Source organism: Myotis myotis, unplaced genomic scaffold, assembly GCF_014108235.1.
Source record: "Myotis myotis isolate mMyoMyo1 unplaced genomic scaffold, mMyoMyo1.p scaffold_m19_p_7, whole genome shotgun sequence".
In the NCBI taxonomy this organism is placed as follows: domain Eukaryota; kingdom Metazoa; phylum Chordata; class Mammalia; order Chiroptera; family Vespertilionidae; genus Myotis; species Myotis myotis.
The window spans coordinates 26,335,355-26,447,540 of NW_023416379.1; the positions used below are offsets into that span (position 1 = coordinate 26,335,355).

At 41.4% G+C, this 112,186-nt stretch overlaps 1 protein-coding gene across 14 annotated transcripts; it reads left to right on the forward strand.

Moving 5' to 3' along the window:
* Positions 1-42,083: 42,083 nt before the first annotated feature.
* HECA (hdc homolog, cell cycle regulator) lies at positions 42,084-87,528 on the forward strand. Of its 14 annotated transcripts, none has more exons than XM_036317743.1 (6): positions 42,506-42,633; positions 44,898-45,083; positions 47,415-47,506; positions 73,805-74,845; positions 80,961-81,196; positions 83,966-87,528. In XM_036317743.1, the coding sequence occupies exons 3-6, from the start codon at positions 47,449-47,451 to the stop codon at positions 84,128-84,130; spliced, it is 1,500 nt and encodes a 499-aa protein (XP_036173636.1). In that variant the 5' UTR covers positions 42,506-42,633; positions 44,898-45,083; positions 47,415-47,448; the 3' UTR covers positions 84,131-87,528. The 14 variants fall into 14 exon arrangements, with proteins under 14 accessions (XP_036173643.1, XP_036173630.1, XP_036173629.1 ...); XM_036317739.1 differs by lacking the exons at positions 42,506-42,633; positions 44,898-45,083 and adding exons at positions 49,920-50,025; positions 58,412-58,695 and having other exon boundaries at positions 47,416-47,506; XM_036317741.1 differs by lacking the exons at positions 42,506-42,633; positions 44,898-45,083 and adding exons at positions 49,920-50,025; positions 58,412-58,695 and having other exon boundaries at positions 47,427-47,510.
* Positions 87,529-112,186: the final 24,658 nt, after the last annotated feature.

Consider the following 112,186-nt stretch of genomic DNA (forward strand, 5'->3'; position numbering starts at 1 on the left):
CTCCTTAATTCCAAATGCATTAAAAACAACCCCTACAAAACTGTCATTGCTCAGAACATTTGAGATCTTGCTTCCCAGCCATTGCCATTAGTTTGGATCAAATAAACTCTTATAAAAATTCTTCACAGATTTGGACTTTTCTTACATCAATATAATTTGTAGAGCATTACTCACGTGTTTGTGGTGATGCTGGTATAAACAAACCTACTGTGCTGCCAGTCATATAAAAGTATAGCGTATACTATTATGTACAGTACATAATACTTGATAATGATAATAAATGACTATGTTATTGATTTATGTATTTACTATACTACCCTTTTAATAATTATTTTAGAGTATATTCTCTCTATTTATAAAAAAAAGGTTTGTGGTAAAACATGCCATGTTACACCAGCAGCAGCCTCATGCATCTTGTGTTTACCACTTCTTTTAATTGTATTATTTTTCTCTTGCAATTAATTTAATCTCATGTTGTTTTGTGCAGTAACAAGCCATACAGTTTTGTAACTTAGGAGCAAAAGGCTATACTATATAGCCTACCATCTAGGTTTCTGTAAATGCACTCTATGATGTTCAACCAACTATGAAATCACATTAAGGATGCATTTTTCACATTAAGGAACACATTGCCATTGTTAAGCAGCATATTACTATATTGAGAGATTTATTGGAACAAACTGGCTTTTGTGATTATAGGGGCTTGTGGGAAGAGCTCAGTGCAGTGGCAGATGCAATGGCGTGAGCACACTCCGCCTGTACAAGCTTCCTCGGCACACCGGGAAGTGGCAGCACCCGCCTGAGTAAGCCTCCTACAGCCCCTACATAGTACCCTGATCTTTCCTACTATTGGTTGCCCTAAGGATTGTATAAACTTCTTTTTTTTTTAATTAAATCTTTATTGTTCAGATTATTACATTTGTTCCTCTTTTTTTCCCCCCCATAACTCCCCTCCTCCCAGTTCCCGCCCCACCCTCCGCCCTCACTCCCCACCCACTGTCCTCATCCATAGGTGCACGGTTTTTGTCCAGTCTCTTCCCGCATCTCCCACACCCCTTTCCCCCCCAGGAATAGTCAGTCCATTCCCTTTCTATGTCCCTGATTCTATTATAATCAACAGTTCATTCTGTTCATCAGATTATTTATTCACTTGATTCTTAGATTCACTTGTTGATAGATGCATATTTGTTGTTCATAATTTGTATCTTTACCTTTTTCTTCCTCTTCCTCTTCTTAAAGGATACCTTTCAGCATTTCATATAATCCTGGTTTGGTGGTGATGAACTCCTTTAGCTTTTCCTTATCTGTGAAGCTCTTTATCTGACCTTCAATTCTGAATGATAGCTTTGCTGGATAAAGTAATCTTGGTTGTAGGTTCTTGGTATTCATCACTTTGAATATTTCTTGCCACTCCCTTCTGGCCTGCAAAGTTTCTGTTGAGAAATCAGCTGACAGTCGTATGGGTATTCCCTTGTAGGTAACTGAGTTTCTTTCTCTTGCTGTTTTTAAGATTCTCTCTTTGTCTTTTGCTCTTGGCATTTTAATTATGATGTGTCTTGGTGTGGTCCTCTTTGGATTCTTTTTGTTTGGGGTTCTCCGCGCTTCTTGGACCTGTAAGTCCATTTCTTTCACCAGGTGGGGGAAGTTTTCTGTCATTATTTCTTCAAATAGGTTTTCAATATCTTGCTCTCTCTCATCTTCTGGCACGCCTATAATTCTGATGTTGGTACGCTTGAAGCTGTCCCAGAGGCTCCTTACACTATCCTCGCATTTTTGGATTCTTTTTTCATTTTGCTTTTCCGGTTGGGTGTTTTTTGCTTCCTCGCATTTCAAATCATTGACTTGATTCTTGCGCTCCTCTGGTCTGCTGTCGGGAGTCTGTATAATATTCGTTATTTCAGTCCGTGTATGCTTAATTTCTAGTTGGTTCCCCAATATAAGATCGAGGGTCTCATTAGTTTTCTTGTAGACCTCATTAAGTTTATCGGCGGCTTCTAAACAGTTCTTGAGAGACCTTAAAAGTGTGGTTCTGAAGTCTATATCTTCCATTGACAATTTTGTCCTGTTTCTTTGTCTCCGCATTTTGTTATGCTTCCTTGGTGCACCCCCTAGTGGTCTTTGTTCGCAGTCTTATAGTTAAATCTTGATTGTTGTAGCTAATTCCAGGGAGGGTTTGACCTCCAGGCCAAGTGGCTATGAGAATCAGCTGTGTCAGCAATGAGAGAACTTCTGTCCTCTAGGGAGGTGCTAATCTAGCCTTTGCCTGAGGCTATCCGGCAAATGCCTCTGTGCAGGGCTTGGGCGGGGCGGGTCGCACAGGATCAACAGGGTGGGCCGGAGAGAGCAGTTATGGCGGCTCTCAGTCCTGTCCCCAGGGGCTCTGCCTCTCTGAGTCCCAGCACCCGCTGCAAAGCTCGGAGAGAAAGCTGCACTCGCTCTGACCGAAGCCAGACAGTCCCGCTGCTCCCGTTTGAGTCAGGGTCCCTAAAGACTCGCCTGTATCTGGAGCTCAGAGTCTGCGACTCCCTCCCGATTGAAAACGCCAACAGCGCCCTCCGCCGCCAGCCCGCTCCGCGCACTCCGCACCTCAGAATTTGACTTCAGCACTGCGCCTCCTCTGAGTGTCCGTATGCGTTTCTCTTTCCTCCTAGTTGTAGGACTTCCACTCAGCCAGCGTTCCTGTGGTTCTGGGTGATGTCCCTTCCGTCTTATAGTTTCACTTTTGAAGTAGTTGTTCAAGGCAGCAAACTCCAGCGTTAACCTATGCCGCCATCTTGGTTCTCCTCCAGGCCGACTTTCATCCCTCCCCTGTTCCTTACTCTGTCAGGATTGTATAAACTTCTGATTGGTCCAAAATGTTATATATACTGCTGCACTTACACAATAAACTTAGATCTGTGTCACTGAACCTGGTCTCCGGAGTCGGGCATGCTTCGTTAGGATTCTGTCAGCCTCACCCCCCGCAGGACCCCCTGCTTCAGGGGCTGGTTAAATCTGACATCTGTAGGGCAAGTGGACAGCCTGCCTGGTTGGAAACACAGGCAGGATTTCCATGTTATAGTCTCAAGACAGAATTTCTTCTTCTCAGGGTAATATCAGTCTTCACTCTTCAGGCCTTCAACTGATTAGATGAGGCCCACCCACATTCCGAAGAATAATTTCCTTTGCTTAAAGCCAACCAATTATAAATGTTTACCACATCTAAAAAATGCCTTCAGAGTAATATCTAAGCCAATGTTTGGGCTCCACCGGCTGGCCAAGATGACACATAAAATTAACCATCACAGCATCTATAAATCCTGTTTAAAGTTAAGACAGACAGTTATGTACCCTGCTTAAATGGCCCTGCCTATACATTTAGTCAGAGCACATTAATCTTCTGGTAGATATTTACATTTTGTTCCAAGTGCTATTATGATCTTATGGTTTAATGTTGCATGGGCCACAGGCAATGATACTATTCTTGCCTAAGGTATCTTTGCTGTAAAGGAAATTAGATGTCCATATTATCTCAAAAACATCAGCTAGCTTGTGAAATCTTCAGGAATTCTCCAAAATATTGCCAGATCATATTTCATAGAAAACTCTCCCATTTGCTAAACACCAGGGCATCCTTCAATGAATGAAAGGGTTGAGTTCCAAAAGTTTATTTATTTTTGTTGTTGTTGGAACTGGAAACATGATTTCCCCCAAAATCAGGTTATAAAACATTCTGTGACACCTTGTTGGGGCCTCTGTCACACATCCAGGCTCCCAGCAAAACCTAGATAGATAGTATCTCCATTTGTGTTGTCACTGTAAAAAGTGTCCAAACCTGCAGAGAATTTTTATGAGGTTATTTGAGCCAAAACTGATGACATGGCTGGGAAGCAAGATCGTACATGCTCTGAAGATGACAGTTTCGTAGTTTCTTTTATACATTTGGAATTAAGGAGGGAACATAAGGAAGATTACATGAAGGTGAAAGAAAGCAAGGCGTGGATTGGATTATTAGATAGTTAGCAAGATGATGTGGTCTCTTGAGGGTGGTGGCATTTTCTAGGGGTCTGGAAAAGAGGATTACTTCTGACATTTCAAAGGTGCGTTACCCTAAACGCACAAAAACACTGAACTGGGCTTGCTTAAATCTTTTACTAAAGAAGTTATAAGCCTTGGGTGTGACTACCCACCAGGACCTGCCCAGTTGGGAATTTATGATCAGATCATTGTGTGAGGGTATTTTCAGTTAGATTTACTGCAGGGCTCCTTTTTTGGTCCAGTGTAATTTTAACAATTTCTTTAGATAATTAGTTGCACAATTAATTTCCAGATTGCCTATTTCCCTTTTTCTGACTTTCTGAAAATATCAGAAATGACTGATCAGGTGTTTCTATCACAAAGTTATATGGAGAAGTTCACTGAACAGAAAAATGTTTAATTGACAAATGGTCCTATGGATTATTTCTCGTTCACAGAAGTTCTTCATTTTGATCCATATGTTAAAAAACAATTAAAATTCATTATTGACATTTAAAAGTCAGGAGATCTTTCAAACCAAATCGAACTAGATTCCCTGGATTCTCTTGGGACACACACACACACACACACACCCAAAAACCGGGAGATCTGTTTATACGAGGCCAGGACCAGCTCACAGTAAATACTGGCGTGAGCAAAGTAATGGAAGTCCTTGGTTTGTGAGCCTTAGATCACCAACCTCTGGCTGGCTTCACTGCTATGTTACTAGCGGTCCCTGTAGGCATTTGAGTTGTGACCTCTGTCATGCGGACACTCTGTGACACCTTGTTAGGGGCTCTGTCACACATCCACCATCTGCCAGTGCACTCAATACAGATGAAAAGCAGGGAGTGGTGCTTGGTGGGGAGAATGAGAAGTGGCAAAGGGGACACAATGAGCTCTGGCGATGTTTGGAAGGAAGAAGAGTAAAGAGACATTGTGTGTAACCCTGAAAGGGAGAGCCCTTTCTGAAGCAAGCTCACACTGTGTGTGCTGAGGGGTAAATGAAGGTGCCTTTACTTTGTATATTTTGCACCACATCCCGGGAGCACTGTGCCCTGTCACTTTTTGCAGGTGTGTTTCAAGTGAGTATATTATATGATAATTAAAAATAAATCCCCAAACAAAGCTAAGGAAATACGATTTTAAGTCCAATCTTCTTTCTCTATGTGCATTTCATGCCAGATTTCCAGCATTGCAGGAAGGACCTTTAAAATAGCAACTAATCATTGCATATTCTAAGGAACAAAGACTGGCCAGATGTTTGAAACTCAATGTTTATTTTAATACAGTCAAACTGAAATCTCAGTATCATTGTCTCTTCTCAACTCTGAGTATACACTCAACACATAAGGCATGATGGTGTCTGTATTATGATGATTAAATGTACAATTCATGTTGTTAGTATTCAATTATCCCCAAATGTTTATTAAATGGTCACATATTGATGGAACTGCGAGTAGACTCTATATAAGCCAGATAGGCAACCACCCAGGTATCATTAATTATTCCAAATAAACAACAATGCCAATAAGATACAAAATAATAACACCAGTCTGATAGACATGGGCTGATTCCATTTTACCTTTAGCTTCTGTGAAAATATTAACTTCATAAAAGTTATGAAATCCATAAACAATTACATCAGCTAAAACAGAGTTAATTAGGGTATAGTTTGAGTTATAATTCATACAAATGAATTTTTACATGTATAATATTCATATTTAATTAAAAGCAATTTTTATACACATAGAGATTGTAGTGTTTTAAATTTCCATTTCTCGGAACATAATAAACTTATTATTAAATCAATTCGTATTAATCCCTTAATTATCTTTCTCTATGTGTTTCAGCAAAGGAGGGTTGGGATCAGGAAAGCCTTCAAGAGAAATATAAGTTGAGTGTTAAAAGAAGAGTAGATGTCTATCATGATGATGTGAAGGATGAAGGTTATTTTAATGGACACAGAGAAAGAAAAGGTCTGAAAACAAGAGACAACTTCAGTGTAGCTCAGTTTGTCTGGAATGAGGAGTGGGAGAAGCATGGTCAGAAGTTAATTTAGCAAGGCAAACAGGATTAAGTTCATATTCTGGGACCTAGTTTTCATTTGAAGAAGTTGCCACTTCATTCTACAGCCAGCAGAGGCCATTTAAAGCTTTGGTGGCAAGCTGAGGCTCTAAGGAAACAACCATCAGAGAAATGGACAAACAGGCTCAAACTAAGGCCGTGGTTGTAGGACAGACAAAATGTGCATGATGGTGGTGAGGTTAGGGAGATAAAATAATCAGGGCACGCATACCAACCAGGTGGATGGGGAGAGTGAGGCAAAGGAGTCTTGGAGAATGATATATATTCATATATTTACTTGAACTGAAGTCACAGTTTTTCTGAAGAAAGTAATTAGAATGTGACTGGCCTTGCCAGTTAGATTAGATGGTGAACATTTTCACAAACTCAGTGAGCTAAATCTCTTGTTCATCAGGGTTTTGAAAAAAAATATTTAAAATATGTGGTAAAATAAAATAATTTTTTGACAAATAAAATTTTATTAAAATTATGACAATGCAAAAAATATAAAAATAATGTTTTCAACCCCTTTTGAATATATCTTATTTCAGAAAATACCTTAAAGTCAAAACTAAAATCTATAATTAACAGTAATTTCATAAGTCTTGACAAAAGCTTTTTTGGCAAAAGACCTAATAACTAGATAAAAATTTGATTGCAAGCCAGGTAGTTTTTCCAAATCTTTTCTTCCAGCAAAACTCAAGGCAAGCCTAATCAAGTTGTCATCTCATAGAACATGAAAATAGTTTCAAGGCAAATCAGATGATTTTTGACACAAGAACTGAGTGACTTCGTTTCAGCAAAACCTTTTCTATCCCCATATAGAGGGGCAGGCAAAAGTAGGTTTACAGTTGTTCATATAGAAAAACACATGCAGCTTATGATTATTACAATAGCTTCATTAACTCTGTTCTGCATATTCATAACTGTAAGCCTCCTTTGCCTATCTCTGTACTTATTTATCTTAGCAAGATTTCTTGGACTTTACATTTATAAAAATAAAAAATAAGGGGGCAGGGGGGAAGATACCAAATCATTCTCATATTAGTAAATAATATTCATGGTTCAATATCTGAACTAATTTTTTAAATGCAGCCTCACTCATCTCATTAAGAGATGCATTTCCAACAAAAATTTCTTTTATGCTTAATAATTATCTATCAAAAGTGTCAGCATATTGATGTTATTTTGATCAACTGTGTACTAGTAATTTTAATGATAGAAAATTTTAACATTTAAAGCATAATGGGTGCATAAAGTAAAATTGTTTCAATTTACATATTGAAAATATATATTACATGTTGAAAATATATACATGTTTTGTTGCAGATAGTTTAAAATGGTTCTCTATAAAAGGCTTTCAAGCATAGAATGATATTACATTTGGATACATTTATGTGGAGAACATCGAATGGATTTAGTGTTGGGGAAATTTCCCGGGGGCTGAGCGACCATAGGAAGAGGCTGATAACTTTATTACATTAAAATTTTATTAAGGGAATTTACATACCAGACACCATGGATAGCCACCCCTATTTCGCTCTCTCTCAATCCCAATACATGTTTTCCCCACACAATAATACTCACCTATACCATGTACAATGCACACTGATATTTTATTTTTTGGTATACTCTGTTATATTTTGTTTATTTATTTTTGGCTAATATTGGGCTATGAATATATTGATTTCATTAGGATATCATGCTCCCTTTAATAAATCTGCAGTATGGAAAGCACTGAACTAGATATTCCTAACGGAAAGAGAACACATAATACATTAGCAAAATACCTAGAGTGCTTAATAATCAACACAAGAAAAAAAAAAGCCACCAGAGTCACATGCATTATATTGGCATCCTTATTACATTAATTAAAATTGCCCAAAGGAGTTAAAAGTGTTAATATGCTTCCAGTCATGGGTTAATATTTCTGTTCCATGACTCAATGGCTCTACACAGAACACAAACAGGAATTCTATTCAACGTAGAGACACCTGGAATTATACTAATAGAAACATGTATAACTGTAAATCTTCAAGTTTTAGTGAGAGGGATTGATTTTCACACACTTATTAGAAAAGTGACTTTACGAGAAGGTAATAAATATCTCTGAACTGTACTTTTCTCCTCTGAGAATGCATGATGATAATACTGTCTACCTCACATCATATATAGTGTCAAGCATGGGGAAAGCGATCAGTATACATGAGTTGTCCTTTACTTACCATTTATTCTAATGGGGTCAGAGAAGGGGTCAATGGAAAGATAATGAGGACACCAGAATCTGAAAAAAGAGGAGGAGATGGAAATGAAGATGCACTGGGGGCCACCACAGATACCACAGAAATGGAAGATCCCAGGGGTTGCAATGGTAATGACTGGTAGTTATCATATGGCGTTTTAATTTTAATTTCTAGGTTGGCCAGATTTTGCCACCAGTTCAGCTAAGCCATTACCTTTTGTATTTGTTTCTAGATTCGTACAGTAAACCACAAATGTTAGAGTACAAGATGAGCTTTTGGAACAAAGTAACCCCAATATATAGTGGCTTGAATAGGACAATGGTATATAATTCTGTCATGTAACAGTCCAGAATTAATTGTGTCAAGGCCAGGGGGAGGCTCTACCATCCCTAATAAGTGTCTCCTCTTTGCTAAAGTTCCTCATTTTCCACCCAGCAGAGAGGGGGAAAGGGCAGGAGAACACAATGCTCTCCTTTTGAGGGGTACCACTTTGAGGAGACACAAATCACTTCTATCCATGTCCCATGGGCCAACATTTAGTCATAAGATGACACCACATTGTAAGTGTTGCTGAGAGATATCTTTTATACCTTGGCAGTCCTATGCCCCCTAGAACTTGGGAGTTCTATCATTAAAGGGAAAAAGGGATTTGGTAGACACTGAGTCCCTGCTGCAGTTCTCCTCTTGCCTTTCAAATATGCATGCTCTTCTTCCCACACACTGAACACATTCACTCTTTCACCAAAGCAGACAATTCAAACGTCCTTCCAGTCACTACAATCAGTTCAAAGCAAAGAGCTCTGGGTGATGAGCAGTCCTTTCCAGCTGGGTTGGAAGTGCATCATTTGGTTTGTTGGCCCATAAATGAATAGGAAGGTGTAGTTCCCTCCACCCAGTGCCCAAAATGCAATGGAAAAGTAGAAACAGGGTAACTGTCATTTGGAAAGGAGGAGAGAAAGCACATGGTCATTGGTCAATGAGAATTATGAGTATCTGGTAGGTCGGAGATGTGACAACTTGGGCCCTGGGAATGAAGTGAGGTCCTTGGTTAGACTCACCTCTCTCCCTTGCTCTCCACAGTCCCTGGCTTTGTTCTCCTTGTCCGTTAGCTTCACTGGCTGCATCTGGAGAGTGTGCTCTTCCCAGGGCCGACACCTTTCACAGCGGATCTGTTGGTTCAGGATTGAAGACCTGCATTGCTTTCAGGGTCCAAGAATCATGTGGCTCTGACACTCAAAGGATGCACTTCCCCTGAGACTGTCACTGGAACCATGAGTTCAAGCATCCAGCTTTGCTGCTGTGTTCCAGTGGCCAGGAAGCTGGAATCAAGGCATCATCATTGCTGCTCCAACTGCTCTCGCACTCAGAAAGCTGAGAATAGCACCTGGAACACTGCTGCAGAACAAGACAACCAAAACATGGCAGGAAAATGGGCTTCATTTCTACCTTCTACCTCTCACATGATTGCACGCACCAGACAGAACACAACTCATGTCCAGAACCCTATCTGTAAGGGAGTTTTGGAAAGATCATTTTCAGATTCCCAGTCTTTCCAACCAGAAGGAGCAGGGTTGAACGTTGAGCTAGCTAACCCACAGCATCCATCACAAGGGTTATAAAAGAATGTATTTATTTTCATTAGGAAGTTCACTGTGAGTCTCAATGGTGTTAATTTAGGAGATCTTGGTGCACGGTTAGAAGGCCTTAAGTCCTATAGCTTGGGAGGTGTGTGTTTGGAAATTTCCAGAGCCCCATTGTTTACTCAAAAGGAATTTTTGTGAATGTTAGTGTGCAGCAGTTGGTGCTCCCAACACCTCTGCCAGGGCAGGCAATACAGACTGTGCAAACAGTTATCCAGGGCTAGCACCTGCTCAGCAAGATGGGAGAGGGCCTAAAGTGGTCCTAAAACTTTACTATCAGTCTAAGGATAAATCAGGGCTTCCTGGACCTATTCTGGAACTGAACATCAGTCATTTGCTTCTTTCCAGATAAATGGCAGAATGACGAGATGGATGTGTCATGTTCTGGCTTTGTAGCCTTAATAAACACCATCTCCATGAAATAAAGATAGTATCAAGATTGCTGTTGCTGTTGCTGCCACTACAATGACTCACTGCCAACACTGTTATTAACATTACAACCCTCTTTACAATGAAATATGTGTAAAGTGTTTGCCTCTTTGTCACTCTGAAATGGCACTACACCAAATGGTAATTTTTTAGGTGGAAAGAAAAACAAAAAAAGAATTCAACTTGCTGGGCACCTTACCATGAACACATGATTTGGACTTAAAGGATTATCCTGTTTGTTTGCTATTTGTTTCTCATGAACCACATTGAAAAATCAAAACAAATATGTTAATACCATGTCTTAATAAATTTTCCTGTAACCTTGTAAAACTATATAAATGATAGGCTATTTAGAACAAAAATAGCATATTTTAAGCTGGCAATGTCACAAAAAGCCAAAGCAACACAGTAGAAAACCATGCATACTTTTCATATGTTGAAGAGTGTCCATAGATTTGAATCTGAGTACATCTGTGGTCTGAAAAATACAGATCATGAATTAAGGAAGATTTGAGGAGGTTACTTTATGAGAGAACAAAAGACAAGTCCTCTTTAGTGATCTGAAAAAAAAGTGTCCCTTCTATTATCATACTAGAGGCCCAGTGCATAAATTTGTGCATGGGTGGGGTCCGACCAGCCCACCTGATGGGGGTCGATCAGGGCCAGGGCTGGCCAGAGGGAGGGAGGGGCCATGGGCGGTTGGCTGGCCTGCCCCGCCCCTAATTGGGGTGGGAGGGACTGATTGAGGGCGTGGCCATCGGGGGGAGGAGCCATGGGCGGTTGGCCATGAGCCCCACACCTGATGTGGGGGGCAATAGGGAGTGGGGCAGGCTGGAGGGAGGGGCTGCTGGAGGTTGAGGGGGGTGATGGGGCCCTGATTGGGCTGGTTGGCTGCCCCAGTGAGCGTCATAGCAACTAGTTGTTCCAGTTCTGGTCATTCTGTCATTCCCTTCTCTTGACTTTTATATATATAGATGAATGGAATGTTCTGAGTCTTAGCAATAGTGGCATTGTTTACAGTGGAGTTCCACACAAGGGAATCTGATTGGGGTAGGAGGGTACTGAGATGCAGAGGACTTCTTACTCCACATTTCTCTCTCCCTCTCTCTCTCTCTCTCTCTCTCTCTCTCTCTCTCTCTCTCACACACACACACACACACACACACACACACACACACACACACTTTTTATCTCTACCTAGTTTGGGGAGGTAATGTCACTTAATAGTTAAGATTTGGACTTTGGAATCAAGCTCCACTGTGGCCCAGTTCTGGGATTCTGCTAAAGTTATGTAACCCCCCTGAGCTTCATCTTGCTCATTGGAAATTATTATTATCATTCCAGCCTCTTAGAGTTGTTGAGGAAGTAAATGAAATAATGTCTATCCATAAGGTGTTCAGTGCAGAGCATGGCATGTAGTAAATTCTTACTAAGTATATGCTATTTCTTTCATCCTTAGAGAATGATTACAAACAACCTTGTGAAATTTTAATGGACTAGAATTGTGTTTAAAATTTAAAGGGTACATTTTTGGAGGAAATAGCATTAAGAACAATAATATACCAATGTTATCAGAGCACTTGTAAAAGTCTCATGCTAAAATAACAACAAAAAGATGTTTACTCTTAGCTCCAAAGTTCAAGTCTATATTTTGTAAGTTAACTTAGATGCTTAAAGAGCAGCATCAGTTCTTTGAATACACTGCAATTATAGAAAATATATTAAAAGATCATTAAATTGTTTATAAAGTTGTTGCAATAAAAATGTGTAAGCCATATGCAAGGGGGCAGAGCATGAAGAAGTACAAGAAATATTTACGTATTAAAAAGGGCTTTCTGCAGCAATAGCAGTTGGAAGGCTGGTTGCAAGGTCTGCATATTAAGTAAAGTTCTCTTTGTCCCTTGTCCTGAAGCTGTGGAAGAAGAGAGAACTTTTCAAAGGGGATCCAGGAAGCAACTACAGAGAAAGGAGTCACCTATTTCTAAGGAACTTAAGCCTCGTCACCCAAAACCACAGGAAAGGTAGAAACAGCTCTTCCCAGGAAGGTGTGAGCAGGGATCCAAGATTCTAGAAGATAAGAGGAACGTTGAGAGTTGGTAAGTCCAGAGAGCCATAGCCAAATGCAGAGAAAGATCAGCCCTGAGATTGATGATAAAAGTGAACCAGCAGGTTAAAGAAGTCCATAAAGAGGTTCTGACCTTGTGATCCGGGAGCCAAGATGCATTCCCTTGGGAGAGTGTCTTTGAGGCCTGGTGAGCGGAAAGAAATCACAGTTTTGAGAAGGAAGGAAAACCAATCACAGATAAAACCAGAAGTCCTACCTTTGGGATCACAGAGAGGGCAGGGCACTAAGAGCTGGGTTTGTATTGTGTACCAATGGAGAGGACTACCAACAGTGAGGGATAGGGGTACAAGATAAAAGCACTGAAGTAACTGTGGTTGCCCGAGGAAAGGCAAAAAGCCTAAGAAAACTGGGGAGAATCTTGCAAATCCGTGACTACTACAAAAGACAGAGCAATCCAGCCAGGTCAGGACCGGAACCCAGGAGAGTACAAGGCTGAGGACCATGACAAGGTGTGAGGCCGTGCCCCACTCATCTGTGGCTGAGAAGGCTCACCAGTCCTTTAACGGGAAAGCATGTGGTGACTGCAGGAAAGCCAGTCCCGTGTTTTCCTCCTTATTGACAGCAGGACACAAATATATGGCCAAGTTAAAAGCTTGGCAAATCTATAGGGTAGCTTGGATTCCTCTCAACTCATCTCTTTAAATTTTCAATGCCCATCATTCAGAACCCTATCTGGATGTTTCAATAACATCTGATCTTTTAATAACTTTAGTTTGGTTTTTCCAGAGGAAACTGAATGAAAGTAAACAACTAAACCTCAATGGGTCCAGGTAACCATCTGCTTGAAAAAGTAGTAAGGTGCAATTGCAATCATAATGAGGGCATATTTTGGAGTCAGCCGATCCAGGTCTGAGACCTGTCTCTAGCACTAGTTAGAGCTGTGGGCACATTTTAAACCTGTATGTGCAACATGGGGACAATGATGGCAACCTTGTTGGGTTGCTTGTTTGTTTTTTAAAAGTAAATGACCTTACACATGAAAAGTATTTGGAATGGAGTAGGAGCCCAGTAAATATTAATCCCATTTGACATTGCCAAGAAATAGACCCAGGCAGGCATTCCGACAGGTATGACCCCTGGGTCAAGTATTGCAGAGTTGTGCAGGCTTCTAAAGGAGCTGCTAAGGTGTCTGGTCAGATTGCCTGAGCCCAGAGCCACTCAGTAGTGTTATGACCTAGGAGGAGTTACTTATCCTCTCTGTGACTTGCATTTCTTATCTATCAATGAAGACAGGAGCACCCACCTTACAGGGCTGTTTTGAGTGCTCAATGAAATCATTCGAATCAGGTACCTGTAATGATCTGAGAAGTGAAGAACTGAGGTGAAGTCCATGGTGACAGAGGTCCCAGGATGTCAAGATCTGGGTAGCAGTCTCTGGAATTGCCTAGTTTGGCCTTGGTCAAAGGCAGCCCAGGAGGCTAGCGTGGCCCTTACTAGTCCCTGTGGATGATTTTTCCCCCCATCTGCTTTATTTATTTATTTATTTATTTATTTATTTATTTATTTTAAGTTCACAAAGCAGTTTGTTTGCTTATTTATTTATTGTTTAAAGTATTACAAATAGTGGGCTGTGAATGTTTTTTTAATAGGCCCTAGTTAACATCATTGTCCCTAGGTTGCACAATGCCCTCCAGAGAGACATTGTGGCATAGGTACAGAACCTGGGGATGGCCTTTACTACTCAAATATAATGCCATCCCATCTGGGAGAGCCACCCTCTGTGGAACTCTAATTCCCCAGGGCCAACTTTGGGTGGGTATCTTTGACTTAAAATTCTACTCTGTTTATTTTCTTACTTGCTTATTTTCTTTTCTCCCCACTAAAATGTAAGTTTCTGAGAACAGGGACATTGAATTATGTACTTCTGTGTATCCAGTGCCTAGAACAGAACCTGGCACAGAGTAGATGGGTAGATAGATGCTCCATAATACCTGCTAAATGAATGTACAAAATTTCCTCTGCGATTCTGATACTTGTAACTGAGCTGCTACCATTAGTCACATCTCTTTTGGTGAAAGTGACAGGAAGCTAAAACTAAATAGCTTAAGTAACAAAAGGAAATTTATTTGTTTATAGAACCAAGAGATCCATGGCCTCAAATAAGGTAATCTGGATCCTAAAATATCGCTTCCCTCTGTTTTGGTTTCATAGGTTTGAGATAAAGATTGGTTTGCATGAAGTGTGTTGGGAGTGTTCTTGATATCAACATATGTGAAGAGAGTGAAGAAAGTAGGACTGGGCAGAGGGACACAGCTGATTCTGGGAGTAGTTCTGGAGTTGGCAATCCCTTTAAGGTTGTATTGCTTGGAGAAAAGGGGTCTGGGCATTTGTAAGACCTCACCTCCACATTATTCAGTCACTGAGCCAGGTGGCTGGCTTTGGCTGAGAGTCATCAGCAACCAATATTCCAAGTAACTGGGAATATAAGTGCTCCAGTTCTGAAGGAATGTGCCACACATACAGTTGGTTGACTTTATTCCCAGGCACTGCCTTTTCACATGCCACTAAAGACAGGCTTACGTGATCCTTAGCATCTGTAATCTTTCTTTGTAGTTACAGTAAAAGTCCCAGTGAGGACTTTGGTTGGCTTGATTTGAGTCATGTGCTCATCCCTAAACCATCATAATGTCAGGGAGGTGTATTTTTTGGATTGTTGAAGTCTGGATAATATGCCTATCCCTGGAAGTAGTGGTGATTCATAAAAAAGATTACTGATAAGAGAATTTGAGTTCAAGAAGAAAGTGCAATGGATGCTGACCAGGCACAACTAGCAGTTGTTTACACAACCTTGTTATGGCCTGAATTGTGTCCCTCCAAATTCAGATGTTGTAGTTCTAACCTTCAGTCCCTCAGAATGTGACCTTATTTTGAGATAAGGTTTTTACAGAGATAACCAAGTTCAAATGAGGTCACTGGAACGAGACCTTATTTAACATGGCCAGTGTCCTTACAAAGAGGTGAAATTTTTGGACACTGACAGCCATACAAACATGCCATGTAAACATGAAGATGGCCATCTACAAGTCAAGGCTTAGGACAGCTCTCTCCCTCACAGCCCTGAGGAGAAACGACCCTGATTTCCAGACTTCTAAGCCTCCACAACTGTGAGACAACACATTTCTGTTGTTTATGCCTCTCAGTTTGTGGCACTTTGTTATGGAAACTCTACCAAACTGATACAAACCTGGGCCACTAAGATTTTTTTAGGTTACAAGATTTCCTGAGGTCATAACCCAGATGATAAAAATATATTGTCTTGTAAGTTTTGCTGTCCAATACTTTGTATATTAAAACATCAAATTGCTCAAAGAAAGTGGCCCATTTTGCTTGGTATAAATTTAGCTATTCTCCTCAGGCCCTTCTCAACTAAAATTTCACAAGAGAATTAGCTTTAAAGCGTTCAATGTATGTAATGACTTAACTTTGCTCCTCTGTGTTTGTAATGGCACTTGTAATGTATCATCGAGAGATAATCGAGAAAATAGTCATTCCAATCATTTTCTGCAGGGTTTCATTTTGTCAAAGGACTCCAATTGAGAAAGACCACTGGACCATAATAGTCTAGGTGTTCTATTTTGTGCTATAGAACTCATCTAAGTCATACATCTGCTCTGTGATTGACACCCGTTCTCATATATGCAACATGGAAGTTTTCTTGACTTCATAAGCCAACATCATTAAGAAGCGGCACTGAGAAGGGTTGCTACTCCCTCTGTCTTCTTATGGCCACTATGACACTCATCTCATGTTGGGAACCTCCATTCTGATAGTATAGAGCTGCATCCAGCCAGAAAAAGCCAGGATCCATCCCAGACAAAAGTAAACAAAACATTCAAAGCCTTGATATCCTTCTATTCCTTGAATAGGTCATTTTGGTAAAGTTAAACCAAGTGTAGAAAATGCACAAGTTAAAATTATGACAATCTTGGATGGAGGTATTATCAGATTCAGTATTGGCTTAGGAACTTGAATTTTATTTTTTTTAATTTTTTTTATTTTATTTATTTATTTTATTTTATTGCTTAAAGTATTACAAAGGGTATTACATATGTGTCCATTTTATCCCCCCGCCCTAGATTGAATTTTAATATCTACATACCCGTAAGGCCAATAATATTCTTGGCTATCTGTTTTGTACCTGGATCTGTCACTTTGTAAGAGATAATTTCTCACCCATTTCTTCCTCTAGATAATAAAATAAAATAAAATAAAACCCCCAATAATTGCTGATATGCTTTATTATCCTGAGGGTCTCTTCACCTAGAATTTTGATGCACTTTCTGGCATCATGAAATATTTTTTTTACATCTTTAGTTTATATAATTTCATATCTAGTTTTTCTTAGCCTAAGAATATTTTCTTTCATTATTAACAACTCTGTGTAAACATCATTTTTAATGGCTTAATAGCATAGTTTCTATGAATATGTCAAGTTCTTTAAAATAATTTCTCTATAATTGGATATCTAAGTTATTTTCAATTTTTTATGCTTATAAATAAATGATGCTTTATTAACGTTTTGTGCATAAGTCTGTTCACATTTTAGATTATTTCTTAGGATAGATTCCTACCAGTAAAATAACTGGATCATAGAATATGGACATTTTAATCCTCATTATTTATAACAAATGCAAATGTAATAATTGCTTATTATAAAGTATTTATGAAACACATGATATTTAGCTTATACTTTTCTCTTAAGAAGTAATTAATATACATAACTCCCACCCAAACAAATTCTTACTGCAATCATCTGGACTTTTATTTCCCAAGGATCATTATTTTGTTTTTTTTATCTTAGAAATTTTTTCGTTGTAATTACATCATCATCACTCATTCCAACTTAACCCTAAGTTTTACAGATTTCTTTGCACTCAGCTTTACTTCTTTTTGTTTTTCTGGAGATGTCTATTCTCTTCTTGCCCAATCTTCAAAGTCACAGAGGGAGCAGCCATGTTCTATACATGACTTTGCCATTCAAGTTACAGTTGATTATATCAGGGGTGAACTTCTGACCCAAATTAGGGTACGAGCTCCTTTCCATGAGAACGTTATCATTGAACTCAGAGATTTTGCCTCAGTTTGGCTTCTCTCTTGAGCTAATGGCTTAAGAATTCATTTCTCATCTGAATAGATGCAGATAAAATTTTTAATGCTTTCTTGTGTTCATAAGGAAGAATTTGAAATTCCTGAATCCCAGAGACTGAGAGTAGTAAAAGCACAAGCCCCAGATTGAGGTATTATCAGATTCACTATCAGCTTAATAACTTAAATTTTAATGTCTGCATAATGACCAGGGACATCTTAACTATCTCTTTTGTACATTGATCTCTCATGATCTGTTTATTCTTTTGCCAAGCCAAGTATAATTAGATATATTTTAATAGCTAGAAATTATAGTTTCTTCATATTGCCATTTATTTTCATTTTTAAAAGTTAATGTCATTCATTTCTTTTCCCAGCTAATTTTAAGATCCTACTCTAAATTCCATTACAATAGAGACTAGGAGTGTAATAAATCTATAAATTAATTTGAAATCACTGACTCCTATATATTTATATGATATGTTCCTTCTAGTTATTTATTTGTTTCTTTTTTTTTAACTTAGGTTCAGAGAGTTGAGTGAAACATACTCCTCCTCATGTTTGGTTTGTTCAAGGCTATTCTCTGGTGTATTTTTAATTTCCCTTCAGTTCTGAAAAAGTCCATCTGAAGTCTTAGAGAATAAAGCTGACTTACAGAGAAAAGCAAAAAGAGAAATGAAAATAAGGGCAGCTGTGCTCTTCCTGGGTCCCAATCACTGTTTTTAGTTTATTCCAGAGATCCAACCACACCCCTTTTCCTGGACTCCACCAGAAAATCTCTAGAAGTGCATCTCAGAACTTTTCAACTCCACTTATCTCGAGTCTCTGGCCAATTGTTGTTCTGATCAGAGAAATAAATCTCTGTTCTGTAGCTTTAGGTGGGTTTCAACTTCACATAGGTAGAGCTGGTTGGGATTGCTGCAGGCCTACATTGCTTACCCTCACCTCCCTCTTCTCACCCCACTTCTTGGAGCTTCCCTTTTGATACTCAAGTGTAAGAAATTTCAGAATCTGTGTGCTCAATTTTGATGGTGCAACCTAGAAGTTAGCAAGTATTTCTTGAGGCAAACCATTGTCCTCCAATGGAGTCAGGAGCTGTTGGACAGACTGACCTGACATTAAACCATTCATACAGCTTCCTGGAAAATATACTCCCGTTAGATCTCTCTTGGGATGCCAAGTACGACCAGATTGCTAACATACCCTTCTTGTATTGGTTCCCTTCCTTCCCTTTGGCTTCCTTTCCCTCACTCTTCCTTAGGCTTGCACGCTCCAGTTTAATAAGCTATTGCTTCCGGCTTCGTTTTCTAGGGGACTGAATCTAAGATGGATTTTGTAAAATAGCTTTGCATCTCTATAATTTGCCCTTTTGCCCAAGCTAGTTCACATAGATTCCTGTTACTTGCAAATAAAATAAATTTAAGTAATTAAAAATTTTTTCTATTATTTATTTTAAATTTTCTCTGGAGGAAAATCTTTAAGACTATTTTTTCAAAAAGTGTATTTGGCAGGCAAGCTTTTCAGAAAAAATGTATGTGTATCATTTTTTTCCTTTGCACTATGTAGTTTGAATATAGAACTATGGTTTCTGTTATCCTTAAGCCTTTGTGAAAATTTGCTCATAATTTCAACACTCTGTTTAGCAGCTAAGTCTGAAACCAATATGATTCTCATTATTTTGTTTTATATGTTTTTAGAATTAAAAAATAAAAAAATAAAAAATTCCATGGTTATATGTATAGCTGCGCCAATTATGACCTCTGGGAGAAATAGACCTGAGAAGGTGTTTGAATATGAGATTTATTTGGGGGTAATGCTTGTGAAAAGTAAAATGAAAAGAAAGAAGGATTTGTCAGGGAGAATATTTGGATCATGATACAGAGCTGATACGTATGAAACTAAAGGGCTGAGGTTGTTATCTGACAGATCTAACCAAATCTTGGCCAACCCAACAAGGAGCTCTGAAACAAAGTTGCCTTTTAGAGGAATCCCTCCTTGGACAGAAATGGCCAGTACTAGTACCTGCCATCGGCTGGACACTCTAAAAAGAGCAAGGCCTCTACTTAAAGGTGAGGTAGATCCCGAAGGCACCACTAGCTGGAGGCTGTCAGCTAACTGCATTCTACACAGTTGAACAGAAAACCCCTTCTATAAGTAAGACTGGAGCAGCTGGCATCTCCTGAGTCTTTTTTCATTCATCCTGCTTGAACTTAGCCAGCCCTTTTGACATGATGACTGAATATTTTAGTTCTGGGAAATCACTCTATATTATTTATTTTATTGCACATGTCTTCCTAAACTTGATGTTTATTACTTCTAAAATACCTCTTCTCTACTGAACATATTATCTATGTTGCTTAACTTTTCTATCATTTTCATTAATCTTTTAAATCTATATTTTTAAAAAAATGTCCCCAATCTTATTTTCTTTTCCCTATGTTATCTCTGGTTATTCTGGAATAAGCGTTTGTTTGTTCATTTTGACCTATCCTTTGCATGCCTCAAATGTCTGGTGATCTTTGAAAAACTGTTTATAAATAAGGGACATGGCTCATCGCTTGGAGTATCTGCTTGGGTTTGCTCAGCAATTGTAAATGCCTGTTTCTATAACAGACTGTCCCCTGAATAGATGGATCGATTGCAGGGCTCTATGCACGTTATACCGGCACTTGCCTTCTCTTCACGAATCATAAAGAGCCTTTGGTGGGGCAGGAGGGAGCAGACAGTTGGACTTAGCACAACATCAACTGTCAAATGAAGCAGATTTAATTTAGAGGCCAAGATAGGGTGGGAAGTGTTCAGTGAATTTCTTTCCTGAGTGTGAAAATCTTCCATGTGAGTTGTATGGATTAAAAGCAGGCTTGTTCTATGTTTCTCTTTGGTTAGCAAGACAAAATCACACGTAACTTAGAGAGTTGTAATTCAAGGGGAAAATATGCTAGGGAAGAAGATTATGAAAGGAAGAGAGATACATGTAGAGGAGCCTGGCCTAGATATTTCAGGGTGTTAATTACCATGATGGCTGTCTCATGATTTATTTGGGCTCACTATCTTTTCTTACTCCAAGATTAGAGACAATTAGTTTCTTAAGTAGCATACATGATTGCACTCTTTGTGGATCCAGAGCTACTTAAAAAAATAATTCTTTTCCTCACATCGAATTGGTAAGACTTTCCTTATCCTATGTTAAAATCTTATGTCTACTATAATCTGTGTCTTTGCTCACTCTCTGTATGATACATACACCTCCTAATGTAGACATTAACATAAAAATCTGTCTGAAGTCAGAGCAGAGACAAACACAAAACTTCCTTGGAGGAATGGGATGATCCACACAGGATAAAACCCATTAAAACAAGTTCAAGATATATACAAAGTCACAAAATAAACAGGGAAAAATCTACCATGGGCAAGAGTCAGCAGATACAACAAACAAGAAGATTCATGGCCCCAGGAATTAGAAATGCAAGATGAAAAGTGGATAAAATGATAAAATAAGTCTGAAAAACAAATAATAATGTCTATTTTTTCTGGAGTTAAAAACAAGGTAAAACTAAATACTAGAACATGGTTACATGTGAGATGAAAGAATTTTTTTTAGAGTACTAGTATTCCAAGTCCTCGTACTGTCAAATATGAGGTCCAAGTTATTAATTTAGATTTTGTTAAGTATCCAGGCAAAGTAGTACTATAGAAGGTTGATTCTAGGTCTTGGTGAAAATGAGCACTTTGACAAATAGATTGTGTACCAGTTACACTTTTCTGTGAGGAGCTCTAAGCCTAACAGAGAACATCAGGCAGATATTCAATGAGCGTGGCTACCTGCATCTCCCAAAGGCCTCATGGACATGCCTGAATTGGGCAATCATGTTCTGTCTGTTTAAGGTAAAGCAGTGCTTACCAAGCGTCTTGTACTCCAGTTCTCAAATTTCAAAACAATGTCGCTTTCATGTTTTCAAAAGCTGCCTTTATATAGATAGGTCCTTGAACATCTGGTTCGGGGTATAGAAGTTGTGTAATAATATCTAAGCAATCAATTGTTGCCTGGGTTTCAAAGTTGAAGAGCATTTAGATATAGCAAGCTTGACCAGAACCTACCATAACATGTTAAATTTTAAGAAAAAGTAAAGTAAATACAAATATAGAGTAAGACTTCCAAATTAGTTGAAGAATAAAGGAAATGTAAAAAGCTAAATTCATTCTAAAGAAGGCAGGAAATGAGTGAGACAGACAAACAGACAGACAGACAGACACACACACACACACACACAGAGAGAGAGAGAGAGAGAGAGAGAGAGAGAGAGAGAGAGAGAATATCAGTAGTTTTAAATAAAACTGCCTATAAACAAAACTAAACATATTAAGGCCAAAGTGGATTTATAAGCAATTTCTACTGAATCTTCAAGCAACAAAACAGGTAATTTCCATCTCATACATAATAATCCAGATAACAGTTAAGTAAGGAGAGCTCCCAATTCATGTTATGAGAATAATGTAACCTTGATTCTAAGGACTGAACCAGATGGGAAAAATAATCGGCTAATTTTACATAGAGACACAGGTGTAAATGCAGCTAGAGTGGTTTAAATACATCATTGACTCTTCCAGCAGGGGGAGCCCACTGACAGTGTCCATCCTATGGAAGCTTCCTTACAATGGTTGAGTAGTCGGGCCTGCTGGATCAGGCCCTCCTCTTAGAACCTCACTGAGGTTCTTTAGTCTCTCATAGTATGGAAAGTCATGTTGGTATCAGCTGTGCATAGAATTGTGTTCCCCTCCCCCACGAATATGTTGAAGTCCTAACTCCCCATATTTGTAAATATGACCTTATTTGGAGATGCGGTCTTTGTAGATGATCAAGTTAAGATGAAGTTATTAGTGAGGGCCCTAACCCAAGATGACTGGTATTTTAATTACATGGGTGCAATTTGGACACAGTCACAGTCACAGGGAGAACGCCATGTGAAGAGAGAGGATGGGAGTGATGCATCTCCTCTGAGGCAGGGAGGAGTTCTGGCTGGCACCCAAGCCTTCCCTCCTTACTCCTATGTACCTCAGAGCAGCCAGAGCAGCGATTCTCAACCGCGAGTGTGAAGACGGGATACTCTCTTATCCTCTTATTTCTTGCTTTTAGTAATGATTTTCCACTTTTTAGCTTTTTAGTTTTAAATAATTACAGACCCAAAGGAAGTTGCTTTTCCATTTATTTTGAACATGTCAGTAGACTTGGAGGAGTGTGCATTAGTTTGCTAGGGCTCCCAATACAAAGTACCACAAACTGGGTGGCTTAAAACAGTAGACACTCATTGTCTTGCATTTCTAGAGGTTAGAAGTCTAAGATCAAGGTATCAGCAGGGTTGGTTCCTTTGGAGGGAGAACCTGTTCCATACCTCTCGCCTAGCTCCTAATGGTTTGCTGGCGATCTTTGGCATTTCTGGACTTGCAGATGCATCACTTTTTATAAGAACACAGTCTTACTAGATTACGGCCTGTCCTAATGACTTCATTTTAACTTGATCATCTGCAAAGGCCCTATCCTATATAATAAAAGGGTAATATGCAAATTGACTGGTCACTATGAAGGAGCTCAATGCAGGAGCTGCCCCCTGGTGGTCAATGTGCTCCCACAGGGGGAGCGCTGCTCAGCCACAAGCTGGGCTGATAACTGGCAAGCACAGCAGTGGTGGCAGGAGCCTCTTCCGCCTCCGTGGCAGCACTAAGGAAGTCTGACTGCAGCTACCCCCCACTTCTCCACCCCTCCCCCCCTCCCCACCAGTGGGCCTAAGCTGCAGTTGGACATCCCTCAAGAGCTTCCTGACTGCTAAAGGGTGCAGGCCAGGCTGAGGGGACCTCCTTCCCCAGTGCATGAATGTCGTGCACCAGACCTCTAGTTTCCAAATAAAGTCAAATTCATAAATACTGGGGATTAGGATATATATTTTGGGAGGACACAATTTAACTCATAAAAGAGTATGTGAGCTTAGGTTTATCAACAGTAGATATGGGTTTAAAAGGTAAAAAACGTCAAAGCTAAAGGGTGGAGCTACCACCGTTGACTTTTAATAATAGGATCCCCTGAGCTGCTTCCTAACTCGCTGACATGCATCATAGGCTTTCAGCCCTCACAATGGAACTTTTATTCCCCACTCACCCCCAAAAGTCAGCAAATCAGAGGATTCATATGTCTTACTGGGGAAGCCTCTACACTGTTGGTGTGTTTGGGCTCCCTACACAAGCAGTACTCAAGAGTAATTGCCCACATAGTTTTCTTGAAAAACTAAGCTTATAGCTACAGTGTTAAAAAAATATTAGGTTTATTAAAAAACCTGAATTATCTAGCCTCCCTCCCTCCCCAACCCACATCCAACACAGGCACACACACAGGAGCAAGTGTGCATATACACAGAGCAAGGCTGAGTCTGCTGTGGATGACTTTCCCCAAAGGAGACAGTAAGGCACAGGCTGGCCTGGGTCCCGCAGAGGTGTTCTTGGCTAGCCTGAATGCCTGGAGCGGGGCAGCAGAGAGGATCCAGGCCAAATAGAAAAGAAGCTTCATACACCCTAACATGACCTGCTTCCTCTCCACCCTCATCTACAGAATTCTTCTCTCTTGAATTCCTTCTCTTGACTGTGTGCAGGGTTGGTTTGCTCTTGGTAGTCCCTCATGTAACCTGCTGTTTATTACCTTTACAGCAGTTACTTTTCAATTTTTAATTATAATATTTAACTTGTTTACCTGTTTAGTGGTAAAATTTCCCCAGCTAAACTGAGATAGTGGCTAGCCTGCCTGTTCAGCATCTGGCACATAGTGCAGCCTCAGTGTTTGCTGATGAATGAATGGGCGAATGAATAAATTTGATTGAGGTATAGTGGCATCAAAGACACATTGTGACTGTTTCAATATTTTAAGGTCAAATATTACACTATTCCTACAGACCCTATTAATGAATTCAGCATATCTGATGCCGTATTACCACCTAAAGATGATAAGGATTGTTTAATTCTGTCCTGCCTTGCTACTGTGGATGATGGCTACTGGTAAAGTTGTATTTGATGCTAGGGCTACAGTTGCTAATCTTTTAAAAAAATATTTTTATTGATTTCAGAGAGGAAGAAAGAGGGAGAAAAGAAACATCAGTGATGAGAGAGAATCACTGATTGGCTGCCTCCTGCATGCCCCATACTGGGGATTAAGCCCACGACCTGGGCATGTGCCCTGACTAGGAATTGAACCAGTGACCTCTTGATTCCTGGGTCGATGCTCAACCACTGAACCATACCGCTGGACCAGTTACTAATCTTTAATTGATGATTGCACAGTCCCTAAGAAAGATATTACAGGGAGGCCATGTTTGATTTTCAAGCAAGTCTCATTAAAATTCCACTCTCAATTAATTAGCCAGCGAATAGTTTCTTTTTATGTCTCACAAACTATGCATATTTGACTCAACTCCCTCTAGGAAACAAAAGTGATATTTAAAAAAGGATGAGAAGTATTTTACAAATTTTAAAAAGGAACTAGGTATAAAGTATTACTAGATTGTAAAATTCAGTGGAAATGTTTTATTAACATATAACTTTTTTCCATGGTAATGGGACCGTCATAATCATAGGACCATTAAGAGCTATCCACTGTATTTCTGGATATTGGAAAATTTTATAAGATCTCAAAATTGTCTTTTATTGATGGGGTCAGGGTAACATTTGGTCTGTGAAAATAAGGAGTGGAAGTTGCTAATAAAAGTATTTGTGCTTCCATTCATTGTGCTGCAAGAAAGATTATATGTGCTGGGAAGGGAGAATGAAGAGAATGATTCTTGGGTCGTAATATTTCTAAATCTTGGAGAGCAGAGTCAGGATTAAATGGACACAATGGTAAATACAAAAGTTAATCTGAGTATTTAACGGCTTTCCATTAAGATTATTTTAATTCAATTACAATGAAATGTAATTACTATTTATTGTGTACCTAGAGGAAACAAAGTTTTGTTCATGGGTTTTTGGTATTCTTTAATTGTACTCAGTTAAAAGCTTTGTTCCAGCTCTGAACATAATTTACTCTTACTCTTCCAAGTCCCTGACCTAATCTTGGCTCCTCTATTCTTATAATAAAGTTAGACTCTGTTCTCTTTCAAAAAAGCTTCATCTCCTTTAAAAGCCTTCCCAGACTCAAACCAGTGGGTGACAGTTATGGTATTTATCCCCACAATCTCCTTAACACAAACAGAAATATAGATTCTCAAGAACAGAAAGATATTGAACTGTCTTCTGACCACTTTCCATTCTCCCAACTCCCCACAAACACCCCCGATACACCTCAAATCAGTGGCTCTCAGTCCTGACTGCACCTTAGAATCACCTGGGGAACTTTCAAAAAGTCAAGTTTAAGAAAAACTTTTCATTTAGGAGCTCTCTGCCTGGCTAGTTAAATCATACTCTCTGAGGGTGAGGCACTCGCAGTTTTGTTTTGTTTTTTAAATTTCCAGGTCATTTTAATATTTGTTAAAGGGTGCAGTTCTCTGCCTTGCACATGTCTATATTTAAGTGTATGTTTTTTCCCCCTGGATTTTATGTGTAATTTCACAAAATCATGAGTTTTAAAAATGTCTTAGAGGTCATCTTGTCCAACTTATTTTTGGAAACTCCTGCCCATACAGGGAGAACCATTTGAAAAATTTCAAGATTTATTAGGTTGAAGATGCTTGGAAGATAACTACCTAGGAAGCTAATGCAAGGGTCTTTTTTATTTGGAATAGTAAGAAACTTCTTTCACTGACCTCAGTAAATAAAGAGAAATAACTATTTTGCATTTGAATTGATGTTTCTTAATTTGAATTAAGTTCTAATGATTTTAAAATATCTCAAAGATTCCCAGCATATTCTGGCTTAATTTCACCATTTGGATTTAAAATAAAATGTATCTGGCATGCTCCCTGGGGTTCATTCTCTTCTATTCTTTGAATCATGTGAAGGAAATATAAGCACCATTGTTGTTCAAAAGGAATTTGGCATACTAGGAACCTATGAGAGAACTAACCTATAATGTTTAAAATATATTCTTTTCCAAATTTGTTTAGAGTAAGAAAAAAAAAAGAATTACTTGAAGTGAACAAATCTCTTTTATGAACTTACTAGAGGCCTGGTGCATGAAATTCGTGCACGGGTAGGGTCCTTAGGACTGGCCGGTGATCAGGGCCAATCAGGGCCTTCCAGCTGCTGGCCAGGGCCTTCCTTCATTTCGCGCCACCCTCTGGTGGTCAGCGCACGTCATAAAGAGTGATAGAACTCCCAGTCTCCTGGTTGAACTCCCACGGGGACGCTTTGCATATATAGATGGCTACAAAAACCCGAAGCAGATAGAGGACAGACATGGTGATGTATTCATTACAGATGAGGAAGGAGAGTTAAAAATGCTGTAGCAATGTGAGCCTCAGGCCCTGGGAAGACTAATGGAGTAATGCAGTGACCATGTGTGAGTGTGTGTGTGTGTGTGTTCCTACATGTTCCTAATAGCCTTCTTTCAGTTTAAGCCTGGAGCAAAGCAAATATCAAAGCACTCTTCTATTCTGCCCAGAAGGAGAAGTACCAGATCAGCCTATCAGAGAAAGAAAAACAAGGGAAGATAAGATCTTAACTAGAGTAAGGAGGGCAAACACTTGCTTTTAACCTCAGAATCAGGGGAAGTGGCAGAGTTTCAGAATGTTGTTTGCAAAGTCTGAAGTTCTGTGGGAGGCTGGAGCAATGCAAAATGTTTCCCAAGGCCTCTGATTATAAATGACAATTTCAACATCAAGTTTATTGGGTTAAAAATAAAACAAAGAAATACCATCCTTTAATATTTTCAGGGAAAATTTCTTGGAAATATTATTTCCCCATGTGTCCTACTCCCAAAGCCTTTAACATGTTCTATTTTAGGCTGTGGAGATTACCGAAATTATAACATGAGAAAGTGAATGGTGACAGTTGAGTCTAGTTAGAAAAAGCATCACATTGTACTTAGGGTTACATACCTTTGAGTCTTGACTGTATATGATAACTTTTTAATTGTATCTTGAATATAAGTTAGAATAATGAGTTATATTATTTACTGGATCCAAAAAGCATTGTTGGATATAAAAGTATCTTGTATACTTTTAGTGCTATATCTTGTTTCACTTTCTCTTAATTCCTTACCTTTTTGACCTAGGATGTGTTATTTTAAATATTTTTTTGTTTGTTTCATTAAAGTACAGTTTACATATTACATAAATTTCAAGTGTACAACATAGTGACTACATTTATATACTTTACAGTGTGATCACCACGACGAGTCTAGTAACCACCTCTTCGCATATAAACTTACTATGATATTATTGACTATATTCCATATGTGGTTTATTATATTTCTGTCTTATTTATTTTATAATTGGAAGTTTGTATATCTTAATCCCCTTCATCTTTTTTGCCCATCCTCCCAGCTCCCCTCTCCTCTGGCAACCATTAGTTTGTTCTTTGTGTCTGTATCTGTTTTGTTGTTTGTTTTAGATTCCACCACATAAGTGAAATAATACAGTATTTGTCTTTCTCTGACTTACTTCACTTAGCATAATACCCTCTAGGTCTATCTATGCTGCTGAAAGTGGCAAGATTTTATTCTTTTTTATGGCTGACTAATCATCTTATCTAATAAAAGAGAAACATGGTAATTAGCGTACGACTGCTACCCTTCCCATTGGCTAATCAGGGCAATATGCAAATTAACTGCCAGCCAAGATGGCGTCCGGCAGCTAGGCAGCTTAAAGCGAACATGAGGCTTGCTTGCTTCAGTGACGGAGGACTCCAACGTTCCCTGCCTGCTGCTGCCGGCCTCTGAGCTGCAACTCTAAGCAATCATGTTACAAATATAGAAGCTAAACAAAACCCCAGAAACCTGCTTTAGTCCGCAGGGCTTCAGCTAGCAGGATCGCAACATTGTTTCAAATACAGAAGGTAAACAAAGGCCAGAAACCTGCTTTCAGCAGCGGAGGCCTAAGAGCTGGAGCCAAGCCTCAAAGCTAAAGCTGGCCCAGAATTAAAAAAAAAAAGAAAAAAAGGAGCGGTTGTGAGCTTCAGTCACCCGCCAGCCTGAAAACAGCCCTCAGCCCCTCACCCAGACTGGCCAGGCACCCCAGTGGGGACCCCCACCCTGAAGGGTGTGTGACCAGCTGCAAACAGCCATCATCCCCTCACCCAGACTGGCCAGGCACCCCAGTGGGGACCCCCACCCTGATCCAGGACACCCTTCAGGGCAAACCAGCCGGCCCCACCCATGCACCAGGCCTCTATCCTGTATAGTAAAAGGGTAATATGCCTCCCAGCACCGGGATCAGCGGAGCCGAGAGGCCTCCCGGCACTGGGATAAGTGTGACAGGGGGCAGTGCCCAAACCCCCTGATCGCCCTGCGGCTCTGTGTGTGACAGGGGGCGGGGCCACAACCTCCCTATCCGCCCTGCTCTGTTCGTGACAGAAGAAGGCACCCCAAACCCCTGATCAGCCCTGCTCTGTGCCTGATAGGGGGAGCTCCCCAACCCCCTGATCGCCCTGCGGCTCTGTGTGTGACAGGGTGCGGCGCCCCAACCCCCTGATCGGCCCTGCTCTGTGTGTGACAGGGTAGAGCCATAACCTCCCCATCGGCCCTGCCCTGAATGTGAGAGTGGTGGCGCCCCAACCCCCTGATTGGCCCTGCTCTGTGGGTGATAGAGGGCAGTGCCCCAACCCGCACCCCACGGGCCCTGCTCTGTGTGTGATGGGGTAGAGCCATAACCTCCCCATTGGCCCTGCCCTGAGTGTGACAGTGGCGGCACCCCAACTCCCTGATTGGCCCTGCTCTGTGGGTGATAGAGGGCAGCGCCCAAACCCCCTGATCCGCCCTGCTCTGTGCGTGACAGGGGGCAGCGCCCCAACCCCCTGATTGGCCCTGCTCTGTGCGTGACATGGTACGGAGCCCCAACCCCCCTGATGGGCCCTGCTCTGTGCGTGACAGGGGGCAGCACCCCAACCTCCTGATTGGCCCTGCTCTGTGCATGACAGAGGGTGGTGCCGCAACCTCCCCATCGACCCTGCCTTGAGTGTGACAGGGGGCGGTGCCCCAACCCCCAATTGGCCCTACCCTGAGCGTGACTGAGGGTGGCATCGCAATCTTCCGATCTGCCCTGCTCTGTGCATGACAGGGGGCGGTGCCCCAACTCCCCAATCGGCCCTGCTCTGAGCCCGACCAGGGGCTGCACCTAGGGATTGGGCCTTCCCTCTGCCACCCGGGAGCAGGCCTAAGCCAGCAGGTCGTTATCTCCCGAGGGTCCCAGACTGCGAGAGGGCACAGGCCGGGCTGAGGCACCCCCCTCTCCCCCGAGTACACAAATTTTTGTGCACTGGGCCTCTAGTCCTATATAATAAAAGTCTAATATGCAAATTGACCAAACGGTGGAATGACTGGTCGCTATGACGTGCACTGACCACCAGGGGGTAGACACTCAACGCAGGAGCTGCCCCCTGGTGGTCAGTGCACTCCCACAGGGGGAGTCCTGCTCAGCCAAAAGCCTCTCCCATCTCCACAGCAGCGCTAAGGACATCCCCCAAGGGCTCCTGGACTGCAAGAGGGTGCAGGCTGGGCTGCGGGATACACACCCCCCCCCACCCCAGTGCATGAATTTTGTGCACCGGGCTTCTAGTCCATTATATAGATCTACCACATCTTCCTTATCCATTCATCTATCAATGGATACCTAGCTGTTTTTGTATCTTGGCTATTGTAGATAATGCTGCAATGAACATAGGGGTGTATATATCTTTTCAAATTAGAGTTTTTGTTTTCTTTGAATAAATGCCCAGAAGTGGAATTGCTGGGTCATAAGTTAGTTCTATTTTTCATTTTCTGAGAGACCTCCATACGGTTTCCATAGTGGCCACACCAATTTACAATCCCACCAATAGTGCATGAGGGTGCCCTTTTCTCTACTAGTATATCCTTGCCAACATGTTTTATTTGTTGTCTTTTTTGTAACAGCTATTCTGACAGGTGGGAGTTGATATCCTTTTGTGGTTTTGAGTTGCATTTCCCTGGTGATTAGTGATGTTGAGCATCTTTTAGTTGGCCACCTATATGACTGCCTTAGAAAAATGTCTATTCAGGGCCTCTGCCCATTTTTTTTTACAGGACATTTTATTTTATTATTTTTTTAAAATTTCTTTATTGATTAAGGTATTACATATGTATCCTTATCCCACCATTACTCCCCCTCACCTCCCCCACCCATGCACTCACCCCCCTGTTGTTCGTGTCCATTGGTTAGGCTTATATGCATGCATAGAAGTCCTTTGGTTGATCTCTCCCCCTTACCCCCACCCTCCCCTACCTTCCCTCTGAGGTTTGATGGTCTGATCAATGCTTCTCTGTCTCTGGATCTGTTTTTGTTCATCATTTTATGTTGTTCATTATATTCCATAAATGAGTGAGATCATGTGATATTTATCTTTCTCTGACTGGCTTATTTCACTTAGCATGATGCTCTCCAGTTCCATCCATGCTGTTGCAAATGGTAAGAATTCCTTCTTTGTTACTGCAGTGTAGTATTCCATTGTATAGATGTATCACAGTTTTTTAATCCACTCCTCTGCTGATGGGCACTTAGGCTGTTTCCAAATCTTAGCTATGGTGAATTGTGCTGCTATGAACATAGGGGTGCATATATCCTTTCTGATTGGGGTTTCTAGTTTCTTGGGATATATTCCTAGAAGTGGGATCACTGGGTCAAATTGTTTGCTTTTTTGATGTTAAGTTTATGAGCTCTTTATATATAATTTGCATATTAACTCTTTATTAAATATATCATTTCAACACATGATCCTATCAATTACTATATGCCCATTCAGTAGGTTGCCTTTTTGTTTTGTTGATGGTTTCCTTTGCTGTGCAAGAGCTTTTTAATTTGATGTAGTCCATTTATTATTTTTTCTTTTGCTGCCCTTGCTTAAGGATATATATTAAAGTAATATTGCTAAGACTGATGTCAAAGAGTTTATTGCCTAATTTTCTTCTAGGAATTTCATGGTTTCAGGTCTTACATTTAAGTCTAATCCATTTTGAGAGTTTATTTATTTATATTTTGGTGTATGGTGTAATCAACTGGTCTATCTTCATTTTGTCTGCAACTGGTCTATCATCATTCTGTCCAGTTTTCCCAACATCATTTATTGAATAGACTGTCATTTTCTCATTGTATATTCCTGCCTCCTTTGTTATAAATTAATTGATAACATAAGTGTAGTTTATTTCTGGGCTCTTTATTCTGTTCCATTCATCTGTGTGTATGTTTTTGTGCCCGTACCATACTGTTTTGATTATTACAGCCTTGTAGTATAGTTTGAATTCAGGGAGCATGATACCCCCAATTTTGTTCTTCTTTTTCAAGATTGCTTTGATTATTTGTGGTCTTTTGTGGTTCCATATAAATACTTGGTTTATTTGTTCTAATTCTGTGAAAAATGCCAATCATATTTTGATAGAAATTGCATTGGATATGTTGATCACTTTGGTTAGTATAGACATTTTAACAAAATTAATTTTTCCAATCCATGAGCATGGTATATCCTTCCATTTATTTGTGTCATCTTCAATTTCTTTCTTGAATGTCTTATAGTTTTCAGAGTACAAGTCTTTCACCTCAGTTAAATTTATTCCTAGGTATTTATTCTTTCTGATGCAACTAGAAATGGAATTGTTTTTTTTAATTTCTCTTTCTGATAGTTTGTTATTAGTGTATAGAAACACAACAGATAAACTGCATATTAATTTGGTATCTTGCAACTTTACTGAATTCATTGATCAGTTGTTTCCCCTTGTTCTCCCATAACACTTTTTAAAAAAAAATATATTTTATTGATTTTTTACAGAGAGGAAGGGAGAGAGATAGAGAGTTAGAAACATCGATGAGAGAGAAACATCGATCAGCTGCCTCCTGCACATCTCCTACTGGGGATATGCCCGCAACCAAGGTACATGCCCTTGACCGGAATCGAACCTGGGACCCTTCAGTCCGCAGGCCGACGCTCTATCCACTGAGCCAAACCGGTTTTGGCTCTCCCATAACACTTGATGCATATTTCTATCACTGTATTTACCACAGTACAATGAAATTTTCTGCTTAAGTGAACCTCTGTAAAATTGCTTCCACTGAACTTGACTTTGATGATAAGCCATCAGCCCATACTGAGATGTGTTGTAAGAAATAGCCCCACTCCATTTGCTGTAAGGATATTACTGAGAATGTTTATCAGTATATCACATGGTATTGCATTTTCAGGATCCTTGTGGGTTTGTTTGTTTGGCCTTATATCCGGACTAGTTATATCCTGAGCAACTGGTCTGCTTTTGTCTGCTTTCATCTGATGGAACCTGTGGATTGTATAATTGATCACGTTTTTCCTTGTTCAGAGATTGATTAAAGACTTAGAGTCAAATTCCTGGTGGGTCCTTAGGAAATACATGTAGGCCTCCATTGTATTTATTTTGTGCATTAGCCTACCTCTATTGTATTACCCACTCATTGCTTTCCCTTTGCCTTATCTTTCTCACATGCTTCTAATAAACTTTATTTTATGATTATTATTATTTTTAAATATATTTTTATTGATTTCAGAGAGGAAGGGAGAGGGAGAGAGAGAGAGAGAGAGAGAAACATCAGTGATGAGAGAGAACCATTGATTGGCTGCCTCCTGCATGCTCCCTGCTGGGGATTGAGCCCTGTAAACCAGGAATGTGCCCTCAACCAGAATCAAACCCGGAACCCTTCAGTCCACAGGCCTACGCTCTATCCACTGAGCAAAACCAGCTAGGGCTATCATATCATTTTTTAAAAGTCTAGTAACTTGCAATAATTTCTTATATCCACACAAATCAACTTAGTACTCTTGGGCAAAGCACTGCTTCTCATTATCTCCCCATCCTGGCTCCCACCATGGACACCAGAGTGCGCTCTGTTGCAATCTTAGCATCCCCTGTGGGCGCCTGGTTGTGACTGTCTCTTTAAGGTACCTGTATTTGCATGCAACAGGAAGTAGGGTGTGGTTTGTTCCTGGAGGAGAAGAAAGTTGAGTGCAGAAAACAGTTTACCCTTGACCTAGAACTAGCGTTACTTTTAGAAAAACAAATATTGTTTACAGTTAAAAGGAGGAAAGTTAAATAGCAATAGTGACTATAGACTTTAAATACTTCTAATAACGATAATAGCTACTATTTATTGAGAGCTAGCTATGTAGTAAGCACGACACACACATCACCTATCTTAATTCTGAGTCACCATTCCTATCCTTATTTCACAAATATGTTGCACAAAAAAAAGGTCACACAGCTAGCAAGCCAAGACGGAAACCCAGGAAGTTTGGCTGCATGCAGACTCCTAACCACAAAACTATAATAACCAAACCTAAATCCAGTGTCCACCCTGAAACTTAAGAAACAGCTGATCTAGGAAATAAGAATGTTTTTGGCTTATGTGCTAGAAGAAATTCCCTCTATCTTCAAGAAAAACATTTTTTTCTGAAGCACGCTCTTTCATGAGCCAAAACCTGGCACAGGTAGACTGTCCCCTCATCACCCCTGCTTTCACTTTTGCTTAGCTCCTTCAGTTATTGTTCAGATGTTTCATTTCACAAATAAAACCCACAGTTTAGTGAGGGCAATGTTCTATCCCCAGTCAGAAAGTTTGCCTCAGTACTAAAATGTGAGAGGGTTGTGGGTGTTATGGGATTACTTAAGCGTGGAGTCCATGCTGTGATCCACTGTGGGAGCCTTTTAACTAAACCCAATTTGACAATTTTAATGGTGCAAAAAATAACACAAGACCTAAGGACAGTAGAATTAACATCTTGCCAATTTAAAAGAGAAGCTTGCAATAGCAATGTGACCACAATACACAAGTAGAGAACCTTACTAGGTGGTCAACTGAACATAGGGAACACCCATGCCCCGAATTCAGATATTAAAAAAAATTGTGTACAAGGGATATGGCCTCAGTGGGCTATTGCAGTGTAACCAAGTCCTATAGGCTCATGGAGCCAAACTGTGCATGCCCCTTTTCAGCCTTGAGTCCAGTGGCTTATGTGGGGGCCTAAAATTGACTATGGTAAGGGTAGTTATACCATGGGCAAGTGTAAACACTACAAATCAGGGCTCCCTCCCTTGCCCCGTGGTTTAACAATAGCATGCCATTGAAACTACCCCAACAGATGCTTAAAACAGCAGCTATGTATTATTTCTCACAATTCTGTGCACTGACTGGGCTCATTTGGACAATCTGCTCCATATGGTGAAACTGTGGTAACTCATCTGGCTGCATTCAGCTAGGATAGGATTTTTCAACCTTGACACTACATTTGCTTCTGGATAATATAAAGGATATCCCCTAAAATGTATACCCACACTTTGAGTCATTAGAAAGGCAGTGTTTATTAAAATACATTTCATTTTCAAAATTGAGCTATTATCTGTTAAAGTGTGTATACATTTTTGGGGACACCCTGTATTGTTGGGGAAGCTGTCCTGTGCATTGTATGATTTTAGCAACATCCCTGACCTCAACTTGCTAGTAGTGGCAACCAAAAATGTCCCCAAGGGGCAAAACTGCCCAGGCTGAGAAACACGGAGCTAAGAGGTTGGCTGAGACTAGAACATCAGAGATGGCTTCTCATCTTCCAGATGTTTGTAGTCCTTTGTTAAAAATATTTTATTCTGTAAAAAAAACTGTACATACTTATGATGTACAAATGCAAATGTCTTGATACATGTATACATTGTGAAATGACACTTCTTAAAGACAGTAAGACAGATTTTATTTAGGAAACTACTATAAAGAGGTTCGTAATAGGGGAGAAAGATCAGGCTCAACTCTAAATACAACAAGGAAAAGTGGGAATTTATAGCCAGGGAGCAGGGTAGGGGTCATTGGATGGAAATTTACTAAGAGGAATCATCAGGAGTAGAGAGATTTTGGTTAAACTGACTTGACAGGATTCTTGCTGAAAGCAGAGCAGGGTGGGAAGGTATCAAGAACGATCTGATGCCAAGAGTGTGTATTTTCGATAAACTGACTTAGAATTCTTGCTAAAATTGGATTAAGCAGGCCAAGGACCGAGCCCAAGGTGAGGACCACATCAAAAAGAGGACTCAGCCTGGCCAGCATGGCTCAGTGGTTGAGTGTTGACCTGTGAACCAGGAGGTCACCGTTTGATTCCCTGTCAGGGCACAGGCCTGGGTTGCAGGCTCAATCCCCAGTGTGGGCATGCAGGAGGCAGCCGATCAATGATTCTCTCTCATCACTGATGTTTCTATCTCTCTCTCCCTCTCCTTTTCTTCCTGAAATCAATAAAATATATTTTTAAAAAAGAGGACTCAGAAGAGCCTCACTCACGTTTGATCAAGAAGAGAGTCTCTGTCACCTTCTCCATATGGCCTCTAATCGTTCCATAGTCTAATTCATAGTCCTTCAAGCATGGTGGCTGGCTTTAAGAGAGTAAGAGCAAAAGCTAGGATGGCAACTGGAGCAATGTCCCTTTTGCTGCACTTCTGATTGATCAAAGCAAATCACAAAGCCAGGTCAGATTCAAGGGGAGGGGAAAACCACATGTCTTAAAGACAGCAGTAGCAAGTTTGTGGCCATCTTTAATCTATGCAGTACCATATTTGCATACAAGGACTCAAGATCAATATTTTGCAGAAGAAAAGAAAATCTTGAGAGAGAATTCTATTCACAATCAATCAAAATTATCTCCAGAAACTGACATAACAGTCCTTATTACCGGACTTAAAGGTGAAACTGATATTTATGTGATGTAAAGAAAAGAACCACATCATGTTGAAAGGGTACAAGGCAATATATTTCTAGATTCTATAGTATTTATTATAACAAAGGTTCTAAAGGAGAGATGGAAATTGCTTCTAGTTATAATATTGGTAAAGTGTCTTCACATTTAAAAAAAGTAGTCTTCAATAGGTTGTTGACACTAATTTTTGTTCTTCAACGGAACAATGATAGCATAATTGATGTTTCCACAACTGGAAGCAGTGTTGTGACTGTTCAACTGTTTTACATTATTTAGAATTAGAATTTAATGTATTTATATCATTATAACAATTGGAGTTTATAGAGTTTTAAAGATATTTCCCAATGCATTTGCTTTCTTCCTTTTTAATATATATATTTTATCAATTTCAAAGAGGAAGGGAGAGAAACATCAGTGATGAGAGAGAATCATTGATCAGTTGCCTCCTGCGTGCCCCGCCCCTGGGGATTGAGCCCACAACCAGGGTGTGTGCCCTGACAGGGAATCTAACTGCGATCTCCAGGTTCATAGGTTGATAGTCAACCACTGAATCACACTGGGCAGGCCCCAAAGCATTTTCTAAAGAACTGGTTGTTTGCAAGAGGGGTCCACTGTCTGCCTTTCACTTGAGTTTTCACCATTGCATCAACTCACTTGAATGTTAATGTTAAAAGGAGGTATTTTTTTTTTTTTTTTTGCATTAAGGCACTATCTCCACCCCCTCCCCAATATTTAGCAGAACTCTAGTTTCAAAGATGTTAATTGATTTACATGTAAAGGAATTCACAGGTTGTATATACTTGGGAAATTCTAAGTTGGGAGTAAGCAGGTTTCTTTATTGCTGAACTTCTTAGGATCTTTACTATATTAATGTAAATTATGACTCATAAAAAATATAGTGTTTTCTAGACTAATTTAACCACAGAAATAGAGGCATGTCTTATATAACAAGTGTTCCTCAGGATACTCTTGGTAGAAATTGTTCTAAGTGGAAATAAAGGCGGAGGAGGAATCTTGAGAGAGAATTCTATTCAAGATCAATCAAAATTAACTCCAGAAATGTGGAGAGTGGCTACAGCGTTTGGACAGGTTCAAGCCTCGGATTGATGAGAGGGCACAGTTCTCTTGTGGCAAAGCCATATACAAGTCCCAGCTTGGAGAGCAAAGCCCATCCAGAACAATTATAGCCAAAGGCTATGGTTGTAAGCTTGACTTTATGGTCCGACCCTGCAATCCTAGGTAGCGGAGGGATGTGGGCTCCAGTCCTAGGTAGCGGAGGGATGTGGGCTCCAGGAGGTGCAGCAAGAACTGCCAAAACAAAGCTTGATAGAGTTCTCAGGTGCACATAATTAAGTAGATTTAAAACTCTCAAAAACATTGTAAACATCTTAACCACTCCCTTGTTTTGCTGTGTGTGATCTGACTATAAAATAAAGACTTGGCTTACAGGCTGTGTTACTGTTTCCTCATCCAGGCGCAGTGATCCACCTGGTCCCAACTATATTCTCCTGTCTGTTTTCTTTAAACCTTCACCACTCCGCCTCAAGTTCACCACTGGCCGTGCTGGACACGGTTCACAGAAACAGGCATAGCAGTACTCTTAGCACTTAAAAAAAGGTGTCCTTGAAGCAGGTCCTTGGATCCAATTATATTTTATACTGTTGTGTTGGTTCTAAATGCCAATAGTTGTGTTTTTTTTTTTGTTTGTTTGTTTTAATATTGAGGACTGAAACAATTTAAATACAAATAATTTTGCTAAAGTTATTTTAAATTCATGTAATTTAATCACCCAACATCACCAAAAATTTAGTTAAAACAATGTAGAAAACATTGCTGTAGGCAGGTGGTGAGCATGTGCAACGTGAAGTAAAATCGAGAGTACTGAGTGGAATGAATGCAGGGAAGGAAGTCTTTCTTGAAAAAGATTATACTTGATCTGATTCTTAAAAGAAACATCCTGTTAGATTATTGGGTCCAGACAGTGTTGTTGGGGAATGAGACAACAGTGTGAGCAAAGAAGACACCGAGGTTGGAGAAAGCAGCAAGTTCAGGGGTCACTGAAGACAGAATTCAGATGTTTTAAATGACTTCTTTTGTAGATTATGGAAATAATGTAAAAGTCAAACTAAAGCCCTGAAAAAAAAGTTCCTAAGGGAAGATATTTGAGAAAAATATTAATATTGATTATTGGGAATAGTCAAATGGCAGAGCAGATCTGTGGCATTTAATAAACCATATTATTTTTGCATAAGTATTCCACTTTTGTCAAAGTTATTTATAATCACAATTATCACTATTTTTCAAAGTAAACTTGTGGGCACAGGAGAGGCTATTTCCAGAAAAAAAAAAACCTGTACATAGAGATAACATACATTCCTCAAGCTATATTTACCTGAAGTGACTTTGGCAGATCAGGCTAACTGTGGCTCAAATGACTAGTTGACCCCCCAAGAGTTTAGAGACAGGCACACATGTCAAGCAAAAAAAATGAACAGAACAAGAATACTGGAACAATGGCCACTTATTCTGACCCATCCCTGAGGATTAGCTTGTCTCCTTTCTCAAGGGTATAAATTATTTAACTTTGATGACCTATTTGTAGCTGTGTTTTATTTAATTTTGCAAAGACCCGTCTTATGGAGTGGGTGACGAAGTCTGGGGGAAGGAAACCTTGGGTAGAGGTACAATTATTTTGAAGTTCATTTCAGAGCACACCAGTTGACCAGGGATATCACAGAAAGAGAAGCCAAGTGTGGATACATAGACTATAGTGATGCCCTTGGATTCCTACAGCTCATCACATTTTCCTCTGGAAGCATCTGAGGGGAGGGCTTTCTGTCATCATTTTCCATCTTTCTCTTTAGGTAGGTTCTCTCTGTCTCTCTGTCTCTCTGTCTCTCTGTCTCTCTGTCTCTCTCTCTCTCTTTCTCTCTCCTTTAGAAATGGGGGAGGGGCAGAAAGGAGGAAGGTAAAAGGGTTAAACAGCAGGCTTCCTATGAAATTCCACATGGTGTATGAAAATAGGAAGTGGAATCCTTTAACACCACCTAAATCTTGTTTTTAACATCTTGATTTTAGTACTTTTTTTTTTTTGTAACAATAAATCGGAACTTTTGACTAAGGCTAAAAATAGAATACACGGTTGAGTATGGAAGATGTGACCCAGCTTCTCCTTCTCCTTTTCATTTTGTTTCAGTTTGAATGAGAAGGGGATGGCTCACACAAGGAACAAGAACAGCAACTGGCTGTCTGTCTGTGAGCTTTGAGCCAATTATGATATTTTTGTGGGAAAGTTTCCAATTCGTAAGTCTCAGTTATGTAGAGGTGGGAGGCAGCTGGTGTGAATGTCTGTTTACAGGGTACATGCACAATTACTCTGATCCAATATGGCATGAACAGCAATGTGCTTATTCAAGAAAATGATTACCTCAATTTTCTTTTTTTAAAAAATCTTTTATTGATTTTTTACAGAGAGGAAGGGAGAGGTATAGAGAGCTAGAAACATCCATCAGCTGCCTCCTGCACACCCCCCACTGGGGATGTGCCCTCAACCAAGGTATATGCCCTTGACCGGAATTGAACCTGGGACCCTTCAGTCTGCAGGCTGACGCTCTATTCACTGAGCCAAACCGGTTAAGGCTATCTCAATTTTCTTAACCTAAGCTTCTTCATCCTCATCACTTAAAAAAAGACACGTAAAACAAAAGAAGAAAGGCTAAAGCCAAAGTCATCAAAAGATTTTAAGATCTCTCAGCTACCTCTAGTGAGGGATAGAAGTAATGAAAGTAAGCTAAGTCTGAACTCATTATCTTTTTCCACAGTTCCTACTCATACTGCCCCCCCCCAAGTCTCCATTTAATGAACAACCATCATCATTTCCTCCAGTTTTTAGAATTTCTTGACTTCACTCTCTCCTTCATCTTTCATATTCAGTGGCTACCAAATTCTGCCGCATCTACCTTCAAAGCATTGTCCATTTATTTATTGATGTATTTGTTGTCATTTATTAAATACCTACTGTGTACCATGTGTGCTGTGCTAGGTACTAAGGATACAAGGGCAACTGAGACAGACAGTTTCTGCCATCACCAAACTTAGAGTCTAGTGCAGCAGTTCTCAACCTGTGGGTCGCGACCCCTTTGGCGGTCGAATGACCCTTTCACAGGGGTCGCCTAAGACCATCCTGCATATCAGATATTTACATTACGATTCATAACAGTAGCAACATTACAGTTATGAAGTAGCAACAAAAATAATGTTATGGTTGGGTCACATCATGAGGAACTGTATTTAAAGGGCCAGAAGGTTGAGAACCACTGGCTTAGAGGATGTCAGGTGGGGAAAAATAGACTTGAAAATATAGGCACAGAATATCCAACCAGCAATTGCTCCTGAGCATCCATCCAGCACTCCTCCCTGCAGCTCCAGGCTCTGCTATGGACTCTGCAATGAATGCCTAGAGTTCCCTATTAGAATCCCTGCTTAGGTGAGCATGGGTACTCTTCCCTGTACTTCCCTGCCTGGCTCTATATGCTTTGGAACACAGTCACAGAGCCTTTACTGAAGAGCTGGGTTAATTACAGATCGCACTATAGGAGGGGAAAACTGTAAACTGTCAGCTAACATAGCTTTTCCTCCACGGTTCATGGGGAAAAAACCTAATGTATACATTCAATAAATATATGCTAGCTGTTCCATGAGGTGCTCAAGACAGAAAAAATCGTCTACACTATGGAGCTTTCATTTGAGTGAGAAGGAGATAGAAAATAAGTAAACATATAAAATGACAGAATAATTAGAGATGGATGAAGGAAATAAAGAAGGTGATACTTCTGCTAGCTCTTCTCAGAAGGCTCCTCAGTTATGTCACTCTGAAGGAAGTGACATGTTGGAGTTGGGACGCAGGGGGATGGGGAGGAGCTGATATGCAAAAAGCTAGAAAAGAGTTGCATAAAAAGACCATGTGCAAGTCTTCCCAAGGGTCTCCTGCCCTTAGGTCAGTGCCTCTCATCACAGGTGTCACCGTCTAATCTCTGCCTGCTCACAACGTGGCCATCTATCTTTCAGGACAACTCAGTCCTATCCGCAGGCTTAGTTGGGTATCCTACCCCAAGCAGGGCCTGCTTCTAGGTATCAGGCAACATGTAACTACATGTCCTTGGGTGGTGAGTCCTGTTTGAATGACTATCACCACTAGTCTGTGATGGCGTCAGGGACCCTGCAGTTCACTCCCGTTGTCTAGAAATTCAACCCTATTTCTGCAAATATTGAATCTGAGGCTGTCCCTGAATGGCAACGCTTTTTAATGGATTATTAATCCAAAATCTGAAATCCTTTGTTTTCCGTTCCTGTTCTTCCCACCCGCCTATTTTTCCGAACCATCGTGTGCTAAGCTTCCATCACATGAAAGTCAGGAGGCCACCGAATACCTTCAGATGCCATCAGCCTGGCGATCCGGGCCATTTCTGGAAGGGCGGCTCCCGGGAGCTGCTGAGGCCGGGACTGAGAGCGCCAGGGTGACGTCACTCGAGGGTGGCCGACTCTGAGCGGGGCGTGATGTCACGCGGGCGGGCCGGTCCGCCGTGAGGTCACCTGCTGGGCGCGGCCAGGCCGAGTCCCCAGTGACGTCACGGGCGGGGCGGGGCCAGAGCGTGTCAGCGAAGCCGAATCAAAACAAGCCGGAGACCCGCCTTTTCCCTCCTGCCCCCGAGCGTCTCGCTCGCGCCCCGAACCCGCGGCGCCCGCGCGGCTGCGAGTCTTGGTGCCGCGCGCCGGCGGGATGGCGCGGCGCGGGCCGCACGGTTAGACGGGTGCGGGAGGAGCCGCCGGCCCGCGCCCTCCATTCTCTCCGTCCCGGAGCCGGCAGCGCTCAGGGTCCCGAGCGGCCGCGCCGCGCCTCGGGGAGTCGCCTTCGCTGGCACCGGGCACCTGGACGCTCCCGAGATGCCCAACCCCAAAAACAGTAAAGGCGGACGCAAAAACAAACGCGCCAACAGCAGCGGGGACGAGCAGGAAAATGGAGCCGGAGCCCTGGCAGCGGCGGGCGCGGCGGGCGCGGCGGCCGGGGGGGCCCTGGCGGCGGCGGGCTGCGGAGCGGCGGCGGCGGGCGCGGCGGGCACCGGAGGCGCGGCGGGCACCGGAGGCGCGGGGACGGGCGCCGCCAACGCCGCCGCCGCCGCCGCGGGAGCTGCAGCCGCGGGCGACTGTAAGAACGGTAAGACGGGGCGACGGGGCGGGCGCCAACTTCCTCCCCGACGGGGACGGCGCGGTGGCGGGGCCGCGGGTGGCGCGGGCGATGCGGGGACAATGCGAGAGTCAGGAAGTGCGCACCCCGCCCCTCCGCCCCGCCGCGGCTGCCCCGGCCCGGACCCCACGCCTGTCGGCGGCGACGGATCTGCGGCCCCGGCTCGCCGGCCGCCTGCGCCCCGGACGACGTGGGGCGCCCGGGTGCCCGTCTGCGGCCACGCTACCCTCCGGCCCTGCTCGTGGTGCCCGCGCTGGTAAAGCCTCGTGTGTGCGCCCGGGCCGGGGGGGGGGGGGGGGGCGGGGGGTAGAGCTGCCCAAGTTGAGAAGAATGATCCGATTGAAAACTTAGGCACCAGTTCATTCTTCCCAGCGCACCCCTCACCCCCCGCCCGAGGGAAGAGCCTGAAAGCCCAGCAAATCCGGGCTGGCTGAGTCCATGGCCACAGGTGAAGCGGCCACAGAGACATTTTTACTGTAGGGCGTGTGTGTGTGTGTGTGTGTGTGTCGCTCTTTAATCCTGTTCTCGCTTGAGGAAGGAAGAGAATCTGAACTTGACTTCCGTTCTCAGCCCGGAGTTAAAAAAAAAAATCCACTATTCAATTCTGCTTCACGTTTTTAGAAGGAAGCCTGATACTCCTAGGTAGTGCCCGAGTGCACCCTTGGAGGGGCACACACAGAACAGCGAAGATGTGACAGGGTTGCTGATGTCATGACAGGGACTAGGCTTTGCTGGAGGGTGCGAGCACTTCACTTACTTGGACAGTTCCTTTGCATGCCTGTTGTGGTCAGCCAGATTTTCCGGGAAGGGAATACAGGTAGCTTGTAATGGAAGAAGATTAAGATCTTTATTTCTGGCTTTTACCTTAGAGCTTTCAGCTCTTGAATCCATTCTTTATGTACACCAGTCGCTTTTTAAAACGGGGCACCTGCACTTAGAAGAAACCCACAGTGAAGTGTTGCGGGTTAGAAACAGAACAGTAGGCCTCACTGGCTGTGCTTCTGCAATATGGGCATAGGGAGTTTCCCAAATGTACCGCATATGTGAATGTTTAGGTACTACAGCGTTTGGCCAGACTGTCTTCTCCGTGTCCTGTTGTTTTCCTGGCTCTAAACTTCATTTTGGTTTTGATGTAACAGGGGGAGGAAGACAGACTCCTGGCTCAGCCATTTAGAACTTTGTCATCTTGGGAAGGTCAGTCTTTCTGAACCTCAATTTCCTTGCCTGTAAAATTTAAAAAGAGAGAGAGAGAGAGAAATATACTGATTATATTGTCCCCCTCAGAGGCTTATTGTGAGGCTCAAAGTGTCCTTTCTCCACCCCACCCCTAGTTCTGGTCATTTTAAAGGCTTGTTATTTTGATTAGAGCTTTAGTAAAGTTCCTCAAGAAAAGTGATAAACAATGATCGCAGTCATTCATTCATTCATTCATTCATTCAAAAAATAGTAAGCCCTTGCAGTTACAAGTACCATGTTAAGTATTAAAGGGGGTAGTGGTAATCAAGGGAGAGGGCATGGTCCTCATGGAGCTTGTATTCCTATTCTGGGGGTGGTTGTGGCTTGCCCTACTGTTTTTGTCTTTTTGGAAGCTTCAAATTAGCTATTTCCTTTTCTTTTTTGTCCAAAAGATTAGACCACTTTGTGGTGGTGTGGGGAAATTTTGTTTTTAGGCTGGTGGTATCTCCTCATTTGTAAACAATGTCCCTATTAACTCTCCTCTGAAATGGCAGAAGCAGGTATATTTAGCAGTTCTGTATATATCTATGTGAAGTTACGTATTTCTGATTTGGAACTTGTTTTATTAATTGAGTAGGGAGAAAAGGGAAGAAATGGGCTAAACATTGCCACAGTCAGGGTTAGAGAAGCTACAAACTTAACTTGTATTAGAGCTGTAAGCTGAAATTTATGATCCCAAAGTCTTGGTGCTGACATGGTGTGAGATCTCAGTGAATGATCCACCTTCATTCGAAGAACTCTTACTGCAGTTGATAATAACTGAACTTGGATGCTGAGACCTCCTTCCTAAATAAGGAAATTGCAGATGCTTTTCATTTTACCATTTAAAGCTGTGCATTATACGTAGGGGTGGGAGAAGTAGCATTGTGGATTTTTAAAGGAAGGGGCAAAAGGTATGTGCCAACTCTCAAAATCAACTGATAAGGCCCAATTATTTTGATTTTTAAAATTATATTAATGGGACTATTTTTTAAAAGATATATTTTTATTGATTTCAGAGAGGAAGGAAGAGAGCAAGAATCATTGATCGGCTGCCTCCTGCATGCTCCCCTACTGGGGATCAAGCTGGCAACCTGGGCCTGTGCACTGACCAGGAATTGGACCATGACCTCCTGGTTCATAGGTTGATGCTCAACCACTGAACAATACCAGCCGGGCTAATGGGACTATTATGGAATTTCTAAGTATATTTCAAAATTTTTTACTTAACTGTGATTGATATTAGATTTTGTGGTTATGAATATTACAAATCAAACAATTCTTCCAAGGATGTAGTAAATCTACATTCTATTAAACTTTAGAAGGTTTGTTCTCACTGTTTGAGTCAGTTGTGATCTGCATTGCAAGCATACAAACTTATTGATTTCACTAGAAGTTAATATTTATTTGTAGTTGCTTAGAGTTTATAGAATGGTTTCATGTCTTCTTGGGCGGTATGGCCGCCAGGGCAGGGTAATATTAGTTATTAGATACTCACTGTTTGTCAGTAGGTATAAATAACTACTTATCCTAGAAAAGCAGATTATTAGCTAGGGAAAGCTTAGGGAAGTTTGGTCTGGTTGTAGTTGAAGAAGTTGAACCAATTTTCCATCTTGGATAAGTTGAATATTAATAGTAAGGATTTTATATCCCAATAAGAAATTTATTAATACATTTGTATATTTATTTATTTTAATCCTCACGGGAGGATATGTTTTCATTGATTTCAGAGGGAGAAAAAGAGAGAGAGAGAGAGAACATCAATATGAGAGAGAAACATCAGTTGCCTTCCATATGCACCCCAACTGGGGATAGAGCCCACAACCTGGGTATGTGCCCAAACAGGAAATTGAACCCACAACCCTTTGGTGTACTGGGCAACACTTCAACCAACTGAGCCACATAGGCCAGGGCTGTGAGTACATTTTTAGGTACCGTTTGTTTATGTTTATGAAGCTTTGGCAGGGATTACAGTAAAAGCACTCTCCTCCTCCCACATAGTAAACTTCTGTCTGCACATACTCTGATTGCAGGTGGACAGGATTTGCCAGTCATCATTTTTAGGATGTAGTAATCACACAGTTGATTATGACTATGCAGTTTCATTCTGGAATTCTGGTTCCATTAGACCTCCATTTTTTTGCTTCAGGCCTAAAAATATATGAACCCTTGATCATAGTATCCCATTTTCAGTGGGCCTGGATCCCAAATCCTTTTGGAAGTTTCTGTTTTCTGAATGGCCATGGTTTATCACTCACTCCAGCCTACCACCATAACCCCTGGCCTGCTGAGTCTACCTCAACTCATTTAACAACTCTTTCTAGGAAATGGAATTAGTTTATAATATAGTGATTGGCTTTGCATTGGGTAGACCTAGATTCACATCCTGGCTCCTCAAATTACTTCCCACGTGGTCTAGAATAAGTCATTTGACTTCTGTGAGCCTCAGTTTCTGCATATTTAAGCTGGGGTTATAGTGCCTACCCATACTTATCCAGTAAGATATCTCTATTTACCTATTATGTATGTAATACATATTACATACTTATATGTAAGTATGTATGTCTATAAACAGTGTCTGAGTTATAAAATGAGCTTACTAAATGTTAGCTGTTTGTCTTAGGTCCTGGAAATAGTCTCTGAGATGGAGATTGACATGTAGTTTACGGTGGCTGCTCTTGGCATCATTACTAGTGGCGGCGTGAGGGGAGCAGGACAGGGGGAGGAGTTGAACTGTGATGCAGTGATAATGGAGCTCTGGAGCTGGGATGGCCCTGCAGAGTTATCTAACCTGGAGGCTTGGGGGCAGGGCCTTTAAACCTTCCCTCCCCTACTGACTGCTTATTCGGACCTGGGCCGCCCCAGGGAAGAGGGTCTGACCGGAAGGTCTCTTAGCTGGAGAGCCTCTGTGGAGAGGGACTGAATTGAGAGCCTTTGGTTCCAAGTGAAGGAGAGCCTCTCTTACTCCCCTAGCATTATGGGTTCCTCACTTAGCGCCATTCACCTGAAACACAGGTGTAGGCTTCATGGGCCAGGTTGGGAGTTACCAATCATCATAACATTGTTTTGATGGGAATATGTGTTCTGAATTCCATATGTCTGTTTACAAATAGCTTTTTAGAGCACCACCTGTTCCTTATAGACTATATATATATATATATATATATATATATATATATATATATATAGGCCGACTTAGGCTTATATCTATTGAAAGGAAAATGAAGAGTGCTTGCTGATTATTTTCTAATCAAGGAATATTTATTGAGGGTGTAAAGTATATAGACCAACATTGCGGTCTTGGAAGACATTTTCTTGTCTTATCTAGAAATTACTTTTGTTGGATCTTGAAAATATCTGCTACTTTTGAGCTTGTCTTTGAAATCCATCTTTGTAATGGGCATTGGTAGAAAATATTGCCTAATTCATCAAAGATTCATCTTGTGCACTTTGTTTATTATAGTAAGAACTATTCTGTGCTCTGCTAATGGTGTTTTATTCACAGCCCTTACTCTTTTTCTCTTTACTTGTTGCAGGACTTGAGCTTAAATTCTAGAAACTAAACCTTTGATGTTAGCTTTCCTTCAAGTCCAAGAATATATATCATCTGTAAAGAAAACTGAAAACAGTAGGTAAAACTGGGAACTCTCTGCAGCTTAATCCTCCTCTGAGCAATTTAAAGAACTTGAAGGCACCAAAAGGAAAATTTTAGGGGAAAAAAAACTGTCCTGATTGATTTTGATCACCAGCTCTTTAATATTTTTAAGGGATTGATTCAATTAAAGATATTTTGTCATTTCATTATTGTACCAGTCATAATATGGGCATTATGGAAGGAAATTTAAAAAAAATAAAGGGGATAGGCAAAGTTCTTTTTTACTTTCTAGTCAAACACATAATCCCACCAGTTGGATCACCATTGTTAACGTTTTGATATATATTCTTGTAGTCTTAAAATTTTTGTTCTGATTAACAGATTCAACAAAATATTTAATAATGCTGAGTGATATTTTAGCAGGTGGCCTTAGTTAGTGAAGATAGAAACATATGCTTTGAAATCAATCCTGTTTGTACCATTATTCTAATCTTCAGAAGGAAGGTTGAGCATTTTTAAAGTTTTAGTCAAAAAGCATGTGTCTTGAGCTGACCTGGGTGTAAACCTTATTTATAAGGGCTACAACTTAACTAGCAGTGTTAGTTTGGGGCAAGTTACTTAATAGTTTTTTGGTTTCCATTTTCTAAATGCAGCCCTTTGCAGTGTTTTCGAAGATTAAGAAAAATATATGTGAAAAATCTTGGCACAGGGCCTGGAAGATATGGTTACTGTCAACAATAGCTTTATAAATTTTATGATTTTTTCCAACCTTATTCAATAACAAAAGCTCTTAAGCTGTTATGCTCTTGAGAACCGACACTGAGACAATAAGGTGGTGGTGAAGGATCTGTGACTATTATAAGAGAAAAAGACTGGTATTTACAGGTTTTTATTCAAGTACTGATTTAACTATAAATGATCTGTTCTTTCCTCACTATCTTTCTCTGATCATAGTGTACCTGGAAAAATCATATTATTTATTTAAAAAAGAAAAGAAAAAGTAAAAAGCGAAGTGTGAAAATGGTTACATCTTCATTTCTTCATTCAGTCACTTATCCATCTTGTATATGTTGAGTGCCTACTATTTGTCAGGCACGTGTTAGGCTGTGGGATTACAAGGACAAAAGAACTGGGCCCGAGGTTTTTGGCATCGATGGGAGCCTTTACAGAAACAAGTGCAAGTAGGTAATTACATGTATGACACAAGGGCAGCTATGAAATAAAGTGCAGGATCTTCTGAGGTGGTAAAATACTGGATTAAATGTGGGGGTTGAATTCAGTGTGAAGATGTGGAGAAGTGAAATGAGCATGTGGAGTTGAAAAGTCGCTGAAAGGCGTTCAGGAGCTCAGTGTGTTCTTTAGGGACCAGCCAGAGCTTAATAATACCCTCTCTTCTCCAGGCAACAGTTAGAATAATTCATTCACTAATTTACTTGTTCATTTGTTTGCTTATTCATTGTTTTGTTCCTCTATACACTCATCCATTACTAAACATGTATTATGTGCTTACTATCTTCTGCGACTGGAAGTATAATGTTGAATTGTACCTATGAGTATCAGAATCTGCACCCCCACAGGCTCTCGGTGAAGCTGGGATAGAGACATGTATGGAAACACCAGAGCCACGATAATGTGCTATGGGTGCCCAGTGGGAAGAATAATTTGTTTCCTGGCGGAGGGACAGTTGAGCCGAGTCCTGCAGGAAGAGAAGCAGTTAGCTCTGAAAACGGAGGAAGGATGTTTCAATCAGAGGGAGGTGGGCAAGAGCCTTGAGTTCTGGTTGCTGCCAGGAGTTTGTGGCTGGCTCGAGGTAGGACGCGAGGATGGAAAAGGAGGGAGCCAGCCAGGCAGTCAAATCTGGATGTTCTGTAGCCAGTGCAGAACTACCCCGGAGGTATGTCGGCAGGGACAAGGTCAGTTGCATCTGCAAAAGGAAATAAATATAGGTTGTTGACAAGCTAGTCAAGGATCGGCAGTCCAGCCTGCCATGGACCCTTGATTGTGGTTTTTCAGTAAAGCAGTAGGCAGGTTGCACATACGAACTGCTGTTTTTGCACAGCAGGGTGACAGTGTCTCCCAAGGCTGCTGGGTGCAAAGTGTGTCTTAATTGTGGGCACCAGCATCCCTGTGCTTCCGAGCCATAGGAGGTTAGCTAATTGAGGTTAACTTCAGAGAACCAAATGCCAAGGGAGGGATTGGGGCCATAGGAGCACAGAAAGGCTTTTCTCTGGGGGCGGCGGGTAGGGCTGTCCCTGTGGTTTATTTTTCATACTTTGCTACAAAGTGTATATCTCTATGCCAGGTTGGACTAATTATCTTGGTTTGTCATTTTGCTTTTATCATCAAATCAGTTTTAAAACAACAAACTCATGAGGTGGGGCGGGGGGGGGGGGGGTAATTGTTTTGTACAAAGTGACTGTATGTGTGTTTTAATTCTGTGTTTCAGAATGCTTCCAGTTTTCAGTAATTGGTGAAATAGCAACTTGCTTTATTTAATCAACATGATGTTTTAGCTTGATTGTACTTGAGAGGTTTTTATAAACTGACAAAAAGTGAGTAGCATTTGTATTACTTAATAATTATATGTTCTGATTTATCAGAAGTAGAAAGGGAAACAAATAATTTCTGCTAAATTATACTTATGAGGATAATATTTGAAAACAGTTGCAGGAATTAAAGTTAGAAACAAGAAAGGTTAAGAGGAAGACATAAAGAGGAAGTGTTAAATGTTAATCATGTAATTGTTTAGACTGTAATCAATAAGAAAGTTAGTATGGTTCTCATATATACTCATAATACAGTGTATTTCACAGATTTAAATTGTCAGAGAAGAAAAACTTTTTCTCTACCCTCTTAGGTTCAGTATTTGGAGGCCTGCAAATTAAACTGACAAGAGATAGATTGCAGAGAGAAAAATCAGATTTAATCACAGAAAAAAAATGTGACTCATAGGGGCTAGGCCTGGGGTTAGAATTTGTGGCATACATATACCATCTTCATAGAAAAAGGGGAGGGGAGAAGGGCACTTATGGGAAAACAAATGACCTAATAATAGAAGAGGACAGAGAGAAAGGACACCTTTAGGAAAACAAATAACTTCTTGGAAAGACAAATGGTTCTAAGAGAATAGCTGGGAGATATGACAGTTTTGCGACAATGCAGTTCAGTGTGGCGTGGAGACTTATCTCTGGTGATAAGAGTCAGTCTTCCCTGGTTGCTTCTAGGGAGGGGATTTATGACAATTGAGTTCTTTTGAGAGGCCTTTCTTTTTGGCAGGTAGGAGATTTTGGGAACTCAAATGCCTTCAGCTCAAAATAGTTTTTAGGCCACGATGGCATATTCTGGACCCCATCAAAATATATTGCAACTCAAATCATGTTACCCCTATAATAGCAATTATAGATAGTCAGATAGCAAGAGATAGTATCATAGTTCAGGATTTTTATTTTTCATTTCGTTGGAAATTTATTAGAAATAGAGAGCCTTAAGGCATATGACTTTATAAAGTTGATAAAGAGGATGAATTTAGACAAGAGTTAGTAGGATATCAAATTGCTCATGAGTAAGGGAGATATTTGCTAAATTTTAAAATGTATATTTTGCCCTAAGGGTAAGCCCAAGTTTGTTGATGCTTTACCTCATGTCTCTTCAAGTTAAAGCACTCTGGAGAATCTTTTGACATTGATGCTGAAACTGAATCACAATCTATTTTAGGTTTCTAAATCAGCGGTCCTGAATGTAATGATTATTTCAGTATAATTCTTAGTAGAACTCTGTTATAACACAATTTCTTATTAAAGTGACACTCTCCTTGTTATGCCCGACAAAACTCAATGTCTGGGAGAAATGGAAGCAAACTGGGGAATGTACAGAAGCAAGTTCTGGCTATTTTTGATTGGCAGCAGGTGCAGTTTGTAACCTGAGAGACTGGGCCTGGGATGGTTGGTGACGGTTATTAATGAACACACACAGTGTGCCAGAAGCCATTGGAGAGAGCCTGGCATTGAGAATAGGAAGTGTCTTCCTGTGGTAAAGGCAAGAACGTGCACGCCTAACACGAGGCAGCTCCAAGAATTCTTTCCACTGGTTTCCAGCTCCTCAGATCTCTTCTTCTTTGGCAGCACTTACGTATACACTGCCGTAACGTTAGTCCTGTAGTGGTGTGGTCCGACTCTATTAGGCCTTCAGTTTTAGAGGTCCAGGTGAGGTTTTGCAATACAGAAGCCAAAAAGGTTAGCTTCCTGGGTGGTAGGTGCGTTGGTGCTTCAAAACCCATAGAATCAAAAGAAAGGAGAAGTGACCGTTGCCAGTGATAGGAACGATGATGGTCCTACCATTGCCCTTTATTGAGAGCTTACTAAGACCCGGTGTGACACCTCGCAGTCTGCAGTCTAGGTTTGAGGACGAGGACACTAAGCTCCCGAGACAGCTGCCTCTCCTTCAGTGAAGGCACATTGGGCCAGGCAGATGTGGCCCGATGCCACAGTTGGATCCTCTTTGATGTTGGGTTCAACTTGACTGACACACACGTGTGCATAAAATAAGAAGTTTTTACGTAGAGGACTTAAGTTCAGTATAAAACAACCAAGGAAGCAATAGAGCCATTTAACTTACTTTTAAAAGGTCTCATGCTTATCATTTTGACACTTGAGCTGAAATTTAAATTTGTAAAACAAGAAAAGACCTGAGCAAGGAAGCACTTTGCCCACACCTTGTGTACTCATGATCTGATTCCTTCTCATGATAGGACTTACGTTCTTGTAATTGTGGAGACCGTGAACATTTCAACGGGCACTTTCTGTTCTGAATGGGTCACGTTTCATAACTGAGAACTGATTATCTTCATTAGGCTAAAGTCCTCGAAGAGGGATCGCTGGTCACAAGGCCTGCGGTTTTTTAGGCTTTGGTGCACCTGGCCAACCCATTCTCCAGAAAGGGTTTAACCTCTTCATGCTCACACTGGCCCAGCACGGAGTGCTCCTTTCTTCACACTCCTCAGCATGGATTTTAATAACCATTTTTGGATGGATGACCCCCCCCCATTGTTATTTGTATCTGTTGGATTTTATGTATACTGCTCGTTTGCATTTTTTTCTGTTTGTGTTTTTGGTCCATTTCACTAATGGGATATTTGGGTTCTTATTGATCTGCATCGGTCTTTGTATATTCAGGATACTTTCTTTTTTTAAAAAAATATTTTATTGATTTTTTACAGAGAGGAAGGGAGAGAGATAGAGAGTTAGAAACATCAATGAGAGAGAAACATCGATCAGCCGCCTCCTGCACACCCCCCACTGGGAATGTGCCCGCAACATGGCACAAGCCCTTGACCGGAATCAAACCTGGGACCCTTCAGTCCGCAGGCCGACGCTCTATCCACTGAGCCAAGCCAGTCAGGGCTGAGGATACTTTTTGATGTACATTTTCCCCTGTTTTATGGGTTGTCTTTTTGCTGTTTAATATGTTTTCATTCATTAGAAATGTTACAGTTTTGTATGGTCACAGAACATCCACATAGAGAGAGAACTTCAAGAGGAAGGTAGGGGAGAGTGAGGCAGGTTGTCTGTGAAATTGCTTGCAGGAAAAGTGGTTGAGCATGGCATAACATTCGTGACTGCGTGCACTTGGGCATCAGTGCACAGTAATGCTGTTACACTTGTGAGGGTCTGTTTCCTTTTTGTATTTGATTTTAGAGGCTCTTTCACAGAGTTGGTTGCAACTCCTGCCGCCCTCTCTGACCTCTTGACCCGCAGCTTCCCTGACCACTACTGACCAATTGACAGCCGAGCTTCAGTGCTCAGCACCTATCACTTCCTGTACATTTCTAAAACCCCTTGAAGTTTTTTATTCCAGCCAGTTCCCAGGACTTTGAAACTTTTACATAAAGGCCCATTATTTCCTTATCACCTCTTCTCAACAACCAAGCTGCAAACGGAGGCCTCTTGTAGGCTAAATTGCCTGTGACCTCCTTTTGATAGCAAACTTAAATGCTGAATCCTAAAAAAGTTCTAGTTTTTCTCATTCTGGCATTTGGATTGAAATTACATTTGTATGTTAATAAGATGAGACCATAGCACTCAATTGAAACAAGAGTGTATTCCCACCCCACACATCATGTTGACTTGGTAGCCCTTCGGCTTTTTTAGACGTCTGAGATTTGGGAAAGGTTCCCAAACTGCTTGTTCTACAGAGTGAGATTTGAGATTTGGTTATAGCTTGAGATCTGCCATTTTGCCAGGCCAAGGAACCTTTCTGAGTTTAAATGTTCTTATCTTTAGAAAGTAAGGATAATATGACATTGTTTGTGACTAAATCGTTATAAACAAACTGTAGAGATGTTTGAAAAAGCAAATAGTTGTGTCAAGATTTGGGGTTTTTGGTGTTTTCTGGTTGGGTTTTTGATTTTTAGTTTGTCATGTGGTAGTGTGGCTGCTTCCCAATTTGTAATGAAATGCACACTCTGGTTAGTTGGAAGAACCCAGGCAGACCTTTGCTTTCCCCAGTGGAGTTTGCAGCAGATGCTCTCCTAAAATCCGTATTCAGCTTCCTTGGGGAGCTTTTAGTTTCTCTTTAAGTTCAGATCTAGGAGTTCTTGCTGTTTGCATTTTCCCAGAGACTGCAGTGCTTGCCTGCTGGCCTCAGGGTAAGTCCAGCTCCTTGAATGAGTTGAGCTTTTCTGTAGTTTCTGAAAAAGACCTTTCTGACCCCAGAGTAGGGAAGGACTATGGCAGCTGAAGCCTTGGGGAGGGTTTTGTTTTCTTTCTTTCTTTCTTTCTTTCTTTCTTTCTTTCTTTCTTTCTTTCTTTCTTTCTTTCTTTCTTTCTTTCTTTCTTTCTTTCCTTTTTTTTTTTTTTTTTACCAGTGTAAGTACAGCTGACTTGGGGATTTTTTTCTTGTGATCTATGAATCATTCTGTACCCAGGTTTCATTATAACAGCAGATTCCACTGTGATTTTTAACCATTTGGTTAACAGAGCCTTGCTTTTGGCCTATTGTACTACATGATTTTTGAGAAGATGCCTGCCTGTATTTGTAATCATGACTCAACATAGTTCGTGTTTTGATTCACTTCAGGCCTTTCTGCCTTCTGCTCTTTACCTACCATTAGGGCCTTAGAGAGTGGGAGTTTAAGTGTTATTGTAAAAACATTAAAAGGCTTACATATGACCTTAATTTGTTTCCTTACTTCCCTTTTAGATTTTGCATTTTAAATTAAGTTAAAGAAAAATGAAAACAAAACAAAGAAGAAAGAAAACAAAACAAAAAATAATTTATAGAGGCATACAACAGATTGGTGGTTACCAGAGGGGAAGCGGGTGGAGGGAGGGTGAAATGAGGAAAGGGGGTCAATTGTATGGTGACAGATGGAAACTAGACTTGGTAGCAGCATGATCTAGTTCATGCAGATGTCAGTTTATAGTGTTGCACACCTGAAACTTCCATAATGTTATAAACCAATGGTTACCTCAAAAAAATAAATTAACAGAATTGTGAATATATCAAAATGTATTACGGAGTTATTCATAGTAATTTGTATAGGTATGTGATACTTGGCATGTGTATATATACGTAAATATATCAATGTGTTTATATTGAATCTTTGTTTTTCTTGGGATTTGATTGACTAAAAACAATTTGTAAGCTTCACCTTTGATATATCCATATTAAGAAATTTGACTTTGGTATAAATCAGTTTTTCTCATAACTTATTTTTTTTTAACATTCTATGAGATATGTAATCTAAGGAATACTTGGAAGAAGTTTTAAAAAATATATATTTTAGAGAGAGAGGAAAGGAGAGGAATAGAGAGATAGAAACATCGATGAGAGAGAAACATAAATTGACTACCTCCTACGTGCACATTACTGGGAATCAAGCCCAAAACCCAGGCATGTGTCCTGACTGGGAATCGAACTGGAGACCTCCTGATTCATGGGTCACTGCTCAACTGCTGGGCCACATCAGGAAGAATTTTGGAAGAATTTTTAAAGAATTAATTTGAAATGTTCTTCTCTTGACAGATGTGGAAATACTATTTAGAATTCATTTGAAATATAATCATATGTACATTTGTATATATTTACATATGTTAATAGAATTTTATGTAATATGGCAAATTCTCTTATGGCCAGATTTTTGCTGTTTTATAAATGATATATTACTTTTTCCCTCTAGTTTAGAAATGAATAGTTTTGAGTCTTTGATAATGATCATGCCGTAAAATTACATCTGTGTTCTGTAAGAGTTAGTAATTGGGAAAGGAATGAATGTCTAGTTAAAAGGAAAATACTGGCACGTTGGCTGTTGTTGATCAGTGGTTAGAGTGTTGGCCTGAATACGAAAGGTCAAAGGTTGCAGGTTTGGATCCTGGTCAAGGGCAAGTACCTGGGTTGCAGGTTCCAGCCCAGTTGGGTATATTCGGGAGGCAGCCAATCACTGTGTTTCTTTCACCTGGATGTTTCTCTCTTTCCCTCCACTCTCCCTTCTTCCTTCCCTTCCATCTCTCTAAAAATCAATGGGAAAAAAATCCTCTGGTGAGGATTAACAAAAACAAAACAAAAAACCCCCACGACATCGCTGGTTTAATAATATATCAATGGGATCTAAATTTGCAGTAGGAAATGTTATGAGATGCTCTCTTGAAAACAAGTCATATCATAACATGCTGTGTGAGTGTACTTAGATGATGCACTGCTAGGCCAGGACTTAAGACATGACTGATATGTGAGTCTAGTTTTCATTTTTACTGAGGCATGTATAAGACTTAGACACGCCTTCTCCTTTGACAAGTCTTTCCCTGTTGAAACAGATTCTGTAACTTGTTTGGTTGCTGAAGCACTGGCCTGCAGTATGGCCCCAGGCAAAAGCTTTGTCTTTCTGCCTAATCCCAGCAGAGTGACTGCTAGGGTGGGAGGGATCGCTATATACGTTTTCTCAGGTTTATTTTGAAGGGAGGGTAGGGAGCAGAAAGTATATTTTTCAGGGAGTTCAGTAGGGCAGTAAAGGTACATGGAAAACAAAGGTAGGGAAATGAATTGAGCACTTTGTGCTGGGGTGTTATTGGTTTTAAGTACAGTAGTCTTAAAATCATCCTGGGAGTTGGTACGTTGACCCAGTTCGTTGACCAAACAGGGTCCAGGAAAAGCAGGCTGAGTTTTTGTTTCTCAATGTCAGTGCTTTTTCTGCTGTCCAATTTGATAGTCTCTGTACTGGTAGAATCCTTTTTCTTTACATTGTTTACAAGGAAATTGCTTTATTCTTATTGATTGACAAGTAGACCTTTTGCTCATGACTTATTTTTCTTCAGTTTAGCAATTCTATTAGCTTGAGTAGATTTACCTCATTGTCTATCTTTGTTTTTAAAGAATGCAAAGATTGAGGTCAGGAAATCTTTATATTGTAGTTGGGTTTAAGCACTTGCTTCTTTAACTTGGTTTTCCTTATATCTAGTTTTTAAGTGATTCTGAGGATTCATATGGTAGTGAACATTTTGAATAAACTTACTCGTTGAATGACCTTGGGCAGACCACTGAAGGATCACCTGGAAGCGGGCTCAGGAAGAGTTTGTAGACTCTGAACCAAGGGATTGCTTATTTCTGTTTGTGGAACTTTGGTATTTTTAAGAAACATTCAGGAATAACTATGAACATTATCTTCATCCTCATTTTCAGCCTAAATTAGGTTTATTTTGGGTCCATGTCGTTTTGGGGCCTGACATGGCCTCTGTTAGTTAAGGAAAATATGAATTTCTACTCTATAGACAACAATGATATATTTATATGTCAATATTGATATATTGTTATCAGAGTATTGAGGCCAGAATGGGAATAAAAATTAGGTAAAATAGAAACTTATAGGTTTCTGCTTAGTTTGAATTTGAGGCGTGGTAGGCTTGTGAGTTTTAATTGAAAGTAAGGAAAGAGTGGGTCTAGGGGAATAAACTAAATATATTGAGTGTTAAAAGCCCAAGTTAAATATAGTTGAAGGGCTCTTTTTTTTTTTTTTTTAATGTGAAGCTTCCATGTTTATTTGGATAGAGTGGTTTGTCAGAGTAAAAGTCTTGTGTTTAAACCCTACTCTAAGCATAAAAAAATGTTTAATTGATTGTAATCGCCATGTACTTAACTTGCTACCCATTTTGGAGCTGTCTTACATTACAGTAACATAAGGGAGGATAAGCTAAATCAGAGGTTAAGATAGATATGCTTAAATGAGCTTGCTATAGTTCCTATGCTAATTGAAGCAAGTTGAAAAAATATTTTTGTTTTAACTTTTCTTTATATATCAGCTTTAGTGTCTTTTAAAATTTTTTAGTAGGAGAAGGTGCCTCAAAATATTTGACAAAATTTATTTAAAAGCCTCTTTATTTTTCAGTTAAAAATATTTACCAGTTAATTAAGAAATGATTTTTAGGCACCTAGTAAGTGGTGGTGTGGGGCACCAGTGGGATGCAGTTAGTCTTCTAACCAGTCTGTGTCCACTTCTTCTAACCCGCTTTGGGTCACTGCTGAAGCAGAGGTTTTGCTTCTGGGCCTGGTGGACGATCAGGTGGAAGGGAGGAGGCCTGATTGTGGAGTTCCTTGAATGTATCCAAAGGATTTGTGACTTTAGTCTGGGGGTTTCTGAAGTGCCTGAATGTGTGTATGAGATAATCATAGTGTAATTTTCAGAAGGCTGATATGAAGGTGGTGGTCAGACTTTTTGTTTTTTATCCCCTCAAAGAATTTGAAAACACAGAGTCGTCCTTGCACATTTGACGTCACATCAGTTTTTTTTAAAGGTTTACATAAATTTAGAGGGTATAGTTCCATTTAACTGTAAACATTTCCATTTAAATGTACTAAAACAGAATACAAATACATTAACTTGATAACCATTATCAGCTCTTTAAAAATAATAATGAGAAATTTTACATTTTTTTCTTCATTTCTATTCAGTTTTTCCCCCCAGAATTTGATCCTGAGATGGAGTGTTGTCCTGCTTGAAAGCTCTTTATTGATCATCCTATCATGTTTTTCTATAAAAAATGTATATAAACTTAAATTTATATTGAGAAGCACTTCTGGAATGGCAGAATAAGCACTTCTAGAAGTCTGCTTCTCCATAAAGACAATGAGAACACTGGCAGAAATGATCAAAATAACTTTTTCAGAAATCTGGAAATTAACCAATAATCCCAGGAGTGTTCATTCAAGGGAAATGACTGACTTCTTAAAGAACAGTGAGTTTTGTGTATGTTAACTTGCTCTATTCCTACTCCTCCCCAGCGTCTGGTAGCTTTAAAACAAACAGTATAGTAGTCCTTGGAGGGGGAAGAATAGGTTAAGAGCTACCTCAAAGCCCTCAACCTAGAGAACTGTCACTGTTTGACCTTCTTGGAAGCCCCCTGATAAAGCCTCATTCAGAGGCTTTATTTGACCTGACTCAGAGATCACGCAGTGGTAAAAGCCCTATCCTTGGGTGTCTGTTGAAAACAGTCAGCAGTAATTGTTTAATATGGCCACTGCCTGCAGCAGTGATACCAGCGGGGGCAAACAAGAGATGGGCCAAAAACTTAATGAAGTTATATTGTGAATGAGAGATCTGTAGGAGCTTTGAAAAGCTCTGACATATTCCTGGTGCTTTGGAAGACCAGTGTGCATACCCAGGAAAGACCTTGGGAGGCCCTCATTCTCTCTTCTGGCTGACCTTGAGGCTCTGAAGAAGTAGGAAAGTAATGGTTGAAACATAAACTGTTGAAGCAATGAAGATGTGCCCCAGCACACACACAGAGCCCCTGGGCGATGTCAGGATGGGAGACTTACTGGGGTGGAAGCCTGGATGATCAGAGTACTTGATGCACCTAAAAGGCATTTGCATTTACATTTCATGACAAAATGCCTTATACTGGTTTAATAAGACACACTGCACGCCAAACCCCCCACTGGAATCTGATCTAGAGGAGTGTGTGGACATCATCTATGAAATCTTTCTTAAAATTTGTTTCCCTTAGTAGAGCTTTTGGAAAGTATTGAACAGCAGTGAATTATGGCTTGTATTCTGTGACAGGTACCTGGTCTGCACATGACCCATGTTGCCAGCTAATCATGCTGCCATATGTTTTACCTGTTGGACAGACCAGGGACAGGGAGGAGGTAAAGCCATTTGTCTTTTGAGCTGAGGCCACTGCGAATCAGAGGTAAGGGGAGGGGCCCACTCCACCATGGCCTTTGGTCTCCAGGTACTGTTGAGCCCACCAAGAGAGAGGAAGCAGGCTAGGGTTTTGGGGATGCCGTGCTGTAACTCAAGTGGTAAATAGGGATCACATATGAAAATAAGATTTAGGAGTTTTTATTATGGCCAAGGTGAGGATGCTGACAAGGGTAATAAATCAAGTTCTGTCTTTTTTGGAGTCTTTAAAAACGGGATAGTTTAACAGTGGCCTGGACAGTTTCTCTGCAGTTACATATAGGCACACATATATGCACACACTCATGCACACTTACATTTAACCTGGATTACTGTTCACATTTTAAGACTCTGAGTTGGTTCTGAGAACTCTGGGTCTTACCTTTCCTTCAGGGTGAGTGTTGTATAGTTCTCTGTGATCTAGCACTCTCACTAAGCTGACTGAGTAGACACTGCAGTGGTTGCCCATGGCTAAATAATACAGACTTTGCTGTATTAGTCTAGTTAAGTTACTACATAAACAACAGTACCAATATTATATCCAGTGAGTAGAAGGAACTGATTTCCAGAGTTGCCATCTTATGTTATTAAAGTGTCCAGTATTCAACAAAAATGTAAGATATTCAAGGAAATAGGTACATAGTATGGCTTATGATCTTCGCCACCATTTCCATCCCTATGTTCAACTCTGCACTCCGCACTGGGCACATAACAGGGTTTCAGAAACATCATTTGAATCATCTCACATTGATTGCTGCCTGTAATTGGCTCATTTTCAGATCCCATGAATTTCTTTCTTCTGTAGTAAGTGTTGACAAACCCTGGTGTTTTGTTTTTTATTTTTTTAAATTCTCACCCAAGGACATGTTTTTATTGGTTTTAGAGAGAGAGGGAGAGAGAAACAGCAATGTGAGAGTGAAACATTGATTGATTGTCTCCTGCACAGGCCCTGACTGGGGATCCAACCCACAACCTGGGTATGTGCCCTGACTTGGTGGGAATTAAGGCAACCTTTCTGTGTACTGAACAATTCTCCAATCAACTGAGCCATACTGGCCAGGGCTAAACCCTCGTGTCCCTTATTATGTCTCCTAGAACAGGGTTCTGATTAAATGATAGCTTTTTAAAAAAAGTCATACATTTGCCCAAACAAGTTTATTAGTAGCCTGAAAAATGCAAAGGCTTTTTTTTTGTTTGTTTAAAGGCAATAGTATACATTCATTCCAGGAACAGAAAAGAGGAAACTGGGGATGCTGATGTCATCACATCTATGCATAGACTATTATCAGTATTTTCTGTTTCCAAATACTCATTTGTGTATATTCTTCTATATTTTCCATCATTCTGTTTACTCCAGTGTTTGGAAAAAGATGAAGCAAACCTGCTAGACTGGCAAGCTTCAGAATCCTGTGTCACTGCCAGGAGACGATGCCCTGAATTTACATTGATGCCAAGCAGGGAGGCAAGGGCTGACTAGTGTCTTAGAGAATGTGCTCAGAATTCCAAATAGCACTGAGCTGGTCAACATTCAAAGAGTGACACGAGAAAGGGCAACCCAAAAAGTAAACAGTTGTTTACTGGCAACTGTAATCAAGGCAAAAAATGACTGGGGTTCACAAGGGATCATGAGATTAAAATTTAACTGTTCAAGAACCTGGTTAGTGAAACCACAACTCGCTTTTGAGGACTAGTTTGGGTTTAAAATAAATTCAAGCCCTTGTCTTTTCTTTTTGTTTCATAGTTTTCTGTCTGCAAAAAGTATAAGAAGATAATAAGCAATTTTCCCATGAAAGCATTTTGGATTTTTTGTATTAAAGCAAATGAAAGTAAAATGCAAGGGTTTTCTTTGTTCACCGTGAAAATAATATTGCATCTAGAGTAGTGTATAATATTTACACGTGTACATGTATATAGAATTTCAGGGATAAGGCTATATCTAGTTATTCATAGACAATAAGCTCATGTACATAAATGAATATGTGTGTCTTATTTCAATTGACATCTTTTATAAACTTATTTTTCCTTATAGTTCTTATATATGAGTATACATATATAATTTTCTCAATTCTTATGTTTAAGAATTATATTATTTTCTTGAAATTCTTATATATGACTACATTATAGGATTAATTTACCAATGAATATGACTTTTTTTTATATTACTAACCATTTGTACGCCATAAGCGTCTATAGACGCAAGCGGCAGAACTTTTTAAATTAAATTCAAAATATCGTGGCAGTTAACTGGTTAAAACAAGTTACTATTATAATTACTAATGCCATTAATAAAGCCCAGATAAGAGCAATAGTTTGTTATTCTCACTATTAAGTTGTTACATTGACATTTCTTTTCAAAAATTTTTTAAAAAACTTTTCAATTGCAACTTACATTGAATATTATTTGTATAGTTTCAGGTGTACAGCAGAGTGGTTAGATCGTAATATAGATTATAAGTGTTCTCAGTATTTCCAGTGCCCATCTGGCATCATACATAGTTATTACAATATTATTAACTGTGTTCTCTGTGCTGTACTTTACATCCTTGTGCCTATTTTGTAACTACCAATTTGTGCTTAATCCCTTTACCTTTTTCACCCAGTCCCCCAGACCCCTTCTCCTCTGATATCCATCAGTCTGCTCTCTGTATCTATGAGTCTGTTTCTGTTTTCTTTGTTCATTTATTTTGCTTTTTAGATTCCACATATAAGTGAAATCATATGGTATTTGTCTTTCTCTGTCTGACTTATTTCACTTAGCATAATACCCTCTAGGTCCATCCATGCTGATGCAAATGGCAAGATTTTATCTCCTTTTTGTGGCTGAGTAACATTGCATTATCTAGATGTACCACAGCTTCTCACGCCACTCATCTACTGATGGATGTGTAGTTAGGTTGCTTCTGTATCTTGGCTATTGCAAACCACACTGCAATGAACATAGGGGTGCATATATTCTTTTGAATGACTGTTTTGGGTTTCTCGAGATATGTATTCAGAAGTGGAATTGTTAGACCATGAGGCAGTTCCATTTTTAATTTTTTGAGGACCCTCCATACTGTTTTTCATAGTGGCTGCACCAGCCTGCATTCCCACCAACAGAGCATGAGGGCTCCCTTTTCTCCACAACCTCTCCAACACTTGTTTGTTGACTTATTGATGACAGCCATTCTGACAGGTGGGAGGTGATATCTCATTGTGGTTTTAATTTCTATTTCTAAGTTGTTACATTGACATTTCCTAAGTAGCCATCCTAAGAAGATGGGATCCATTGGGCTCTAGTTGTCAATAGTGGTATGTTCCAGCAGCAGGTTTAGATTATGTGGTCACATCTTTATCTCTTGTCATTTCTCCATTCATTGCTTTTTCCTCTGCCTCTCCTCATAGATCTAGTCCCCCAGGTAAATAAGAGACTCTCCTTTTCATATTTGTTGGAAATGAACTCGCAGATTTGATAGGTGAGGGAGGAGGATAACAGCATCCCAAGGAGTCTAGGCTTTGTAGGTTACAGCCAAGGAGAAGGGACCCCTTGAAAGAAGACAAGGTGGGGTTGATTTGGGAAGAATCCAAGCCTACTTCACTATGTCTTAGTATCACCAGTGAGGCTGGGAGCAGGTGGGGGTTGGGAGGACCTGCATGGACCAGGTGGGGCAAGAAGCACTGGGGTGGGGGACTCAGTTGGCTGGCAGAGCACTGAGTGACAGGAGCCAGCCTAAGATGTGTCTGAGAGAAGAGCTGAGAGAGAAAGAAGGTGAGATGGAAATAGGTGGAGGCCCAGGAATGAATGAATGGCAGAGTGAAGCTGAGGGAGCTGAGCCAAGGGGAGATGGTGAGAGGTGTGGGATGGGCGAGATAAGCACCTTCAGGACCAGGAGCTCTCATGTGCTCTTGTGCTTGTGCCACAGGTGCTTCTCTGAGGAGCCAGCACGGGGCGTAGCCATTCAGGAAAGGTGCTGTGTTTGTGGGGCTCTTGGCACCAGTGTGTCAGCACTGGCCTCCCCTTTCACTTCTCTCACCCTTCTCTACAGACTTTGGAAAGTGAAGAGGGAGAGGAGAACCTTGGTACATGTCAAGTACAGATTAACATGTAGTAGGCAAAACTGAGTTGAAAGTTATGGGAAGAGGTGACAAATGGATTTTTGTTTTGATCATTTGTACCTTCCTTCTTCCAAAAATAAAGTGGCTTTCAAAAATACATGTAATACTTTAAGATAAATAATAAATGTGAGAATATTAGTTATAGGGGCAATACTATTAGGAAAACAAGTGGATGTCCTGAGTCATTACAAGAGGTAGGTCACAAATTTGGTTTTCAGATTTCTAGCGCACAGAGGGATGAGGCAGACAGAAGCAGTGGTATGTTCTGCAGTGTCCATCTGATTAAAAAAGCAACACTCATCACTTAGCCGTTTCTAAGACACTGTAAAATACTGAATGATGTGCATGACAATACCCTTCCATAAATAAAACAAATTTATTGGGTTTGCTCACGTCATTAAAAGCAGTCTGACCAGGGAATGGAACATTGTGGTCCTGGTAACCAGCTCTGTGACACTTGGCTTCACTGAGGGACAGAGTTTTCCTAGCACAGGAGTCACATGCCCAAGTACCTCTATGGGCCTGGCACATAAATAAATACATGAGTGGGGCTTGGGGGCGGCGGGAGGCTTAGATGATCAGAGAGTACTTGATGCACCTAAAAGGCATTTGGATTTACATTTCATGACAAAAAACCTTGTACTGGTTTAATAAGACACACTGCAGGCCAGACCTCCACACTTGAATCTGATCTAGAGGAGCGTGTGGACATCGATGAAATCTTTCTTAAAATTTGTTTCCCTCAGTAGAGCTTTTGGAAAGTATTGAACAGCAGTGAATTATGGCTTGTATTCTGCGACAGGTACCTGGTCTGCACATGACCCATGTTGCCAGCTAATCATGCTGCCATATGTTTTACCTGTTGGACAGACTGGGGAGGAGGTAAAGTCATTTGTCTTTTGAGCTGAGGCCATTGGGAATCAGAGGTAAGAAGAGGGGCCCACTCCACCATGGCCTTTGGTCTCCAGGTACCATTTGGGCCCACCAAGAGAGAGGAAGCAGGCTGACGTTTTGGGAATGCTGTGCTGTAACTTAGGTGGTAAATAGAGATCACATATGAAAATATGATTTAGGAGTTTTTATTATGGCCACATTTTGAATATCTGTACTGGCAGCGGGGAGGACGTTGAGTTGACAAGGGAAACAAATCAAGTTCTGTAGTGTTTCAGAGGAAGCAAGAAAAATCCTTTAAAATTAGAAAATAGCGCTGAGTTTTTTTTGGAGTCTATGAAAATAGGATGTATCTGAAGTTTTGTTCCCGTGTGAGGAGATTGTGATTTGGTCCTGAGAGCCTCTGCACCTACCTTTCCTTCAGGTGAGTGCGTGCAGGACATGGAATGCTAGGGTGCCGTGAGTTCTCCCCGATCCCGCACCCTCAAGATCATGGTTCGACAAGAGAAAAGGCAGCCTGCGGATTTATTTCCTAGTACAGTGTGAGCCCATGTTTTGCAAATTGAATTATGCAAATTTCAACTAATGACATAAATAATATTAATAGAAGCTTCACATTATGTGCATAATTTCAACGGACACATTTCTCCAGATTATGCATTAAGCCATCTTATATTTTCAAAGTTAGCAGGTCGACTGAATCATAAAAATGCTCCGTTACCCAGTGGCATCACCTTTTCTTAGGAAAAAAAACCTACTAACCCTTGGCAGTATGTGAACACTTGTTTTTGTTGTTGTTTGTTTTTTTTTTGAACTTCAAGGACTTTGGTGACATTTCTGTTATTTTAGAATGAACTGTTATTTAGATCATTATTATAACTTTCAGAATATCCAAGTGTGCTAATACTGGTGCTGAAAATCAGTATGATATGCCATGCTGTCAGTTTATGAGATGCAACTGAGAACTATTAGAACTAATGCTGCTAATACAGGCATCAGTAAAGCACCAGACAGCATGGCGACTGCAGATTTATGTGTTCGGAGGATGCTTTCCCCACACTTTACCCCCGGACAGTGGGGTAATGTCTTGAATTATGTTAAGTTCTTCAGGAACATGTCCCATGAATCAAATGCAACCATGCTTTATGAATTCCTGTTACCTAGGCTTGGAAAAGATCACTTAGGTTGAAAAATACATGTAACAGCGTATTTATTTGTCTGACATTGAGGAGAACATCTTTAAGGGGTTAGAGAAGAGAATTCTGCTTCTGTTTCTTTAAAACGTGTCAGTAAATATTTATTGAATTGTTTTGTGCATGCTTGTTGTGGGGAAGAAATGTATTTCTTTTTTTTTTTTTGCAAATATGTATAGATTTATTCTAAGTAAAACAAAGAACTCAAAAGTCCATGAATTTTGAGAACGGAAAAACCAGTTATGGAACACTGGCCACTGGAACACCACTCAGCCGTGAAAAGGGAGTGAACTGCAGGCACAGGCTGCTGGGGTCCAACCCCAGCAGGTCCAGGGGTCCCCAAAGGTGTGGACGGAGTCGGCGAAGAAGGAATGACACGGAGACAGCGTTCAGTTGATCAGCAGCCTAGCTAGGATCTCTAGCCAGGATCTCCAGCCAAGTTCTGTTCAGGATCTCCAGCCAAGTTCTGGTTAGGATCTCCAGCCAGGTCCTGTGTCCATGTTCTCTTGCTAGGTTCTCCAGCCAGGTTCTCCAGGTTCTCCAGCCAGGTTCTGTAGCCATGTTCCCTCGCTAGGTTCTCCAGCCAGGTTCTGTCACCAGGTTCTAGTCAGGTTCTCTTGCCATGTTCTATCCAGGTTCTGTAGCCAGGTTCTGTCTCTAGGTTCTTCAGCCAGGTTCTCTCGCTAGGTTCTGTCTCTAGGTTTTGTGGCCAGTTTCTGTCCAGAATCTTTTGCCATGTTCTCTCCAGCGAAGTTCTTCTGTCTCTAGGTTCTGTGTCTAGGTTCTGTGTCCTGTTGTCTTGTCACATCTGTATTTATACCAGTTGATTCCAATCCTATCAATCTCTATTCCAAAGGTTAGGGCGTTTCTTATCTCCATTCCAGGGAGTAAAGATTATGTAGCTTAAGCATGATTGTTCATAGTTAAAGTGATTAATTACCCGCCTGGCACTTAGTTAAGGGGTTTTATTCCCTCCCTAACTTCAGGGGAAAATCCCTACCTGGAGAAACAACCTTTCTCAGAGAGGAGACCTTGGTTAAAACACATAGTGCCAAGAAGGTGAGCAAACATATTAAGAACAGTATGCCATATATGCCAGGTCCCTTGAAACAGCAAGGATGGACCGGCTCCCGGCAAAGGCAACAACGTGGGCTGGTGTCCATGCGTGAGGCCAAGTCCAAGAAGCCAGGCTGAAAGGTGACAGCCATCGGATTCCCTGGCAAAGGCAAACGGCCATGACACACACACAGGCCGGCGGCCGCCACTAAGGCGGGGTTACCTGACGGGGGCAGGAGATGTGAAAGTGAGCTGAAAGCTCCGGGTGATCTCTGTGGTGGTCATTGCAAAGCTGTATGCATCTGTCACACATCCTCAAACTTACATTGACTGGGGGGACTTCATTGCCTGTAAATCACACCTTATTAAAGCCAGAGGACGAGAGAAGCCTGTTTGGTTAAGAAAAGAAGCCCAAACAGCTGGGGCCATTCCTGCTGTTCCGGAAGAGGAAACGGAGGCTCAGCAGGATGGCGCGGTGGCTCCAAGGCTGCAGCAAGCCCTGCAGGAGGCGAGGCGTGGTGGGGGAACCCAGGCACGGTGGGGGAACCCAGGCACGGTGGGGGAACCCAGGCACGGTGGGGCCGGCTGCGAGAGGAGCTGGAGGCTGGGCCATGCCCTGGGGGCAGCCTGGGTGGCACAGTGGCCGGCGCGTCTGAGATTTCAGGGATTGCAGGGCAGAGGCACGTGAGGGCACTGACGGTGCTTCTCACGGGTCACCTCACTAACTGCCCCCGAGCTGTGGCCCGAGAGGCAGGCGAGTCCCCAGTTCACACAGCAGAGCTGAGCCTTGGACGCTAGAGCCGTGCTCTTGTTCTGGTGATGGAAGGGCAGAGGGATGCCCCCAGGACCAGCGTCACTCCCCAACTCCATGTGCACCTCACTCCGCCCATTTCTCCTCTCTGGATTCAGCCTCCACCTCTGTAAAGTGGAGCTACAATAGCGCCGCCCGCGGAGCTCCAGGAGATAGGGGAGCCTAGGGTTGGAAAGTCAGAAATGTATTTCTTGAACTTACTAGTATTTATGTGTGGAGATTGGATGGTCACTTCCTGATTGTAGCTTTATTCTAAATGTATTCAACGTCATTTGGTTTTCACATCAGGTGATAGGGCTTTTAATAATTGCTTATTATATGCCAGGCTGTTCAAAGGGCCTTAACTCCTTTAATCCTCATGGGGACCCTTTGAGGTAGATACTGTTCTTCCTGCCTTTTACACGTTAGACAACAGAAGCACAGGGAGGTTGACTTGCCAAAATCTGAGAACGAGTAAGTGGCAGAGCTGAGAGTAAGATCCAGGTTGGCTGGCTCCAGAGCCTGTGTCCTCAGTGACCAAGCTGTGTGGCCTCTCTGGAAGCTAGAGGTGAAGTTCCTCTTGTCGAACTTCATACCCTGAGTGGAACTTGTTCAGCAAGCAAGGAGATGTGTTCCCATGTAACGGGAATTAAAGTATGGAAAAGATCCTTGTAATAAAGTAGGTGTTCAAAACTCCTGATATTTGTGTTTGGTAATTGGCTACCAAAGGAGGATGGAATAGATTAGGTTGAGTTTGAGGAAGTGAGGAAGAGGGCCAGGCTCTGCCCCAAAAAGAATTTCAGGATTGAGTGTAGAACAGTGGTTCTCAACCTTCCTAATGCCGCGACCCTTTCATACAGTTCCTCATGTTGTGGTGACCCCAACCATAAAATTATTTTCGTTGCTACTTCATAACTGTAATGTTGCTAGTGTTATGAATCGTCATGTAAATATCTGATATGTAGGATGTATTTTCATTGTTACAAATTGAACATAATTAAAGCATAGTGATTAATCACAAAAACAATATGTAATTATATATGTGTTTTCCGATGGTCTTAGGTGACCCCTGTGAAAGGGTCATTCGACCCCTCAACCAGTGGTTGAGAACCACTGGTTGAGAAGGTCTGTTGAGAGCTCATCTGACCTGAGTCTATAGAAGATCTCTTGAGAGCTCATCTGGACCTAGTCAGGCTGTGTTCTCCAGCATGCGGTCACCTGGAGTACTGAATCTGATTGGGCCATACTTTTCTTCCACAAGACATTTATGAAACACTAATAGGATTTTCGCAGTAGTGGGTTTACAAGGATGAGTAGGTCCAAGTCCCCACCTCACCCCTCTTCCCCGCCAAACTCCCTACCTGATGCTTGCAACTGTTTTAAGAGGGGCGAAACACTTAATTTTATGGGTAAAAAGCTGAAGATGGCCTCGCCTGGCTTACAGTGCTTGTTAGTGTGAGCACGTTTGTCAAGGGGATTGTGTTTGTTCGGCAGCCAGTGTAAATGATTACTGGCAGATACTCCCCTTTTAATAGGTGGAGGCAGAGGTAGAGGATGTGAAGGCTGGGGAGAGTGACAGACTTTGCCCTCGTGACCTCAGCCTAGTCATCCTGTTGTCCAGACTTCAAACTATTTGAGATTGCTGCCCAGGATGAGGTGAGCCCTGATTATTTTTACTTGGGCAGAGACAAATAGATGTTGAATACTGAATATTTGAGGGTGAAGCTGTAAAAACTGGCACTGAGGGCTTATATACGTTTTTAAAAATTGCTGACACTGCATAAAGGAACATTTTCCCATATTGCTTGTTATTCAAGCTATCACGGCTTAGACTAATGTCCCAAGGGATGTATGTGGCACAAGCCCTTGTCAGCATGGGATTCCCTTCTCCCCTGCTCCCCCATTTAAGGTTTAGTTGTGTCATATCAACCTGTATTCCTTTTATGGGACAGCTATTCTTAAGAGCTGGGGGTTTTGTAAAGTTAGAGACAGCTTTCAGGAAGCAATCCGGTGTTTCGGTAATACTGCTAATTTCTCACGTGTCATTTTGAATGCCACCACTGCTGTTTCTTACAGTTACAAAGTCTTTTCCTAGATGTGTTGGTTATTGAGGAAATGTTAAAAAAGGCATGGCATTATTCATTTATTTACTGACTTTCTAAACACCTGTTGTGTATCTAAAACATTAGATAGGAAAAGTAGGAAGTACATTGGAGCAATTTGCATTTAGTTGGGGAGCCAGGTACGCAGGTATACAGTTATGCTGAAGATAGCAGAGAAAGGTTTTTATGCAACTTGACAGCTTACAGTGTGTTTCCACGTATACAGGAGTAGGCAGAAGTAGGTTTATAGTTGTGAGTACATGAAACACGGAGTTTAATCTTGCATTATTATTTATCACTGTATTATTTGTATCACAACTAGGCACCTTCTAGATGCCTCTGCAGTGTAGACAGGGGGAAGGAGAGGGGAGCCAGGCAGGGAGTTAAGAGCCAAACTTCAAAGGAAACCATGTCTTTGAGGGTAGAGGCCAGCCTACTCCTCAGAATGCTGTGTGAGATGTAGAAGCCTTGTCAGCAGTTCTCTGCTGTCCCCAAGGCCCACCCTGTGACTCACCTAATCCTGGGAGCCTTGCCCTTATCCTGGAGGTGTGTAACAGCGGGAGGTGTCTGTTGCACAAAGTATTTGGTATTAAACAAGCCCTTGGCTTTGTCTTTGTTTTTGAGGTCTAGCCACAAGGCCACATCAAAGTGGCAGAGCTGTAAACAAGCAGGGCTGGCAGGTTGGGGTGGGGACTCCTCGTTGTGGGTCTTGGAGGGTAGAAAGCTGGTGAGGATGGCTGTGGTGATCACAGACCAGGCTACAGGGACAGGGACTTGGAGTGTTACCTCCTCTGTGATGTAGGCATATACTTCTGTTAGAGCAGTGGTCCTCAACCTTCCTAATGCCGCGACCCTTTCATACAGTTCCTCATGTTGTGGTGACCCCCCAACCATAAAATTATTTTTGTTGCTACTTCATAACTGTAATTTTGCTACTGTTATGAATCATAATGTAAATATCTGATATGCAGGATGTATTTTCATTGCTACAAATTGAACATAATTAAAGCATAGTGATTAATCACAAAAACAATATGTAATTATATATGTGTTTTCCGATGGTCTTAGGTGACCCCTGTGAAAGGGTCGTTCGACCCCCAAAGGGGTCGCGACCCACAGGTTGAGAACCACTGGCCTAGATGGAAAGGAGGAAGATACTCCCCTTCTTCCTCCTACCCTCCACTTTCTGTTTTCTGTTTGAATGAAAGAACAGCTTTTCAAAAGATACAATAAGACAGAAAAACCTTAACATAAACCATGAAAGATGAACATTGAATGGGTTAGAGTTCTCAGCAGGATTTGCCGTCTTTCCTGCTTCTAAGACCTGGTACGCAGGAAGTGCTCAGTATTAGTTTAGTGATACATTTGCAGCTTTTTGGGAAAGATATAAATAGGATTTTCTTCCGTATTAGCCAACCTTTTTTTTTTTTATGTGAAAATACCTTTTAAAGAAATATCAAGTCAATCTTAACATTTAAATTTTTAAATTTTAGATATTATGAATGCAAAGTATAGTTAGGGCCTTTTTAAATTTGATTTCGTTAGTCTTGGGTTAATATCACTCTGATAACTGCCATTCTATTTCAGAGACCTCTCTTCAAGTCTCTTCCTCTGAAGGACTGAAGATAAAAGCAACCGAACTTTGTTTAATTCACTCATTAAGATTTTAAAGGTCATAGACCTCATGCCTAGTTAATTTACTCAGTTTGCAAACCACTCTCTTTACTTCTTTTCTGTACATTCAGGTCTTTTCTCTTTATCTAGGATTGCAGATCTCTCTTCCTCTGCTCTGCTTGTCACATAGGTTTTCATGTGCCAGTGTCATTTTAATGCAACTGTATTTGGCACTGGATGTGTGTATGGCCTGGGCCAGTGGTACCAGGGACACAAAGGCGAGTCAGAGATCCTCTCCTGAGTCATCATCACCTGGTGGGGACCAGAATGGGGACTCAAGTAAGGTTCAGACCAGACTGCGCTGGTGAGGGTCAGGTTGTAGGGGAAGAGGGGAGTCCTGGTGACATTGGTGCCTAGAGGTGGACCTTGAAGGTTGGAAAGCAGGGGATGAGGGTTATTTGTGCAGGCCCTGCTCTAAGCACCACCTGTGAATGGGTATAGTTCATCTTTATGACCACCGTGTAAGGTACATGCATTTTTTACACAGAAAATGGACACAAAGAAAAGTTAAGTAACTTTTCTGTGAGCTCACAGCTCATCCGTGGTGCTGTTGGGATTCCAGCTCAGGCAGCCTGGTTGCAGAGCCCATACTGTGAATTGCTGCACGAGGGGAGTGGGATTTGGACCAATGACGATTAAGGATTGTGGATTCCCAGGAGGTAGATGGGGAGGCCACAGTGGTCACAGGCATGGACGAAGACAAGTTGGTTAGGGCCGTTTTGCTGAGGCCCAAGAATCCCACACGGAAGGGGATGCTTGGTGGGAGAAATAGAATTTGTAATTCAATGGGCAGTGATGAGGCTGAGGTTTTTGGTAGCTTGCTCCCTCTCCTGATCTTCAAGCTGCCCTGAGTTCTTGGCATTCATTGCCCCAGTTGAGGAACGTGCTTATGCCTCAGCCTTTGTGTACCCCACCCATCCTCTTTCCTTCCTTCTACAGTTATACTTGTGGTTAAGGCCTATCTGGAGGGTCATCTGTACTGCTGCTGCTTTTTTTACCGCACCTGTCCCCCATCATCCCACCAGAACTGTCCTTTCTAAGGTGTCAGTGACTGGCTCACTGCTCATCCTGGGGAGGACCTCTCCATCTTTGCCTTACCCAGCAGTTCCCAACCGGGGGTGATTCTGCTCGCAGGGGATATCTGGCAACGACTGGAGACCTTTCGGGGTGTCACAGTTGAGGGGGTGGTGTGACTGGCATCTAGTAGGGGTGCTGCTAAACATCAGCAGTGCACAGGACACTCCCACAACAAAGAATTGTCTAGCCCAGCCGTGGGCAAACTACGGCCCGCGGGCCAGATCTGGCCCATTTGAAATGAATAAAACTAAAAAAAAAAAAAAGACCGTACCCTTTTATGTAATGATGTTTACTTTGAATTTATATTAGTTCACACAAACACTCCATCCATGCTTTTGTTCCGGCCCTCCGGTCCAGTTTAAGAACCCATTGTGGCCCTCGAGTCAAAAAGTTTGCCCACCCCTGGTCTAGCCCCCAATGACCAGGGTAGTGCAGAGTGAGAAACACTGATCTTACCTAGCACACTGGGACAGTCCAAGTCCCCTGTTCTTAGGCCTCATCTGACTGCCTTGATAGACTTCTCCGTTCATTCCTTACCAGTCTCTGCGGAGAACTCCTCTCCAGTGTTTTAATGTCGTCGCTTCCCAGGATTCTTTTCCACTCTTCACTTTCCAGGGATTACACCTCCCTGGCTGGTTGCGTGGCTCCACATCTGTATCCACAGCTCCAGCTCTCTTGAACTCCATTCACATCTTTCTCCACCTCGGTGGTGCACAGGCACTTCCAATTCAGCAGGCCCAGACCAGGCCAGCCCCAAGTCTTCTTCCAAACCTGTCCCTCGCCGTCCATCAGCATCTGCTCATCTCCAACACTGGGAGTCACTTGCTGCTGTCTAGCCCAGACGCTTGTCCTTTCTCACCTGGGTTACTGCACGCCCTGCCCCCTTCCTCTGGCCTCCCTGCTTCCAGCCTCACGCCCCACACTGCCACCAGGATGAGATTTCTAAAACAGCTCTGCCGAGGGGCTCTATGGCTTAGGGTCCTCATTTAGCTTCTCAGCTACAACAGATGACTCTAACCCAAGCGTGGCATGCGGCACCTTTGTGATCAAGCTCAGTGGTTCCCACCTGGGAGCCTTCAGAGGGGCCTGTTGAAACATTATGGACGTTGAAATAGCAGGAACCCAGTGGAACGCCAATCTCCATAAATCCTGGTGGAAATCTTGATACCAGAAAAATTGTACCTTTGGCATGAATGGGCTCCTGTGGGATTTGGTCTCTGACCTGGTGTCAGCTGGGAACCCCTCGTCCTGTGGGCTGAATGTCTCTTTTGTGTTTCTCCCCAGAAGCCCCTTGTGCCACGCCCCTGATCTGCAGCTTCGGGAGGCCGGTGGACCTGGAGAAGGACGACTACCAGAAGGTGGTGTGCAACAACGAGCACTGCCCCCACAGCAGCTGGATGCACCTGCAGTGCTTCTACGAGTGGGAGAGCAGCATCCTGGTCCAGTTCAACTGCATTGGCCGGGCCCGCAGCTGGAACGAGAAGCAGTGCCGCCAGAACATGTGGACCAAGAAGGGCTACGACCTGGCCTTCCGCTTCTGCTCCTGCCGCTGTGGACAGGGCCACTTAAAGAAGGACACGGACTGGTACCAGGTGAAGCGGATGCAGGACGAGAAGAAGAAGAAGTCAGGGTCGGAGAAGAACACAGGGAGGCCTCCCGGCGAGGTGGTGGAGGAGGCTAAAAAGTGCAGGCCCCTGAACAAGCCCCAGAAAGGCCTGAGCCATGACCTCCCCCGCCGGCATTCCATGGACCGGCAGAACTCCCAAGAGAAGGCGGTCAGCGCTGGGGCCTACGGGGGCCGCTCCCCCTGTGGCTCCCCCGGCCAGTCCCCGCCCACCGGCTACTCCATCCTCTCCCCTGCCCACTTCAGCGGCCCCCGCTCCTCCAGATACCTTGGGGAATTCTTAAAGAATGCCATCCATCTTGAGCCTCACAAAAAGGCCATGGCCGGGGGCCATGTGTTCCGAAATGCCCACTTTGATTACAGTCCGGGTGGGTTATCGGTTCACAGGGGCGGCCACTTTGACACGCCTGTACAGTTCCTGCGGCGGCTGGACCTCTCTGAGCTCCTCACCCACATCCCCAGGCATAAGTTGAACACTTTCCACGTGCGGATGGAAGACGATGCCCAAATGGGCCAGGGCGAGGATCTGCGCAAGTTCATTCTTGCGGCCCTCAGCGCCAGCCACAGAAACGTTGTTAACTGTGCCCTGTGCCACCGGGCGCTCCCGGTGTTCGAACAGTTCCCACTGGTGGACGGGACTCTGTTCCTAAGCCCATCGAGACACGATGAGATCGAATATGATGTTCCTTGTCACCTCCAAGGTACAGGTGTTCACTCACCTTGCCTGCGTTCTGTTTGTGGCGAGCTGGAAAGCAAACAAGATGGGCCGCCTCTGTTCTGGCTCAGTGTTCACTGATGGTGCTTTCTTGTTCTAGTCAGGGGCTAGGTCACATGTGAATATTTCCGCTTTGCCAGGGAGGTGGTGGAGGTGGTGGAGGTCTGCTTTACTCCAACGTCACTGTGCCCCTAGAACAGTTGTCCTGGTGGGTAATTTCATGTGTTTGTTCTATTGCAATTTGAAGAGAGGATTCCTGGGGTATAGTTCTTCATAACTGGGAGGAAATTTAGGAGAAGAAAATGCACAAAAATGTCACTCACTGTAAAATAGTTACCTTTGAAACCTGTGTTAATGTGCCCAGCAAGATATGTACTAGTATTCTCTTTGATCCTTGTAAGCATATGAAAGTAGGGGTTGGAGAGGGTCAGGGTGTTTTTAGATTATTTGAATTAATCTTGACATTTATGAAAGATGAGACTTTCTTTTTTTTTTAGAAATATATTTTATTGATTTCTTACAGAGAGGAAGGGTGAGGAATAGAGAGTTAGAAACATCGATGAGAGAGAAACATTGATCAGCTGCCTCCTGTACAACCCCCTCCTGGGGATGTGCCCGCAACCAAGGTACATGCCCTTGACCGGAATCGAACCTGGGACCTTTCAGTCCACAGGCCAATGCTCTATCCACTGAGCCAAACCAGTTAGGGCGAGACTTTCTTGATAGCAACAAAAGGAACTTGGAGGATTATTGGAGACTCAGATATTACCTTGGTGGTGAAGGGTGGAAGCTTATTAATGCTGTGGATGACAAAAAAAGACTTAGGGACATTTCAACCGTATGTTGAATGGCAGAGGTGAGCAGTCTGTCAATGCATGTAACACTACTGAATTTATGTAAAGATGGGATGCATGTCATATGTCTTTATAACTTAAAAAGTGTGTTAAAAAGGCCTGTAGTGAAAATGACATCCCCACCTGTCTTCTTCCTACCAATCCCTGCTATCTGAGTTCCCAGAGACTTTTAAATCTTATGTGATTCTTCAGGTTTTTATCATCAAATTTAAAAACTGTTATCTTCATTCTCCCAATTTTAGGTACTACCTATTGACTCTTTCTCTCAGGATAATATATCACAATTAGAGGCCTGGTGCACAAAATTTGTGCACTCGGGCATATCCCTCAGCCTGGCCTGTGCCCTCTTGCAGTCTGGGGGCCCTTGGGGGAAGTCCGACTGATGGCTTAGGCCTGCTCCCCTGGGCAGTCGGACGTCCTTAGCGCTGCCATGGAGCAGGAGAGGCTCCCGCCACCGCTGCTGTGCTCGCCAGCTGTGAGCCTGGCTTCTTACTGAGTGGTGCTCCCCTTGTGGGAGCACAGTGACCACCAGGGGGCAGCTCTTGCATTGAGCGTCTTTCCCCTGGTGGTCAGTGTGCATCATAGTGACCGGTCATTCTGCCGTTAGGTTGATTTGCATATTAGGGTTTTATTACATAGGATTCTTGGATAATCCTTAATGTTTTTTTTTTTTAAAAACCATTAATATGGAAATATTTAGTATTGAGCCAAGATGTGTAGGTACTTATATTTCCTATATAGAAGGACCTCTTATTTTTGTTGAAGTGAATAATTGCTTCATGTTCCATTTGCTTAGCCTTTTTTGAATCTTTGGCTGGTTGTTCTCATTCTCCAGCAGCAATACAAACCGCCTTTCAAAAACATTTCCACATACCTCTGACATTTTATGGATTTTTTCCCTAGAAATTTCCCTCACGGAACCTTTCATCTTCTTGCTTCTGTCTGTCCTTGTGCATGCAATACCTGCTATACTGCATAGTTGCTCTCCTAGGAATTTCTTTAATTCTTTCTTATTTTTTATCTTCTGTTTCCTGGACTCCACATTTTCTTTTTCCTTGGTTTATTCCCTCAACTTGCTAAACATCCCCTATGAGTTTTCTGAGAAAGGGAGCAGATAAATAGATGTTTTAAGATTTTGAAAGTGTAATGATATCTTGAGTCTATCTTCTCAGTTGCTGTTTGGCTGGTTACAATTTTCCAAGTTACAGTTATTTTTCCTTTAGAATATCTAAGGCATTTCTTCACTGTCTCCTGTCTTCCAGTGTTGCTATTGAGAAGTCTAATATTATTTAATATTACTCCTTCTCCTTTATTCCCCCTAGGGTTTTAAGATTTTCTCTTTCTCCCTAGCATTCTGCATTTTCACCATGATATGGGTCTTTCTTTTTTTCATTCATTGGACAGGGTGCTTTCTTGACTTTGTGAACTTATGGTCTTAAGTTTGGAGAAATTACTTTTGGTTTACCTTTATTATTTATATTTTGGCCCTATTGTTCATCTCTATTTTAATTCTGCTTTCTGGAAGATTCCCTTGACTTTATATTCCAGTATTTATACTGAGTTTAAAGATTTTGTCCTCATATTTATAATTTCTAAGAGTTCTTTTTAATAGTATTCTGTTCTTGTTTCATGGATGCAATTTCTTTTCCTTCTCAGTGGGGTAGGAAGCTGAAGTTGCAGGGATTGTTCTCATGCATTTTTTTAGAGTTTCACCCAATCCCGTGTATCGTTTGGCCTTTGTTATAAAGCACACCACTCCAAACCTTAGTGGTTTAAAATTGGTGATTTATAATTTCTCACAGTTCTATGGATTGTTTGTTAGGATGGCTTCTCCCACACATCTAACAGTTGGCAGGCTAGTTGGCTTCGGAAGCCTCAGCTGGAATTGCCCATCCCTGTTCTGTAGTGCCTTTCACCTCCCAGTGGGCTTGCCTAGGCTTTCCACATGGCGTTCCCAGGAGGGAGAAAGTTAAGCGTGGACCTGAGTAACATTACATTTTGTTCATCAAAACAAGTTGTAAAACTAGCCCAGATTCAGGGGATGATGAAATAGACTCTGCTTCTTGATGGAAAAAGCTGTATAGACTATTGATTACTTGTATACCTGACTCGTTCCCTTTCAGCACTTCTTTCCACTCTCCCTGTGTTCGCTGTCCAGTTTGAAGGTAAACCATTTACCATTCCTCCATCCAACTTCTGGCCTCATAGTCTGGTTCAGGTTTGAGATACCTCTTAGTTTCACAGAAGATGGAGTTTTTGTGTTTTTCTTGTTCTTCATACTGTTTGGGGATAATTTTAGAGGATAGTAAGTTGAAACACCTTTAGTCTCCATTTTTAGGCTGGAAATTTTCTTTATGAAGATGAATGAGGATACAAAGGTGGAGGGTACATGAGAGTAGTAGTGTTCTTTTTCCATTCACGATGGACAAATTCTTTTCATTTAATTCATTCATCAGCCAATCAAACTTAAGAATTTCATATGCTGGGTACTCTTGGTCCTTACCTTTTATCGGTTTATAACCTTAGGATGTATGATGCTTTTATAAAAATATAACTAATTCCCTGGCCTATGGCTCTAGTGCCACAAGGGGACCTAGTAACATCTGGCTATTACGTACATTAAGCGTCCTGTAATTTCCAAGGAACAAGGTGCCCCTTTGGCCTGCATAGTCAGAGGCAATGTGAAGGTATATATCAAAAGGAGGACTGATTTTAGGCAGAGGTTCTAGCCACACCAGGTGATTGTTGCTAAGGAGAGGAAGCAGTATGCAAAGGAATAGTGGTTTAAAAAAATGAGGCAGTGAGAAAGCTGGAGAGAACCATTTGGTTGAGCAGAAGTTCTAGAGTGGGGGATGAGTAGCGTAGATGGAGAACAGGTTGTAGGTGCACTTTCAAGCTATAATAAAGAGCTCTGTCATGTCTGTCATGTTCTCTGGGGACCTTGACATGTGCCAGTGTTGTTATTGTCACATCTCGGAGAAGTCCATGCAGTCCTTTTTATAGCAAACGAGTGTAAATCATTTCTGCCATCAGAGTCCCGGCCATGCATTCCTCACAGCATGTTCAACTCCAGCAGAAAGGCCAGGTTCCAGGCCACAGGTTCCTGGCTGCAGCTGATTATATGCTGCTGAAATAACTGTTATTTTCAGTGCTGCCCGTATGGATGGTCACCCCTTCTCCATGCCCTTTACCCCTCACTGCCCTCCCCAGCCTCCAGCTCCAGCTCCAGCTTTCATTCTCTGACTCTTCCTCTGATTAGATATTTTTGTTTGACTTGAATATTTATTAAGATGGATCTAATGAGGAAGTTTTTATTGTACTTCTTTTCCACTTAGAACCACAGGTGACTGTTCTCTCAGGAATCTCCACTTTCTGCTTGATCTCACAACCCTAGAGTTCAGAAATGTAAACTTCTCTGTATTTAGGACAATGTATAATAGTAACTGAAACAAATCCAGAGACTCAGTCCACACCAGGAGTTTGTCTAGCGGTTAAGAGTCAGGCAGATGTGAATTGAAGTCTGGACTTTGCTGCTCATTATCTTTATGAACGCGGGCCAGCCACTCAAACTCTCTCAGTTTCACTTCCTCCTATCTGAATGGGAATAACAATAATAGCTTCTTTATAGTGTTGCTGTGAGGGTTACTAGTAAGTGCAGTGCTTCAGGTTGCTTCATAGCACAGTGCCAGACCCTTGGTAAGCCCTCAGCAAAAACTCCCTGTCAACCTCATCATTGCTACCAACACCTGACCTTTGTCTGTCCCTGCCCCTACCCTTCCTAGCAGCTGCCTGTGTGTCTGCATAGTTGAGAATTACAGTAAATCCAGGAGGGAAACTGGGGATGAAGTGTTATCTAGAATCTTCTGGATGCTTGAATTAACATCCTGAAATGTTCCCGGGCCACTCTGGGGATGGTATGTGCGACCTTTTATTTTCAGTGCCCTAGAGCAGAGGTGAACAGTATTGCCAGAGCTCACACCACCCTTCCCAGTTTTGACATGGAGGCCCCCAAGGGTATGTTGTCTTTGGCTATTGAAATGCCCCATCCATTCATTCAACATACAATTGTGGAGTGCTTTCCACGTTTCAGGCACTATGCTAGACTCTGCCTACAAGGATGAGTAAGACCTAGTCCTCAAAGAGGAGACAAAATGCTGTAAAAGGGATCTCTGAACTACCGTACACCCTTCTCCAGCTTAAGGAGCACGCTGGTTCTTAGCACCGAGGAGTGATGGGCCATGGTCTGGCTCAGGGGTGGGCAAACTTTTTGACTCGAGGGCCACAATGGGTTCTTAAACTGGACCGGAGGGCTGGAACAAAAGCATGGATGGAGTGTTTGTGTGAACTAATATAAATTCAAAGTAAACATCATTACCTAAAAGGCTACGGTCTTTTTTTTTTTTTTTTTTTTTTTTTTAGTTTTATTCATTTCAAATGGCCCGATCCCAGACCAGCCAGCGAGCAGCACATTTTGAATAAGAAGCCACTTAGGAGCAGCTGTGCTCCTGATGGTAGTTACTAGCACAGTGAGCTTCCTGATCCCCACGCAGAGAGCAGCGTTGTTGCTGTTACTCATCACGCCAGCAGATCCTGCACATTCTGACTCTTTCCCAATGATTGAACCCTAACCTAAGCCTTCCGTGTAAACTGGGTGGCATCTTTTCTAGGTGTTAATAACTAATGGAGGAATGGGGATGTGGCTTTTAAGAGCCAGTAAATAACAAGACATTGAACTCCTTTTAAAATGCCACTTACAAGTAAGATATAATTCTGGTGCCTAAATTAGATGTGGTGATGGCTGAGTAATTTTGAGGACAAGGACAGTTAACATAGCAATTTTGGCTGTGGTATAATTCTGGGCTCGCAGTGCCAGGACAGACTTTTGACTTTATCATGGGACTTGTTAGTGGGTGAGAGAGCCCACGAGTACAGACCAGTGTTGCCGGTCCAGTCTCTCTGTGCCACATGCAGACTTCTGTGCAGAAAGTCCTGTTGGCCGCAGGCTGGTTCTGCGCACCTGAGGCTTGGTCATTCGAGTTTGGATGTCTGTATTGGCAATCTGGCAGCATTTTTTTGGAAAAGTGAATTGAAGCAATATTTAAACTTAAATATTGAACTTAAAGTACATGGTCCATTGACAGTAGTTGGAATTTATCCTTATTTCAAAAGGACAACTTGGGGACATGTGATATCTACTTTGCTTTTTATATTTATCCATATGATAAAATGTTTGCTTATAATTGATAGATGCGCCAATTTTTAACCCCCTTTGGCGGCAAAAGGGGATTTCTTTGATGGCTACCCTCAGCATTGTGTCTCTGTGCACAGGGAGACTCATGCACCTGTATGCGGTGTGCGTGGACTGCCTGGAGGGGGTTCACAAGATCATCTGCATCAAGTGTAAGTCGCGGTGGGACGGCAGCTGGCACCAGCTGGGCACCATGTATACCTACGACATCCTGGCCGCCTCTCCGTGCTGTCAGGTTGGTATTGACCCCCCCATAGAAGGAGCACTGGTGACATCAGGCTTCTGTCCCCAGGTGAACATGGAGGAGTTAGAGTCAGCGTTGCAGTTACCTGGGCAAGGGGTGGGGGGGGTGGGGGCGGACGGCCTGGGGAAGCTGCTTTACTAGTGAGCATTTGAAGCATTCCCCCAAAGCCCAGCAGTGGTGGTGGGTTTACTGCAGTGTGCTGCAGTGGTCACTGGACTATGCAGTCATAAAAAGGGATATTGTAGAGTAGTGATTAAGTATGTGGGAAATGTTTTCAGTATTTTAAGTAAAAAAAATTCTAAGGAGTATAAATGTTCCCATTTGTCAAAAATGAACATAAAAAGGAATCTGCTATCCAGTTACCAGCTGGTTTCTGGATGTGGGTTGCCGAGCGGTTCTTGAGCTTTCTTTTTGCTTACTTACATTGTCTAATGTGTTATATAGTTAACATGTACTGAGTTTCTAATAAGCAAAGTTTTATTTAAAAGGAAGAAGAAAGCTTCACTTTTTGTAACAGACAGGATTTCCTTCCTGTCAGACCAGTACAGTTACCCAGGACCTGCCTGCCTTGTAAGGTGTTTGAGGTTGACATGAAAGAGGCAGTTAGCACTGCTCAGAGAGCATCTGACATTTAGCTGTCACCAGCAAAACAGGGAAATAGTAACATGCAAAAACACTAAATAAGTCCATAGAAACACAGGAGATAACAAAATCCTTGGAAATATCTTGGTTTATTTCCAAGTGCTTGGAAAAAACAAGCTTTTGTTGTATAATTCCTTGATCTTTGTGGGTCGGAGAGATATTTTCTTTCACTCTTCAGTGGCCACGCCTGGCTTTTAATAAAGGGATAAGCACTTTATTAGTATACTACATAGTCTTGCATCGTTAGCATGCTTTGGTTTTTGTGAAGAGAGTATCCTTACTATTGGCAGTTTAGTCAGAGGATACCCTGTGTCTGTTGAATTAAAATGTTGGCAGAGTCGGCATTTCACCTGTACTTCGTCTGTACTAGTGATCTTACTAGTAAAGGTGAAATAGGGCCATGAGAGACCTAAATGGCCATCCATAGCCTGTCATTTAATTCCACAATTGACTACTTTTATGCTATTCTATTCTGTTTAAAACTTGGCCTTGGAAATGAGATATTACAGTTTATCAGTTACTCATGGCAGCATTTTATAATACTCACTGTGCTTTACTGCCAGCTCACAAGGTGAGAAACAAAAGGAAGTGGCTCCTCTCTCTTCACACACACACACACACATACACACCAGAGAGGTCTGTCTTTAGAGAAACAAGGAAATAAAAGCATGGTGGGGCCTGTAATTCATAGCATGTTATCACTTGGAAGGACCTGGGGGATCTAGTCCAGCCTCTTTGTTTTCCATATATAATGGAGGCCTGGAAAATGAGAAGGTTTTACACAAGTGTGTCACAGCGATGAGTCAAACCTGTACTTCCCAGGCTGGCGTTCTTTCTAGGGCACCACTGACAGGCAATGGGGTTGTTTCCTTACCTTGGAGAAAAGCAGAATGGCCTTCTGCACACCCAACCTGTTGGACTTCTTGTATCTTTCTCACTTAAAACAATTTAAGCCCAGACTTTTATTTTCTGCCTCCCTCCCTACTGAAATGGAAAACACGTTTGATTGCTGTTTGGCTTTAAAAAAAACCAAGTAACTGTGGTCACTGTGAAGGTCTAAGTGTTAGACATGACTAAGGAATCAAGGAAAGTGTTCCAGTCAAACTTTGAGCCAAACATAAGCAATGATTAGTTATTAGAAAGGAATAAACAAGTTAAAGATGTGTGCTCAGAATCCCTCACCTTTACTGTTGCTCAAAGAGGTTAGTCAGTTAAAAGGGAGGCTATCTCAGGTTAGAGAAAGGCAGTCCCGGTAGTGGCTCGGAGTGTGGGCTCTGGATTTAAGCTGCTTGGGTTCAGATCTCGGCCTTTCTGCCTCCTGACTGTGTGGTCTTGGGCGTGTCACTTTACCCCTGCGGGCCTCAGTTTGATCTAAAAATTCACCGTCCTACCCACCTCACCGGCAGTGTTTCAGGGACAAAATGAGGTTCTACTTTTCTATTACACTTTTGGAATGAATCTAAATTGAGAGCCTGTTGTCTTTATCATTTCTGGTTATTCACCTAAGGCCTGTTGGTGAAAACCTCTAGTGTTTGCCGTTAGAGAGGCCTGGGCGTGAATGAGGATACACTGTGCTGGTGGGTTCTGGAAGCCTCAGGATAAATACAGCACTGCTTCCTGGATTGTTTCTTTTACTTTAGCATTTTAGGGAAATTTTATTTTCATACAAAGAAAATAAAAATATAGTTAGGAGTAGAGCAAAACGTGTATATGAATTTTAAAAATAAACTTAGAATCTTCAAAGAAGTTTATGCAGTTTTGGGTGGGGGAAGTCGGCCTCAGCCACTCTTTGAAATCTCGGAGGAAGAAGGCATGTCCTGTTGTTGGAGACTTTAATGGAGAAATTTAGGGCGGTACAAGTTTACATTTTCTTGTAGCGGTGCTACATATGGGGAGAGAAATCAGAGTTAATCTTTCAGACTAATGAATACTTGATTCATGTATGTCTTCTGCTTATCTCATGCCTTGCCAACCCTGTTTTCGGTAATAGAAACGATAGGGTACTATACTCTGGGTCAGTTTTGCGGCTGTAACAGCCTTGCCTTTGGGGTCAGATGACTTGGGCAGGTTCGGGAGGCAGAAGGGTGTGGCGGCTTACATGCCTGTGTTTCTCCCCAGGCCCGGCTGAACTGTAAGCACTGCGGGAAGCCGGTGATCGACGTGCGGATCGGGATGCAGTACTTCTCCGAGTACAGCAACGTCCAGCAGTGTCCACACTGTGGCAACCTGGACTACCATTTTGTGAAGCCATTTTCCTCCTTTAAAGTTCTGGAAGCTTATTGATGAAAGCTTTGTTTTGGTAATAGCTATTTTATCGATACCATTACTTTATTACATATCTTTTCTAGGGAAACATTCTGTGATGTTAATTTCTTTTCTAACTTAAAGGAAAGTTCCTTTGTGTACGTGGTCACTGAAATGGGCTGCCCTTGCCCTCCCCTGACTCCCCAGTGTTGGTCTGTGGTCCTGGCCAGAGCCCGGTGGACAGTCCTGTGAGTTGGCGTATTGGTTCCCTATCACAAAGAGTCTCTCTTGCAGCGTTTAAGGTGGTGGGGAGGATGGGCGGAGTTTAAGAAAGGAATTATGTGGTTCTAAACCAAGAGTTTGGTAGGACTTGGGAGCACACTCTTCTTACTCAAAGTCAACCGTTTAAAGACCCGCTTTAGATCTTCTCTGGGCCGTGGGAAGACTTGTGACAGGTGAATGTAACTCTGTGCCTGGAGCTGATGGCGTGTCAGTCCATCTTGTTTGGCTTCTGCAGCGCACTTTGACGTGCAGTTTACACTCACTGACAGTTTATTTGAAAGTTAACATGAGGGCTATTTCCATCACTCTTCTAGTTTCATAGTCAGTTTTCATATTGAAGATAATATCCAAATTATGAGACATATGAGAGCTATTGGTATTGCACATATTTTTCGGGAAGCTGACCTATAGCAGAGAGAATATACTAAGTGAATTGGATGCACATGGATTTAAGAGGGCAGAAATGTAGAAAACCGTGATTTGAATTTGGTCACATTAGTTCCCAAGGAGAATCCATGAATAATAACATGATTTGGGCAGCACTGATATATGCAAGTTGCACTGTCGAAATGCCACTTCATGTCAGACCCTTCTCATAGGTAAATCTCACAGCCACAGAACTCACTGGTGAGTTTGGGAACCACTCATGGCCACACTTCTCTTCCCCAAAATTGCTGACAGCAACGTTTTACCCCTTTAATGCTGAGTTTCTAAAATAAAAAATTTGGCCCTAGGGAGGAAAGGAAAACATTATTTGTGAGGGTATGAGGAAAAGAATAATTTTAATATTTCTGTTTTAAGTGTATTTCATTTTGGAAAAATCACTGAATTTAAGGTATAACAATATGTTTGAAAGTAGATAATTTGGAAGATCTCTATGATACCTTACCATTGGTGAAAAAAAAGATGATACTATATGTCTTTATTTTGTCAGAGCATTGGGCTTTCAACATACAGCTTTCTGCTCATTAGATATTGGTGATTTAATTAGACATACATCCTATGCCCTTATAGGATTGGAATATTACACAAAAATGAATTTGATAATTTCAAATATGATATATATATGCTAATTGAAAACTTAAAATAAAATTATTTTACGGGCAACCAAATTCGGAGTTATGTGAGCATTTATATTACTCACTTGGTTTATACCATTTTCTCCCCTCAGATAAACAGTTGTTTTTCCTCTCAGAAGTGTGCAGGCATTATTGCAAGTGAGCTTTAGCTCTACATGGAACATTGATGTTTTGTTTGAAACAACACAGCCTTAAAAAGAACCCACATGTTAATAGTCTTCATCTTTCAGTTTAGATGATTGTAATTCAGCTTACCGCATCTGGTTTGGTGTTTGATGATCTGAAAAGTGTTTCACAGTGGGGGAACTGCTCAATGCCAGTAAGAAGCAGAAAATCGTCATTGGTCTGACAGTATTTGATGCAACTGCAACAGGTCTATAGGACATAACCTTTGCAAATTTGTCTGTAATACACAGAACTGTAATTGTGGGTTAACTGTTTCCCTGTTAATTCTCTCATGTACCCAAGTACAAAAGTTTCTTTTGTCTTTTGAGCACCACTTGGCTTTTACCTCTGAATTTAAAATGAATAGTAAAGTATTTGTAATGCTGTTCTTTAACCCACCTAAATTTTTGTAGAGAAACCTGCTAGTATTATTCTCAAACTTAAAGTTTATGTATAGATTCCATTTAGCAAGTTCCTTGGTCTAAAACTGCTCTGAGTGTAGTGTCTGCTGCATTCAGTATTTTCTCCTTATATCACTTTCTACTACCTAAAAAATAAGTATGACATAATTAGGTAAAACTTGCTTTTGACCTTTGTTTTGATGAAAAAGGATCCTATGGATGCTGCAGTTACACAAAAGGAGAGGCATAGATAGGTATCACATCTGAGGATATCTTTGGCCTTCAAGGCATCGCATTCCTGTCTAAAATGGAAAATTTGGTTGATTTGAGAATAAAATATAATGGATTATACAATAATATAGAGAATAAAACTTATTTTGGAAACCTGCTGACCTTAATATTTTCCCCATGCTTTTTCAAACTACTTTGCTTTGAGTACCTTGATGGAAATTGGAATATGTGAAAAAAGGTGATTATTTTTGTTGTGGTTTGGATATTAAAAGGTACTAGTCACCCAAGAGATCCGTCTTCTGTTTTTCTGATGAATAGTGCTCAATAGTCTGAATCACTCATAGTGACTTATAATTTCAAAGCAATTTGTTATCTGCTCTAACTTTTTTATCACTTATTTTTAAGAGTTATACACCTTGAACAAATACAATTACCTAGTTTAGTTTAGTGAGAAAACTATTTTTGATGGTCTCATCATTCTCTTGAGACCAGCTCAGTTCTCCACTTTCTTCTAGTTGCATCTGCAGCACTTAATGTACTGGGTTTACACCTGAAAAGAGATATTGGCATGAAACTGGGGAGTTAGGTCAGTTATTCCATTCTAATTAAGAAAGAGCTTTCTCCAGTCTTTATTTTAGTTTTTGAAAAAAAAAAAAAAGTTCATTTTCAGAGTAAGAAGTATTTTCATATCTGTTTTGGGGAAGTTAATTAATCAGAAAAGAATATTATTAGTTGTTTAAACCCTAAAACTAATAGATAAACTGATACATAATTGATTAGACCACTAAAACTAACGTGCTGAAATCTTTCATTTTGTCCTATAAGACCATGTCTTAACTTGCCCTCTGTTCTCCTGTGCCAGGTCAGTATCTATAGCTTGCTTTTTTCATTAGTCTCATGGTAGCAGCTGTTGAGTAATTTTAGTTGGAGATTTGGGAGGCAGGGAAGCGAAAGTGCTCTTGTTCGGTGTTTTGGTTCCTATAACCTGATGCTGCCTAACTCAGCTCATCTCCATGTCCTGTTGACTTTATTACCCTTCCAGGTAATAGAAAGAAAACATAATGGATGGGCATCTTTAAAACCAGCTAAAAATGTATTCTTGTCATTAAAGATTACTTGTCAAGATGTCTTGGATTGCACTTTTGTGAAGGGAAGACAGTGTAAATAGTTCAAGAATGTTGACAAAATTGAAACATTTGGTTATGGAATTGTGTGTAATGGTAGAAGGTTTCTGTTTGTGAAATGTATGTAATAAAAATAATAAAGCTTCAGAAACTTACATTGTGTCACTTTATTTTTTGAGCTTGGACAGAAAAAGTAGTGGAGAAGACTTTCTGAGGTTTTGTTCACCATTCAGGTAACCATTTCACAGTCACTATTGCGGCTAATAAAAACTGACCCTTTTATGCTGTTTGAAAGTGGTTTGTCACAACGTGGTAAACTCCCTTTGCAACAAAATAAGCATTCTGTATAACAGTTGATTCCCTATGAATAATCTAAAATTATTGTTCTGGTTATAGGGAATTCTATTGAATAGATAGATAATCCTATTCTACAGATGATTTCCTTGGTTCCTAGGCCTGTAACATTTTTCGTAATGAAAAGATTTGGTCATATGCTTTTTCATGATAAGAAAATGGGAACTGAGTTATAATTAAACTTCTTGCAGACTTTATGCACTTTGATCAAGTGTAGTTTATCTTTCAAATCTCCTTGACTCCTCACTTTTTTGAGCCCTTATCAGTTACTGAAACATTCAATAACATTCAGCAAGTATATTTTAAAGTCTAGATATATGCTCAGAAAGTTTTTGTTTGTTTTCCTTTTCAACCAGCCCCCTACCCCCATCCCCTTTGCAACCATCAGCCTTATATCTGTATCTGTAGGGTCTGTTTCATTTTCTTTATTCATTTGTTATGTGTGTGTGTGTGTGTGTGTGTGTGTTGTTTTAGACTCCACACATAAGTGAAATCATATGTTATTTGTCTTTCTCTGACTGACTTAATTCACTTCCACAATAACATCTAGGTTCAACCATGTTGTTGCCCTTCATTTCAAATATTCTTAGCCAATGGGTTGAAATGCACACAATCATTAGAACATAGGATAAGATGTGGAAATGTGGGTGAGGAAAGAGCCCAGTCTGCCAGTAGATTCAAAACCTGTCTTGCCACTTATTTGCTTCTGACATCTGAGGCATGCATTTTGTTTTGTTTAAAGGCTCATGGACTTGGGATATTGTGATTTCTACTAGTGTAATTTATGTCAACAAAATTCCTTTGCGGTTGCAAGGAAAGTGTAATTCTTACTGCAGTAGAGAGAAAAAATAAAGTTAAACAGTAATTGTTAAGAATTAAGTTTAATGGAAGAAAAGTATGATTTGTTGTTAGTAGTTTCCATTTCTTAAAATATTGCTAATATTGTTTTGACTTAAATTTGGCAGCAATTAGATCGCTAATTATGTAGACCACACTGTTTCTCTAGTAATAAGGAGTTAAATTTCGGAAGAAACAAAGTTTACCTTGAGCTTTGGTTTGTTTCATGTTCTCTCAGCTCTCCATACCTGAGATAAACCTTATCTAATAAGTGTGAAATATCTTTGAAGATAGTAAAGTGCTATACAGTGTTACCATACAGTGGAAATAATGTATTTTTAAGGCATATTTTTCTTCTAATGACAGCCTGTAGCATTGTGATAATTACTTTATATACGCTTGATCTGCTATTGGTATGCCTTAGGGAGAGCAAAAATGAAAATTAACAAAGCACTTTGTCTCATGGAGTTCAGTATAACAGCACTGACTACATTTGTCAGGGTTCAAATGGGATCGGCCACCACGGCACCATTTCCTGGTGATGGACCCCATGCCAAGTGGGTCTGATACACTTGATTGAACATGTAGATCATATCTTAAAATCAAATTTAGAACAACCTAATTACATTCTTCATAAACCCAATAGTGGAAAAGTCATAGCCATAGTAGTCACAGCATTTAGAGATGCCAGAATTTAGAGCAAGGGGTATGGTTTTTGTTGTATTCAGAATAATACATGTTTGTTAAATTTCATTGAGCAAACTCATTTTAGAGAGAAACTGAGGCCCGAAGAACTTAAATCTAAAGAAGTTCATGTAGTTAATGGCTACTTGGGAATTAAGTGTGCATTTCTTCTCCTAGTCCTTCCTCAAAATGAGCTCAACGAATGGGTACATTGTTTTCAGTTGAGAGATGACTTTGGGCTTGTTTTGACAAGGCAGTAAACTTAAAAGGTGTAGCAGCCCAGGTGCTAAAATGGAAGTAATTCTGAGAGTCCTTGCTGGGGCCCCTGCATAAGGGTGACATGCACATTTGATAGCAACTCGTATTCTTAAGAAAAACAACTAAAAGAAAAATTATATTTGAAATCAGTAATTGTGTCCTCTATCCTCCTTTTTCACGCATTAATTAGTTGACATCTCTTCCCTTTTCTTAAGATCATTGTTTGAGAACTGTGGGTGCAAGGTGACATTTCAACAGTCTATGAATCCATCATTTTATTCACCTTGGGATCTGACTTTGAGATGTTTTTGGATTCAGACATGTCAAGCCGTCATATTTGACAGCATTGATCTATCTAATTTGTACAGGGTTTTCCTTTTTGACTAACTTTTCAAAGAGCTTGGAGTGTTTCATTTTCAGTTTCTTACTTTCTTGTCTGAAGGTCTGGTATCCCAGACTTTTGTGAGTTGTTAAACCTGGTTAGTGTTTATTTGAAATTCCATACAACCTTAGGGGAAAAAAGTGCTGGTTACAGGTTTCTTTTAGAGATTTAATTCTTTTTCATGGTTTTTAGGGGCTATCTTTTGGGCTAATGATTAGTGATATTCCGAGTTATTTCAAAACCATGGATTGGCAAACAGTGCTTTACATGTTATTACTTTCATCATGTTAACAATTCATATATTTTTCTGAAGTTCTGATGACACAGCAAGTGGTTGATGAAGGAAGAAAAGTCGGGTGAAGCCCCTAGGCTCGGGTTTATCTCCCATGGCTCTAAAAAGAGAGTGGTTTGGGCAGGAGCGGATGGTGGGAGTCCTGGGGGCTGTTGTGAATATTTCAAAAAGCTTAATAGAGATCACATAACATTGCCCACCACAAGGCTGCACAGGATATCTAAAAGGTCAGTTTATTTTTGGCAGGAGTTAAAGCAACCTTGGTTATCTCATACTGCTCAGAAACACTGGCAGTAGCATATGCCTTTGATGAATAATATATGAGAACACAAATGAATTGTGACCTAATAAATGCTATTTATTTTATAGCCATAACCTTTCAAAGCTGGTTAGGGTCATATTAAGGGGGGGGTGGTCTTTGGTGAGGACAGAGTTGGAAAGTGCCATTTTTTAAAAAGTGCCCACTTTTTCTAATCCTTTTCCTGTGTGATACTTTTGCTTTCTATTTTCTGTACCTGGTCATCTCTTTTCTACCTTGTCCTCCTGCCTTTCCTGTTGCATTAAGTTTCTTAACCACTAGGATGCAGTAAAAGTCTCCTGACAAACCCAGACATGAGTTGGTCAGTAAATAAAAAAAGTTCGTTAAAAAAATAGATGCCTACAGTTGGCACAGAGATGGATAAGTGCATCAACAGCAAGGTAGAGACCAGAAGTAGATCACACTTACCTATGTGGTCAATTGATATTTGACAAACGTGTAAAGAGAATTCATAAGAGAACAAACAACCTGCTTAAAAAATAGGCAAAATATTTGAGCAGAGACTTCACCTCCCCCCCCCCAAAAAAAAAAGACATGAATACAACACATGATAAGATACTCAACATCATTAGTCATTAGGGAAATGTAAATTAAAACCACAATGCAATACCAGTACACACCTCTTAGAAGGACTAAAATTTTAAAAAGACAATACCAATTGCTGGCTAAGATGTGAAGTAACAAACTCTCATACACTGCCACTGGAAATCAGGTGGCAGTTTCACAAAAACATATATCTGTCAGATGACCCACCCATCCCACTTCTCTGTATTTACCTGGGGAAAAATGAAAATATGTTTCAGGAACTTGTTCATGAATGTTTGTAACAGCTTTATTTTGTTATAGCCCAAATCGGAAACAATCCTCATGTCCATCAATGACAATGGATGAACAAAAAAGAAATATCTGTATAGTAGAACACTACTGAGCAATAAAAAAGAACAAATTATTGATACTGGCAACAACATGGATGAATCTCAAAACAGTGGCACTGAAGTGAAAGGAGTCTGAGGGAAAAAAGAATATATACTGTATGATTCCATTTAGGTAAAATGCTTATGAATCTATTGTGACACCCCTCCCCTGGGATGATTTATATACCATAAACATTTTATTTAAATTTAACTCAGGAATTCACATATATTAGTTTGGTTCTTTTGTTTTAATGTGTGATACCTGCAGTTGTAGGATCATGAACCTTTATTGCAAACCTCCTTTTGTAATGCATTCTTTAACAATACTTTCCATTGATTCTCTTTAAAACAAACAAAGAACTTACAGACACATGAGAAATTATATATATCCTATATAATAAAAAGCTAATATGCAAATCGACCGAACAGCAGGATGACCAGTCGCTAGGATGTTCACTGACCATCAGGGGGCAGACGCTCAATGCAGGAGCTGCCCCCTGGTGGTCAGTGTGCTCCCACAGGGGGAGTGCTGCTCAGCCAGAAGCCGGGCTCATGGCTGGCTAGCACAGTGACAGCACTAAAGATCCCTTGGGGGATGTCTGCCGAGGGGTCCCAGACTGAGAGAGCACAGGCTGGGTTGAGGGACCCCCGGCCCCCAGTGCATGAATGTCGTGCACCAGGCCTCTAGTATATATATAAACTCTCTAGAATTGTGGGAGAAACAATATGCATATAAAAACTTTCTAGAATTTTGGGATTTTTGTCCCCTAATTGTTTACTCTTACATCCCTTATGTTTCAGCCAACAATATTTTTATGTGTGTATAGTTTGCCTTATCTTTTGAAAACATCCTCCTGAGTTATTGAAATAGTGTTTTCTTTTTATAATTATATTTTATTGGCTTATGTGCAATTCTTAATAAATTTCATCATTACAGTGACAAGTGTAACTGGCATAAACAAGTTTGGGAACAAACACAACTAATTTGGGTAAGCACACAAACTTTGCCGGGGAAAACCGAATGCAGACAGACCCTGCCCAATAGTGGGGCCACCAGCCACCCAAATTCGCAGACAGGTCATTCATCACACCGCAGTTTTACAGAATGAATTGGAGTCAGTGCATGTGCTGGACTGGGTACACAAAGGTCAACTGAGGGAGATCTACACTGCTCGAGCTCTCTAATGATCACGTTCCTCATCTGTAAATATGAAGACTATCTACCTGTGGGTATGGGTATTATTATTAAGGTGTAAGTGAAGTAATGTAAGGAAAGTGCTTAGTACAGACCCTGGCATGGAGTAGGTGCTGAAAATGTGCCCGGTTATGATCATGTATTTTACTTCAGAAAGCACTCATAAAGTTAGGCAGAAAGGACCTTAACTGTTGTCTGAACACATTTGTTTTACAGATGGGGAGGGGAAGATGGCTCTGCACACACATCCACGGCTAGGGCTCAAGGTCTGGCACCTCACCCAGTGGGTAACCCTAAGGCAGCTCTCCTGGGGGCTTCTTACTAAAGGCTCCTGCAAACCTGGAGCTTCTCTAACACTGGGGGAGGAATTGCGGGTCTTATGCCACTCTTCAGAAAGCTGATCTAATAGCTGTGAACACTTTAAAAAAATATTTTTATTGAGTTTTAGAAAGAAAGGGAGAGGGAGAGAAATGCCCTGACCAGGAATCGAACAGGCAACCTGTGGTGCGTAGGACCACATCCAATGAACTGAGCCACACCAGCCAGGGCCATTTTTTTTTTTTTTTTTTTTAAAGAAATCTGTGCTTTTCTTGGCTACTTGAGGGGGATGAAGCAGCAGGAGAGGGCTGTACCTGTTTGCCCAGCTGGCCGACCTTCACCGGCTGGTTGTAGGTGATGGAGAAGTTGCCAAGGTAGTGGCCAACCCTCTCAGACTTGATTGCCACCTGGTCAATTGTAGACGCCACCGTGGGCCCACCACCCATTCCTGTCCCGCAGGTGCATCCTCCCCACCTGCCCTGCTCCGTGGGCGGTGCCTCCCCCGTCCCTCCCCCCTCCTTGGCCTCGCGCAGGCGCTGGGCGGCCAGTGCGGCTTCCTCCGCAGGCCCAGGCCCGGTTCGGTTCCACCACCGCCCCATGGGCCAGCCCAGCAGCGGGGGGAGCCCCACGCTCGGCAGGTGAGCATGCGGAAGGTCCGCTGCTTCTCCACTTCCACCATCTCGTCGGTTCTTCGGAAAGCGCCGTGAGCATCTTCTAAAGCCATTGGCCGAATTCTGCTTTTGAATCGTCGGTGCTCCTCCACATTCCCCATCAGTGGCCTGCGAGCCAGGTGGAGCCAGGAGAAGCCAGGTGGAAGCAGGACGCAGTGTGCGCTGAGATGAGAAGGGGTGAGGAGGCTGGGAGAAGGCTAGGCAGGTGAGAAGAAGAATCAGCAGGTGAGATCTCACTCCATAGGGCGGCTTAGAAAGTTTGTGAAGGATGATCCATCTCTTCCCCTGGTGGCGAAAACAAGCGACTGCCCACAAGTTGCGCGGTAGGGGCTGGATTTTTGTGTTGTTTTGTGTGTCTGTGTTGTTGTTTTTTAATCTGAAGAATGCTCATGAAGGATGGCATCCGCACTCTTGACATAGTGCAGTGAATGCCACACAGGCCAACACGCGGAATGCAATGGAAACCTCGCCTCACTCTGCGCTGGCCCGGAGGAGGCCCTTCAGTTGTTAGTGTTTGCTGCTTCTGGCCAGAACCAGCCTGGGGGATCTAGGTTGCCAGTTGTACCTGCTGACATGCTTCAGGGTCAGGACGCCCTGGAAGGCATCGGCACTCAACAGCCAACCAGGGCCAAGAACCTGGAAGGGTGCTGGTCTCAGGTAGGAGGCCTGGGTTTCCACTGGGCTTCCGACACACCCAGGCAAATCACTTAACCTGTAGGTCATGCTTTTGTTACCGCATGAAAACACAAATGCAACTAATAGTCTTGAGTGAGAGCTAATGAATTAATAGGCTAAATGAATGTATAAACTGTTCAGTGGGAAATAGACACGCAAGTTTATTGAAGTGAGCAAGTCAGTGATGACTCCATTTCTTTCTAAATTTAAAAAAATAGCAGCTATCCCAGATGCCTTTGCTCTTTGGTGTGAGGCAGCTGTGACCGTCTCACTAAAATCGGCCTTTCACATGTCATGCTTGATGTGCAGCTAAATGCTATTCAGTTCAGCATTTATTGAGCACATACTGTGTGCAGGGATAGGAGCTAAAGGGAGCCATGCGTATTTGCTCAAAAGGCTGATCCTCTTCAATGGCTGAGAACATCTTTTAAAATGTTGCCGCATTCTACTTTTGAAGTGTCAGCATTCCATGAGAGGTGACAAATCTGCTTGAGGTATACGCACCTAAAATAGTTCTCGCTGAGAATTACTGTCTTCATCTGTGATCTTCTACCCTAACACTGAAATGAAATTTTAAATGTAGATTCTTTTTTTAAAAGGACTAATTGGAATTCTAACAAAGCATTTGACTGTAAGGCTTGCGTTTTTAGATTAAGAAGAATTGTGTTAGATTGAAAAAATTCAGAAGAGAAATTTCACTCCTGGCATGGCTCTCATTTACATTTTTGTCAGGCTTACTAAGGCACGTGTGGTACTTGTGCAGGGGAGCAAGAGCTTTTTGAAGAATTGAGTTGGAATCTCCATCATTTTCTAGATGTCTTTAATCTGGTGGCTATGTAGGTGGGATCTGGGCTGTGGTTCTTACTCTTTTGAAATTGGGATTCTGACATTAAGCATTTACAATGATGCTTATTTGTAAAATGTACTAATGTTTTATTATAACTTTTGGGGTAAAAACACTGCAAAGGAGATAACAGGCATATTCTGTTTCTGTTGCTAAAAACTATGATTTCTCTTCAAGCTGATGTGCAAATTTTAAGGAAATATCTCTAGCAAATCATCTAAGCTATGCGAGAAAGCTTATTCAGAATTGCTAAGTTCAAAAGAGATGAGTTTATCTAAGAAGGATGCTGTTTAAAATAGTCAAGTTGAAGGCGTTTGTTACTAGAATTTCCTCTGTTAAGGTTGGAGCAAGTACTTTGGCACTTAGTTTTCTTGCTTTATACATAATTTTAATAAACACGATATTAATTATGAGTCTAAAAATTTCAAAATTTATTATTAAACGCCAAAGAAAGGAAATCAGGTCTTGAAGTACGTGTTCTCTGCTGTGGAGATGTACTAAGGTTGAAAGTATATACTTCTGAGTCAGATTTCTAAAGTTGTCCAAGGAAGTAAGCTCTCAACTCTTCAAAGGTAATACTGACTTTGTAGCTGTGGGAGGTACAGGTTGGGCAATGGCAGAGCCAGATGAAAATAGAGGTTTATAGGATTGCAATGTCAGCATTTAGCAAGGATGATCTTGTTGGGCATGAAGTTGCTCAGATGTGAGGTACTCAGAAGTTGCTAGGCTGTTGTGCTCTGGAAGCCATGTGATGGGATTCCATGCAAACACGAGGAGATTATTCTCTCCTCGAGGGCTGGGACTATGTGTTTGACATCCTGTATTCATAATGCTGAATACAGGGCCTTACCCATTAGCAACCTGTTCAGTGAATGGACTGGCAGCTCTGCACACCAGACACACAAATAAGCTAGTTGTGGGAGAATTCAGAGAATCTTTTTTGTCACCTCTTGTGCTGTGGTGTACTTTATACTGTACTGTGCTTCCTGGTTTTACTCTTTGATGCCTGCTCTTCTGGGGATTCCTTTCAGAATGTCAACAACCAAAATATTAAAAGTAAAGAAGATACCTGGATTATAAGACCTAACCTCTGTTCTGGGCCTTTGGTAAAAACCACTTTATCTCTCACATGTTTAGCATAAAGGTGATCAAGGTTAAGATTGTTTAAGTAGTTAAGATTAAAAAATTAGAATGAGAGAATGTCAGAAATAGAAGGCACCTTAAAAATCCTCTTTCTCAGTCCCCTTAGAGACAGGGAAACAGACACAAGGATTGCTTAGAACTGAGGCCTCTAGAACTGGTCCATCCAATACAGTAGCCACTGGCCAAATGTGGCCATTCAAATGAATTGTTAAACATTTAAATTAAAAGCCACATTTCTAGTTTTCAATAGCTGCACATCAATAGGCTTAAGGTACCAGAGAAAATCAAATGCTTCCTATTCAGCACAAGCTAACCTTTTTGGTGTGTGATGGCCCACCACCTCCCTTAGTACACAACCCATAACCACTGTTTTCTCTCCCAATAGTGATATGTATTCTTAACTTAATTATTTTCTGTTGATTGAAATAACACTATATAAAATTTTCATTTCAAAGTTTCTTCATTGTATGTGGTTACATTAGCACAGTTTAGAAACCTGTTTGCGACTGACTTTATCAGTAATCTAACCAACAAAGATCATATCCATATGTCTGTGGTTATACATTACATTTTATTGAATTAACCCAGGGCCGTTTAAATGATGCAAATTGTTTGGCCTCTGGTTTAGCTGATACAGTCCTAGACTTCTCAGAAACCTTGATGAAATCTTCCACAGTTGCATAAATCAGATATTTTAGGAATTTCAAATTCTAACTCATCAGTTGGTTTCTTTTCTATTTTATTTTACTTTTTGTTAAGCAGGACTTGAACATATGAACTTTGACCTTTGTTTCCAAGATTATTAAAAAAATTATGTGTATATACATATAATCCTTCAAAATCCATTGTTTCACTGCACTCCAGGATATGGTCTCCATGTAGTACATATAGAGCTGCAGGTTTATATTCCTTAAGCATTTTAACTGTTGACTTAAAATATTCAACGTTCTTCTCTGGAATTTACATTTAACTTCAGGTAATTGTCTTTCTTTCTCTCCCCTTTCACAGCCTAATTTGAAGAATTGTCTGGATTTTCTGGATGGTATTTTACCTATTGCAATCTCATTTTTACCCTTACTACTCTGAAGAAGTTGCTCTAATTAAAGAAGCCAATGTCCCATTATTGCTAAATACAGTAAATGCTTTTATTCCTTAGCTTAACCTCTCAGCAGCACTTGAGAAAGCTGCCCACTCCCTTTTTCTTGAAACCCTTCCCTTGGTTTCCATGACAATGCACTCACCTGATTTTCTTTCTATCTCTCTGGATGTTTTGCAGTCATTCTCTATCCATGTCTTAAGTCTTCTCTTACTACTCACCCTCTGGTAGAGAGGAGATAGGAATTGTACAGCAGTCTGACAGCTCTCTGCAAAGACATCCTCACCCACCAGTGTGTCCTTTATCATTCTAATTTTCTGAAATATAGGCTATAGATAGTTGACAGACTACTGATGGTGGTTTGAGGCCACCTCCTGAGCAAGTTCTGCAAAGACAGTCCAGCTTCACCCTTTAGAATGTGAGGGTGCTTTGTTACTTATATTCCATCTTGGGGCTTTAGTTTAAGTTGGGGCAACAGACAAAAAAACCCAAAACAAAACCTGTTAGCATGTGTATCTTTAAAAAATGTTCTCATTTTAAGCCTTGCTTTTTATTACAAACTGTTCTTTGTTCTAAATGTTAAATGCATCTCTCTACCCTGTTTGACAAGCTAGACAGCTTGTTGAAATAACATTTTTGTTAATGTCTTAGTTTTTTTTACATTTTTCTTGATGGACATGTGAATGTGCCCTTGACCAACTGAATTACTAAGCAAGGAATACATATTTCCAACAGTCAGAAGGAATTCAAGAACAAACCAGGGTAAATTGATCAAATTATATTTCTGAAATTGTACTGGCGTTGGGACTCTTGGGTTCCCCAAGATAGAAATTGAGAGGAAGCCCCAGAGAAATTTCTAGGCAGATTTTATTAAGCTTATGCTCGAGCGCAAGGGAGGAAGCACAGAGGAAAGAAGGTCCTCTTGGCTGCTTTTATAAGCTGGGAGCAAAGTGGGTGAGCTTTTTGAAAAATCAGGCTTGTGGAATTTTCCATTTAGGGCTTGGGTGACTTCCTTTTCCAACCGTGTTGCTTGGTAACTATGTTCATGTGCCTGGGCTGTGGAGGCAAGATGACAGGCTGCTCATTGCCACCACCCTAGGAAGATCTTATAGCAGTAAAACACGGGTCAACTGCAACTGCAGGTCAGTAGTTTCAATATAGGCAATTTGAAGGGAGACAATGTCAGCTACCTCTGTATTTTTGAGTAGGGAGTGGAAGGGTCACTCCATTCTTGAGGCCAGTTTATCTAACATTCCTTCTGGCTACCTAGTCTTAACTTGGCTTCTTGGTATTCTCCATTTCCAGGCCTAAATTCCTATGCTATCTTCAAAAGGTTGTTATGTAGTTCAGGGGAGTGCTTAGAGACATTCTGAATATGTGCTTCAATAAGAGATTTGATAAGGATTCTCAATAAATTCTTATGAACGTGATATTGTATTGATGCAAGGAAATTGTGATTGAATGATGGTGTGCAAAATGTAGATTAATAACTGATATCTAAATGGAAGAAAGTTTCTGTGCTGTTCTGTGTGTGTGCGTGTGTGTGTAAGCATGCGTATGCATGGATGTTTCCTCATTGTGGAAGTTAGCCTAGTTGGTAGGTATGAATGTGAGTGGTGGAGCCAGACCATCCTGGGTTTAGATGAGGAGATGTATATAGAGTACATAGCACAGGTCCGAACTCTAATAAATGTTACATACATTTATTACTATTACATCATTAACTGTATTCTGTAAAGATGTAGCAAGTGTATGTAGGCAACTTGCAGGTGGCCTATAAAGTGCCAGGAGCCAGTCCATCCTTGCTGTTTCAAAGGACCTGGCATATATGGCATACTGTTCTTAAAATGTTTGCTCACCTTCTTGGCACTATGTGTTTTAACCAAGGTTTCCTCTCTGAGAAAGGTTGTTTCCCCAGGTAGGGATTTTTTCCCTGAAGTCAGGGAGGGGATAAAACTCCTTAACTAAGTGCCAGGTGGGTAGTTAATCACTTTAACTACTAACAATCATGCTTAAGCTACATAATCTTTACTCCCTGGAATGGAGATAAGAAACGCCCTAACCTTTGTAATAGAGATTGATAGGATTGAATCAACTGGTATAAATACAGATGTAACAAGACAGCAAGAGACAGAACTTAGAACACAGAACTTAGAATACAGAGCTTGGAACACAGAACTAAGAAGACAGAACCTACACAGAACCTACAGACAGAAGAACTTCGCTGGAGAGAGCATGGCAAAAGATCCTGGACTGAACCTGACTACAGAAATTGGCAAGAGAACCTGACTGGAGCCTGGTGACTGAACCTGGCTGGAGAACCTGGACAGAACCTGGCTGGAGAACCTAGCGAGGGAACATGGCTACAGAACCTGGCTGGAGAACCTGGAGAACCTAGCAAGACAACTGGACGCAGAACCTGGCTGGAGATCCTGGCTAGAGATCCTGGCTAGGCTGCTGATCAACTGAGCGCTGTCTCCGTGTCGTTCCTTCTTCGCCGACTCCGTCCACACCTTTGGGGACCCCTGGACCTGCTGGGGTTGGACCCCAGCAATAAAACATGAGAGATCCTAAATATATTGAATGACAGAATCACACTGGGAATGATCTTAATAGACTGGAATGATCATGAGGTGGCATTTGTCAAAGATAAATGTAAAATATGCTCAGAGGTCCCCAAAGCTAGCTCCATGTTATAGGATGAGGATGACATACTTATTGAGAACCTTTCATTCAACAAGGATGAGGATGTGATATAGAATCTAGAAGGACACTCTTCACTATGTAGCCACTAAACGTATGTGGCTCTGTAAAATGAAGTTAGGTAAACAAAATAAAAATTTAGTTCCTCAGTTTCATAGTCACATTTCAAGCACTCAATAGCCAAGAGTGGCTTGTGGCTACTGAGTAGGACAGCATAAGTATAGGCCATTTCCATTATTGCAGGAAGTTGTATCGGGCAGTGCCAGTCTAGAATGCAGGTGGCTCATAGCTTTCTACACTGCACTGGTGAGGCATATGGTTATGTTAGAATTTGAATTACACATTTTAGAGGGTCATAGACTAAATGGAACATGTCAGAGTAGACGGCCTGGAAAGTGAGAGAAATAAAAACCGTGTCATATAACACATGTTGAAGGGCCAGGGTGGTTAGCTAGAAGAAGAGACAGCACCTCCTATCTGCTAAGTACCAAGGCTATCATACGGAAGAGCAATTAGAGGACCTCATGGCCCAAAGCGTTGACCAAAGACTAATCCGTGGATATTAGAGGAGGCAGGAATCATTATGCTATGCAAACCCAATAATTTAGGGAGGTTCTGGAGTCAGACAGCCTGTGCTCAAATTCTACACTGTCTCCTATTTGTTGGATGACCCTGGGCAGGTCCATCTCTAAGCCTCAGCTCCCTCATCTGTAGAACAGGATAATATTAGTATCTTCCCACAGCATTTTGAGGAGAATAACAACATTACATATATAAAATAAAATATCTAACAAATGTTAGCTATTATTATTATTATTATGTCATATTCTGGCTGATATACAAAAGAATCATCTAAGTATGGAATGAGCTGTTGGGGAGTTAGTAATTCCCATCGCTAGAGGTGTTTAATGTGCTGATGACTCTTTGGCAGGAAGTGTAGAGGGCACTGAAGCTCTGAGTAAGAGGTTGAATTGGAGGGGTTTATTTTTGTGTTTTTTTGTTGTTTAGTGTTTTGATGTCTGCACTTCTGTAAGTGTAACAGTTTTAACTTCTAAAAATATTTGGTTCTCTTATCATCAAGGAAAGGGTACTCTGTTGGGATCACATAGAACTTTACTTTTTTTGTGTTTTTCTGCATTTTATTGTTATATAATCTATCAGTTTATTTATTTTTTATTGTTGACAGTATTACAGATGTCCCCCATTCCTCACCCCCCTTTGCCCACCTCCACTCAGACCCCACTCCACTCCAGGCCTTCACTGCATTATTGTGTGTGTCCATGGACTATGCATATATGCATATATGTTCTTTGGTTAATCTCTTTCCATCCCATCCCTCTAAGATCTATCAGCCTTTTCCATGCATCCATGTCTCTGGACCTATTTTGTCAGTTTATTTTGTTCATTATATTCCACATATGAGTGAGATCATGTGATATTTGTCTTTCTCTGGTTTATTTAGCTTAGCAAAATAATCTCCAGGTCCATTTATGCTGTCATAAAGGATAAGAGATCCTCTTTTTTTTTTCTCCAGCTGCTTAGTGTTTCTTCCATTGTGTAAATTACTGCAGCTTTTTTATCCACTCATCTGACGGGCACTTGGTTTTAAGTTTCCTTCCTATATAAGCATCTATGGTTATGTTAATTTACCTTGTTTCATTTCATGTTTGTTTTTACCAAGGCTATCCACAAGCCTTGAGCATTTTTGCCTTGGTCAGGTGGCAGGTCCTTGCTGACCTTGAAGGATGGAGCAGGAGGGAGAGGAATGGAGGGAAGGAGAGATGAATGAAAGTTGAGACTCAGCCTCTGTGTCCTGCCCCGTACTTACCAGTCTGTATACCTCAAAAAGAGACTAGATAAGCCATAAGGCCTATCCTCAGAATACTGCTGATGTTTTGGCAAGAATGAGAGCTGGAGTGGCCTTGGTGTTTTGTGGAAGGTTCTGAGAGATGTTCAACATAGTGCATGCCTGTTCTCTCAGCAGCTCACCGAATTGCTGAATGTGGATTTGTAGCCCCTGACAGCAGCTCGAAGTGGTCCCTTTGAGCTAAATTATGGGATTTACAGAATAAGGCATATAAGAAAACTATCAGTAAGTATCTGAATGATTAAATGGAGACACCTTTCAAAACTACTGGGAAACATGATAGTTGTATGATTATGTGTGAAAATATAGCATAAATAGTTAATGCATAATCCTTAAGTTTCTGTCCACCAGGACTGTATTCAAGAGTAAAATCATAGTAAAACACCAGAAACTTTAGCAGGGTCTCAAATATAATTCTCACAGTAGTAGCTAAAATATTTTAGTTTGTGAATGTGCTTTCTCCTATAAGTCTATAAATCTTGCATCTAATATGACACTTCTTTGCCCATTTCCTATCATTTGTACTTACCTGGTCTCCTCTGAGAGGAGGAGGCACACCTGTACAGCTCATTAGAATACGCTTGGGTAGTGGCCGTGCACTGGTTAAAGCACCAGGGTTTCTCAGTAGGGAAGGGGCCCCCTCGGGGCGTTCAGGTTCTGTCACCCAGCTGCAGATGTGTGAGCACATCATCGTGTGCTGGATTCTTGACTTGATAGGGTGTTTACTTACTCATATAAGTATGTGTGTATACATTGTAAGATTTTCTGATGTTATTAGACACTAAAAACATTTAAAAAGGTAATTTATTGATCATGGTCAGAAATTTGCTATTTGCACCGTAAAGGAGTTCGTGAATCCAGGGAAAGGGTTTAGCACTTTGAGAGTTGTCCTGGCAACATTTTCTGAGAGGCAGGCTGAAAGGATGCTTTGGGTACCTGCAAAGCAGCTATTTTGAGCACATAATTCCATATGTTATTTGTTAATTGGTGACTCAAAAAAAATTAAAGAATTCACCATGACTTCTTAATGTAAGCTTAGTGACAGTGGTGATAGAACCCAGGGAAAAATGGAAAATCCAGATCTCCAGTTCTGTACTTTGAGACGTGTTTCCTGTGCAATAAATTGTGGCTGGGTTCCTTGAGTGTATTTTGTCAATTGTGGAATACAGATATAGATGTATCATTTTCCTATTGTTTCTCTAGTGTAGATGATTCCCACTTTTAGCTCTAGAGTCTCCCCGGTGTCTGATACAGGATAAGTACTTAATAACTGTGCTCTGTGTTAAGCTGCATTTGCTGCTTGCCCACTTCTTGCTTGAGTGCAATACAGCAGGGATCCCAATTGCAATTGGGTTTCGTTTGTTCAGAGCTGAATTAACTTCCTTGAGGCTTTTCCAGCCTAACCGTGGTAAACAATCACCGAAGTTGGCAGATGATGAGGCCTACTTAATTGCAATACAAAGGTGGTTTTCAGTCCTGTTGCTGGGTGACAAGCAGGCCTGGGCTGGTCGAGACGCTGGCTGCATCTCTAGTGCTTCAGTAGGTGGCACTCCTGTTCCGTGCTGAAGCTGTTCTGTGATGATGTGGCTGTGGGTTTGGGCAGGCAGGAAAGCAAATCGTCCACTCATGGCAGTTTTTGGGGGCAAGCAGCAGCACTAGCCCATCATCCGTGCGGTGACAGCTGCTGCTGTCTGTCCCTACTTGCAGGCAGTTTCAGAGTAAGAGGCTTTTGGATTCTGACTGTGAGAGTGGAGACGTCAGGAAATGAAGCCGCTGGTCCAAAATAAGCTGGTTAGGAGTCAGTTATCTGGTTCCCTGTAGACACGCCTGGGAGCAGCGTGGAGGCTGGGACCAGAGCGCAGGTTGGTCCTTCCCTTCTGTAACTCTGGTTTGGAACAATCTTATCAAAAAGCCTAACTCTCTGAAGCCCCATCCTGGAATCAAGTTAGTAAAAATCTAGAATATCTTGAACTAGTGACAGAATTGTATTTTTTATACCTAAATACTGGCTCCCCCTGGTCAGTGTTTATTTCCAGCGTTCTATCTTGTTACTCATATAAGAACATTAGCCCTTGTCAGATGGTGCCTCTACGTGCGATTTAGAATATATGGTCACCACACTTACCCTCCAGTTCCTGACAGCTGAGTCTCAACCAATGGTATGGCCTGAATGTTTGTGTCTTCCCAGAATTCATATGTGAAATCCTAACCTCCAGTGTGATGGTATTAGGAGATGGGGCCTTTGGGAGATGATAAGGTCATAAGGGTAGAGCTCCCACGAATGGGATTAGGGCCCTATAAAAGAGTTCCCCCAAGAGCTCTCTTGCCCCTTTTGACATGTGAGGATACAAGTGAGAAGATGGCCATGTATGAAGCAGGGCGCAGGTTCTCACCAAACATTGAATCTGTAGGCACCTTGCTCTTGGACTTCCCAACCTCCAGAACTATGAGAAATAAATTTCTGTTGCTTATAAACCATCTAGTCTATGGTATTTGTTGTAGCAGCCCAAATGCACTAAGACAACCAACAGTGTGCCTCCTCTCTCCATCTAATTCAAACTCATAAACTCTTATACAAAGTGATGGGAAACCTTCAGCCATTGGGATTTAGTTTTGCTAATTTTTTAGTTTATGGGATGACTATCTGACATATTAGCAAATTTTGTACACATTCAAGAGAGAGGCAATAGCTGTGTCTTTCTAAAATTTAAGACGATAGAAAGGAACTCCTCAGAGAGATGAATTCACCTGTAGGTCACCACATATGTGTCTGATAAACACCTGACAAGGATGCTGCACCACCCTTTTGTGAAGGTAGGATTATTAATTTATCACAGCACCTTCTCCTGCTGGGCCATCAGACTTGGCACATGGATAAAAGTTATTTGTCTGGTTTGAACCATGGTTGATCTTTAATATTTTTATTATACTAGATAATAATAAAGGCCAAAATATTAGCTGAAACAACAAAACAGGTCCTTCATAGTTAATTCTTAAAAGAAATAGAAACTTTAAGGAGATGGAGTCACAGGGGATCATTTAATTTTAGAGCTCAAGGGAAACATGAAGAATCTCTGGAATCTTAAAATGATGAAGTTGATGCCCCTCATCACCTGCACCTGGGTGGGTGGCTTCCCCTGCCCCTTCCCACTTTCTTTTGAATTATTTGTCTTATTGCTTTGTATGATTTCTGTTTGTATTATGAACATTTGTGCTTTGTTGTATTTATTGTGACTATCTTCTCCCTTCTGGTCTTGTCTTTTAATTTTATTTATGTTTAGCTGTTTTGTTCCCTTTAACTTTCTAAGATCATCAGTTTACTTGTATGGCAGGCGATTAATTTGTTATAAAAAGCTCTCACTCTCCTTCCTTTGGGTATTGCTTTAAATTACTCCCAGAATGAATCAGAGGACTTCTGGATCAGTTTCCTAATACCAGGCAAGGCAGCAGCCAGATGGCCCAGCTATGACAGCACAGCTAGTCAATAGTAGATATTTTTGGGACATGAATTGTATCACAGAAAAAAAACCTCTCTGCGCAAAGAATGAGTCATGGGCCTGCTGGTTGGCTGGTAGCATCTGCAATCAACTCTCATTTGCTATCTCTGACTTACCAATTAAGTCATAAATGGATTGGGCACTTTCTCTTTGGCTTTAAAAAAATGTATCTTTGTTGTTGAAAGTATTACAGATGTCCCTTTTTTTCTCCTTCTAGCTTACAACTGCCCCTCTGCCCCAGGCCTTCACCACACTGTGTCCATGGGTTATGCATTTTATATATAATCTCTTCCCACCCATTCCCATCGTCTCTAATTCAGGGAAATGTTTTGGATATTCAGGGGTTTGATTTCAGCTGGATGATAGCAGCAGAGATAAAGCAGACTATAACTCTGCCTCCAAGGATGCCAACTTTGTTAGAAATAGTGGCCACCTGAGGAGCTCTTCTCATTTAGAATAACCAGAATCAAGTTAATCTGGTTGCTACCACTTCTTGTATTCCCTGCTCAAGCCATGGCTGGTCTGTGTGAAGAAAAGCATTGAGGGTTTATCCAGACATACCCATAGCCTTGCCTGAGGGTGGGAGTTGTGAGTCAGTGGTGGCTGTCACCTGGGACCGGTGGTAGATGCAATTATTCCATGAGTAGCCTCCACTATACTTGTAGCCTCATCCACCTGCCTGTTTGTTCAGAATCCAGATTGTCAGCCAAAAAGGAATGAGCCCTGTGACACTGTAAGCGAAAGAGGATTAGTTGTGCAAACAAAAGCCTGTAACAAGACATGATCCTATAAAAAACAAGATAGTCACAGGACTAAACCACATCTGCAGTGTTTCAGCTTTTCAGTTCCCAGCCCCATCACACACACGCCATAAACTCACACACAACTATACACACACAGGCTTGTGCCAAGTTATTATGCATAAATACAGTCACATACAATTATAAACATTCACATGGAACTACATGCATAGAACAAACTCACAAAACTATATAAGTATATATGCACATATTACACACAAGTACTCATACATACTCTCATACACAAGCATGCCCTCACACACATTTATGGTCACAGACAGATAACCACACAGACACATTTTATAAAACCTTCCTCTGTCAGGAACGCAAACTTTCCACTTGGAGATCTGGGTATCACTTGTAATAAAGTGCTTATAGAAGTTTCCTTTCTGCTTTTTGGTTGCTGAACATTGTGATTTAGTGGGACCTCTTGGTGCCTCTTGCAGCCCCTTTCCTTGCTAATGAGTCCCTGGCGCATGTAATGGGAGGAACTCTCAGGCCCCAGTCACATGACCAGGTGCTCTGTTTCTGAGCAGATGGAGCTCGAGGTATGGGTGGTCCTGAAATCCTTCAGTTAGCCTTGTCATCCAAGAACATCACACATAGAAAGCCTTCAGTGTTTGTTGAATAAATCCAAGAATTTGTGATTGCCCCCTTTATGCTTCCTTTATCTAATTTTTAAAATTAAAAAAAATATTTTTTAAATTTTAGGTAATTTCTTCTCCTTACCTGATTCTTAATGAAGGTGACCAAGGTGATGTGTAGATCTCTTAGAATAAAACCCTCCCTGGAGAGTAGAAAGCCCTACATAACCTCACAGGTCTCTTAAGGATTTTAATCAGAGACTCCAAAACCCTCAACCATCTGCTCCACGGCTCTCCTTTTATAGATGAGTGAACTGAGGCCCAGAGATATTAATTTCTCCAAATTTACCCAGCTACTTGGTAGCAGAACAGAAACTAGGGCTCCAGTAACCTAATTCCCGTTTTAGTGCTTTCTTACACTTTTTACCTTGATTAGACTTAACTGGTTTTTCCAGGGAGTTAATTCCTGGATAAGAAGGTTAAGAAAACAAGTGAATTAAACATGAATTTCTGTACCCAGAACATTACAACAATCTGTGAGAAATTATACTAGTCTCGGTAGAGCAGTTGCTATATTCTAATCTAGTCTACAACACTGGAGCACTCCCATCTGACAAGTTACCCTCATGACTTTGAATGTGATGAAAGGCATCTCTGTTGTACTATGTCTGTAAATTTGAACTCTTAGACATAGAATCATGAAGGTGAGACAAAGACTCACCTACAGCAGCAGAATTAAATCCAGGTCAAATTTTATACATGTGTGTTCATGTGCATGTGTGCACATGTATGTGCATTCACACACACACACAACCACAACTAGCACTATCAGGAGACGCCCCCAATGAGACTTAACTTCAGGTATTGAGGACATAGCTTACCAGGGTCGAGAAAAATCTTTATTGCCCTCATTTACAAATGCTATTCTAATGGAGTGCCCTCATGGCTGATATACCACCTTTAATTTTCGGTTCTAAAGTACAGAAAAGGAAATGATTTAAATCTTGTGCACATGTAACCCATATATGCAATGTGCCTCCTAAATCTGACTTGCCAGTTTATGAAGGAACAAATTTTAGAGACCAAGGTTATCATTTTTATTTCATACTAGAGGCCCAGTGCACGAAATTCATACACTGGTAGTGTCCCTAGTGACTGCCAGCTGCCGTCTGGGCCCTCCCTCCCTTCCCCTGGCCAGCCCTGCCCCCTGGTCGAACTCCTGGTCAAGGGGACCATTTGTATACTATGCTTTTATTATATAGGATTTTTAGTGAATTCTCTACATTTTTAATTACTTCGATTTTTCCTAAATACTAGATTTAATTAGTTAGAGTTAGAGGGACTAAGGAAATTTTCCTGAAATGATTTCTCTTGTAATAACCTCTTTGCCTTACTGAAAAGCAGTCTCAGTTTTGCAATGAACACATAATACTTTTATTATCTCAAAAAAGAGAGCTATTTAAAAATATATATCTATACCAGGCAAAAAGGAGGAAAAACAGCCTTAAGGGGAGGGTTGAATCTTTCTTCCATTCTAGCTAAATAATCCTTTTACTCAAGTATGCTAGGAAATGCCATATTCAGGAAGCCCCTCCTAGATTAGTGTGGTCTGGGGTGAGAAATTAAGCAAAAGGCAGAATAGCTGGGTCTTTTGGGGCAGTGGTTGGCAAACTGCGGCTCGTGAGCCACATGTGGCTCTTTGGCCCCTTGAGTGTGGCTCTTCGACAAAATACCAACTTGTGCGCATGAGCCACAAAGTTTCAATCGCACTGTACATGCGTGCCCGTGGTATTTTGTGGAAGAGACACACTCAAGGGGCCGAAGAGCTGCATGTGGCTCGCGAGCTGCTGTTTGCCGACTACAGTTTTGGGGTCTTGCTAAAGAAAATTCTTGGAGTAGTTAGAGGGACTAGGTTGAGGCAAAATGAGTTGACACCTTCCACACACCCTCCCTTGCTCTTCAGAGTATTTCTGAAGGACACATGGCAGAGCAACCTGTGGAAACATAACCTCATGGGAGGCTGGTACTGGAGAGAAACATCAGCCACATGATATCTGTTCTGTTCTTGTTAGCCCTGGGCATCATGTTCTATTTTCCTTCCGCCTCTCTCTGCCCTCCGGTCTTGGTCGGCGCTTCCTTGCTACTTCTCCCGTCTCTCCCTTCTCCGTTCCGTCTGCCTTCTCTCCTTCTGCTTCTCCTTCTCCTTTCCGTCTCCTCTCACTCCCTTCTCCTTCTGTTCTCCTTATCCTCGCTTCTCCCTCACGCCTCCTCCGCCTCCGCCTACGCCTCCTCCCCCCCTCCCCTCCGCCTCCCCCCTCCTCCCCTCCCCCTCCCCCCCTCTCCTTCTTTCTTTTTCTCCTTCTTCTTCTTCTCTTCTTCTTCTCTTCTTCTCTTCTTCTTTTCTTCTCTTCTTCTTCTTCTTCTTCTCTCTTCTCTCTCTCTCTCTCTCTCTCTCTCTCTCTCTCTCTCTCTCGATTTTGCAACATGTTTACTCCACTACATTCTACTCAGACAGAGATAAAACAACCAACCAACAGCAGAATAAAACCATAATCTTTGTTAGGTGTTGTTGAGACATTGAAGTAACAAAAGTTAACATAAACATACATTAAAATTAAAAGGTAAAACCACTGCTGGAGCATTTGGGGTGAAAAATACCTTTTTAATAGATAAATTATAGTTACTTCATTTAGAAACACACCAAACAACTTGTGTTTCTGGCATCTCTAGAAATAATTACATAAAGTTGATAAGGACCTTATTCTTTCAGTTCTTATGAGTTACTAGTGGCCTGGTGTATGAATTTGTGCACATTGAAAGGAAATTAATTAGAAGAAATATTTTAATATTGCTATTTGCCCTTTCTCTATAATAGAAGTGTCAACCAAATTCACGATTGACAATGAGAGATCGAAATACACATGTGCAATTGGCGCCAGTGAGAGCTTTATATGTATCACGCATGCGTGAGTCAACTTAGCCTTTTATGGATATAGAATAAACTTGCTTAATTAGACCTGTTTTCTGATTTAGCTAAACTTTTTCCAGCCCAGTGAAGCACCCCAACTTCTCTTTCAGGTAATTGTCAGCAATACAGCAGTAAATATCAACACAAAGCAGATTATTATTGTAGATCATGCAGGGAGAACAAAGGGTAAAATATTTAACTGCAGCAATGTTTGACTATATTCTGTGTAGTGAGAAAATCTGAAGTCATTTTCAAGGTCCACTATTTCTTACTTCTTTTCAGTTGGATCAAGTTTCTAAGCTTTCTAAATCTCCATTTTCTGGCTAATGAAAAGAAAATAGGATTCTACCGAGTCTCCTATCTACCTATTCCAGGACTTCTGTGAGGATCAAATGAGATAAGGCACAGGAAAATGCTTCACAGACATTTGGTTAAAGTGTAAAAATGTTTGCACCTGGCTATAAAGCAAGTCATGTTCCTGGGCTGAAGAAACTCCAAGGAGGCTAGTCGCTAGGGAGAGGAAGCCAGGTATTGCTACGTGACGTCATTACCTGGTGACTCTTGTGGGCTGGGCTGGGCTGTGGGCCACATTTTGTGCCATGGGGTCTTGGCAGCATTGGCTGTAATTTGGTGGGGTGTTGCTCCGGGGTAGTGGCGGGGCCTGTGTTCCACTTGCGGGAAGCTGAGTGTTGCTTTGTAGGCACCAGGTCCATGGTGCCATTTCTCTGTAAATGGCCAGAGCGCATCAAGGCAGCTCCTGCGTTGAGCATCTGCCCCCTGGTGGTCAGTACATGTCATAGCGGCCAGTCAGACAGTCAGACACTTAGCATGTTAGCCTTATATATATATATACTAGAGGCCTGGTGCACAAAAATTTGTGCACTTGCGGGGGTGTCCCTCAGCCTGACCTGTGCCCTCTCGCAGTCTGGGACCCCTTGGGGGATGTTCACCTGCTGGCTTAGGCCCACTCCCTAGGGGATTGGGCCTAAGCTGGCATTCAGACATCCCTCTGGCAGCCCGGGAGCCCTCGGGGGATGTCCACTTGCCAGTGGCAGGCCTAAGCTGCAGTCGGACATCCTTAGCGCTGCTGAGGAGGTGGGAGAGGCTCCTGCCATCACCGCTGTGTTGGCAGCCGTAAGCCTGGCTTGTGGCTGAGCAGAACTCCCCCTGTGGGAGCACACTGACCACCAGGGGACAGCTTCTGCATTGAGCGTCTGGCCCCTGGTGGTCATTGTGTGTCATAGTGACCAGTCATCCCCAGTCGTTCTGCTGTTAGGCCAGACAAATGTCTTATTGCACCAATGTGATACTATTTGCTTTGTGATGCTGGATAATGAGGCAAATAACATTGAGTAGGAGACTGATCAAGGACCTGGATCCCAAGGGTAGACTGGATGGAAGGACAAAATGTCCGGGCAGATGAATGCCTCAGAATAGGCGTAAACTGAATCCTGGAGTATGGGTAAGTGCTGCTGGGTGATAGCTCATTCATTCTTTGAGTAATGTGACCAAAGGAAAATATTTTAACTTGGCTCACACATAAAATTCTTCCTAATGTCAGAACAGAGAGTGAAGTCCAGTCATACTTTGGCCAGTAAAATACTATTGACTCCTAAATATATATATATGTGTGTATGTATATATACACACACACATATATATATATGCATATTACCTTTTTATTATATAGGATATAGAGATTGTTATAATTAGTAAGGCCAGATTCTAACACAAAGGACTCTAATAAAACATTCTTTGAATATTAAAATAATTCTCCCAAAGCCTAGAGTTTTGCAAATTTCAGGCAAGTTATTATATCTGAAACTCTGCCCAAGATATGTAGTGAGTACTATGTTGCTATGAAAGCATTTTGGATGAAAAAACACACAAAAAACTTTGGGTATTAGAATATTTGATTTACTGGATTTTGGCTCCTCTTGCTAGACATGCAGACTGAGACTTTACTATGATTATCAAATCTTAGTCCATTCTTGGAAGTTTAGCCTATGTAAGTAGTGGAAAAAGGGACCCTCCAGAATTGTTATGGTGAATATTTGGCTCTGAATTAAATGAATCTTTAAATCTCTAAGACTTCATGTAATGTTGAATTTGGCTGGATACCCTGTGTTTGTAATATGTTAAGTCTTTAAAAATACATGGGTTCTTAAATAGCGATATGCTCCCCCCTTTCCCCCTGCAACTAGCATTTTGTTATTATCCTCACTGTCTACTTCAAACAAATTTTATGCAGTTTACAATTCTTGTAGCATATGGTTGCTGCCTACAAGCACTTTGTGTGCCTTGGCAGACAGCCACATGCGACACTGAAGAATGATTTCCTGCATAAATAATAGAGGATCTTGCTTTCATCCATTTTTCTACTTGAGTTCAACTTTTAAGGTAGGACTGGGT

What these genes read in the sequence shown, in the direction of transcription:
- HECA (XM_036317736.1), top strand. Translation starts at nt 42,363, where the DNA reads ATGCCCAACCCCAAAAACAGTAAAGGCGGACGCAAAAACAAACGCGCC. An exon ending in TGTTCCTTGTCACCTCCAAG is followed by an intron (nt 74,846 to 80,960) that starts GTACAGGTGTTC and finishes TATAATTGATAG; the next exon opens with ATGCGCCAATTTTTAACCCC. An exon ending in CCGCCTCTCCGTGCTGTCAG is followed by an intron (nt 81,197 to 83,965) that starts GTTGGTATTGAC and finishes GTTTCTCCCCAG; the next exon opens with GCCCGGCTGAACTGTAAGCA.